At 40.8% G+C, this 144,179-nt stretch overlaps 1 long non-coding RNA gene across 1 annotated transcript; it reads right to left on the reverse strand.

The window, feature by feature from the left end:
* Positions 1–30,573: 30,573 nt before the first annotated feature.
* LOC138850054 (uncharacterized) lies at positions 30,574–90,858 on the reverse strand. Its single transcript, XR_011389425.1, has 6 exons — positions 90,757–90,858; positions 78,666–79,134; positions 74,602–74,679; positions 53,204–53,335; positions 32,606–32,735; positions 30,574–31,156 (listed from the first exon to the last, which is right to left on the reverse strand). It is a non-coding gene; the product is annotated as an uncharacterized lncRNA (long non-coding RNA).
* Positions 90,859–144,179: the final 53,321 nt, after the last annotated feature.

The following is a 144,179-nucleotide window of genomic DNA, read 5'->3' on the forward strand; positions in this document are numbered from 1 at the left end:
TTGTATTGGCTTTTCCTCCTTTCCTGTGGCCTTTCCTGCCCCTCAATCATGGGGTTACAGTCTGCAATATACAACCTCCACACACACATTCATCTCAGGCTCTGCCATTGGGAAACCCAAGCTAAAGTGGAGAGAGCAAAAGTTGGAATTTAAATCTTAGTTTAGCTGGCTCACAGTGAATAGTCTATCAAATCACTAAAGTCTATGTGATTCCATTACTAGGAATGATCCTGAAATAAAGCTTTAAGGCAAGGAAAAGTCTCTAAGATGATTCTTTTCCAACAAGAAGGGAGGATGGTGATGTGTGTGTGTGTGTGTGTGGGTGTGGGTGGCATCCAGATATCTAATCAAATGTGGAGGGAAAAGCGGGTAACATAAGGTTTGCTCATTGTGCACTTCATTTTTTGACACCTACTATAAATCTGACATACCCAGTACTAATAATGACACCTGAAACTATGAGAATGCAAGTGAAACTTAAAACACATTTTCCAGAATCTTCAGTGACTTTAAACCAGGGTGTTCATCTCAAATGCCCATGGAGGCCAGGTGAGAATCTTAAGTTAAACCAGCTGGGCATCAGTTTGCATATCAAACACAAGTATCCAGTTTTCATTCCCATACAAAACTGGGCTAAAGGTTTCTCTCATTTCTATTTGAAGATGACTTTCTCAGTCTGTCATGCATTTCCCCACTTTAGATAGAGATGTGGGTATGGAAAGTTTGCCTTTTATTTTATTTATATTATTTTTTATTTTTTTTCAAAATTATTTATTTGAAAGTCAGAGTTAAACAGAGAGAGAAAGAGAGGCGGGGGAGGGGGAGGTCTTCCATCCTCTGGTTCACTCCCCAGTTGGCTGCAACAGCTGGAGCTGTGCCGATCTGGAGCCAGGAGCCAGGAGCCGGGAGTGTCTTCTGGATCTCCCACATGGGTGCAGGGGCCCAGGGATTTGAGCTATCTTCTACTGCTTTCCCAGGCCACAGTAGAGAGCGAGATAGGAAGTGGAGCAGCCAGGACTGGAACCAGCACCCATATGGGATGCTGACACCGCGGGTGGCGGCTTTACCTGCTACATCACAACACTGGCCCTGCCTTTTATTTTCAACTCAGAGGAAAACAACACAAGGGTAATGACAAATTATGTTGTCTTTCTGTACAGGACACACAATGGAGGCTGAGAATTGCGGAGTGCAGCCTTTCTACAAGCTTCCACTTGACTCCAACTGACTGTAGAATGCTGACTCCATGATGTCAAGTCTTCTTGTTCGAGAAAATTTAGAACTCCAGAAAAGTAGGTGAAATCTCCAGATTTTCAAATTATTACTAAAATAAATTCAAATTTCTTAATGACAGTAAGTAAGCCAGGACTGGCAGAGCAAACAACACATCCACAAGGATGCATTTATATAACAGAGGCCATGGGTGAGCTCTTTGTGTCACAGGGTCAACCCTCTTTCTCTTTCAAAGTCCTTGGTTCACACATCGTGTTTTCTTCTGAGAGTGATATGAGTTGGAGATGAGACATACACAGAGGATGCCATTGAATTCGTCCCTTTGGACTCGTAATCTGCATCCTCTATTTGCAGGGGAAGTAGAGTAAGCCAGGTGTGTTTGAGTGTGTGTTCCTGTTCACTAAGATATCAAAGACAGAACCTGATTTAAGGAAAGCAAGCAAACAGATAAGTATACTGGCTTTCTTCTGAAGCCATCAAGGCACCAAGGGAAACAACTTCATTATTCAAACAAGTGCTTTGGCTGACCAGTGGTGCTATTTGAATAAGGTAGGTTGAGATGTTTTTTATTTTAATTCTTAAACCAGCAGGAGGGGAGTACATGCCTTTCATTTTATTTTTCCTTGTGTAAAACCATTGTGTTGCCTGATCAGATTTCTATTGGCCTTAATGATTAGTTGGCTATTTCAGAGGTTCCTTGTCTCAGCCTTTCATAAGAGCCCTTCCTAAATGGGACTCTCTATGTCATAACTGTATAAAATATTCATTGGGATGGTGCTTTTAATGGATCTGTTTGGAATGAACTCAAGCAGAAGCAGTCAAGTGCTGATTTGTGGAGTGTTCAGACTGGTTCAGGGCTATGTCTGCACTCCAAGACTTTCCACCTGCTCTCTTTACCTATGGAGTCTCATCTGACAGCAGAACTGAAACCGTAGTGTTGGAAATAAAACAGCTTGTTTAGGGCCTCAAATTCTTTTTCCTTTGCTTGTGTGTGCTCTGACTTTTTCATGTTGTATTCATTAGAGGTGTGGCTATAGTTTGCACGAACTCCCCTAGAGTACTTTTGCCATGTAGAATCATCTGGATTTTGACGAATTTTGCTTTGAATCCTGGCTCTGCCACCTGTTAGTTAGATGACTCAGGCAAGTGTCTTAACATCTCTGAGCCTCAGTTTCTTGCTCTCTTCAAGTTGAGCAATGACAGCAATTATTTCACAGGGTATTTGCGAAGATTAGATGGAGAGAGTTTGCAAAGTATATAGCCCAGTACCTGGAACATATTAAGACCTTGTCTATCTTAGCCATTATTAAGTGGTAGGCACCCAACTCCCACCTTCTGTCCAAGCCCTTTTAAAGCTTGTCTGGTGTTTTCTGCCAACAAATGCCTGTTGGTTCTGATCCCATTCTAACCCTGACAATAGAGCAAGTTTAACCAACACTCAATGAATGAAAGATGATGCACCAGACAGTTTCGTGAAATCATCAAGATGGTTCTGCAAGTTGGTAATGGGACCCGGGAAGAGAACAAAGTATTTTGACCCTTTCTCGCCTCACCTCTTATTCCCTCCCTTTCCTTCTCTCTTCTGAAAAATTCCCGTCTCCACCCCTCCTTTCTTCTCACTTCTCTCTCTCTCTTCTCCTGCTCCCTCACCTTCTCCCTTTCCCTTCACTTTTCCTAATAACCAGACTACATCTGAATCTGAAATGCCACCATGCTCTCGGCATTTAAGTTTCTAACTGGGCAACTCTGTATCTTCAGTACTGAGCTACCACCTTCTTTCCAACCGTTTGAAACATGGTGATAGAAATCTAAAGGGAGGAGAGAACTTCCACTTTGACTATGACCTTGTCTAAATGTGATCAGAGTCGGCAAACTCAAAAGGCCTCCATAGCCTTGGCAACTCATGACAAGAGCCTCTGGTGATTACTGACGCCATAAACAAGAGTGTCAATTTGTTAAGTCAACAACAGGAATCACTGTGTACTTACTCCTCATGTAGGCTCTCTGTCCTTAATGTGCTGTACATTGTGATTTAATGCTATAACTAGTACTCAAACAGTATTTTACACTTTGTGTTTCTGTGTGTGTACAAACTGTTGAAAGCTTTACTTAATATATGCTAAATTGATATTCTGTATATAAAGGTATTTTAAAATGAATCTTGATGTGAATGGAAGGGGAGAGGGAGCGGGAGAGGGGAAGGTTGCGGGTGGGAGGAAAGTTATGGGGGGGGAAAAAGCTATTGTAATCCATAAGCTATACTTTGAAAATTTATATTCATTAAATAAAAGTTAAAAAAAAAAGAAATAGTAATAGAGAATCTCCTCTCCCTTCACCCTGCCAGCCATAACACCTGGAGTCCCAAGGCCCAGCCAAGCATCCAGCAACTGGGCTCTCATTTCAGGGGTCCCATTCTGTCCTCCCCTTGGTCTGAATGCTGTGTAGCTCTTGGGGACCTGGAACCCATTTGGGAATTGCTGTGGGCAAATTGCTTCACTTTTGGGGTCTTTGTTTCTGCTTCCTAACAATGGAAAATATTATTAACTTATTACTAGGGAATGATATTTTTCCCTCAAAGGTAGGGAAACAATTTTGCAGTGATCAACTTTGCCTACTGCCCCCTGGGGCTGGGTGGAGCTGGTGTTTTATTTTCATAATCTCCAAACTGAACATAATTATGATAAAATTGCTAGAATAATAAAACAGCTGTTTCCCAGGGCAGAGTCTTCTGAAGTGATAGAGATGGAGCAAGCACATGGGACTGGGCCAGAGGCTGCTTCAGATAGACTCCTCCTTGGGGTCTCAGTCCTGGGAGGGTAAATACGCTCATGAAGCTCCTGATGAAGTGGGGACTGCCACCAGCACTCTGTGAGCAGGCAGACTAGACCTCCTCTTCTGTTTTTCACTGTTAAAACCAAAATCAATCAGGATTTACTCACATTGCTTTATCTCCATGACCTAACCACTGAGTGCTCTTAAGAACAGTTTACTTTATCTCCAGGCCCTAAAGCATGGGCCTCAGTGGGAGCCAGCAAAAGCCAGGGTCCCTTTAGGGTTTTTGCTAGAGTGGGAAGAAGCAAAGATTATTTTTTGTTCCCCTTTGATTCTCTTCTGAATTACCATGGAATTGAAGATGTACCTAGAAAAAAGAGAAAACAAATGGAAGGATGAGGAGAAGAGGCAGGTTGAAGAGCATGTCCTAGGACCCAAGGGAAGCTCTGTTTTCATCAAACTCCTCGTATCATCCAGGCCATCAGCTGAATGAAAACACCCCCACCCAACCAAATCCAAAACTTTTCATTTCAGTCTCTAAAACCCTCCTCTGGCGAGTGCGCTTTGAGTGTGAATACCTCCAAGCTGGTTATCTCAGCATAAGCATATATTTCACCCCCCACTACTCACTCATCTCTCTCGGCCCTCCTACCATTTTAATGGCCGATACTGGGTTTTGCAACCAAACTGAAGCTACACAAGAGTGGCTACATCTGAATGTGTAATTGAGCAATGTCACGGACACCGATGTCTCAGTATTAATGAAATTTTGATGTTTACTGCTGTCATGTCAACCAATCATTATTTTTGGGGATAATTAATTAAACCTTGGATAGGGGTTTAGAAGATCCCTATGCAAGACCTAGGGCTGACTGGGAGCCTTTGGTTTTGGAGGGGAAATTGTATCTATGGTTTAAACTGTGCATGGGCTATGTATGAATCCATATATACAGATTCCAATGCAGAGAGGTGGAGAGGGACGTGGAGAAGGGTCTCTGTGCTAGTCTCCCTTATTCACTGATCATGTTTGCCATTTACTTATCCCTTCCTCTTCCAGACTTTTACTTTTGTCTGCAGTGTAAACTCACCAATTTTCTTGCAAAGATATAGTGTGGAATAAATGGTGGCAAAACAATGGCCTGAGAAAATCCTTTGTATGGCTTGTTTAGACCCACTTACCAGTGCTTGTATTAGACAGAAAGGCCTGAATCCCAACCTGCCTCTAGCTCTTTTCTTTAGTCTTCTCTCTTCCCTTTGCTGGTTGGGTGGAATTCAAATTTATTTCAAATTTTAAAACTACCATTGTTTTCTGATTATGAACTATTTATATATGCATATATATTCAAATATATATTTGCTGATGGTTGGATAAAGAAAATGTGGTATATATCCACTATGGAATACTATTAAGCCATAAAAAAGAATTCAGTCCTGTCTTTTGCAACAAAAGGGATGCAACTGGAAACCATAATGCTTGGTGAAATATACCAGTTTCAAAATGACAAATATTATATGTTTTTCTCTGATATGTGCTAGTTAATATAGAATACCAAAAACGTGTATGAGAATGAAATGGACACCTTGTGATTTGATTGTTGTTTTTAGCCCTTGTTTATACTTTTGTGGAACTGTAGCCCCTCTACTTTCTACTTATTGAATATTGTGGTTAGTGGTACATTATGCATGTGATTATACACTGGATTGGGGAACAATGTTGTGGCATAGTGCATAAAGCTGCTACCTCGCGGCCGGCACCGCGGCTCACTAGGCTAATCCTCCGCCTAGCGGCGCCGGCACACCGGGTTCTAGTCCTGCTTGGGGCGCTGGATTCTGTCCCGGTTGCCCCTCTTCCAGGCCAGCTCTCTGCTGTGGCCAGGGAGTGCAGTGGAGGATGGCCCAGGTGCTTGGGCCCTGCACCCCATGGGAGACCAGGAAAAGCACCTGGCTCCTGGCTCCTGCCATCGGATCAGCGCGGTGCGCCGGCCGCAGCGCGCCGGCCGTGGCAGCCATTGGAGGGTGAACCAACGGCAAAGGAAGACCTTTCTCTCTGTCTCTCTCTCTCACTGTCCACTCTGCCTGTCAAAAAAAAAAAAAAAAAAAAAAAAAAAGCTGCTACCTGCAGTGCTGGCATCCCATCTGGCCCTGGTTCAAGACTTGGCTGCTCACCAGCACCACGGCTCAATAGGCTAATCCTCCGCTTATGGTGCTGGCACACTGAGTTCTAGTCCTGGTCGGGGTGCCTGATTCTGACCCAGTTGCCCCTCTTCCAGGCCAGCTCTCTGCTGTGGCCTGGGAGTGCAGTGGAGGACGGCTCAAGTACTTGGGCCCTGCACCCTCATAGGAGACCAGGAGAAGCACCTGGCTCCTGGCTTTGGATCAGCGCCATGTGCTGGCTGCACTGCAGTGGCCATTGGAGGGTGAACCAACGGCAAAAGGAAGACCTTTCTCTCTGTCTCTCTCTCTCACTGTCCACTCTGCCTGTCCAAAAAAAAAAAAAAAAAAAAAAAGACTTGGTTGCTTCACTTCCAATCCAAGTCTCTGCTATGGGCTGGGAAAGCAGTAGATGATGGCCCAAATGCTTGGGCCCCTTCACCCATATGGGAGACCTAGAAGAAAATCTTGGCTTATGGCTTCAAATTGGCTGAGCTCCAGCTGTTATGGCTATTTGGGTAGTGAATCAGTGGATGGAAGACCTCTCTCTCTCTCTCTCTCTCTAACCCCTCTCTCTCCCTCTTTCTCTGCCCCTGCCTCTCTGTAACTCCACCTTTCAAATAAATAAATAAATAATCTTTTTTTAAAAGAAATTATGTTTTACCAAAAAGTAAAAAAACAAAGGATGTAGGAGATTGAGGGAAGGAGACAAAGAGGCAAGGAAGTATGGTTATCTTCTTATTGTACCTGTGAAATACATGAAATCTGTTCTTCTTATATTAATAAAATTTAAAACATTCTAGGAAACAAACAAACAAAAAAATCCTCAGTGTAGGACTGGTCATGTGAATGTTCAGTTCTCTCTGTAGCTCTACCACAGTCTCTAAACCTACTGAGCGCCTTCGCCAAACTAATAAATTCCCTGTTTCATAAGGGGAGAACCCCAAGCCTTTTTTACTCTCTACCGTTTCTTTATTGCTGTTCAAATGTATTTGACAAACAGAGGAATGGGGAGTAGAAGGAGGGAGGTGAGTTATCATCCACTTACTCATTCTCCAAATGTTCACAATGGTCAGGATTGGATCTGACCCAAACTGAGAGCCAGGAAATCAATCCAGGTCTCTATGTTGATGGAAGGATCCCAGTTGCTTGAGTTTTCACTGCTGCCTCCCAGTGTCTGCATAAGCAATAAGCTGGTATCTGGATCTAGAACTGACCATGAAACCCAATGCTCTGATGTGGGAAGTGACATCATAACCAGCATTTTAATCAATAGACTAAGTGTCTGCCCCTTTCCATTTTTAAACAATCACATTATAGAGATACAATTCACATATTAAAATGCAGCTATACTTCAATGGGTTTAGGTGTATTCACAGAATTGTGTAATATTAGAACAATTTCATCATCTCCATCTTCTGCACGTTAGTAGGAAGCTGGATTGGAAGCAGAGCAGTAGATATTGAACCAGCACTCCAATAGAGAATGCAGGTATACTGAGAGGACACTTAACCACTGTGCTACATGCCTGCCCCTCCACTCCTTTGCCCAATTGTTTTTTTTTTTTAAAGATATTTATTTGAAGGTTAAATTCATAGAGACACAGGAGAGACACAGAGATCTTCTATCCACTGGTTACTCTCCAAATCACTTCAACAGTGAAGGCTGACACAGGCTGAAGGTAGGAGCCAGAAGCTTCATTCAGATTTCCCACATGACTGCAGGGTTCCAAGCGCTGCATTTATCTTCAACCACCTTCCCAGGCCATTAGAAGAGACCTGGATAGGAATTGGAGCAGCCAGGATATTAATTGGCACTCATTTGGAATGCTGACTCCACAGGTGGTGGCTTTACCCACAGTGCTACAGTGCTGGCCCTTCTTTGCCCATTTTTTTTTTTTTTTAAAGATGTGCTTATTTATTTGAAAGTCAAGTTACAGAGAGAAGGAGGGAGAGACAGGGCAGAGATACACACTTGGTACATTCCCCCAAATGGCTACAACAACCAGGGCTGAGCCAGGCTGAAGCCAGAGCCAGGAGCTTCATCTGGATCTCTGATCTGGGTGCAGGGGTTCAAGCATTTGGGCCATCCTCCACTACCTTTCCCAGGCATATTAGCAGGGAGCTGGATTGGAAGTGGAGCAGCCGGGACTTGAATGGGCACCCATATGGGATGCTGGCACAGCACCGGCCCATCTTTGCCCATTTTTAATGTCCAGCTGTCTTTTTAAAGTATTTACTTTTTCTTTAAACATTTTGGATATAAATCATGTATAAAATATGAGTTGTATAATATCTCCTCTTCTGTAGGCTGTCTTTTCACTTCTTTGATGGTATCTTTTGAAGCACAAAAGCTTTTAATTTTGATGAACTACAGATCATCTTCACTTTTTTTATGCCTGTGGATTTGGTGTCACCTATAAGAAAATATTGCCGAAATCAAGTTCTTGAAAATTTATGTCTTTTCTTTCTAAGAATTTTGAAGTTGTAGTTCTTATGTTTAGGACTCATAGTCTGTTATTAGTTAACTTTGTATAGCATGTGAGCTATGTTCAACTCATTTTATTTGCATTTGTATACCTAGTTGTCCCAGCACAATTAGTTGAAAATAATGTTTTTCCCTCGTGGAATTATCTTGACAGTTGTTGAAAATCAATTTGCCAACATGTGAGAGTTTACTTGAGGACCCTGAATTCTACCTTGTTCAGCAGTAGCCTGTCCTTATGCCAGTGCCACCCTGGCTTTATCACTGTAGTTTTGTCAGTTTTTAAATTTAGAAGTGTGAGTCCTTTACAAATCTTCTAAAAGATTTTTGGGGTATTCTGGGCTCCATGGAGTTTCCACATAAATTTTAGATCAGTTTTTCAATTTCTGTTGAAAAGGAGTTGGGATTTTGGTAAGGTTTGTACTGCACCACTAGATCAATTTAGAAAATATTGCCATCTTAATATTAAAATTCCCATCCATAAACATGCATTGCATTTACATTTGTTTAGGACATATTTATTTTCTTTCAATAACAGTTTGTAGTTTATAGTTCAGTGTACAAATCTGCCACTTCTTCGGTTGAATATTTTGAAAAGTATTTTATTCTTTGTGATGCCAGGCAAATGCAACTGTTTTATTGATTTCAATTCATTACAAGGTATAGAAATATAACTGATTTTTTAAATCTTGTGTCATGAAAGCTTGCTGAACTCATTTTTTAATTCTCATAGTTTTTTAGTGGACTCCTTAGGGCTTTTCTATACAAGACCAGGTTGTATCAGAATAAATACCATTTTGCTTTTTTCCTTTCCATTCTTTATAACTTTATTTCTTTCTCTTGTCTAATTGCTGTGATCCCATCCTCCAGTGTGATGTTAAGTAAAAGTGGTAAGAACAGGTGTCTTTATTGTGTTCCTTATCTTCAGGGGAAAGTGCTTAGTCTTTCGCCTTAATTTCGCCCAAGTATGATTTTGGCTGTGAGTTTCTCACCACTTTTAGGTTGTCATTAACTGGATTTTTTTTTTAAATTTCCCTGTCTCTAGTTTTCAAAATAATATCCGTCACTGAAAGCCAAATATCTGACCAGCTCTCAGTTCTTTCTCCATTGTCTCTCTCTCTGAGTATAGTCCACTTATTGCATAGCTTTTTATTTAGTTATTCTGCTGAGCCTTCTCCTTTTAAGTGGTCATAGCACTCAGCAAAGCGTCTTCAAAAGCTATGTTTGCTTTTTTTTTTGCATTCCCAGTTTCTAATATGCAGAGTTGGAAATAGTAGGTGCTTCTGTCTTTATGAAGGAATGGACTATACTAGTTTATTCTGAGAAGTCTGCCATCTAAGAATGCTTAACATATTGTCTTTCTGTGTTATTTAAATTTTAAAGTGAGGTCAACTTAAAATGACTTAATTTATAAAAGTATGATGAAAGTTAAAAAACAAAAACTGTAATGCAGTTTTAAAAGAACTGAAATGTCTAAGAGACACTTGACCAGAGAAGCTATATATATGGAAAATTAGCATAGAAAGTGATACTTAACCTTAGTCGGTAGGGAATGTACTAAAGCTTGATGATGCATCCCTAAGTACCTGTTAGAATTACTGAAAAGAGATAGAATGAAATCTGACAGTATCAAGTGCTGACAAGGTTGTGAAGCTAAAGATCAGCTGAAAAGAATATTGCAGTCGCTTTGAAAAATGGTTTGGCAGTTATTAATAAATTTTGACATAAACTTACCCTATAACTCAGGAAGCCTATTCCTTGGCAATTATATAAGTGAAATAAAAACATTTGTTCACAAAAATCCCTGTGCACAAAAGTTTAAAACAGCTTTATTATCAGTAGGCAATACCTGAAAACAACCCAAGTGTTCTTTATCTGGCAATTGTGTTGGCAATATGAGAAACATCAATATAAGGAAATTGACTCATCAGTAAAAAAAAAAGTGGACTGTTAATACACACAAAAATACGGAATATATTCAAATGCATACATGGAGTGAAAGAAACCAGACTCAGAGCTATATATACTGTATGATTACATTTTTGAATAGTTAGGGTTATAGGGAGTGGAAAATAATGAAGGGTTTCCAGAAGTTAGGACAGCAAAGGGATAGCCTAAGGAAACAGTTTTGGAAGTTTTCAGTATGTCTACTGTGGTAGTAATTACATAGCTATACGCATTCATTAAAATTCTTATACTTTGTGCATCTTCGTGGGTGCAAACTGTTGAAATATTTACTTAGTATATACTAAGTTGATCTTCTGTATATAAAGATAATTGAAAATGAATCTTGATGAAGAATGGGATGGGAGAGGGAGTGGGAGATGGGATGGTTGCAGGTGGGAGAGAGGTTATGGGGGGAAAATCTGCTATAATCCAAGTTGTACTTTGGAAATTTATATTTATTAAATAAAAGTTGAAAAAAGTTGCTAGAGCTGCAAACCCAGAGAGTGAATTTTACAAATTAAAATAATTAATAAAAATTTAACTAAAGGCATTTGGACATAAGTGGTATTTGAAACTTTGTACTTCTTGGACTATAAGACAGGTAAACTGGGTTAGGTGAGGCTTTCTGACCTCTTGCCAAGGATTTAAGGAGAACGGTAAGTAGTGATTTAAGTTTCTTAGGATATCATGGTGAGCCTAGAAATTCAGGAAGAGAAGCAGGTCATAAAACAACAAAATTGAGAATAGAAATGAGGTCACTGGGCAGTTACTTCAATTGTGTATCGCTTGAGGAGCAGGGAGCCAACAATAGCTTGCTTCTTGTGATGATGTAGAAGAAAAGAAAGACAAAGAATAGGATCAAAAGCCTTCTCAGTGAATGATTGTTATCAGCACTCTTGTAGATTCCAAAGCTCCAAAGCGAATTTGCTCAGTGGTCCTCACTGAGAAATCCAACAGGGCTCTTTGTGGAATGCCAGTGGAGCCCTATGAAGGAAGATTTCCAGGGATTCAGCTAAGTGTATTAGGAAGGCAGAAAGATCTAGGGGAATCCCAGCTTTGACATTTACAAGCCTAGAGCCCTTGCAAATATCACTGCTTTTTGATCTTGTTTTTCCAATAAATCACACAGGGTTAACAAACATGTAACTTTGAGTGTTGGGAGAATTAAATGAGATAATGTCTGTATAGTGCTAAGTGCAATACCTGGCAAACACAAAGCACTCAAGAATGTGTGGTGAATGTTACATTGCTGCTGGTTCCCAGGAACAGATACATATTTATTTTTTTCTAGTGCATGCTTGTATTTAATTTTTTTTTCTTGTCAACCTGTCATCAGTAGGAAATTGTCATGCCTCAGATGCATCATCTTGCTGCCTAGAATATTAGACAGAGAGTGAATTTGAACAGAAAGTTATTCCTAGAAGCACAAAATATTTTATACTCAGTACAAAGAACCTTCAAAAGCAAGAGTTGTGACTTCTTCACTCCAGAACTGGTTAACCTGTTGGGATATTTGGGAGATGAATTCTGTGCCACGTGCATGTCTTTACTATTTACTAGATCAGGAGATACCAGCTGCTCTCCAAGCTCTTCTTCCAGCACAGAAAACCAATTTCCCAGCACCAGGGGAGACCATAAAAAGGGGAAAAAAATGCAAATGTCCAGCATTGATTAGTTTTGCCAGCTGGTGTACTTCCTCCAGAATCAACAGATTGCCACTTTATTTGCGAAGTCCTTTGAACAGACTCAGGGTTGTTATTTTATTTTTTCTTTAGAAATGGCATTAAAAAATAAATAATCCTTTACAGGTCAAATATCAGGCAATTTGACAACTGGAATGAGGGTTCATAACAAGAGCGAGGGAAGGAATAGAAATTTCTGGACTGTCCCCAAAATTGTGTTTGACTTTGGGGAGGGACTGGATCTTATAAACCTATGATTGCAACCTCAAATGGTTTCAAAGGCCGGGCTAGTCTGTAGGTGAGTGAAGAAGTATCTGAATATAAGGCAGTAGGGGGTAGTGCTGAGTAGGGGCCTATGTTTTCCCCAATATCAAAAAATATTTGATCACAAAAATACTTCATTTTTTTCCCCTCATAGATGAAAAAATATAGAGAATGTGTAATAATAATTGACATCTAGCACAGCTTCAAAATCATAGGACTAAATTGGTCCCCTGATCCTGTGGTGGACCAAAGCAGCCCATCCGTTTTGAATTGATCAGCTTTTGCTCACATCCATGAGCCTGCCATTGGGCAAGAATCTGAGCCCAGTGTTACATATCCTGATTGTGATAGGGCTTCTCCACATCCCATGATAATGATGAGAGTTTTAATGTTGATTCTTTATTCTATTTAAAAAAATAATGCTGTAGATCAAACAGAACATATTTGTATAGTCATTGCAGCCAGTGACTGTTAGTGTGGGCCTTTTCTGTGGACTCCAGCTTAGTAACTGTTGTATGGTACTGCTTTTTGACAGATGGAGATCTATGATAGAAGCAACATAAATTATGTTTAAAATAATCTTATTGATCTTTTTTAATTTAACTTTTATTTAATAAATATAAATTTCCAAAGTACAGTTTATGGATTACAATGGCTTTTTCCCCCCATAACTTCCCTCCCACCCTCAACCCTCCTATCTCTTGCTCCCTCTCCCATTCCATTCACATCAAGATTCATTTTCTTTTTTCTTTTTCTTTTTTTTTTTTTTTTGACAGGCAGAGTGGACAGTGAGAGAGAGAGACAGAGAGACAGGTCTTCCTTTGCCATTGGTTCACCCTCCAGTGGCTACCGCGGCCGGCACACTGCGACCGGCGCACCGCACTGATCCGATGGCGGGTGCCAGGTGCTTCTCCTGGTCTCCCATGGGGTGCAGAGCCCAAGGACTTGGGCCATCCTCCACTGCACTCCCGGGCCACAGCAGAGAGCTGGCCTGGAAGAGGGGCAACCAGGACAGAATCCGGCACCCCGACCGGGACTAGAACCCGATGTGCCGGCGCCGCAAGGCGGAGGATTAACCTAGTGAGCCGCGGCGCCGGCCAAGATTCATTTTCAATTATCTTTATATACAGAAGATCAATTTAGTATATATTCAGTAAAGATTTCAACAGTTTGCACCCACACCAAAACACAAAGTGTAAAATACTGTTTGAGTACTAGTTGTAGCATTAATTCACATTATACAACACATTTCCATGTTGGTCCTGAGTTTTGCTTATTTGTGAGCATGACTGGTGTCAGCTCTTGGCTAAACTGATTGAAGATATCCTAACACACATTTGATTTCCTGAAGTTGTCAAGGCTCTGTTGAGAATATACACCTCTTAGAGAGAGGAATGAGATAATGAATTAGCTTTATTCATTTTCTTTCCCTCAACCTTCATTTGTAACTAATATGAATATGATTATAACTATCAACAAATGCATATATTTATATGCACACCACATCCATTCCATGTATATATATATTACATATACTCACACATATGGGTGATTTTCTTTTTTTCTTTCTTTCTTTTTTTTTTTTTTGACAGGCAGAGTGGATAGTGAGACAGAGAGAAAGGTCTTCCTTTTTGCTGTTGGTTCACCCTCCAATGGCTGCCATGGCTGGCGTGCTGCGGCCAGCGCACTGCGCTGATCCGAAGGCAGGAGCCAGGTGCTTCTCCTGGTCTCCCATAGGGTGCAGGGCCCAAGCACTTGGGCCATCCTCCACTGCCTTCCTGGGCCACAGCAGAGAGCTGGCCTGGAAGAGGGGCAACCGGGAAAGAATCCAGCGCCCCGACCGGGACTAGAACCCGGTGTGCCGGCGCCGCTAGGTGGAGGATTAGCCTATTGAGCCGCGGCGCCGGCCCATATGAGTGATTTTAAAAAGCTTTGTGGAAAATGTGTATTATGAGAAATTATACATTGATTTCAAATTTTTTACAACAAAGCAAACTTATCCTTTAGTTCAGTTTTCCATGAACTTTCAAAAATGTACCTATAATGTAAACATCCATGCATAGTTTTTTAATAATATTTTAAAATTTTACCAAAAAATCTGTACTGAAAGAAACTCATACTATTAATTCCATTTTCCATTTTTTATATAGATACATATAACTCTATCATATTGATAATGGTAATGGTGACTGTATCTCTAGGAATATGTGTTCTTATGCTGAAGAAACTACTATGGGACTGGTAAACTGCATTTCCACTGTCACAGATGCTGTAATTGACATGGGGAAAGAAGAAAAATTTACTAACATTTAAGTCTCTGTCTGAGGAAACCAGAAAGAAAAATAGTGCTTAATCAGTAGAGGGAATTTAGATAAGCTAGTTAGTGATATTGGGACATTTAATTCATCATTAAAAAGGCTTTATGACCCTACCTCACCCCTTTCACCAAAATAAATTTGTGGATGATAGACTATAAAGAAGTCCTTGCACTTCTTACCTCCTGTGAGTCACACCTCTTCATATCACATGTTTGTATAATCCTTTGAGTGTGCTCAGGATCAGTGACTTTCTTCTAATTATTGAAACCAGGGTGATGGGTTGTTTGTGATCTTATGTATGGGATTACATAAAATTGAGAATCTATCTTCCTGGAGTCTTGCTCTCCCGCTCCCTTTCCTCCTCCCTCTCTCATGAATCAAGATGCCATGAATCCTAGGACATCAGAAATTGAATTCACGGAGTTTGGAGGTGGCTGCTTCCCCAGTTGAGTCTCTGATGAGACCACAGTTCTGGCTGACACCTCAGTCACAGCCTTCTGAACCTTAAGCAGGAGCCCAGTTAAGCTAAACCAGACTCCTGATTCAAAGAAACTGAAAATTTGTGTTATCTTAAGCTGCCAAGTTTATAGTCAGCAATGGGAAAATAATGCAAAATTCATATTGGTTAGTGAATTTCGTGTGAAAAAAAGAAGAAACTATACAAATACCAGAAGACAATGTGATGGAAGATTTTGTGATCTTGAAGTTCAAAAGATCCTGCTAAAGAAGAAACAAAACTCAAAATCCATTAAAAAATACTGACAGATTTAATAAAATGTTTAAAATTCTGCAGGGAAAAACTATAACTAAATCAATATCAAATTAGATAAAAGCATTTGTGACAGATATGGCAGATAAAGGGCTAATTTTCTTAACTCTTCAAAGTGTCTGCAAATCACAAAACAAAATCAGCAACCCAAATGAAAAACGAGCCACAAATATTAATAACTGACTCAAAGTGAAAAACATAGAAACAGTTTTAACACACAAATAAATGACCACCTTTATGCATACACTTTTCAAAAGGATATATTATAAAAAGGAAAGAGTGTGTGTGTGTGTGTGTGTGTGTGTGACAGAGAGAGACAGAGAGAGAGAGAGAACTCATTAGAAGAGAGGACTGTGCCCGACTTTGACCTCAGCCTGTAACAGTGTCAGCATGGGGAGGGAAAGTTCCACATGCCTGTCCTTAAAATAGAAAGCAGTGGCCGGCGCCGCAGCTCACTAGGCTAATCCTCCACCTTGCAGTGTCGGCACACCGGGTTCTGGTCCCGGTCGGGGTGCCGGATTCTGTCCTGGTTGCCCCTTTTCCAGGCAAGCTCTCTGCTGTGGCCAAGGAGTGCAATAGAGGATGGCCCAAGTGCTTGGGCCCTGCACCCCATGGGAGACCAGGAGAAGTACCTGGCTCCTGCCATCTGATCAGCGCGGTGTGCCGGCCGCAGCGCGCCAGCCGCGGCGGCCATTGGAGGGTGAACCAACGGCAAAGGAAGACCTTTCTCTCTGTCTCTCTCTCTCACTGTCCACTCTGCCTGTCAAAAAAAAAAAAAAAAAAAAGTGAAAGCAGTGCCCCAGGTGAAGAATTCAGTTACTTTCAGTCAGGAAAATGGGACAGGGAACAGGAGGCCAGGCAGACAGGATTAATCTAATCCTTGAGGTCAGGCAGAGAGTCAATGTGTCTTATGGGGTCATGACTTAAGCACAGCAAAGAATACCCAAGTTCACCTGATTTTGGAGCAGAAGCTGTGTATTTTCTGTGAAATAAAACAAACAGCAGGTACTCTGATTGACCTTGGGTTTGGAGGATGAGAATTTTTTTTAACTTTTATTTAGTACATATAAATTTCCAAAGTACAGTTTATGGATTACAATGGCTTTTCCCCCCCATAACTTCGCACCCACCCACAACCCTCCCATCTCCCACTCCCTCTCCCCTTCCATTCACATTAAGATTTATTTTCGATTATCTTTATATACAGAAGATCAATTTAGTATATATTAAGTAAAGATTTCATCAGTTTGCCCCCACGCTGAACACAAATTGCCAAATACTGTTTGAGCACTAGTCATATCATTACTTCACATTGAACTACGCATTAAGGACAGAGATCCTACATGGGGAGTAAGTGCACAGTGACTCCTGTTGTTGACTTAACAAATTGAGACTCTTGTTTATGGCGTCAGCCATCTCCCCAGGATCTAGTCGTGAGTTGCCAAGGCCATGGAAGCCCCCTGAGCTTGCCAACTTTGATCTTATTTCGACAAGGCCATAGTCAAAGTGGAAGTTCTCTCCACCCTTCAGAGAAAGGTACCTCCTTCTTTGATGGCCCGTTCTTTCCACTGGGATCTCACTCGCAGAGATCTTTCATTTAGGCCTTTTTTTTTTTTTTTGCAGAGAAATTTTTTTTAACTTTTATTTAATGAATATAAATTTCCAAAGTACAGCTTATGGATTACAATGGCTTCCCCCCCCCCCATAACTTCCCTCCCACCCGCAACACTCTTCTTTCCCTCTCCCTCCCCCTTCCATTCACATCAAGATTCATTTTCAATTCTCTTTATATACAGAAGATCAGTTTAGCATATATTAAGATGTCAACAGTTTGCACCCACATAGAAACACAAAGTGAAAAATAGTTTGAGTACTAGTTATAGCATTAAATCACAATGTATAGCACATTAAGGACAGAGATCCTGCATGAGGAGTAAGTGCACAGTGACTCCTGTTGTTGACTTAACAAATTGACACTCTTGTTTATGGCATCAGTAATCACCCTAGGCTCTTGTCATGAGCTGCCAAGGCTATGGAAGCCTTTTGAGTTCACCAACTCTGATCATATTTAGACAAGGTCGTAGTCAAAGTGGAGGTTCTCTCCTCCCTTCAGAGAAAGGTACCTCCTTCTTTGATGACCTGTTCTTTTCACTGGGATCTCACTCGTGGAGATCTTTCATTTAGGGTTTTTTTTTTCTTTTTTTTGCCTGAGTGTTTTGGGTTTCCATGCCTGTAATACTCTCATGGGCTTTTCAGCCAGATCCGCATGCCTTAAGGGCTGATTCTGAGGCCAGAGTGCTGTTTAGGACATTGGCCATTCTATGGGTCTGCTGTGTATCTCACTTCCCATGTTGGATTGTTCTCTCCCTTTTTTATTCTATCAGGTAGTATTTGCAGACACTAGTCTTGTTTATGTGTTCCCTTTGGTTCTTAGTCCTATCATTATGATCAATTGTGCACAGAAATTGATCACTGGGACTAGTGAGATGGCATTGGTACATGCCACCTTGATGGGATTGAATTGGAATCCCCTGGTATGTTTCTAACTCTACCGTTTGAGGTAAGTCAGCTTGAGCATGTCCCAAATTGCACATCTCTTCCCTCTCTTATTCCCACTCTTACATTTAACAGCGATCACTTTTCAGTTAAGTTTCAACACTTGAGAATAACTGTGTATTGATTAAAGTATTCAACCAAAAGTATTAAGTAGAACAAACAAACAAAATACCAAGAGGGATAACATATTAATTTGTTCATCAACAGTCAGGGCAAGGGCTGATCAAGTCACCGTTTCTCATAGTGTTCATTTCACTTTAACAGGTTTCCTTTTTGGTGCTCAGTTAGTTGTCACCGATCAGGGAGAACATACGGTATTTGTCCCTTTGGGACTGGCTTATTTCACTCAGCATAATGCTTTCCAAATTCCTGACAGGGATCACTTTTCATTTAAAATTTAAACACCTAAGAATAATTGTGTGTGAATTACAGAGTTCAACCAATAGTACTAGAACAAAAAAAAAATACTAAAATGGATAAAGTATTACATTGACATCAACAGTCAGGACAGGAGCTGATCAAGTCACTGTTTCTCATAGTGTCCATTTCACTTCCAGAGAAATTTTTTTTTTTTTTTTGACAGGCAGAGTGGATAGTGAGACAGAGAGAGACAGAGAGAAAGGTCTTCCTTTGCCGTTGGTTCACTCTCCAATGGCCGCCGCGGCCAGCGCGCTGCAGCCGGCGCACCACGCTGATCCCAAGGCAGGAGCCAGGAGCCAGGTGCTTTTCCTGGTCTCCCATGGGGTGCAGGGCCCAAGCACTTGGGCCATCCTCCACTGCACTCCCTGGCCACAGCAGAGAGCTGGCCTGGAAGAGGGGTAACCGGGACAGAATCTGACGCCCCGACCAGGACTAGAACCCAGTGTGCCGGCGCCGCTAGGCAGAGGATTAGCCTAGTGAGCCGTGGTGCTGGCCTTCCAGAGAAATTTTTAAAAAGAATATGAATCAGTCTTTAAAGTGTAACAGGAAAAAACTGAAATAGTAAGTTTACATAGATATTAGCTATCAGAATATAGTACTTGTGTATCCATTGGATTTAAGCATTTTGTAATAATCTGTTCCTGGAGTCTAAGACTATTGTGGAGCCTACTTAGTAACTATCATTTATATTCTCATTGGATCTTCACAGGTACCTTTTAGAAGAGTCACATTATTCCTGTTTTATAGATAAGATTCAGAGGAGTTACTTCTTTTTAAGGATCTTACAGAGTGATCTTAGTTTCTGGTTTGTGTACGGGCTATATGCGTGTAGAAGATGAAAGAAAACTTGAATCCAGTTATAAAGAATTATTTTCAGATATTTGGACCATTCCAAAGAGGGATTCATCATCTTGCTTCAAACATGCTCATTCCCTGTATGCTCCATCTCCACTGTTATTTTCAATACCTCCTCTGAGCCCAAACCTTGGTTCTAGAAGATGGAGATGTGGTGGGGAACACTAGACAGACGGATTTTTCCTCTCTCATAGACCATGTTGTAAGGGAAGACAGAGAATAAAATAGTTACAAATATACAGGCAAGGTAATTTATGCCTTTGATGAGTTTTACAAAAATGAGGAAAGCAGAATCTAAGCAGAGAAAAGATTATGGGGCATAGTCACGGAGGTGAAGAGGTGGTCCTGAGTGTCCCATGCTGAAGGAGCACCAGGGGCTCTATCATTGGCCAGGTGAGGTGAGCAAGGAAGAATTTGGGACTGAGGTGAGGGACGTGCAGAGGCCACATCACAGAGAGCCTGTGGGGTATGAGGAGGAACACGGACTTCACTCATCCCTCCGGATGTGCTTGGAACATTGGAGGCAGAGAAGAGCTGGGTTCTGGCTTATGTTTAGGAAAGGTGACCTTGTGTGTGGCAGGGAGGGAAAAGAGTGACAGCAGGGAACTGTTAGAAGATTGTCCAAGGTGAGAGTAGACAAGGGCTCTGAGGAAGGTGGAGGCAGCATGGGTGGAGGCAGGTGGCAGAACGTAAGAGGCAGTGTTTATATGGTGTTCTTGTGGAAAGGAAAGCATGAATGGGGTCAAGGTTGAGGCAGAGGTTTGGGGACTCAGCACCGGTGGTGCTAGCAATGGAGGCAGAGGAGACTAAACCAATGCACTTCCCTGCTGGAATCCTCACTGGCCTCACATCACCTGCTGACTCCTCCCCAAGGCCTGCAAGCCTCTCCCAAGATCGAGCCACGCCTGCCTCTCAGGCTTATCCCCTACACACATGTTCTCTTCTCTGTGTTGGTGAGTAGCAGTCAAGCAGTCTAGCTTCCCTGCACACATGCTGCTTCTTGCCTCTGTGCCTTTGCGGACTTCGTAGCCTCCTCTTCATTCATGCCTTCCTCCAGGAAACAGTTTCTGGCTCCTAAGTTTAGGTTAAGTCACTCCTTCTTGCCTAATCAGCTGAGCTCTCCTGGAGGGCAGTTCCCATATATCATTCATTCCCATATGTCATTGGTACCCCTGAGCCTAACACAGTGCCTGGCACTTAATAAGTGGGTATGGGTACACATGGTGTCTAATGAATGAATGACACCTGAATACTGCTCCATGAACAGTGCTGTGTCGTTTCCAGAACTAAACATTAAATCCAGGAACATTTTTGGATGTATAAGAGATGAAAGCAAGTTAACCAGAGACCGTGTAAGGTGCGTGTGTCGGGGGAGTATTTCTGAACCCTGATTTGCATTCTGAGATATCATCTGAAACTACCAGGGAATCTCGATTGTCTCTGGAAAGGCTTTGTTAGAGTGGGGATGAGGGAGTGCATGGAGGAGAAATTCAGTTATAAAAATGAGAAGAGTAAGTGCAGGAGAGGGCTAGCCTGATGCTCTTTTTTGTGTGTTCTTGATAATGCCCTGCCCCGAGGGTCATTCCTCAGCCACCACAGAGTCACCCTATCCCTTTAATTCTGCTTGTAGCCCAGACCATGCTCCGAGGTACATGATTAATGCTTCTCCCACCAGCCTCTCCTCACTGCCTTTAGATGCAGCCACACTACCAGTCACCTAACCCCGACAGAAAAAAATACGGGCCTGTCACAATCTTGTGGCAAGCTAGATCTCCCAACATTAAATCACCATTAAGGGCTTCTGTAAGTTTGATAGCAGCTTTAGCTGTTGGTTTCTTTCTTTCTTTTTTTTTTTTTTCCTTTCCTTTTTATCCCATTTAAACTCAGCTTCAGCTTTCCTGCTCTCAGCAGGGGGAGTGCTGCAAGGACAAAGCAGGCACTACCTCTTCCTATACAGATGCACTCCCATCCCACAGCTGTTGAGTGAAGAAGAGCCCAGGACTTCTCAGCAAAGCCTCTTTGGGGCACAGCAGCCTTGGATTGCTGAGCTGCTGGCAGAGGTGGAAGGGTGCTGCCAGTAGGCATCTGCCTATTCATTTGTGAAATTCTTTCAAAACAGGCAGCTCTTTTGATCCTAACAGGAATCTTCCTGAACTAAGTATTTATTATGCCCAGTTTAAAGATAAAGGAGCCAAGGTCCAGAGACCTGGATTAGTTCTCTGATACTCAAGGGTGAAACACAAGTCCTCTGACTAGGAGTCTGGAGATCCTGAGAAACCTCCGAGAATTGTCATTGAATTTGTTTTCTCTCAAGCCTTCCCCATGTAAGGGAAGACTACTGCAGTTAGGCGTATCTGGCTCAGATCTCAACTCTGCCATTTACTATCTGGGTTACCTTGAAGAATTTACTTATTGATCCCTATACCAGTTATCCTGAGCCATAATAATGGCAATTAACCAACAACTACAAAATCTCCATAGCATTTAAATATTTGTTTTCACTCAAAATTCTGGAGATGGCCTGAGTGGTTCTGCTAATCTGATTGCACTCAGCTCATCCTGACTGGGCTCATTTGTACTTTTGTGGCCAGCTGATTGGTTGGCTGGGAGCTGACCAGTTGGGGATGATCTTGGCTGATAGAACTTGGCTCTGCTCTATGTGCCTCCCAAAACTATGGCTTTGCCAGGCCTTCTGTATGCAATAGCGAGGTTTTAGGAGAGAGACAATGGAAGCATGCAAGTCTTCTGCAGATAAAAGCTCAGAATCAACACATCATTGCTTTTGTGAGATTATTTTGGCCTAGGCAAGTCACAAGAACAACTCTGACCTAGGCAACTGAGAAATAGTCTCCATCCCTTGAGAAAAGAGGTCACAAAGTTATTGGACAAAGGAAATACATATGGGGGCAATTAAATGGGACAGTTAGTGTAATTGGTCTTCTACAATCCCTGTGCCCTTTTGATTTTGCATTTTGGAAATAACATTAAAACATGATCTATCACATGGAGACATTGTGGTGACAAAATGAACCAATACATGCAAAGTGGTTAACATAATACTTGGTGTCTAACACAATAACAAGTATTCAGAGTGTTAATTCTTTTATTATTTGAGGTTGCCATTCTGGAACAGGGATCCCTTTTCCTACTCCAGTAACATGAGATTCTTCAACCCTCATTTCTTCAAAATGCTTTTTGTTTTTTGTTTTTTTTTTTTTTGTTTTTTTTGTTTTTTTTTTTTTTTTTTTTTTACAGGCAGAGTGGACAGTGAGAGAGGCAGACAGAGAGAAAGGTCTTCCTTTGCCGTTGGTTCATCCTCCAATGGCCGCCGTGGCCGGTGCACTGCGGCCGGTGCACCGTGCTGATCCGATGGCAGGAGCCAGGTACTTATCCTGGTCTCCCATGGGGTGCAGGGCCCAAGCACTTGGGCCATCCTCCACTGCACTCCTTGGCCACAGCAGAGAGCTGGCCTGGAAGAGGGGCAACCAGGACAGAATCCGGCGCCCCGACCGGGACTAGAACCCGGTGTGCTGGCGCTGCAAGGCGGAGGCTTAGCCTAGTGAGCCGCGGCGCTGGCTCAAAATGCTTTTTCCTAGAGGGAATTGCCAATACATCAGCTTCTTCCTACAATAATAGTCTTTGCTGTGGGTTGATATTTCATATGAGATTTACTGAAATGCAGTTTCAGGGCATTAGTGACTTAAAGGTACTATGCACTTCAGCATAAAGAAATGTCACATGTGAGGAGGAGAGGTAGGGGCAGTGTGGAGAGAAGCTCTGGAATGTTCTGGAGGGCATTCAAGGTCCATCCTTGACATTCAACTGCAAGTACAACCTGCCCATGTTTACCTGCAGCTTCCTACATCTGAATGTAAGTTGGACCTGTGCGTGTTCCCTTGTGGGTCATACTTTCCCACCTTGCATGTGCAGCTGCTTTGTTGTCTGAACTCCTCTTTGACAGGTTCTGAACCTGATATTTCATGTACTTCTTTAATACCCTTAATCTGGGGGAAGTATTACTTTCTTTGCTTCCTATTTGAGATTTACAAGCAAACAAATAGTATTTGAACTTTTCTTTTTTTTCCTCTGTTTCTTCCTTTGCTATAGCACATGACATATATGTTAGACTTCTGAGAAAATTAAGAGCTGGGCCCTGCCCTAGGGAAACCAGTTATCAGGTGGGAGGCCTGGTGTGTGAAGATGACATGATGGCCAATGTGATCAGATGAGAGGTGAGGCAAACAGTATTTAGCGGTCATTCGGAGGAGGGAGATTTGGCTTCTGCTAGTTTGATTTAGGGAGACAGTGAGCTGTACTTTGGTATAAATGAGATGGAGACAGTAACACCTTTTTCATACATGAAATAACAACTTTTTATTGTTTAAAAATAAAGACAATGCAATAAAAGAAGAAAATGAAAGTCTTATTTTGTGGTAGATGCCATTGGCTGACTACTCCAAATCCTTTCTCCCTCTTCCTCAGTAACATAGACTTGTTTCTATTCAGGGTGGCAACTGAAATACTACATTACCTATCATCCTTTGCAGCCAGTTTGTATTGGCCATATGTCTAGATTCTGACCAATGAGATATAAGGGAACACATTGTGTGGCATTTTCTTAAGGAAATTCTCCTCAAGGAAAATGATTTTGCTAGGAGGTCTTGCCCTGTTGCCTTTCCCCATTTCTCCTTCTTCAGTTTTTATACATAAAGGTGATGGCAAAATATCCAGCAACCAAGGTGTAGCAGGAAGTAATTTTGAAGATGTTTATGTTTTTACTCAGGACAGACTAGGTTAAGCTACAGTAAGAAACCATTACCCAGTTTCAATGGGTTTATAATTCTTCCTCACCTCAGTATCCAATAGAGCTTCTCAAAGAAACTGTGCTAAGTCAAGTCACCTTATCATCGGGCTGATGACAACTCCCTTCCAACATGTACTTTTAAAGTCACCTCAGTGGTAGGTGGAAGGATGCATAATGATTTTTGCACTGGCTCTTAATGTGCCTGCCTGGAAGTGACGCATATTAACTGTCCTTTATAGTTCATTTGTGAAAACAAGTTACATCAAAACTCAACAGAAGGAGAAAGTACAGTCCTGTCACATTCCTGAAATGAGGGAAGAAAAAGAATATTAGCAAACAAAAAATGACTTCTGTACTATGTACTATGATTGGAGCAGAAAAATTATAATGCACCTGAATTCCTAATGACTTTGTGAGTTGCCATTCCAGCCATGGATGGCCTACTTCCAGACTTCTTCCATTTGAGAGAATAAACCTTCCTGTGATTGCACCATTATTATGGGGTTTTCTGTCATATACAGCCATATTCAGCCCTAAAAAATGCCTCCCCCGCCCCGCCACCATTCAGGAATAAGGACAAATATAAGTTTAATGTCTGTACTGGAGAATGACACTTATGAGTCCCTATGAAGCCGATATCCTTTCAACTACTTTTAAGAGGAGAGGCCACAGCAGTTCCTGACCTGTGCAGTCCCATGTTCATCATGTGATCTTGTTACCATGCAAGTGACTAATTGGAACAAGGCCAAAGCACCTGCCTATGGGCCGGACAGACCACTCATCACAAAGAGCTCTTCCAGTACAGGGACCGGAGAGTGAATGATTGTGTGAGTGGAGGAGACCCTCCTACTCATGGTTTGAATCTGTAGCACACAGAGGGAAGTAGGCAGAAGCTGAGAGGAAAGCAGAGGATGAAAGCAGCTGCATGATGTGAATGTTAACCACTGGGGTATCTGTCTACTTTGTTCAGAACAGTATTGCAGGTGTGAATGGCGAGCAGGGTACTCAGCTCCCTGTGAGATCTCTGTGTTGGTCCTGCAAGTGTTCCTGCTATTCTTTTTTTCTTTTATCACCTTATGAAGTGATAACAGAGATTAGGGCCAATCAGCAGTGTGTGTCCTTCTCATATGTATTCTATATTGTATTGTTAGGCAATTTTTAAAGTTCTACTTTGCTTTCACTCAATAATAAATCATTACTATATTTTCATGTTGTTAGTATTCCTATAGAATATGAACATGGACTGGTGAATAATATTGTACTGAATAACTGTATTTATTTAGTCTATCCCTTAATATTGGCATTTAAGTCCCATCCTGTTTTTTTACTTGTATATGTATTTTGTTTTTATATGTAGCATCAAACTTAAAATCCATGAAGCTGATATTTGTATACATTCATAATGTTTTCATAGGTGAGACTGTGATGGGAAGATAATGGGTAAGAAGGGAGGCATTGTAGACAAATGATGTGGCACAAAGAAAGCACAAAGCTTTGAAATACCAAAATCTAAAAATTGTTGTCAAGTTTTGCTAGTGTTGGGAAAGACAGTGGCCAAATAATTGATAATCTTAAATGCAAGTAAAGAATGGTCATTGATAAGGGCTTTTTCTTTGTGAACTTTGACAATAAGCCAGTAGTATCACAGGGTGACTCTTTTCTTCTATATGGTGTGTGATTGTGCTAAGGGTCAGTGGAGATTAATGTGGTCCATTTCACACGATGCGATCTCCAGCAAACAAACAAAACTACTTTGCACTTGGTATTGTGCTTTGTAAAAAATATACCATGCCTTTAAGGGAACTTTCTCAGTGTAGACTTAATCTTATGACAAATAATGATCTAAGTAAAGATACCTCTGTGATGGATAAATATTCTTTCATATTTGCATTAACCTTGTAAATTTTTTTTGGAAAATATATCCTCTTTGTTTTATCAGATTCTCAAAATAATGTGGTCCAAACCAAATGTTAGCTTTCCTATTTTTCAGATAAGGAAACTGAGGTTAGGTGATTGAAATAATTATCTCTAAAACATGTCTCAAGGTTACCCAAGGCCATCTCTGTGAATTCTAGGGATGAGAATGAGGCCTGGCTTAGTTCTTTGCCATCATCATATGCCACCCTCCCCACCCCTGCCGCTGTGAGGGAGCTAGGCCTTTCGCCCCCTTCTTCTCATTTCATATCCAGTGTCCTTTGCCTTTCTCCATGAAGCCATTCAGCCAGTTAGGAGAAAGGTCAGTACAAAGGGCCAAGTATAGTGATCTCAAGGTCAGTTTTTTTTTTCAATGCACAAGTGAAAACCATCTTGTCCCACTTTGCCTCTTCAGGGACTTCTAAGGCTTTCAAGCACATAGCATCACAGGGCTTGTTAAACATGGGAATTTCCCCAGGCCCTTTCAACTGACCATGGGTGAGACCCAAATATGCATACCTTTAACAAACTCCTGGGATGCTGATGGCAAAGAAGGTAAAAGGAACACAGTTTAAGACACACTTCCCACTTTTGTGCTTGAGCACTGCTTTGTCTCCTTTTTAAATGTGCCTGCTCTTAGAAAAGCAACTCCAGCCCCACCCGGTTGTAACCCCTTATCAGTTCCATGCGTTTTGCAAATTGCATTTGCTCTTCATTTATGGACAAACCAGGTCAGCACTGCCAGGCCAATAAGAGCTGGATTTTCCCTGGCCTCATGCATCAGTGACAGATTTGCCAGCCTCGGCCCAGTTCCGACATCCTTGCAATCGGCAGTGGTTGATGAGGATGCAGGATACACATGACTCGATTTGCAGAGAGCCGGCTACGCTTTCAGGGAAGTCAATAAGAAAAATCTCATTTTGATCTGCAGATTGAGCTCATTTGATTTGGAAGTCACTGGTGGCAAAAGAAATATGGGGCCCAGGGATGTCTCTTGCAGTCCTTCTCAGGCTATAATCACCCCTAAGAAGCCTTTTTCTTCATCTAGCCCCTCCCCCCTCCTCTCTGCACAGGTTCAATGTGTCAGAGGATGGAAAGAGAGAGAGAGAAATCAGCAATCTCTCTCAGGCTTTCCCCATATAGATATATGATTCCTATATCTTTATACAGACGATATAGGGTCAAAACAACACCACAAAGCATTCACCCAAAAGTTTGCTACAGGGTGCGTAGAAAACCAATCCCCCTTTGTCATTTTTCACACAGGACTGTGACTTGCAGCTTGAAGTGGGCAGACTTGGAGAGGGGTGGATGAATCTATCATTGTGTCTTGTGAAGTAGTTCTTGGATCTGAGAGCTCATGAGTGCATGTGCACTTCACTTCAAGACAGTGAAGGCTCTGCCTAAACACCTCTTAACTCCATCGAGATCTCCTCCTTCTCCCCGTCGTTCGCCTCCTGCCTCCCTTAGATTTCTACACTGTTTCCCCTCCACATTTTCCTGCTTCTCACCTTTTCTCATCAGCTCTATGGAGCAACCTGGGTGACCGTAATGTGCCATCATCTCTCATTGTAGCCCCTTGGTGGCTTTGCATTACTGTGAATCAAGTTTAAACCTGGGTAGTATAATACAGTAGCCACCTGCCACTTGAGATGTCACCAGTCCAAATTAAGAGGCATTGTAAATGTAAATATCACATTTCAGAGGTTTAGTAGAAAAACATTGTTATACTGTTTATTTCAAAATAGCTAGTAGAAAGAATATTGAATGTTTCCTGTATAGAGGAATGATAAATGTTTGATGTTAGGGGTGCACCAGTTACCTTTATTTGATCATTATACATACATACATATATCTATAGGAAGCCACACTGTGCCCAACAAATAGGCAGTTACTATGAAAAATATCAATAGTAAGCATTTATTATTTAAAAATCTTTGTTATGTTTGTTATATTACAATATTTGTAGTAAAATATTTTGTAGTATAATATTTTAGGTACATTGAGTTAACTAAAATAGATAATTAAAATTCACTTTAGGGGTAGGCGTTTGCTACAATGGTTAATATGCCACTTGGGACTCACATCAGAAAACCTGGGTTCTAGTCCCAGTTCTGCTCCCAATTCTAGCTTCCTGCTATGTACCCCCCTGAAAGACAGTGGGTGATGGCTCAAGTATTTGGGTCCCTGCCGATGATGTGGGAGGCCCAGACTGAGTTATAAGCTCCTGACTTCAGCTTGCCCTGGACCCAACTCTTAGGAAAACTTGGTGCTGTGAATGAGTGTTTGGGAGATATCTAGATCTCGCTCTCATAAATAAAATAAATTTAAAAATTAAATGTAGCTGCTTCATTCTACTTTGTAAAATGTGGCTACTTTTGAAGGGCATATATGAACACCCAAGAAAACGCTGAGCCAGGCTTGCCTTCATCATGCTCCAGTCTTCCTTTCAACCTCTAATTTAGCCAGACAACTTTCCTTTGATCTGATGAATTTATCACTCGCCCTTCTGTTGCTGTGCCTCATCCTCCCACTTCTCTTTCATTTACTCTTACACGGTGAGCATTGCTAATCCAAAACAGTTTTTAAGGGCTGACATGATGCTGAAGTGGAAATTCCACACCTGATCTCATGTGATGAGTTACAGCCAAATGTAGGAACACCAAAAACACTGTACAATTCACCTTCAGGTTCTGAATACCAGGTGTATATGAATCATGAATTTTATGTTTAGACTTCAATTTCATCTCCAAGATGTCTCATTATGTTTATACAAATATTCAAAATAAGAAGAAAGGCTAACCCTGAAACACTTCTGTCCCAAGCATTTCAGATAAGTGCTATTCAATTTGTATTTCAGTGTGTTATCCAGAAGTCGCTTCTTAGATGTTACCAACTCTGAGGTCTTCCTTGACTCTTGAGTCTGGGTTAACTGTTCTTCCTTTAATTCTAGTAAAACCTTAACACTTTCTCCTCTGTGGAATACAAATCCACTCTGCATTGGATGTGCTTATAAAAAAAAAAAAAAAGCAAAACCCTTTGTGTGCCTGCTCCACTGAACTGTAAGCTCTGTGAAGGCAAGGTCTGTGTCTGTCTTGTGTGCCTCAGAGTGGGAACTCAATATACATTTGTTAAGTAAATCAAATCACTATGTTACGCAAGCTAGAGAATTGAACTCCAGAACAAGGAGTCTTTTTATTCAAGATCACACCCTGAATCCATGGCCAGTAGCATCCAACAGGGCCATAAATGTTCTTCGTGAAATAATAAATAACATTGGGAGAGCGTAAAAAAATGCGACAGACAGGGTAATTCTTTCCAACAAGGTGAAGACCGAACTAACTATGGATGCAGAAGCAGCTATGATGCTAAACTTGGTGCTTCTAGGTAGATCTCCAATCTGAGGCTGCCCAGGAGCAGTGACTCAACACTAAATTTGAGGCGTTGTCAGGAGGAGGAGGAATAAGGACAGTGGAAGGAAGTGACAAGACCATGAAGATCTGAGCTGTATATAGTGGAACAGATATATTGGACAAGCTGACTTAGGACTTTGGTGTGCTGCAGGAAGTTGTCCACCTGCATTACAAGCCGGAGGTCATTTCTGGAGTTCCTAGCTCAACCCTTCCTCATATTGGCATGTTTATGAACAGAACAAAGCAAAAGAGTGATATTTAGTTGTGAAGCCTCTAGGGTTCTGGTGCCATCCTCTGCCATTTTTGCGTGTCAGAGATATCTTTTCTGGTCCTAACAGTTCATAACTTCATGTACTTGGAAAATGGTCCATGTCATAGATCCTTTGAGGAAAAAATTATATAAGGAGAAAGTGTCTTCCTTGTAATTTTCTTCTGTAATTGAGTCTAACTTTTTTCTAATTGTATAATATAAGCCCAATGCAGGATAGTTGGCAAACAGAAAAGCATAAAGAAGAAATACTTCCCCATAATTCCACCACCCAAAATAAGCCCACTATTTATATTGCCTATAAGTCCTTTTAATATTCTTCAATTTTATTCACTTACATAGTTTTATAAAAGTAGGATATTGTGAATACCATTTAATAGTATTTTTCCTCTCACATTTGTATCATGAACAATTTCTTATGCCAATAAGTACTCTTTAGTAATGTGATTTTTATTGCTTGCTTAATATTCCAATATATTTAAAAACCTCCTAAGAAATCCTGTTATTGAACATTTAAATTGTTCCCAATTCTTCAGTATTATAAATCACCCTACAGGGAATGCCCTTATACACACATTTCTGATTATTTCCAAAGGATAAACCTGTACTAGTGGAATTGCTTACTAAAAATAATGCACATTTTTAAGAATTTTGGAATCTATTTTTTAATTAGCTTCCAAAAGTTATAGAACAAGCTGATTTTCAAAGGTCCCAAGTGTTCTCAGTACACAAGTCCTCTTCTCTTTGGAAATTGTATCATTTGCAGTCACGAAGCTTGTTTTTCATTGGATTGATGATATACTTCAAAGAGAAGGAATACCAAAAGAATTCAAAATGAAATACATTTTAGAGCCCACATAATATGGAGGCACATTTACGTCTGTCTTTCTGTAAATCCTTAGGAATGACATTTCCTGAGATGCAACATGAAAGAGTTGTCTTGTCAGATTGGTTTGGGCCACGTTGCATCCTCCATCTCTGTTCAGGAACTGGGAAGTCCTGCAAGACAGCTGAACAGGTCCAAGTCTGTCTAAATCAATGTTTCTTTCACAAAGATCTTTGGCCACTGAGTTCTTAGAAAAAAAATTGCAAAGCTACAACTACACCATGGGACATAAACACTAGTCTTGAATGAGCAGTAGATGACATGATATGGTGGCTTTCTATGGTTTTCTTTTAAGTCTGTGCACTTGTCCACAGGTGGTAGGACCAAATAAGTTTGAGGTCTTGTGTTCTTGGTCACATTGCAAAGCAGAAAGACTGAAACCAGGCCTTATGGAATTTTCCAGTTAGCCAAGACAGTTTCCTGATGAGAAAAGACCAGAATCAAAGTTTTACCACCCTGAACTCTTTTCCGTTTCTCCTTTGCCAACAAAACAGGTTTGCTTTGGCTTTGTGACTACAGATGAGGTTTTCATCTATGTCTCCAATTCTTGTGAATGAGTGCAGGATCATTATTGTTCAGCCCATAAGTTTAAAATTTACTTGCTCAACACTTCCATTACACCCAGATTTCTTAGAGCCAATAGGGCCATTGAATACAAAATAAAACAAATTGTCTGATGCCTAGTATATCTGTATTTTTCAAATATCAGAATTTTACATATCAGTTTCAAAATATTTCCTGTATTACTGATTTATTTGTCCTTACGTTGATTCAAAGCTTTTCTTAGATATCTTTAGCTTGTCCTCAGCAACAGCAAAAGGATCTACCAATCTTCAGATTGGAAGTTAATTAAAGTTAACACATAATATGAAAATGAAGCTATGTTTGCCTATGGACATCCAAAGTTACCTCACGTCTTACATTAACAAACTTTGACTGTAAAGTATCTGATAGTACATATTTGAGAGTTTGTGGGTAATGAGGTCTGTGTCACAAGACACAAATTTGTCCTCAAAGCAGCTATATCCAACATGTACATGAATGGGCATGGCTCATGATTTACAGAGACAGGAAGAGGGCTGGATTTGGCTTTGGGTCTGTAGTTAGCTAGCCTGTAGATGAAACAAAGACCTTGATATTTTTGCTTTCTGAGTGCCTATATTGGTTTAATTCAGGAATAATTAAAAGCACTGAGATTGCCACTAATTTCAAGCCACCAATCTCTGATCTGAAGATCAGATTTGTTGCCCTGAGTCTAAGAAAACGAGTATTAAAACAGAATTCAGGAGCGCCCAGCACCATCACACAGGGAGTTGGACCTCCAGCATCCCATATCAGCACTGGTTCAAGTCCCAGCTGCTCCACTTGCAGTGCAGCTTCCTGCTAATGTGATCCCTGCCACCCATATGGAGACGGGGACAGAGTTCCAAGGTCCTGGCTTTGGCTTGGTCCAACCCTGACCATTTTGACTGTGAACCAATGGATGGAAGATCTCTGTCTCTGTCTCTCCCTCTTTCTCTCTCTCTGTAACTCTGCATTTCAAAAAAATAAAATAAAATAAAATAAATCTTTGAAAGAACCCAGAAATCAGAAAGCAGCCATTGCAATAAGAGAATGGATGTATTGAAACAATCTGCTAATCTGCCTTCAGCTTCCTAATGAACTTCACAGAAATGCCCTGCTCAATGCTTTCACCATTGCAATGTCATTCTTCATAGGACAGGGGAAACAACAAACCACAACCCAAGCAATATGGCCTCCTAAATTATTGACACATTAAAATTTAAAATGTTAATTAACAGAAGCTCTTATCTGAGAGAAGCAAGTTTAACTTTAATTCCTAAAATTGCTGAATTTAGACTTCCAAACCTCTGTTGATTGATGGAATTCTTCCAAGGTTCCAAGGTTTCATGCTGCTGCTTTAAGGTACAGAAGAACTTCTCCTTATTGAGGTCAAGGCTCACCTCTGGCAGGTCATCCTTAGGGCCATATCACTGACCTTTGCAGAAAGGATGAATAGATATATACTTGTATAAATATGCTAAATCCATTTCCACTCAGTACTCAAGGTTTCCCCTTGTGGATATTCATGAATAATAATACATCTGAGAATCATTTTTATGTTTTCAAAGCATTTCCAAGTATATATTCCCATTAAAACTTATTGATAATTCCAAGCTCTTGGAATTATCTTTACTTTGCAGGTAAGAAACTTGAGGTTAAACCTCCAGTTGAACTGCCAGCCGTAACTTAGGGAGAACACTGGAACAATGCTGGCCAATTCTCACCTGGTAAACTCTGGTTGCCAAGTGGCTCCCCAGAGTGACTCTTGATCCCACTCTGTTCTGCCACATTCTAATCATCATCCCAGGTGATCTACCTAATCTAGTCCTCCATCAACATGGTGGTTTCAGTAGGACTCATTCAAGGCAGCCTTGCTGGGTCAAGGTCAGCTCACTGGTTGTACTGAAACATCAAACTAACTTGACAATTAGTATTGCCAACTCCCATCTCTAATTGAACTGCAGTGTTTTAATTCTGTGTCTACTGTCTTCCCATACATTGTGGCTGCTCAACTAAGGTAGTATTGGCAGTATTACTAGCTTAGCTTCCAGTTACAAAGAGTAATACGAGAATTAGAATGATAAATTATAAAATAGCATACATTGATGTATCTTCTTTATTATTAGCAAAATGTCTGAATAAGTTCACCCAGTATCCAAGAATATTGTGACTGAAAGCACCTTAAATATTAGCTAGTTCAAATTCCAAATTCAATGCATAGAAAACATGGGTGAAATTTTCCAGGAAAATGATTAACAGTGATAAATATTGATTATTATCAATTCTTTAATACTTTCCATGTGCTAAACACTATGCTAAATTCTATAAACTCATATGGCAAATGGATGCCACCTCCAGCTTACAAATAAAACAAGTGAGACTTGGAGAAAAACATGGATTGGCCTGAAGTTTTGTGAATAGATGTTGCAGCTAGGGTGTGAGGCTAGACCACCTGATTCCTGAGCCATCTGTACATTGTAGTTCTTTCTATTCAAAAGCAGAGCCTGAAGATACGAGTGGTACTATCCTGCATGAGAAGGGTATCCTAGCGCTGCAGTCTTCTTCTCATTCCTCATAACCCTAGTCCAGTCATAAGGAAAACATCAGACAGACCAACACTGAGGTTGATTCCACAAAGAACCTGGCTTGCATTTCTCAGAACTATTAAGGTCACCCAACACGAAGTTGATCTGACAGTCTAGAAAAGCTATCATCACAGACAAAAAGAGTTAAGGAGATATAAGTACTAAATATTTTCTTAGATGGAATCCAGAAACAAAAGCAGATCATAGGGATCAGAATGTGGCACAGTGGGCTGGGTTTCCATCTGTAATATCAGCATGCTGTATGAGCAGTTCAAGTCCTAGCTGCTCCATTTGCAAACAGGCTTCCTGTTAACATACCTGGGTCCTTGGGCCCCTGCCATCCATGTGGTAAACCTGAATGGAGTTCTAGGCTCCTGGCTTATGCCTGGCCCCAGCCCTGACCATTCTCGCCATGTGGGGAATGAACCAGCAGATGGAAGATTTATCTTTCTCTCCATCTAAACAGATCTTATAAAAAAATTCATTAGAGGAAAATTAGTAAAATGTGAATAAAATGTGGAGATTAGCTAACAGTAATGTATTAGTGTTGATTCCCTACTTGTAAGAAATATATCATTGTAATGTAAGATGTTAACTCTATGAGGATTTGGGAGAAGAATACGTGGGAACTCTGCTCTCCTGTGTTATTTCTGTAAATCAGAAATGATCATAAAATTTATAAAGTTTATTTATAAAGAAAAATCAAAACTGGAAATAGGCTTCCGGTGTTTGATCTCTATGGGGGTCTTTGGCATGCATTTGTGTAATGGAAATTCGTGTTAGGGATACCTCTGTGGAAAACAAAGTCAAGTTGAGGAAGATGCTGTGGGAAGTGGCCTTGTGAAGAGCGTATGAATATATGAGTATAGAAGGTAGGGAACAGGGCATCACCTTCAGCTACTATGAACGATGAAGGCAATAAATTGCAGAGTCCTTCCCGTTAATAATCTTTTACTGATGATCTACTTAGTGGCAGACCCTCTGCCCAGTACTGGCCGAGGAATGTGGAGATAAACGTGATGCCATTTCTCTCAAAGAATTCACAGTATAGGTGAGAGAAAGTAAAGGGGTGGAGAACAGAAAACTACCGTGGTGAGACTGTGAGGCACTAGTGCAGGACTTCAGAAAGTTCACAGAAGAGATGAGCATTGTGGTATGTTGGGTGAAGCCTCTGCCTGCTACACCAGCATCTCATATGGACGCTGTTCCAAGTTCTGGCTGCTCCACTTTCAAGCTAGTTCCCTGCTAATGTGCCTGGGAAAGCAGCAGCAGTATACCCATGTGGGAGACCTGGACAAAGCTTCTGGCTCTGGGGTTTGTCCTGGCCCAGGCCTGGCTGTTGTTGCCATTTGGGTAGTGAATCAGTGAATGGAAGATTTCTCTCTCTCTCTATCCCTCCATCCTTTCTCTGAAACTGCCATTCAGATAAATAAATCCTTAAAAAAAAAAAAGTTCATGGAAAAATTAAATTAAAAGGTAAGTTTATTTTGGTTCAAAATTTTTGAAATCTATGTGTAGTTTTCCTCACATGCATGAATTTCAAAAATTTTTGCACCAAAATAAACTCGTATTTTAATTCCATTTCCATGAACTTTTTGAGGTACACTCTTAGGGTGGCTTGGTTTTTCTTTGTTTTCAAAATTAGAATGGGCCCTGGCTTTCTGCTTTCTGGATAATGTCTCAGACTGACTTCTGATCAAATCCAAGTCCTGTTTTCTTTTGTTTGAATGATGTGTCTTGTTCTTGAAAACAAATGCAGTGGGGTCCACCTTTTCTCAAATGTTTCCTCTTCAGGCTCGCTCAGATCCAGAGCTCTGACCCTTAGAATGTTAGGTCTGAACAGGGTTGCACATTACAGTAGCCTGGGAACCTCAACAAAATCGGCACCCAGTATCCACCTCCCTGGACTCTGATGTAACTAGTCTTAAGGAAGGCCATGCTCTTTCATTTTTCAAAGCTTCCTAAGTGATTCGAATGTGCAGTGAGGATTAAAATACTATTGAACAGGCATTTTGCCCAGCTAGAGTTACTGACATGATAGAAGGGGCGGGGGGAAGCAGTAGGACTGGAGCAGTAGCAAAGAGGGTTCTACCTGGAAGCAGGGCTCTCGCTGCCCCAGGTGGGCAGCTCCCTTTCATCCAGGGGAAAACCAGTGAAGAGGACACTAGCGCTGGAATAGGGATGCGTAGGGCTGCCAGTTTCACCTTTCCTCATCAAGAGGCTTTTCAGAGCAGTATTTGGGAATCACTTTGGCTCTAATTAACATCACATCCTTTGCTCAGCAAATTCCTGGTTTCCCCTGCCTTTTCTCCCTTGAACGTTTCGGAGGACTTGTTTAGAGTCAGCCCCGTGCCTAAGTGGACACTTGTCAGTTATGCACCCGAAAGGTGTATGAACAAGCAGCCTTGTCAGCTAAAAAAGGAGGCTGACTTCTTGCATTTAAAATGAATATTGACTGGAAAAGAAGGGGATGAAGGGAGAAAAAAAATCAAAAGTGTGAAAAATGGCTGACTCAGGCCAACCTCAATGCATATGGTGTGAAATAACATCATTAAGAGACTTTGGCCAGGGGTTGGAATTATGCAACAGCCTCTTTCAGCAAAACCTAAGATGTTTGGTAAAATTGCTCCAGAAACTTATGTCTTATAAGATTAAGGAAAATTGGAAGGTCACCTGAGGAGGTATACATTATATTTTTGAATACTTAAAAATAGAGACTGCCATTACTTGATAGAAATGAATGTTACAGTTTTTGAGGCTTCTGAGGATAGGTAACTCTCTATTTTTTTAAGAATGACAGATCTGAACTCCTCCACTTGGAAAATCCTGTCATTTTTCCGGGCCTCAGCTTATCAGATCTGCAAAATGGATTTAAACATGCCTGCCTCGAAGGGTGATAAAGAGGATTAAATGTGATATTTGGTGCATAGAAATCGATGACTCAGCCCAAAGTGACATAAATTGGAAGTGATAAGAGCAAGTTCAAATTCTGGCCAGTAGCCCCACACATTTCTGTTTATACCTGTGTTTGTCTTCTTGCCAAGGCTGTAGAAGCAGCAGACACTTCCGTCACCCTACTGCATTCGAGGCCGGTGCCTGGAGAAACTGCGTGGACATGTGATTTCCAAGATCACTGGAAGGATTCGCCCCTTCTCTTTTCAGGAGGGACTTTGTCTGGAGGAATCTTAATATTCCTCAGAGAGAAAAAGGCTAATGAACTCCCAGGTTTAGTTAGCTGAAGAGAAGAGCATGAGATGAAAGCAAAATCTCATGTCTGACTGATACTTGATAGCCATCAACATGCTTTCTCTGACATTATGTCCTGATGAAACATGTGAATTGTGTTCAACTCTTGCCTTATTTTTATCTCCCTAAATTCAACCAGTCACTGAAATGTCTCAGGTCAGCCTCAGTGGTATCTGCTTCCTAATCTGTCTTCCTTGTAGTGGGCATTTAGCCTCCTGGTTAAGATGCCTGTTTCCCACAATCCTGCCCCTGGCCCCAACCCAGCCCTGGCAGTTGCAGGCATTTGTTGAGGGAACCAGCAGATAGGAGTTCTTTCTAGCTGCCTGCATGTCTCCCTGTCTCTCAAATAAATTACAACATTAAACAATAATCTGTCTTCCTCAAGGACACCTCTGCCAGAGTGACTTACTCTGCTTGCTGCGTTCCTACTGGCTGTCTTTACCTTTGGGGAACTTCAGCTGATGTTCTCATTCTTATTGCCTGTCCCTGAGGTTCTCTCATCTACTCTTGGAATCAAACATAACTTCCCAGTGTTCCTCGAACACCATTGCTGCCTTCTCCTTTGTGTGTCTATAAATTCATCATGTTGATTGCACTGTCAGCCCTTTCCCAAGTACTTGAAAGCAGTTCACCCCCTAGTGGTTAGGAACATGGGGGCTAGAGGAAAATTCTGGCCCAACTTCACAAGATATATAGTCTTGAGAAAGGTTTGAATTCCACTCTGCCTTGTAAATAAAATGGAGGATGGTAATACCTAATTTGTGAAGTATGGGGAAGAATTAGATAAGGTAATGTAAATCACCTGCTTAACACAAGGTCTGACATTCAAGAGGTACTCTACAATTGTTAGGTGCTACTATTACTGCTCATTTCTTTTTCTTGTCATTACATGTCTGTCATTAAATATCATCTCCTAAGGAAGGCCATATGATAATACTCCTCCCCCAAAGGAGTAATATGCCCTTCTTTTATGCCTACATGACATTTCATAGATTTCTCATGAGCTCACCACTCATTGTCATTTGTGTCTTTGTTTTAGTCTTTTGATGAGAATTGAAATTAATTGATTGTGGGGTATTGCCTTGGTAATCTTTGTATCCACAAGAGCATCCATCCTGGAGAAAGTAATAACCAAATGTTGGTGTAATAATAATAGATATATTGAATGTGATAATTTAAGAGACTCTTAGCACAGAACTTGACTTGTAGAAAAATCTTCCCAAGTGTTATCTGTTATTACCATTTATTGTGATATTATCATACTTTATGTATTATCTAATCTGTCCCTTACCACAGTTGAGTGTTGAGACACAAACAAGAAATAATTTGCTCAAAACCAGTAGCTAGTGCAAGATATAGCTGGGATAAGGACCATCTGGTCCCATTATGTTCAAAGACTTTGATCTTAAGCAGTGGGTGGGAAATGTAGGATTTGATGTCCAAGTAGCAGATGGGAAAATTGACATACTGAGATACTGGGTTGACTAGACCTATGGGTTTTGAATACAAAGGGAAGGAGGAAGAAATTTTAAGCCTCAACTTATATCAAACTGAACTATTATAAAAATCAGTTAGCATTCATCACACCACTGATCAAAGTGCCAAAAATGCCTTAATTTTTTAAAAAAACACATGTAATTTCTTCTAATCTGCTTGACTAGTCAAGCCAGTAAAAACAGTAAAAGCAGTTTATTCAATGAAAAACACCCACACCCTCACCATCGTTGTCAGGCCAAGATGGCCTGCCAGTCTGTTAAAATGGTCAACCAGGTGGAGATACAGTTTCAGAGGAAAAGGCTGAATGTGCTTTAATGTCTGTGGAGAACATTCAGAGTGTGCCCTGAGGTTTCTGGTCAAACAACTGTGGCTAAGCAAGCACAAAGGAAAGGGGAGAATATTTGCATAGGAACCTAGCGGGCTTTTTGAGAGAATCATGACTGAGCCCTTTACCTTTTTCTACAATTCTGAGCTTTCTAAATTTGTTGGAGTAAACTGGGTGGCTTTGACCAACACATTTGGTGAAGGGAAGACCTCCGAACTCTTGAAATGAATAGCCTCCTTGATAATGGGATGGTTCCTCTGGGCCCAAAAGGCAGATGACTCTGGAACTCGCTCTGATTCATATCCTCTGGGTTCAGCACTTAGCCTTGGGAAGCAACATTTTCAGTACATTAAGGCACACACACACATACACATAGAATAATTCAGAAACAAACTGAAGGTAGCATGAAATACCTATTGAATCTTCAGTAGAAATTTGCATCTGCAAGTAAACCAGCACTCAGAGTCACACAGGATGTAGTGCATTCTGGAATAACCAGTTCTTTGTAGCAGAAGCAGGGGATTTTCTAGGTTCAGGAAGGTACATAAGATATCTAGTGGCACAAGGCAAGAAAGAACAAGGATGACTTGATCTTGGAAACCTAGAGCAGGGAAAAGGAATTCTCAGGATAGGGAGAGGTTGTGTTCTTGCTAACTCAGCCAAGGGGTTCCTTGCATCTGATACCTGGGGGAGGGAGAGATGTTACTAGTCGAAACATTACTCACATACAAGATTATGAAGCTAGACTAGTGACTTTTCAAAATTGTAGTATATCAAAATAGTTAAATAAGTGAGCGACTGACAGATAGATATAAATGACTAGATGGGAGATAGATAGATATATAGATACAATCTGAGCGGGACATGCTCAAGCTGACTTACCTCAAACGGTAGAGTTAGAAACATACCAGGGGATTCCAATTCAATCCCATCAAGGTGGCATGTACCAATGCCATCTCACTAGTCCCAGTGATCAATTTCTGTGCACAATTGATCATAATGATAGGACTAAGAGCCAAAGGGAGCACATAAACAAGACTAGTGTCTGCAAATACTACCTGATAGAATAAAAAAGGGAGAGAACGATCCAACATGGGAAGTGAGATACACAGCAGACCCATAGAATGGCAGGTATCCTAACAGCACTCTGGCCTCAGAATTAGTCCTTAAGGCACGCGGATCCGGCTGAAAAGCCTATGAGAGTATTACAGGCACGGAAAGCCAAGACACTCTGGGGGAAAAAAAAAAACACCTAAATGAAAGATCTCCGTGAGTGAGATCCCAGTGGAAAGAATGGGTCATCCAAGAAGGAGGTACCTTTCTCTGAAGGGAGGAGAGAACTTCCACTTTGACCATGGCCTTGTCTAAATATGATCAGAGTCAATGAACTCAGGGGGCTTCCATAGCCTTGTCAGCTCATGACAAGAGCCTAGGGTGATTACTGATGCCATAAACAAGAGTGTCAATTTGTTAAGTCAACAACAGGAGTCACTGTGCACTTACTCCTCATGTAAGATCTCTGTCCTTAGTGTGCTGTACATTGAGATTTAATGCTATAACTAGTACTCAAACAGTATTTTACACTTTATGTTTCTGTGTGGGAGCAAACTGTTGAAATCTTTACTTAATGTATGCTAAACTGATCTTCTGTATATAAAGAGAATTGAAAATGAATCTTGATGTGAATGGAAGGGGAGAGGGAGTGGGAAAGAAGAGTGTTGCAGGGTGGGAGGGACGTTATGGGGGGGGGAAGCCATTGTAATCCATAAGCTGTACTTTGGAAATTTATATTCATTAAATAGAAGTTAAAAAACAAGAATGTTTAAAAGTGAGTGTAGTTGATTCGGCATTTGGAACAGCAGTTAAGATGCTACGTGGGATGTCCACATCACATATTGGAGTGCCTGGGTTCACATCACATCTAGGCTTCAATTCTACTTCCCTGCTAATGCTAATCCTGGAAGGAAGCAAGTGGTGGTTTCAGTACTTGGGTCCCTGCCACGCATGTGGGATACCTGGGTTGGGTTCTAGGGTCCTGGCTTTGGCCCAGCCCAGCTCTGGCTGTTGTAAGCAATTAGGAAGTTAACCAGTGGATAACAGATCTTTTGTCTGTGTTTCTCTCTGTCTTCCCTCTCTCTCTTCCTTATAAAAAAACGAGGAATAATGAAAGAAGAAAGAAAGATTTTCCAAGAAAAAAATAATAAAATAAAATGAGGGCATGCCTGAGCTAAGAGAGCCACTAGAAAAACTACACAATTGAGTTTATTTACATATCTGTCTTAAGTGAAAGAAATAAACAAAATAAATTTGGTTAGTTAGAAAGTAATAAAGACCTTGCAAAACAAATGATTGAATGCTCACAAGAGAATTCTTTAGTAATTTGAGTATAACACACACTATACAAATAAGCAGGTCAGGATAGTATGCCTTCTTGGAGATTAAAAGTGTTGGTACCATGCTACTCCATTTTTGACAGTTACTTCTTCATTTGGTGGCCATAATTGTGGTCTGAGATGAACTCAGAAGCTAGGTAATTGGGTTTTTAAACTTCAACTCCAAGGAGAGGGCACGTGGTGGTGGTGATCCAGCCAGGTCTGGTTGGTACATATCAAAGGGAATTGGCCCAAAGGAAGGCTGCTCCAAACAGAAACCACAAAAAGAGATTGTGAGGGATGGGCCGTAGTCTACCAAGGTAAGTTTTTAGTATGTCAACAGTTTTCATAATCAAATTATTGGAAAATACTGTAGTGGGAAGGCAATGTGCCATTTTTTTACTGGAGTGGAGGATAAAGAATTGATTTGTTTTTCTTGTGGCCTCATCAGGAAGAAAAGATCCAGAGATGAACTCCATTAGGACTTCATGCCCTAAATGTTCACTTCCAAAACAAAATATTTATTCATCTGTGTGTATATGTGCATGCATCTGGTGAGGATAGGACTTGGAAAGAGCTTGGATGGTCACCTCCCAACAGGCACTCAATATTGGCAATGAATGTAGACTTGGTGACAGGTGTTGTCCCAGATATTTGTTTGGTTTTGAGCCTAGGAGGACTCAGAAAAATATCGACTGGACCAATAACAAATGATGCAGTTGGTTGTTAGAGTTGAAGAAGTCTTAGGAATCACCTGTTTCTACTGGTCTTCCTCACTGTTTACTCAACTCAAACTCCTAAAGTCACACAGTGTGGGGTTATCACAGCCTAATCTGAAACTGTTTAAGGGAGGGTAATTTTCCTGTCATGCCCTAGCACATCCTGGTGATACCCACTGAAGATACCTGTTGTTAACTACCAGACTGAATAAATAACTCGACTGTTCAGATGCTACGAGCACATTCTACTGGAGAAAAACTGGAAGATTAGTTATCTGCATAAAACGTCATCATCCAAAATGGCCAGTCTTCACTGGTGTGTAAATGTCCCCGGAAGGAGGAATGCTGGCTGGACCTCGAGGGGGTTAGTTGTTGAAGAGTAAGGGTAAATTGATCACATGGAACTGTGTGTAGAGAAACAAAGAAAAGGCAGGCCTGTCATACTAAACTTTTGGAAACACTTCTTGGTTTAAAAGAATCCTAGACATTGGAATGATTCCAGAGAAAAACAGCACATAATTAAGGAAATGGAGTAGAGAAACTGATTTATAGAAGGAATTAAAGCAACACATTTTTTTATGGCTCTGTCACAAATAAGGGCATGTCTTTGACATATATCAAGAACTTTAATTGGAATAATGAGTTAATCCAAGAAGAGATGATTTAGACATGATATCAGAGGACAGGATAACATGATGGGATTGGGGAATTACCTGTTGAAATGATGAAACTGCCATCTTCCAAATGAAAGTGAGACAAAAACAGAGCAATTAAGAAAATGGTGCTTAGTAGTAATTTTATATAAAAAGATTTAATTTTTAGCTTTTGACAAAATTATGAGCCAGTAGAATTAGACTTCCCATGTTCCCACAATTGTTAGAGAAACTTGAACTTAAGATTCATCATTAATTTAATAACAGCTATTATGTGTGGGAGGAAATATCCACGGCATTAAATGTATAGATTGGTTGCAATCTATACCTCAGTTTGAAATATGTTAACATGTAAAAAGCGTATTCATTTTAGAGTGAAGAACTATAGTAATTATTTAAGTACTATACATATACAACCCTGTGATAGCACGTTTTCTGGAGGTTCAATTCCTCACTATTCCAGCACAGATCATAAACTTACATGAGTATGGGTGGTCCAGTCAGTTTGCTTGCCACATCATCGACTCTGTCTCAGAGCATCTATTTCCACCTTGGCCCTTGCTTATTGGGAATTTGGCTGGAAAACAACTAAAAGAGCTTTGATAAACACCTGTGCCACTTGCTATTCATTTGTTTGCCATTTCTTCCTGTCGGCCTATTGCGTTAAGGTCTCATTCCTATACATTTAAGAAAAAGCTTTTCAGAGCAAACCCCCTGTGCTGCCCAGAAGGGATTGTGACAGGAGTTATGTCATCCTCCAGAATGAATAGACTGATATAGTTTCTGATGCTTAACTAACTGGCTGGAAAATGGTTGCCTCTGCTCTTTGTGAGAATGTGGAGCCTACTGAGTTGACCGTTGTCCGGAAGCCAGGTCCTAACTCTGCATCTGTTTTCTTGATCTTCTTACCTTTCAAAGATCCCACAGCAGCCCATTGTTATGAACAGTTCAAATATGAGGCTCCTTTGGACCAAGCATTGTTTCTTTCAGGACCTTGGGATCAACATTTACATTCTTAGAATTTACAGGTCCTTTACCCTTATTGGCCCATGTGGTAGTCACTTTGATAACAGGTCATTTTGCTGTCAAGAAAACATCATCTCTTTCTTTCTTCCTTTCTTTCTTCTGATTTATTTACTTATTTGAAAGGCATAGTTACAGAGAGGCAGCAGCAGAAAGAGAGAGAAGTCATCCCTCCACTGCTTCACTCTCCAAGTGGCTGCTATAGCCAGAGATGGGCCTGTCCAGAGCTAGGAGCTTCTTCTAGGTCTCCAGCATGGTGCAGGGGCCCAAAGGTGTGGGCCATCTTCTACTGCTTTCCCAGGCCATGGCAGAGAGCTGGACGGGAATGAGAGCAGGCAGGACTCGAACTGGCATCCATATAGGATGCTGGCACTGCAGGCAGCGGCTTTACTAGCTATGCCACAATGCCGACCCTCCAGAAAACCTGTTTCTGATCTAAGTTGCAGTGCTCCTAAGCAAATGTATGGCTGTTTGCTCTGCTTTCAAACTTCATGCATTTTTAATGATTTACAAGGAAAAGATTTTCCCTCCTCCTTTTTTATAATAAATTTAATGACTTAATACACATCAAGTGGAATTGTTGGTTTGTGGTGACGGTTTTATAATTCCAAGTTCAAGGGTTTTTTTTCTATTTAATTATGCACAATAACTCTCATGGAATATAATGCAATAACAAAAACATGCACCAGTGTTGGCATAAGAGCCTGTTGTTTATTAGTATTGGTTCTGCGCTTTATGTTTGAAATAAAATATTTGGAACTAATGTTGGCCATGTTTCCTCCAAACTAGATAAAAAAAAAAAAACTTTCTCTCTGAAAATACCATGCTCCAATCTTTGGTGATAAAAGCCAGCAGCTCTTGAGATAGCAAATTAAATTTTATTTGTAGAAAGCACTGTGCTGTGTTTTGTTGCTTGCTCAGAGTTATTTTTTTAATACTAATAATTTAATAAAGTAGAAGACCAATACATTGACCTGTGCTCTCTAAGGCACCAGAGTATCTCAGGGTTAAAAGGCATAGCTTGCTGAACGGTTGTGTGTTCTACATCCTGACTTCTTACTTTCTCTCTTGCTTTCCTGCCAGATCTAGCCTTGGTTTTTAGGCTCATCTTTGGACTTTGGAAAACATGAAGTGGTTGGGTTATCAAAATATGCAAGTCAGACATCTAAAACTCTAATGGCTAGGGACTATTTTCTTCCCTAAGACCCAACACATCCTAAGGAGACTTGTACATCATTCTGCCTTGGGTGTGAGTATGTTTCAGTTGTGAGGTGAGAAGAATTATCTAGTCTTTTCCTGGAACAGTTGAGCCTAGGGTTGACTTGGTTGAGGTTTTTGTAAGCTAAGGATATTTTGGCAGTGGTGGGGCAGGACTGGCCTGAGAGTTTCCCATTATTCAGCCAAATGGGGACTTAAAGACGGTTCCAAGGCATAAAACCAGACAAAGCCAACCAGGTATAGTAAATGAAGCGTAAAGGTTGGAGTTGGTAGGAAGATTGGAATAAGACATACAATGGTAAAGAATTTGGAAACCCAGAAAATAGCAAGTCTGGAGTGCAGAGGAATCACCAGGAGAGGTTCTCTGGGGTTCTGGAAAAATCCAGAGGAGTGCCGGTGGGTTGACTATAGAACAGAAGCACAATGCAGCAGGTAAATGTGCAAACTTGGGAGTGATACAGACCTCTGGTCAAGTTCCACCTCCACAAGGATACCACCCTGGGTGGCAAACCATGCTGCTCTTTGATATGCAGTAGCTTTATGTGTGAAATGGAATGAATAAAATAAGCCACTGTTAAAAGTATAAATGAAATAATGCTACTTCTATTTGTTGTTAGGGAATAACCATATTCTTTTAATGTGGAAATATTGCTTTTAATTATATGCATAAACCTTTATATCAACATGAATATATTTTTATAATTAATTTTCTATATGTAAGTGGCAGGTATCATTGGGTACCTGTATTTTTATTTTTAAAATATTTTTGAACTTTTTCTTTTATATTTTTATTGAGGTATAATAAACACATAGTGAAAAGAACTGCACACTCAAGTTACTAGACACCTATCTATTATCTCAGAAAGCCACCCTGTGCTTCATGACAGTTAAACCCTTTCACCATCCCCTTAACTCAGAAGTACCCACTCTTTTTTTTTTTTTTTTTTTTTTTTTTTTTTTTTTTTTTTGACAGGCAGAGTTAGACAGTGAGAGAGAGAGACAGAGAGAAAGGTCTTCCTTCCGTTGGTTCACTTCCCCAGTGGCCGCCATGGCTGGTGCTGCACCAGTCTGAAGCCAGGAGCCAGGTGCTTCCTCCTGGTCTCCCATGTGGGTGCAGAGCCCAAGCACTTGGGCCATCTTCCACTGCCTTCCCAGACCTCAGAAGTATCCACTCTTGTGAGCTGTAAATGTAGATTCACTTTGCCTGTTCTAGAATGTCATATAAATGGAACCAAAGGATATAAATTATCTTGAATCTGAATTATTTTGCTCAAAAAGATGTTCTGAAGATTCATTCATGTTGCTATGGATTAACAATGGTTTATTCCTTTAAACTAGTTTATTCTTTTGTACAAAAATTTGCTTTGTCTCCAGTCTGGAGCTAGTAAGAGCAAAAATGCTATCAATATTCCTATGCACATCTTTTGGAAGCATATATTTTCATTTTTTTTCTTTGTTATATACCTAAGAATTAATTGTTGGGCCATAAGCAGATGTAAGTTTAACTTCATCAGGAATTAACAGACTGTTTTCAGAGTGGTCATAATATTTCACACTTCCATCAGTGATGTATGAGAATTTTAGTTGTTTTACATCCTTAAAAATATTTGATATTGTCAGCCTTTTCAGCTTTTGCTATTCTAGTAGGAACATATGCTTTTTTTTTTTTTTTTTTTTTTTTTTTTTTTTTTTTTTGACAGGCAGAGTGGACAGTGAGAGAGACAGAGAGAGAAAGGTCTTCCTTTGCCGTTGGTTCACCCTCCAATGGCTGCCGCTGCAGCCGGCGCACCGCGCTGATCCGATGGCAGGAGCCAGGAGCCAGGTGCTTTTCCTGGTCTCCCATGGGGTGCAGGGCCCAAGCACCTGGGCCATCCTCCACTGCACTCCCTGGCCATAGCAGAGAGCTGGCCTGGAAGAGGGGCAACCAGGACAGAATCCGGCGCCCCGACCGGGACTAGAACCCGGTGTGCCGGCGCCGCAAGGTGGAGGATTAGCCTATTGAGCCACGGCGCCGGCCACATATGCTTTTATATTATGGATATAGTACTAATAAGTTAACATTTTATTACTGTTAAACATCTCAATTTTCTCTAGCAGTATCATTTGTCTTGAAGTCTACTTGATCTAATACCACTCCAGCACAGTCACTATACTTTAAGGATAGTGTTTTTAGTGTATATTTAATTTCCTTTTAACTTAATGGTGTCTATATTTAAAATGTTGTTTGTTTCTTGTGGAACACTTTTATGTATACCTTGGTATTTTTGTGTAGTCTCACAACCTCTGCCTTTTATTCAGAATATTTAAGCATTGATAAAGTAACGACATATGGTTGGACTTCAGTTAAATGAACTGAAGTATATTTTTTACTTAATTTTCCCATATACTCCTTGGTTCCTTTTCTAATCTTTCTTGTCTTACTTTGTAGTAAACCAGTTTGAAATTTTTTTGTTAATTTTCAGATACTGTATTTAATTTTCTTTATTGGCCTTTTAGATAAACTTTTTTATTTTTATTTTATTCACTTTTAGTTTATTTCTCAAGCCTTATTTATTTTAAAGATTTATTTTATTTACTTGAAAGAGTTACAGAAAGAGCCAGAGAGAGAGAGAGGTCTTCTATCTGCTGGTTTACTCCCCAGATGACCACAACGGCCAGAGCTGAGCCGATCTGAAGCTGGGAGCCAGGAGCTTCTTCCAGGTCTCCCATGTGGGTGCAGGGGCCCAAGGACTTGGGCTATAGCAGAGAGCTGGATCGGAAGTGGAGCATACAGGACTCCAACCAGCGCCTATATGGGATGCCCGTGCTGCAGGCTGGGGCTTTAACCCACTGCGCCACAGTGCTGGCCCCTCAAGCCTTATTTTATTTGACATGCTAGATTAGTTTTCTCCTTAAGAAAGATTCTTGTGTTGAATTCCAGAATACTGTACTTGCCTGGTTTTCTTCTTCTCTTTATCTTTCTTCTTGGTGTCTTTTGTGGATTCCTTCTGATTCTCAGATCTCTAAATCTGAGCATCATCCTAGGTCTTAGTTTTGTGACTGTTTCTTTTGCTTCTATACACTCTCTCCTTAAGTTAACTCATCTCTGCGTTTTAAGTACAGTTGGCCCTTCATAGTTGCCCATTCCACACCTGAAGAGTCACCCAACCACAGATAATTAATACTTGAAAATATGTACTGAATATGTACAAGCTTTTCGTTCTTGTCATTGTTCCCTAAGTACTGCAGTATAACAGCCATATACATAACATTTTCTTGTATTCTGTATTATAAGTAACTTAGAGATTATTTAAAATATATGGGAAGAGGTTTGTAGGTTCTGTGAAAATACTACACTATTTTATATAAAGGACTTGAACTTTCTGGAAATTTTGGTACCTGTGTGTGTAGGAGGAGAGGATCCAGGAACTAATCCTGTGAGGATATTGAGGGATGACTGTACCCCTAAATTTGCACCTCCATTTTGTTACACGTGCCTTCAACCCTATGACCCTTTCCTTAATCACCTACTTAACATTTCCATTTAGAAATCTGATAGGCATCTCAAACTTATTGTGCCTTAGCTGAGCTACTAGTAGGTCCCATCTCTCCATTCTTTTCTACCCCACCTAAACCAGCTTTCCCCAATCTTCCTTTTTCAACTAGCAACTCTTCTGGTTGCTTGATCATGGAACCTTGGTGTTACCCTCATCTCCTCTCTTGGTCTCATGCCTCACTTCTGAGCTATAAACTATCCTGTCAATTCTACCTTAGAAGTAGTTCTATCATTCATCTACTTCTTACCACTCCCATTGCCAGCCCGGGTCAAGCGGTTATCAGCACTCACTGGATTATTGCAATCACCTTCTAATTGGTTTCCTGCTTTAGCCCTTGTCCCTTACAATCGTTTCTCAACATAGGAGACATAATGATTGTATTAAAATATTTGCAAAAAATATTTTCTAGGTTATGCCGGTCCTCAGCTCAAAACTCTCCCAACATCCCTCCCAATCCACTTAAGATAATAGTCTTTTCTATCTGCAGGCTCTTGTATAATCTAGGTTCATGGCTACTTCCCATGCATGTTTTCTCATGGTCTTCTGTCACTTATTCTCTTTAGGAGAGTGCCCTCCTGACCACACTGTACATAAATATTGGAATTCCTCTAAACTCTATTTCTTACACTGCCTTTTTTTAAATTATAGAACTTTGTATTACCTGTAATTATTTGTTTCTTGCTTATTCAATAAAAGCTCTATTGGCACTAGAATATGCCTGGTAAGTCAATGTTTTCTAAATATTTGTTGAATGACTACCTTTTATCATCCTTGGTAATACTTCAGCTGGTTAATTTTTTTGTGTATATATATTAATTAACAAAGCTGTTCATCTGTAAATTCTTGGAAGACAGAGACCTCATTTACATCTTTTATTTTTAATATATATAGTGTGGACTTCCCCCAAAGGATAGGTGCTCAGGCAGTATTTCCTGATCAGCTGATTGATGATAGAAAAAAAAGGGGGGAAAGGTGGGTGTTTTTCCAAGCTGTTTACTTGTATGTTTGCATGTGTGTGTGCATATGCATGTTTGAACATGTATGGATGTGTATATTTTACTAATAAATATCACCTTCTCATCTGTAAGGTTTTGAAAAATAGCAACCGGCCTTAAATAGTTTTTTTTTTTTTTTTTGGACAGGTAGAATGGACAGTGAGAGAGAGAGAGAGAGACAGAGAGAAAGGTCTTCCTTTTTGCTGTTGGTTCACCCCACAATGGCTGCTGCGGCTGGCGCACTGCGCTGATCCGAAGCCAGGAGCCAGGTGCTTCTCCTGGTCTCCCATGCGGGCTCAGGGCCCAAGCACTTGGGCCATCCTCCACTGCCTTCCCGGGCCACAGCAGAGAGCTGGCCTGGAAGAGGGGCAACCGGGACAGAATCCGGTGCCCCGACCAGGACCAGAACCTGTCGCTCCCCGTCTTCGTGGAGGAGCAACACAGGACCTTGCCTAGGCTTCATATCCGAGTCACGGCACCATTATGTCGCTCCCCCTCTTCGTGGAGGAACGACACAGGACCCTGCGCTGTTCTTTCGTCTGCTCGGCCCTCCCCGGGTTTGCTGCTGGTTCTTCCCGGGTTGGCTACTATCCCTTCCACCTCCGTGGAAGGGCAGTTCCCCCTGGCCGCATTCCCCACTTCCGCAGGGGAGCGGCACACCGCCGGCCGGCTTTCTCGGGGGCTGCACGGGTTCCCTTAGATGTTCCCCATAGATGTTCCTCGTGCATGCCGTCTCTCTCCTCCTTTATAGTCTTCCTCCGCCAATCCCAACTCGGCTGCCCACACGCCGAGTACGCCGCTCTCCAATCAGGAGCAAGTCCTACAGTTAATTGGTTGAACTGGAGGCAGCTGTGCGGAAGCTGTTTACTTCTCTCCCAGCGCCATATTGTGGGAGAGCAGATGCATAGAATAAGTCTTAATTCCAGTAACAGTCTAGTCCGAGTTTGCTCCCCACAGATCCCCCTTTCTTTTTATTTTTTAGCGTTGATACGCGCCTGTCTTCGGTGTCCCGCGGCACACACTCTGCTCTACTTGCTAGAGTTGCCACAGGCTCTTACAAGTCCTATCAATCAGGCAAACCGAATCCGGGTCCTCTCTTCGCCATGTTGTGAGGAGGTTTTTAGGCGCTGATGCGTGCCTGTGTTCGGTGCCCTGCAGCGCATGCTTTGCTCTGCCTGCAGGGGCTTACAAGCTCTATCATGCAAACCGAATCCAAGCCTTCTCCTTGCCTTATTGTGGGGGAGACTTATTAGTGTTGGTTCGTGCCTATCTTCGGTGACCTGCAGCTCATACTCTGGTCGAGCTGCTTGCTGGCGCTTACCGCCTTAAATCAGGCAGACCGAATCCAAGCTTAATATTGTTGTATTGTGGGGAAGCCTTACTGATGTTAATTCGTGCCTGTCTTCGGTGACCTGCGGCGCATAAGCTGCTAGCTGCCCGCAGGTGCTCATCGCCTCACTTGATTAGGCAGACCGAATCCAAGCTCTCACATTGCAGTGTTGTAGGGAGGCCTTTTTATTTCTCTATTTCTCTATCTCCGGGCATTCCTATTTCTCCCATTTTACTTCTATCTTCCAGCATTCCTATTTTTCTCACTTTACTTCTAAACTTCTGTTTCTCTTATCCCTGCGGCTTCCCGCTCTCATTCTTATCCCCGCGGCTTCCCGGCTGCGCCCGCCCCGAGGCTGCTTCTCGGCAGCATTCCGGCTGAGCCGCTTCAGCCCGCGCCTCTCTCATCTGCGCAGCTTCCCGGCTTTGCGCGGCTCGGCTTTGCGCGGCTCGGCTTCGCGCGCTCCGCGGTCTCCACGCTTAACCCTTTCGCGTCTGAACCACGGCCTACGCCAGCCCCGTTCCCTATTTATTCACGCCCCGTGCTCTCTCTGCACGCGGCGGCTTCCGCGAATGTTTCCGCCACCACCGGCATTCAGTCCAAGTTCCCCGGACTAACCTGGCGAATTTCAACCTGGCGGCCCACGTCTCTGCTTCTGGTTCCAGATCTTCGCCTCTTGCTCCCCGGGGTGACTTGAAGAATTCCAAGGTGGCTTATGTCTCCGCCTCGGCCTGCACTCGCGGCTTCATCCTCCCTAACATTTTTCTCTACCCGGTATGTTTCCCTAAGTTTTCTTCCAACAATATTCCTCTCATTTCTCCTGGCTTCTCCCCACAGTCCGTATCCGAGTCCAAGCCTCCTCCAGGTTTCACTTTCGCTTTCAGTCTCCTAGCTTCCCCGCCATAGTCCGCATCTGAGTCTATGAAAGCTTTCACTTTCGCTTTCAATCCTAACTTCTTTCCCACAGTCCATATCCAAGTCTATGCCTAGGCTTTCAATAGCTTCTTCCGGCACCTTTCTCGTCCGGCTTTCCCCTAGGCTCTTCGCTAGTCTCTCTCTCCGGTATTTTCCTGCTTCTTCCCGTTTCTTCCCTCCTAAGTTTCCTATCCGAGTCACGGCACCATTATGTCGCTCCCCCTCTTCGTGGAGGAACGACACTAAGCCCTGCCTAGGCTTCATATCCGAGTCATGGCACCATTATGTCGCTCCCCCTCTTCGTGGAGGAACGACACAGGACCCTGCGCTGTTCTTTCGTCTGCTCGGCCCTCCCCGGGTTTGCTGCTGGTTCTTCCCGGGTTGGCTACTATCCCTTCCACCTCCGTGGAAGGGCAGTTCCCCCTGGCCGCATTCCCCACTTCCGCAGGGGAGCGGCACACCGCCGGCCGGCTTTCTCGGGGGCTGCACGGGTTCCCTTAGATGTTCCCCATAGATGTTCCTCGTGCATGCCGTCTCTCTCCTCCTTTATAGTCTTCCTCCGCCAATCCCAACTCGGCTGCCCACACGCCGAGTACGCCGCTCTCCAATCAGGAGCAAGTCCTACAGTTAATTGGTTGAACTGGAGGCAGCTGTGCGGAAGCTGTTTACTTCTCTCCCAGCGCCATATTGTGGGAGAGCAGATGCATAGAATAAGTCTTAATTCCAGTAACAGTCTAGTCCGAGTTTGCTCCCCACAAGAACCCAGTGTGCCAGCGCCACAGGCAGAGGACTAACCTATTGAGCCACGGCGCCGGCCAAATATTTTTTATTTCTAATAGCATATACTTCCCTCATACTCTTTGTTCATGTGTGATTTTTGAAAAATACAGAAGACCAAGAGTCAAATTCTGAAAAAATCCAGTCATGTGAATGACAGACTGGAGAATGACTGGAGATTGGAATGGACACAGGGCTCTTTCAATTCTGTCTACCAAAGCCACAGACCAATGTTAAGGAATGCTGTGTGATCTCTCTGGTGTGGAATCAGTTACCCAAACACAGGGGTCTTTACAACGATTCAAAATAATCATAAAACCATTATAACCACAGACCTCTTCAGAGTTATCCCTCAATAGTGAATGCTGCCTTTTCAAGCCAACTCTTGTGTTGAGAGAAGGATTGTAATATCTCCAGCCTGGAACAAATCCCTGTTCCTGTGGCTCATTTACTTCATCTCTGTGGTTCTTGGAAGGAAGGATGGAGTGAAAGCCACCTCAGGCAGTTGACTGTAAATTCTAGTCTTGGGCAATGTGCAGAGAGCCTCAATAAACTTTGGCCATTTAACCAGCCTTTACTCCCTGGGAAATACTGTCCAGCTATCCCCAGTGCCCCAGTAAATTGTTTGCCATGAACAACCCTTTAATTTATGATTTTGGGCAGTCATCTGAGGACTTTTCTTGAAATCCTAACAAGAAAAAGGTGTTACTACCTTGCAGTAGCTGTGAAGAGAAAGTCTGCCCCTGGACGATCAGGTACCACAAAGATGGGCATCAGTGGACGTAGTAGGCATGCTCATAGACATTTCCTGTTCCAACACAGGGCTGGGCACATAGAATGCACTCTGTGGAAGAGAGACAGAAGTAAGAGGGAGAAAGAATGAAAGAAGGGGGTTATAAAAAACAAGAAGTGCGGCCAGCGCCGCGGCTCACTAGGCTAATCCTCCGCCTGCGGCACCGGCACACCGGGTTCTAGTGCCGGTCGGGGCGCCGGATTCTGTCCCAGTTGCTCCTCTTAAGGCCAGCTCTCTGCTGTGGCCTGGGAGTGCAGTGGAGGATGGCCCAACTCCTTGGGCCCTGCACCTGCGTGGGAGACCAGGAGAAGCACCTGGCTCCTGGCTTCGGATCAGCATGGTGCGCCGGCTGCAGCGCACCAGTCGCAGCAGCCATTATAGTGTGAACCAACGGAAAAGGAAGACCTTTCTCTCTGTCTCTCTCTCTCACTGTCCACTCTCCCTGTCAAGAAAAAAACAAAAACAAAAACAAAACAAAAACAAAAACAAGAAGTGCATTCTTATTGGATATTGGCTGTCCAATATGGAGGGAGGGGTGAGAATTCAGCTGACTTTGAGTCACAAAATAAGGTTACAACTTTCACCATGAACTCACACACTTAACATTTCTTGCTTAACATCCACATTCTTTAGTCTGCAAACTCCATCAGGGTGGAGACTGTGTTTTTCTTAATATATCACAACTACTGCTTTGCACAGCATGAAGAACCTGGGATTGTAACTCATTCTGGGAGAACCTAGCTGGGACTCTGCTTCAAACTGATCTAAGGACATTTTATGCTTGTGTTCCCTTTAGGTGTCTAGAGTGATCACTGGCACATGTGGATGTTTGCTGATTGAAAAAATATTTAAAAACTTGACTGCAATGACATCTTTGTTATGTCCTGAGAATTTATTGGAAAAAAAGTTTTGCTGAATTTGAAATGGAAACACCACATCTTTTCCTATAATCAGCTTTCACTCATCAATATGGTCTGTGAGGCCAGTATTTTTTTTTTTTTTTTTACAGGCAGAGTGGACAGTGAGAGAGACAGAGAGAAAGGTCTTCCTTTGCTGTTGGTTCACCCTCCAATGGCCGCCGCGGCCGGCGCGCTGCGGCAGGTGCACCGCGCTGATCCGATGGCAGGAGCCACGTACTTCTCCTGGTCTCCCATGGGGTGCAGGGCCCAAGCACTTGGGCCATCCTCCACTGCACTCCCTGGCCACAGCAGAGAGCTGGCCTGGAAGAGGGGCAACCAGGACAGAATCCGGCGCCCTGACCAGGACTAGAACCTGGTGTGCCGGTGCCGCAAGGCGGAGGATTAGCCTAGTGAGCCTCGGCGCCGGCCCGAGGCCAGTATTAAAGTATGGAAGACATGAGGGTGAGATTTCAATCTGCCACACAATAAGCAGCATTGTTCAGAATCCTCCAATCTCCCTCAATAAGATTTCTGCACAGGTCACATCATGATCTGTTTGCTATTTGTAAAGTAAAACAGCATCATGAAAAAGGATATTTAATGCCATAAAGAAAAGCCCTACCTTTACCTGTTAATAAATGTCATATTATCCACTCCAGCAGCACAGGAGAAAAAGAATCATAAACTAAGATCATAGCTGCCTGTGATTTTTGAATCAAAATGGAATTTAAAGAAATGAAGCCTTAATAATCCTTAGCGTTTGTTCTTCAGGAATCTGCCACTTGTTAAGAGAGAGGCTGGCATCTATTAGGCCTGGACTGTAAGGACAAGGCTCCTTTTCATCGTCCTGCCCCTGCCGCGTTCATTTTTGTGAACTTGCTCTCTCCAGGGTTGTGTGATTACAACATCTCACTGACAGTTGCACAGTGTGAGATGAGGCAAAGCTCTAGGAGATTCCAAACCCATTATCTTGAGCCCTGTTTTGAGATATAAGTGAGGGCACCAAGGCTAACCAACTGCCCAATTTCTTCTAGTTTCTTTGGCCCCCTGGCTTTTGATGATGGCCATCTATCAGTTACTCAGATAGACAGGAATGCTGCTTCTTCAAATCTCCTAGAAAAAGGAAATTCCAAGTCCCTTTCGTTACTTTTCCCACTGCATGGTGTTTAGCACTCAGACATTTTGGAACAGCGTTTTTATAGCATCTAACAGAGTGGCCAGTGTGTGAAAACATTTGGTATATTCGATAAATTTCCTCTACTCATCATGTATATTAATTTATATTAAATGTTTTATGGATATGGTTGTATCTTTATGGTAACCATATTCTTTCCAGACTCTCAGCTACGTGGCTTACATCTTAATGTTCTTCCTTCATAATCCATACCTGCACTCTCCAATAGTTACTTGCACATGTGCTCCGACAGGCACATATAAAGGTGTTTATATCAGAAATGAATATAGTGGTAAAAATTAGCAAATCCCTCAATGTCCATTAATATATGTCTGGTATAACTGAATAAGAATGACTCTCATAAATAACAACTATAAACTATAGTCAAAAAGTACAAACAACTACTTGAAGTTTACTCTAGAGAGTGAACAACAGGAGATAAAGGGAAGAAGTTAAAAACTTAGACCAGAAAGGATCAGTTTCTGATTTTTTTTTTTGGTAGATTTTTATGGCCTCATGGTGTGCAGCAGGTTACCATCTTACCATCTCCCTGGCCTAAGAGAGCAGAGAGAGAGGCTAAAGTAAATGCTGGTGCTAATCTGGAAGACAAATTTTGTCAACAAGCCATAGGTCCTGCTCTGATTTAACAGTGTGAACAATGATACAGACATTGACTCTCAATTTTTATTTTGGGAAATTGACTGAGGGCTCTTTCCCTTGCAGGGGCAGAGAACATAGAAAAGTCACAAAACAAATCTGCAGAAGTTTCATAGACTCTTAAAAACCATTCATAATTCCAAGATTAAAAAAGAGCAAGTCCTGATGTTGATTAGATGCCTTTTTATGATAGAGATCAACCTATGGCTTGTGGAGGAAGTAGAATCATGGCTTTGTAAAACCAGGATAAAAATATCTTTGGGGCAACTGGATAGCCTAGCTGTTAAGATGCCCTTGTCCCACATCAGAGTACCTAGGTCTGATGCTTGGCTCCAGCTTCCTGCTGACACAGATCCCAGGAGGCAGTGGTAATAGGTGAAATAGTTGGGTTCCTGCTATCTCTTTGGGAGACCTGGACTGAATTTCTGTCTCCCAGCTTCAGCCTTGTTCCAAGTTCTGTCCGCCTCTGCCCTAGTGGGCATCTGGAGAGTTAACCAATGTTAGGGCCTCTGTGGGCCTGTCTGCCTCTCTTTCTGTCTCTCATAGAAATAAATAGATTTAAAAAAATCTATAAGGAAAGGGATATTCCAATAAGCCAAACTGGCATTAATGTAAAAATCTTGCTCTTTTTGCCAAATAATTAATTGAAAATGCACAGAAAGACCAAGACCTGACCCAGCAGCCTCATAAACAGAAAAAATGCTATAGAATTTTGTTATATGCTCCATTATGTACCATAAATAATATTTTCCTTCATAGAAGCATGTTTCCAGAACTGCATTGTACAATATACGGTGCTAAGCCACATGCGCTATTTAAATCAAATTTAGTTTCTTAAACAATACCCTAAATCCAATGCCTGTGTCGCATTAGCCACAAGTCAGTGCTGAATAGATGTGTGTGGTTAGTTAGATGCTGTATTAGCATAGATGATAGAATATTTGTGTCACTGTAGAAAGTTCTGTTGGACAGCACTGCTTGGGATGGGGAAGTCATGCTGTGCCCTGTGTTGGACAGAACACACTTACCTGGCATAGCAGACACCTGCTGATGCTACTCAGAATCATTTCTCCCCTTTTCCTTGTAGGAGAATGCTGTGTGTCCTATGGGAAAACACTCCTTCCTGTTCCTAGCCATATAATTTGGGTGGGAGCAGTGTTTCCCTAGCTTCAGGGGTTGGGGCCTTCTTTTTTTATTTATTTTTTATTTTTTTTTTTATTTTTGACAGGCAGAGTGAACAGTGAGAGAGAGAGACAGAGAGAAAGGTCTTCCTTTGCCGTTGGTTCACCCTACAATGGCCACCGTAGCTGGCGTGCTGCGGCCAGTGCACCACGCTGATCCGAAGCCAGGAACCAGATGCTTCTCCTGGTCTCCCATGCGGGTGCAGGGCCCAAGCACTTGGGCCATCCTCCACTGCACTCCCGGGCCACAGCAGAGAGCTTGACTGGAAGAGGAGCAACCGGGACAGAATCTGGCGACCCAACCGGCACTAGAACCCGGTGTGCCGGTGCCGCAGGTGGAAGATTAGCCTAGTGAGCCACGGCGCTGGCGGTTGGGGTCTTCTTACCTTTACCAGAGGGCATCCTCATGGCTTTTCTAGGCAGTGTGGTTATAAAGATAGAAGATTGAACTGAGGGTGTGAGTTCAAGTGACCTAACAGAAGCAGTAATTGTTACCAGAGGCTGAGGAGTATAGTGGGAAGGGAAGTAAGGGTTGATGAATGGTTAATTAGTAGGTACTCAAATACAGTTAGATAAGAGAAAGAAGTACTGGTTCTAGTGCAGAGTAGCATGACTTTAGATAGATATGTTTACCATAATTTGGACTTTACACAACGTATACATGTATCACCACATCACCAGTATCCCATAAATATGTACAATTTTCATGAGTCATTCAAAAATAGCATTAAAAAAGAGAGATTCAGAATTATAACATATATTTTCATTGCATAAGGGAAGAGTCCAGACTGGCTGGGCCACCACATGAAGATGAAGACACCACTCTAGATTGGAGAGCAAGGACCACTGAATAATGGTGACATTGAATCTCTGGATCAAAGTTCATTTGAAACTCACCCTACTTTCTTTGAGTTACTTGAACTCATACCCTCCCTTCAAAATTTGAGCCTTATAAATGGGCTTCTTCTCCTTTAGAACATGAACAGTCAGTCCTAAATGATAGCCCTGACAGATTGAATTCAGTGGTAAGTGTTCCTGTTTGGACAATGATACAGCATAATGGAATGTTTTCAGAGAAGAAACACCAGGAGGGTGAAAGGACTTCAAGGAAATATCCCTCTTCTATTCCCATGACCAAATTGAGTCTTCATTCCCAGGCCAGCCCAAGTGGCTGATGTGACCATTTTGACATTTTATAAATTCCCCTGGGAAGAAGGATTCTAAAAGCTTCCAGTCTTCATTTAAAGGAATATTGTAGAAAGAATAAGAACATTTGATGAAGTCCCTGAATACATGAATCTTCTTGTATCACCAGGACAAAAAATAAGAGAGCAAATCAAGTAAAATTACTTTTCCTTTTAAATATAAGTGACATTCATACCAGCGCAAGACTGCATTTTAATAACTGCACTACTCCAAAATGTGTCACTTTAGTTGCATGATATTATAAAAGAAAACCAGTGGATATTATTTTTGTGTCATTTTCCAATCCAGTACATTTTTATAAAATTCTACATATTGAGTTAATATTTTAAAGCAGTATATATAATAAAATTTGAAATATTCTTTGAAGGCAGCTTTTGTGGAAGGCAAATAGAAACCTCCAATAAAGGGCTGCAAAGAATTGTTTTCAGGGAGAAGGCAGACAGACTTTCTGTGTGCTTTCACGACTGTTTTTAAATGCCTATTTTGTGGCTGAATCAACTAAGCTGCTCACGTGTTCCTTGCCCACGCACTCCCAACCCCTGCCGCCAATCCAGCCATGAGAAAGTACAAGTACAGACACTTTAGTGATTACAAGCTCTAACCCTGAAGTTCACAACCTTGTCTCTACAGTCGAATCACCTGGAGGGAAAACATGAATGGTATGGAACATAGAATTACAATGTAATTCAGCAGTCCCACCCCTGGATAGATAGAAACCAAATAAAATAAAAAATAAGGCCTCAGATATTCATACAGCCATGTTCATAGCAGCATCATTCACAATCGACAGCATATAGAAGCAACCCAGTTGGCCATGGAAGCATGCATCAGTAAACAAAATGTGGTGCATGCATGAAAAGGAGTATTTCTGCTGCAACTTGCGTGGACGTTGGAAGTACTGCACAAAGGTAAATAAGTCAGATACAAAAGGTAAATTCTTAGGTGATCCCACTTCTATGAGATTCCTGGAATAGGCTGATTTGTAAAGACAAAATAGAAGAGCATTTACCAGAGGTTAGGGGAGAGAAGGATGAGAAGTTATTGTTTAACGGATACATAATTTTTGTTTGGAATGAAAATTTCTGGAAAAGGATGGTGGTGATGATTGTACAACAATGGAAATGTGTTCAATCCACTATTCTCTTAACATGGTTAAACTGGTAAATTTTGTGTTATGTATATTTTACCACATTAAGAAACATGGACGCTTAAAATAAAATTCACCCTCAGGATTTGTATGGCAGTTTGAGCCTAAATAATGGGATTACAAAGGGTACTTTGCTACTGTTTTTAAGATTTTAAGGTGAACAGATTTCATGTATGTCATGCATATGGATTTAGGATCACAGTGGTACTTCACACCCAACCCCCCCTCCTGCCCACAATCCCACCTTCCTCCTGCCTTCCTTATTCTTTCATTTGATTTTTACAATGACATACTTTCAGTTTATTTTATAATCATAAGCTTAACCCTCCACTAAATAAAGAATTCGACAAATAAAAAGAAAAAAACACCGTTCCTTAACATTAGAGACAAGGGCTGTAAACAATAATCAAATCTCAGGATGTCAATTTCACTCATATACATTACAAGTTTTTGTTCTCTGTTAGTTACCACAGATCAGGGAAAAATATGATATTTGTCTTTTTGGGACTGACTTATTTTACTAAGTGAATGGTTTCCAGTTACATCATTTTATTACACAAGGCAGGATTTTATTCTTTTTACAGATGTGTAATATTCCATGGTGTATATATACCACTTTTTCTTTACCCAGTCATCAGTTGATGGGCATCTGGGTTGTTGCCACATCTTAGCTATTGTGAATTGAGTTGCAATAAACATGGGGGTAGTGGATAGCTCTTTCATATGCTGATTTCATTTTGTTTACTGTTGAGTCTGATATCCCAGGGTCTGGACAGGAAACATGAGTGACAGCCACCGAGTAGGGACATGAAGATGTAGACAGCAAGCGCACTGTCAGGTTGCAGCTGCCACCACTTGGCCCTGGTTAATTACTACTGGGGATCCCAGAGTGGCCAGGTATTTTGAATTGTTACAAGCAGCATGTACCTGGACGCTTTTAGGAAATTTAATTTTTAAATGATCATGAAAATACAACACCCGTTCATGATGAAAACTCTAAGCAAACTGGGTTTGGAAGGAACATTCCTCAATACAATCAAAGCAATCTATGAAAAACCCACAGCCAACATCCTATTGAATGGGGAAAAGTTGGAAGCATTTCCACTGAGATCTGGGACCAGACAGGGATGTCCACTCTCACCACTGCTATTCAATATAGTTCTGGAGGTTCTAGCCAGAGCTATTAGGCAAGAAAAAGAAATTAAAGGGATACAAATTGGGAAGGAAGAACTCAAACTATCCCTCTTTGCAGATGACATGATTCTTTATTTAGGGGACCCAAAGAACTCTACTAAGAGACTATTGGAACTCATAGAAGAGTTTGGCAAAGTAGCAGGGTATAAAATCAATGCACAAAAATCAACAGCCTTTGTATACACAGACATTGCCATGGCTGAGGAAGAACTTCTAAGATCAATCCCATTCACAATAGCTACAAAAACAATCAAATACCTTGGAATAAACTTAACCAAGGACGTTAAAGATCTCTACGATGAAAATTACAAAACCTTAAAGAAAGACATAGAAGAGGATACCAAGAAATGGAAAAATCTTCCATGCTCATGGATTGGAAGAATCAATATCATCAAAATGTCCATTCTCCCAAAAGCAATTTATAAATTCAATGCAATACCAATCAAGATACTGAAGACCTTCTTCTCAGATCTGGAAAAAATGGTGCTGAAATTTATATGGAGGCACAAGAGACCTCGAATAGCTAAAGCAATCTTGTACAACAAAAACAAAGCCGGAGGCATCACAATCCCAGATTTCAGGACATACTACAGGGCAGTTGTAATCAAAACAGCATGGTACTGGTACAGAAACAGATGGATAGACCAATGGAACAGAATTGAAACACCAGAAATCAACCCAAACATCTACAGCCAACTTATATTTGATCAAGGATCTAAAACTAATTCCTGGAGCAAGGACAGTCTATTCAATAAATGGTGCTGGGAAAATTGGATTTCCACGTGCAGAATCATGAAGCAAGACCCCTACCTTACGCCTTACACAAAAATCCACTCAACATAGATTAAAGACTTAAATCTACGACCTGACACCATCAAGTTACTAGAGAACATTGGAGAAACCCTTCAAGACATTGGCACAGGCAAAGAGTTTCTGGAAAAGACCCGGGAGGCACAGGCAGTCAAAGCCAAAATTAACTATTGGGATTGTATCAAATTGAGAAGTTTCTGTACTGCAAAAGAAACAGTCAGGAGAGTGAAGAGACAACCGACAGAATGGGAAAAAATATTTGCAAACTATGCAACAGATAAAGGGTTAATAACCAGAATCTACAAAGAGATCAAGAAACTCCACAAAAACAAAACCAACAACCCAATTAAGAGATGGGCCAAGGACCTCAATAGACATTTTTCAAAAGAGGAAATCCAAATGGCCAACAGGCACATGAAAAAATGTTCAAGGTCATTAGCAATCAGGGAAATGCAAATCAAAACCACAATGAGGTTTCACCTCACCCTGGTTAGAATGGCTCACATTCAGAAATCTACCAACAACAGATGCTGGCGAGGATGTGGGGAAAAAGGGACACTAACCCACTGTTGGTGGGAATGCAAACTGGTCAAGCCACTATGGAAGTCAGTCTGGAGATTCCTCAGAAACCTGAAGATAACCCTACCGTTCGACCCAGCCATCCCACTCCTTGGAATTTACCCAAAGGAATTTAAATTGGCAAACAAAAAAGCGGTCTGCAGCCTAATGTTTATTGCAGCACAATTCACAATAGCTAAGACCTGGAACCGACCTAAATGCCCATCAACGGTAGACTGGATAAAGAAATTATGGGATATGTACTCTTTAGAATACTATACCGCAATAAGAAACAACGAAATCCAGTCATTTGCAACAAAATGGAGGAATCTGGAACACATCATGCTGAGTGAAATAAGCCAGTCCCAAAGGGACAAATACCATATGTTCTCCCTGATCGGTGACAACTGACTGAACACCAAAAAGGAAACCTCCTGAAGTGAAATGGACACTATGGGAAACGGTGACTTGATCAGCATAGCCCTGACTGTTAATGAACAACTTAATACATTATCCCTCTTAGTAGTTTTTTTGTCTGTTCTACTTAATATGACTGGTTTAATTCTGTAATTAATACACAGTTATTCTTAAGTGTTGAAAATTAACTGAAATGTGATCCCACATAAGAGTGGGAATAAGAGAGGGAAGAGATGTATAATTTGGGACATGCTCAAGCTGACTTGCCCCAAATGATAGAGTTAAAAACATACCAGGGGATTCCAATTCAATCCCATCAAGGTGGCATGTATCAATTCCATCTCACTATTCCAAGTGATCAATTTCAGTTCACAATTGATCATAATGAAAGGACTAAGAGTCAAAGGGAGCACATAAACAAGTCTAGTACCTGCTAACACTAACCGATGGAATAAATAAAGGGGAGAGTGATCCAACATGGGAAGTGAGATACTCAGCAGACTCATAGAATGGCAGATGTCCTAAATAGCACTCTGGCCTCAGAATCAGCCCTAAAGGCATTCGGATCTGGCTGAAAAGCCCATGAGAGTATTTCAGGCATGGAAAGCCAAGACACTCTGGCAAAAGATCTCTGTGAGTGAGATCCCAGTGGAAAGAACAGGTCTTCAAAGAAGGAGGTACCTTTCTCTGAAGGGAGGAGAGAACCTCCACTTTGACTATGACCTTGTCTAAACAAGATAAGAATCGGAGAACTCAGAGGGCTTCCATAGCCTTGGAAACTCATGACTGGAGCATAGGTAGATTACTGATGCCATAGACAGGAGTGTCAATTGGTAAAGTCAACAACAGGAGTCACTGTGCACTTACTCCTCATGTAGGATCTCTGTCCTTAATGTGCTGTGTATTGAGATTTAATGCTATAACGAGTACTCAAACAATATATTTCACTTTGTGTTTCTATGGGGGTGCAAACTGTTGAAATCTTTATTTAATGTATACTAAACTGATCCTCTGTAAAAAAAAAAAAAAAAAAAAAAAAAGAAATTATCAACTCCCCAACTTGACTCTCACTGGGATTAAACATGACAATAGGTCTGATCTGATTTCATCATCATTTAAAAAAAATCATCTATTATTTTTCACTTTATGTTTCTGTGTGGGAGCAAACTGTTGAAATCCTTACTTAATGTATACTAAGCTGATCTTCTGTATATTAAGATAATCGAAAATGGATCTTGATGTGAATGGAAGGGGAGAGGGAGTGGGAAAGGGGAGGGTAGTGGGTGGGAGGGACGGTATGTGGGGGAAGCCATTGTAATCCATAAATCGTACTTTGGAAATTTATATTCATTAAATAAAAGTTAAAAAAAATGATCATGAATCAAAGCAGTAAGAACAACAGAAAACTAAATGACAGCACAATATAAAGTTGAGATCTGAGTGATGTGTGTAGACCACAGAATACCAAAAATCTCCAGTTAGCTGAAACTTCCTGTTCATTACCAGAAGTCCTGCATCCCAGGAAATCACTCAGTCCCAGGCAAACCAATATTGCTGGTCACTCTGGTAAGCCATTAGTTTTCATCTAGTCTGAGGAGGCAGAGCAGCACACATTTATTTGATTCCCTCCAATGTTCACAGACTAGTGATAGAACAGGGGCTTGGGCGGGGGGTTATCTCCTTGTGACATTCATCAGCTGTCCTTTCACCATACACCATTCCTAATAAACATGCATTCTAAGTAAAACCAGCACACTTGCCAAGCATACTCAACCGAAGACAAATCTCATAGCTTTCATTCTCATTCGGTTTGTGCCTCCAGGTCTCCTCGTAGGAAACCTGGAACCCTATATGGGCAGCTACAAAAGGCATAATTCTGGAAAGAGAACTCCATCGTTTTGGCCATGATTTAGCATTCTTCTTTATTGGAAATGATGTTTTGGAAACAATAAGGAAAGAGTGGTATTTTTTCCAGAAGGGTCCTTGGGTATTAGTGTATGTCATTGGTTATCTTTCTGAGTATACATGCATATATTTTTATGTATATGTATCACTTGTGGTAGACTGTTCTGCATGTAGATCTTTTCCTTGGCTTGTAGTCAATTAAAGAATATATCTCATTCACATGTTTTCTCAGTCCTCTATTTCTGGTCACATATTAAGTTTACATATTCTCACTCTCTTGATGCTGTCTGTGTGACTGGTTGCCTCCAAAAACTGTAAGTCGAAGTGATGGGAGTCACTTCTATGTGGAAGCATTCAATTGGTGGTGCTCACCACCAACTTTTTCTTATCTTTCTTGTCAATTAATGGATTATGATGTATTAATTAACTTGGGACCCCGAATGATCACCTGTGTTGAATATGTAGCAAGTACAAAAAGTGAACCTTGGTTGCATTAAACTACTGCGGTAAGGGAATATTTGTTACTGCAGTATGACCTACCACTTATAGAATGATAAGGTGAAAAAATCATGCATGTGAGGCATGTGATATGGTTCAGATCTGGAAGAGTATTCAATGCACACCATTCCATATGGAAATGTATTCCCAAGATTTTAAATTATGTTAACCTTTGATACCAGATATCCAGGTAAAGAAATATGCTTGAAGGGCTGGCACTGTGGCACAGCGGGTTAACGCCCTGGCCTGAAGTACCAGCATCCCATATGGGTGCCATTTCTAGTCCCTGCTGCTCTTCTTTTGATCCAGCTCTCTGCTCTGGCCTGGGAAAGCAGTAAGAAGATGGCCCAAGTCCTTGGGCCCCTGTACCCACGTGCGTGACTCAGAAGAAGCTCTTGGCGCCTGGCTTCGGATTGGCGCAGCTCCGGCCATTGCAGCCAATTGGGGAACCATCAGAAGGAAGGCCTCTCTCTCTTTCTGCCTCTTCTCTCTATGTTTAACTCTGATCTTTAAATAAATAAACAAATCTTAAATAAATAAATAAATAAATAAATAAAAGAAATACGCTTCAATGCTATTTCATAGCCCTCTAGACCATTGCTATTGGAAAGGACATTGTGGGTTTTTTTATTGTTGTTTTTTAAAAATTTTATTTAAGTTATATAAGTTTCAGGTATTTCATATATACAGATTTAGGAATATAGTAATACTTCCCACCCCACTCTCCTTCCTACCCATGCTCTAACCCTTCTTCCTCCTCCCTCTCCCATTCCCACTCTTAATTTTTATGACGATCTTTATTTGATGATCATAAAGTTAACCCTACACTAAATGAAAGAGTTCAACAAATAGTATGAAGGAAAAAAACATTGTTCCTCAACAGAAGAAAGAAGGGCTATAAACAGTCATCGAATTTCAAAATGTCCATTTCACTCCAGTACATTACATTTTAGGTACCCTTTTAGTTACTTCAGATCAGGGAAAACATGTGATATCTGTCCTTTTGGGACTGGCTTCTCTCACTAAGTGTAATGGTTTCCAGTTGCATCCATTTAGTTGCAGAAGACAAGTCTATATTTTATTTTTATGGCTGATTAGTATTCCATAGTGTATATATACCATAATTTCTTTACTCTTTCAGCAGTTGATTTGCCATCTGGGTTGATTCCATACCTTAACTATTGTGAATTGTGATACAATGAACATGGGGGTACAGATAGCACGTTCATGTGCTGATTTCATTTGATTTGGGTAAATTCCCAGAGGTGGAATGGCTGGATCATATGGTGAGTCAATATTCAGATTTCTGAGTTACCTCCATCCTGCCTTCCGTTGTGGCTGCACCAGTTTACATTCCCACCAACAGCGGATTAGGGTACCTTTTTCTCTATATCCTTGCCAGCATTTGTCATTTGTTGATTTCTGTATGAGAAACATTCTGTCTGGGTTGAGGAGAAACCTCATTGTGTTTTTGATTTGCATTTTCCTGATGGCTAGTGATCCTGAGCATTGTTTCAAGTGTCTGTTAGCCATTTCAATTTCCTGTCTTGGAAAATGCCTGTTCAAGTCCTTTGCCTATTTCTTAACTGAGTAGTTTATATTCTTGTTGTTGAATTTCTTGTGCTATTTATGGATTCTGGATGTGAACCCTTTATCAGTTATATAGTTTACAAGTATTTTCTCCCATTCTCTCAGTTGCCTCTTCTCTTTGCTGAGTGATTCTTTTATAATGCAGAAGTTTTTCAGCTTGATATAATCACATTTGTCAATTTTGGCTTTGATTGCCTATGCTCCTCCAGTCTTTTCCAAGAAGTGTTTGTTTATGCCAATGTCTTGCAGAATTCCTCCAATGTTCTAAAATAATTTGATGGTATTGGGTCATAGATTTAGATCTTTGTTCCATTCTGAGGGGATTTTTGTGTAAGCTGTAAGGTAAGGGTCTAGTTTCATACTTTTGCATACAGAGATCCAGTTTTCCAGCACCATTTCTTGAAGAGATTGCCCTTGCTCCAGGGATTGGTTTTAGCTCCTTTGTCAAAGATAATTTGGTTGTAAGTGGCATGGATTGATTTCTGGAGGTTTTATTCTGTTCCATTAGTCTGAAGTCTGTTTTTGTGCCAATACCAGGCTGTTTTGATTATAACTGCCCTATATTGTATTGTGATGCTTCTGGCTTTGTTTTTGTTCTATAACATTGCTTTAGCTATCCAGAGTCTCTTGTGTTTCTAAATAGATTTTAGCAGCATTTTTTCTAGATCTGAGAAGATTGTCATTGTTATTTTGATTGAGATCACATTGAATCTGTAAATTGCTTTTGGTAGTATGGGCATTTTGATGATATTGATTCTTTCAATCCATGAACATGGGAGATTTTTCCATTTTTTAGTGTGTTCTTCTCGTTCTTCCTTTAATGTTTTCTAATGTTCATCATAGAGATCTTTGTCATCCTTGGTTAAGTTTATACTAAGGTATTTAAGTCTTTTTATAGGTATTGTGAATGGGATTCATCTTAAAAGTTCTTTCTCAGCCATGGCATTGTCTCTGTACAAAAAGGCTATTGATTTTTGTGTGTTGGTTTTATATACTGCCACTTTATATTCTGTGATGATAGAAATATTCTTCCTATATCTGTGTTGTATAATAGAATAGTCATTAGTCTCATGTAGCTAAGCCAGGAAAGCTAGAAACACTGCTAATGCAACTAAAGAGATACATTTTAGAATTTTTAAAATTTTAATTAATTTAAAATTAAATAATCTCATGTTTCTGCTAGCTGTTTTATCGGCTACTGCAGCTCCAGAAAGCTAGTCTTAGATATTTCAATAGCCTTTCACTCCTAGAACTTTTTTCCTCTATGTCTTATGTATGTTGCATCCTCAGCTTAGACATGTTTCTATGTTGTGTTTGTATTCATCTTTCAAGGCTTTTATCATTATGTCTTTCCACTTGGAACAGAAAGAGCCTCTCCTACAGTTTCATGCAGCACTTGATTTGTATGTCTTGTGTGATAATGATCGTTCTCTGTCTTGTGTTAGTTGGGGATGTTTGTCTTTCCTGTACCTCCCTGTGTATATATCCTGAGAGCAATAACCTTATTATTTATTTGTGTCTATCCCATAGGCCTCACTCCTGATAGGCACTGAATCATGAGTCTGAGAATATCATACTCATGTATAGATGACTCTTTGGGTGGCACCACAGGTGAGCCCAAAGTCTAACACAAAATTTCAAGGGCTATCTGAAGTGGAAATGCATCCATTCAGTTTCATCATTTAGTATATGGATACTCAGATTTCCCAATATCATTTGTTGAAAAGATTATCATCTTTCCCCCCATTTAACAGTCTTGGCATCCATGTCAAAAAGCAATTGACCGTTTTTGTAAGGATCAGTTTTTTAAACAACACAAAATATTATTTTGTATTTGATAGTATAGTAATTAGAACACAGCATGAACAAGGAAACAAATAAAAATTCCTCATAATACACCCATATTAACATTTCGGTATTTCTTTTTGCTTCCTGAATACATGACAAATTGCATGTATTAACTGCATCTACTCATCAACTAGGTGTAAATGGAAGATAAAATGATAAACTTTAAATAATTCTTGCCTTAAACAAGTGTTAGGGGCCTTCTGGAGGATCATGGCAAAAACTATGAATGGACTTAAATATTTTTGCACAAAAATAACCTTATATTTTAATGCTATTTTCCATGAACTTTTAAAATTTCCTTTGTGTTAATATTTTTGTATTTTTTAAACAAATTCAGATTATACTATGAAAGATTATAATTATTCATACCTATACTAATATATATGTATATCATTTAGCATTACTTCTTGAACATTTTTCATGTTATTACATGTTCTTGAGAATTTGCTTTATTATTTAAAGCATACCTCAAATATCACCACTTCTGAGGATGTCTCCCCCTCTCCCTGGACCTAGGTAGAATCTGGCTGTGTTCCAGGCTCCTGATGTTATTGGGTACATTCTATCCTTTCTTGTAGTGCCATTTGTTTTCACATATACAGCACCTAATAGGTACTTAGTAAATGTTTGCTGCATTAAAGATGTTGTGTCATACATGAATTATGTTCAGTAAATGGTCAACTTGGACACTTGACACCCTTTCATCCCCTCTTCCATTATTTCTATATCACTTCACTGGATAGTAATAGAATCTTGGAATAGATTTGACAGGTACTGGCTTCCCAGAAAGTATTGGGAAACCAATCTGATGTGTCCTGGTCTTAGTTCCTAAGCTCTCATTGACCCCAGTACATGGGGAAGGCTCTCTGTCTCTAAATTCCCCTTCAATTTTATTATATTCTGCTGCCTGAAAGATCCAAAGACACTCTATTCATGGAAAGGACAAAGTATACAGATAGTCATTTTAAGCATATTTTACCTGACTATATTCTTGATACCCCTTGTTTGATAATGCCTGCAGCCTGGGGAGTAATGCTTTACCTATGTACAATGTTGCTTCAAAAGATTTATGGAAAAATGAAATTAATAGGTAAGTTTATTTTGCACAGGATGTTGAACTTTTTGCAGATCTTTTGTAGCGGGTAGCCTGATGTCCTGTGACTCTCTTGACTTCTCAGGGAACGAGAGTAGCAAAGCATCCCCGGGTATATGCAATCTTTTTGGTTGACTTTTTCCTCCCTGTATACACCTTTTACCAGCTCCAGCAGGCGGCAGTGGATGCAGAGCACCTCGAATCCGGCTACAATGCTTACTTGTAAAGATTATGAAAGTCGTAAAAATGTCAACTTCTGTATTTCAGTTCTGTAAACGACACATGTAGAATGCTTTCCTCTGATTCCCCATCTTTACAGCCGGTTGCAAGCAGTCTTCAGCTTCATGCTTGAATAACGAATATGATGGCACCCACTCCTTTGACAGGTTCTCAGCAGAGTGTGGTTGTTTCTGCAGCCTGCTTGCTAGAATCAAATCCCAAGCTGTGGGTAAAGAGCACTCCATTGCTCTTGTTCTCTTGCTCTCTGGCATGGACAAGGCCCTTAAGGAAGTATTATCTGTTCAAACTAAAATATCAGCTATAGAACGATAAAAAAAAAAAAAAAAGGCCTAGACAATGCATGACTTCATTACATTTTTATAAGTAAGTAGTGCTTAAGTAAAACAGTGATAGCTAAATTATATTGAACTCATCTCTGTGATTGGCACTCAGTTGAATGCTTTATTCATGTTGTCTTATTTAGTCTTCATGAAAGTTGAGGAAATAGAAGCTCAGTGTTTGTTGAAGGTTACAGATCTAATGAATAGCAATTGGAAACTTGGTGTTTCTACTACCAGAACACATGTTATTTTTCTCATACCACCTTCCCCCTCAATAACCTCTATTCAAGCTTGTTAATTGATGTATATATAAACTACATAACTTGTTCTATCTTCTTTCTTTTATTTTTTTCCTTCCTTCCTTCCCCCTTTTTCCCTCCCTCCCTCCTTCCTCTCTTCCTTCCTTCCCTCTTTCCTCCCTCCTTCCTCCCACCTTCCTCCCTCCTTCCTCCCTCCTTCCTTCCTCTCTCTCTCTCTCTTTTATTATATATCTTTCCAAGGTTAGAGAGGCAAGTATATTGTGTTTTTTTTTTACACAAAGTGTAAAATACTATTTGAGTACTAGTTATAACATTAATTAAACACCTAAGAGTAATTGTGTATTGATTACAGAGTTCAACCAATACTTTTAAGTAGAACATAAAAAATACTAAAAGGGTAAAGTATTAAGTTCTTTCTTTTTCTGTTTCTTTTTTTGTTTGTTATATAGTTATTTTTTTATTTAATAAATGTGAATTTACAAAGTGCAGCTTTTGTATTGTTGTGGCTTCCCCGCCCCCCAACTTCCCTCCCTCCCGTGGTCCTCCCCTCTCCCACTCCCTCTCCCATCCTGCCCTTCATCGAGTTTCATTTTCAATTACCTTCATATACTGAAGATCAACTTAGTATATACTAAGCAAGGATTTCAACAGGCTGCACTCACACAACTGCACAAGGTATAGGGTATTGTTCAACTAGTAGTGTTGTTTTCAAGTTTCATAGTAGAACACATTAAAGACAGAGATCCTACATGGGGAGGATGTACCCAGTGACTCCCGTTGTTGATTTAACATTTGGCACTCTTATTTATGACGTCAGCAATCACCCGAGACTCTTGCTATGAGCTGTCTAGGCTATGGAAGCCCCTTGAGTTCACCGACTCTGAACTTGTTTAGTCAAGGCCGAATCACAGTGGAGGTTCCTTCCTCCCTTCAGAGAAAGGCGCCTCTCTCCTTGATGGCCTGTTCCTTCTGCTGGGGTCTTGTTCACCAGGATCTTTCATTTAGATTGTTTTTTGCCATCTTGTCATGGCTTTCCATGCCTGTGAGACTCTCATGGACCTTTTAGCCAGATCCGAATGTCCCAAGGATTGATTCTGAGGCAGGAGTGCTGCCATTCTGTGAGTCTGCTGTGTGTCCTGTTTCCCCCGCAGGATCATTCTCTCCCTTTTAATTCCATCCTTCATTATTTTCTTACACTGGTCTTATTTGTGAAATCTCATTGACACATACCCTATCTTTTTGATCGGTTGTGTATTTAAGTATATTGTGTTTTAACAATTAGGACTAGATTCTAGTAGTATCTTTAATAATTTCTGTAAGAATTTTTATTGTAACCTAAAAAAAATCATTCTAATGATACTGACTACTTCATGAGGCATCAACTCTTTATCCCTGTGGAATACTGAAGCACAGCTGAGGATTATTAATTAATCAAATAAGTTGAAGAGTGGATTTCTGCCATGGGTGGATGGTTGGTATAAATGAACCTAAAGCCCTGCTTTGTTTGTATGATCATAAGTGAATAGATTCTAAAATTTCCCTCTTAGGTTTCTTCCCAGACGGCTTCCTTTGAGATATTCCTCCCCCCAGTCATGGAGGGCACAGGGGTGACCTCTTTGAACTCATGTTGGTTGATTCTGTCCTTAGCCATAGGCAGTTGGACCAAAAGAGATTACCAGGTCCAAGTTGACCTGTTAGCCTAAGTTCCTTGGGAATGTGGAATTGGGATGAAAGAAAGCAAATTTGAGTTGATCTCTTAAACAGATGAAATTTAAGCCAAAGAATACTGGATTCATGATGTGGAACAGGACTAAGAGAAAGCTGGTGCATGAAGAGGGAGAAGCAAAGAGAAAAAGAGGTGAGAAAATACAGCCTGTGTACTGACAGCTTCTAATTTCCACTCCAGTTCTTTCTAAGGACTTTGGAATCTGTGATAACTCTGGTATCTTTTCAATAAATTCCCCTAATTAGCAAGGGAACTTGCAGTTAAACAGGAGATTCTCAAGTGAAAAAGGAACAGAGTTATCCACCCTCTGTTTAAATGCCATTGAAACTGCTGTCATTCCCTGCCTTGCTGGGCTATGACAAAGCTGTGGCTGCAGTGTCTCTACCCCCTTCTCCATTTACTTTGCCTTTGCTGTTCGTGAGCCCGACAACAATCAGGGGATTCCATTTCTGTGCTAGGGGAGTTGTATGAGTACAAGGGAGATTTATGGGGCTTTGTTTGATTTAGCTGTAGCTTAGAGGTTTAGGAAAAAAAAGAAGGGTGCATGTGAAAGAAAGGTTAGCCAACAAAGGAAGCTCAGGAAGCCTGTGTTTTAGACCAAACCAAACCATTGCATCTCAGAAAGCAGCCCAAGTCTTGTTCTCTTTAGGTGTGTGAGACATTATGCTGTCATGTCTATTGAAGTTTGTAGACATCCTTGGTTCATACATGATAAATCACCTCCAAGAACAGTGTCGGGTAAAACAAGTGAAGCCTGTCTACTGCTTTCCAGTGACAAACTTGAGGCCACCTCTTGGGCTAGCTCTTGCATTGGGCATGCTTATTCGGAAGAAACATTACTCCGGAGAGACAAATAATCTTCCCATTCTTAAGGAAGTCTGGACTGTTTTTCTAGCACACATGGACAACTCATAATTATTCTTAAGTAACCCTGAGAATTTTAACATGAATTGAGTTATGTGTTTCTTGTTAAATGGATCGAATTTCAACAAAGCCCGGGAAACATCTTGAAAATCACATGAATGCAATTTCCAAAGAAAACAATCCAAGAATTACTGCCAAAGAGTTTTATTTCCAAAAGGAAGGAAGGGAAGAGTTTCGTATTGCCCCCCACACAGACTGTATGTTCAATTTGTGGTCTACAATGGAAAATTCTGCTGATTTTGTTAAATTCATGGGAGGAGAAAAATGAAGGGAACTATTGTTGTTTGAGTGATAAAACTGTCTTTCTTTCCCTAGTATTAATATGTTATTAGCATTTTCAATTTGATTCTACAAATAATGAGTTTTACTGGTGTATTTCAGTTACCATGGTTGGGGGAAGAGCTTACCACACAATGCCTGTCTCATGGGCTTTATAAATTAGACCTACAAGTAGGGGCATTGCCAGCCCACACAGTGCCCTCATACAAATTAGGAAAAGATGCTCCTTCCTGGCAGATGTAGTCTTGTGGGCAACCAGTGAGCAACCATGGGACATTTGTGCAAATTAGGGAAAAACCACTTCTTCCTCTGGTGGGCACAATCTTATTCCATGATGAATACTGATTTTATCCTTCCTCCCCTCTGCCCAGGTACTTTTTTGTGCAGGACATGATGTGCCTATCTGACTGCAACATTCCTGCCATAAGACATGAAAAAGGCTAATCTGAGAATCATTTATTTACTGAGGGCATATAATAGAATCACCACTTTCAAACATCAGTGAGTAGAAAAATCATAGGAATTATTAAAATGCCAGTGCCTCACCCCAGGTACTCTGAATTCTGGATGACAGAACTAAAGTCCAGAGATCTGCACTAGTAACACACTCCTCTAACATGTCTCTGATGCAGGTAATTCAAGTGTAGCCCTGGGAGAAGTGATGATATAAGAAGTAAAGACTGGGTATATAGAAAAAGAAGCAATCAAGGCTGGCTAAGTTTGTTAGAGAAGACCTACAGAGTATGGGGAATTTTTACATGATAACTAAATTGTAATTTCTGAAACTTTTACCTCCATAGAAAAATATTTTTATTTCCTAAAAATGGATGAGAAAAGCTCAAATAGACTTATTTGAAATTCTCCAAAAGAGAAAAATGGCAGCAGAACACAATTGTTTCTAAGATGAGTCACTATAATAGGCTTTGTTTTGGTGTCTGAAGCATTTATAACCATTAGTACTAACTTTTAACTTTGGATAAGAAAAATGAAAAAAGATGAAAAATCCAAAAAATAGCTGTGGATAAGGCACAGACTGGTGATGATATCTTGGTACACAGAAGCATACTTCTACAGCTGTCTCTCTTCTCTGCCTCCAGAACATTGTTCCAGTAGCCCTTACTCTCCGTAGCTCTTCTGATAATGTCACTGTGTGCTCAGTAGTGGAAAACAACCCTGAATTTTGACACTGTGGAGTTTTTTCTGGAAATGGGAGTGTGCTGCCCATGGAATGGTTGTTTCCATTAAATCTTTTCATTAATGTGTTTGAGGCCTTCAGCCTAGAGCTTTATGCTTTTATGAAGGACAGTATGTTTCAGTAATCAGCAAACTATAATCCAAAGCACTCTCTGACATGGAAAACTTTGTTTCATTGTTCTCATAGCAACAGTTACCTTTTTGTTGGTTATATGATTTTTGAAGTGGAGACTTCTCTGCTGTTATTGGGCAAAACTTCCATCTTTGTGTTTAATCTGTGTTGGAGACAATAGATTTGTTTATAAAAGCCACATTTGAAAAAGCACAGAATAAGAAAAGTAGGGAAGAGAGAGGTATAATAGTAATCACCAGTATGGAAATCCACGTGACTCAGCTGGGCTGATGTTGGGTAAAAAGAGGAACATTGCAACTGTTAGTCTTAGACACACAGCAGGGGGGTTCCCCTCTGTAGAACCTTGACCAGCAGATACTTTCACTTGGTTTGGATTGCCACAACAAAAAGGGTACCATAAAAATTGGAAGTTACCCTGTTTGAAGTGATCATAAACTCTTCTCATCTCTTTCTTTTAAATCAAGAATATCATTCAAGTAACAACAATTCAATTGCTTCTTTCATCTGGTGAGTTTCATTATTGGTCAGTGCTTCTATTGAAGACCCAAAGTAAACAGATAATCGGTGTAGAAATGGAAAATGAAACTCTTCATTCATATTGGAAAGAATCGTTCCCCTCTAGCAGTATTTCCCAGGGCATTCCTATAAATTATTATTATTAAAATAATAATTCTGATTCCATTACATTTCAAATCAAGTATTGAGTAACATTCATGAATCTGAAAGGGATTGCGAGGGATTGCGAGATAGCACAGGATGTTTAGTGTTTAAGAGCTTTGGCCCAAAGAGACAGTTGTGAGTTTGAATTCTAGGTTTGGGACTTATTGGCTGTTTATCCTCAAGAAAATTGTTTTACTTTTATGAGCTCCATAGAACCAATATGAGAACATTTAACTCTGTGGAGTTTTTTGGGACTTTACAAGAGATTGACAATAATAATAATAATAAAGTAATAAAATGAGATTGACACCTAGAAAACACCAATGTACAGTTGAGATTATTATAAAAATTTAAAAATTATGTAGTTCTACTTTCAAGGCATCCACAGTTTAATAGCAAAGATCCAAAGCTTTGTCTGTGAAAAGATAGATAGTAAATATTTTGGGCTTTGTGATTCATTTCTTTCATAATACTCAACTCTGTTGTAGGATCATAATCGAGTGGGCATGGTTGTACACTAATAAAACTTTATTTACCAATCAGGTTGAAGGCCAGATTTAGTGAGTTGTGGTCTCATAGAACAGCTTCTAATACTAATCTCATTGAAAGTTAGAGCTGTCCTGTAGCTGTCGTCTTTTTCATGAAAAGAATGTTTACTGGCCCAAGGTATAGTTCTTTATCCTAATTAGAGATCTCCTTGAATATCTCTTCTGCTTTACAAAGGAAATCGATTACATGTAATGATGCCAGCTTTAATACAAAATTTTGCTACTTGAGTGAACAATGAATTTTTGCTAACTAATCATATATTTAAAGCAACAAGATTATAAATGCCAGTGACTTGATACCAGTTTCATCTGGAATATGACTCTAAGAAGAAAGCATAGTTCATGTCAGCAATGTTATTGCTGCTAAGTCTTTTTCCGGATAATTATGTTTAGGGACTTATGGCTCTTTCATAGAAGACTATTTTGAAAGCATCATCCAGACTGTCAATGTATTTGATGCCTAGTTATGGTCATAGAAATAGTGTTCTAAGAATTCTACTTGGATCATGAAATTTTTGCAGGGAAAGTTCCCAGCGTATAATAATATAGGCAAACCAAAACAAGGCTATAATTAACTACATCTAGGATTCAGCATGAACAGAACCTCTCTTCTGTAGCTTGTGTGATGAGTTCAGCACACTGCTTACTACAGTAAAAATTGAACTCACTTTGTATTATATTTCAATTAATTTTGGATTTAAATTTTAATATTTGATCAAATTGAACATAAATAATATAAAGAGGACTTTATTGGTTGATATACATAAAAAATCCAAAATAAGGATTTGCCTCAGATAAGGATTGATCCAGCAGCTCAGTGTCTTGAAATTATTTGTTTCTCTCTATTTTTCTGATATACCTTCTAGTGTGACATTTTCATCATAAAACTGAATTATTTCATATTAAAAATATTGCTGCTAGCAGCCTCTGGCTTACCCATTTCCTTAATCACGTGTTGCAGGAAAGAGAGTATATTTTTGTTCCAATGTTCTCAGCAAAATCCAGAGAATTGTTGTTGTTATATCGGCTCAGGTTATTTGCTTACAACTAAGTTAATCACTGTGGCCAAGAAGATATGGTGATCTTATTGGCTAAACCTTGGTCATAGATCTAATGCTCAAGGTCAAGGTGGGGTTGGATTCCCTGGGGAACTGGAGCTGTTGGAAAGAGGTAGAGAAAGGAACTGATACTTAAAGAGACAACCAGCCAAAGTCCTCTGCATTCACTGGAGAGCAATTTATGCAGACTGTGGATGGCTCATAGAAGTAGTGTTTGCTATACTATCACAACCCATCCTGCCCTTTAATCATGGCAGAGGGTGTGGTGCCTCATTACTCCGATACTCTTGCAAGTTGCAAGACCTAATATATTCCACACCCCTTCTATTCTTTGGCCACCTCCAGACACATTAGTTCTTCTGCCATTTGTCCTTTCATGTTGTCTTGCTGCGTGCTTTCCTCCTATCTTTCTTTTCCATCCCTTCTCACTGTGTCCCCTTAAACCTCCGTTAGATACTTAACACAGTCCCCTGCCCTCCAACCTCTTCACATGTGGTTCCCATGTCTCTGAACTAAAACTGAGATTTCCTAAATCTTAGATCTGTCTACAACCATATATCTGTTCAAATATTCAATTTGAATATATTAGATGTTACTGGGCGTGGAGCTGAGGGTGGTTGCTGGAACAAGTTTCATGGGTTCTTTTCCTTTGCTTAGTATAGAAATAAAAAGCTGGGAAACAATTTGCAAAGAAGCAGAAATTTTTATTTGATTGGCAAGTGACAGAAAAGTGTTTTGTCCAAAAGACCAGATGGAGTGCCCAAATGAGACACTGGCTTTGATGGAGTGACTAGGGTTTTTAAGGTATGACTATCTATTCATTGGGTCACTCTATTGGGGGTGCTGACTGGACAGGGGTTCCACATATGGTATATTGATTGACTTGGGGATCATAGAGATATTGCGGGTCTCCTGGAGATAGCCTGACTCTCCTTAGGGGCTCAGCACCCTCCTTGGCCAGCTCTGGGCAGAAGATCACAACCAACCTGAAGGTGTGATTTAAAACTTCAGTGTTACACATGTTGCACAAGAAACTATTAGTGGGGGAGATGCTGGCCAGTCTGGAAATAAGCTTTCTAGTGACAGCTGTCAGCCTGCTTGTGAATGATATTCTACCTACATCTGAGGGGCCCACAGACCCTCAGCCCCACTGGACAGTTGTCTCACTAGAGACCCTAAAATATAGCATGTTGCAAATGGAAGTCATTACCTTCCTCAAACCCACTACATTACCTGTGCTGGCTTTCATCATAGGTCTCTGAGTTGATTGATCAATCAGTTGATAGTTTTTGAACATCTTAGTTATGTTTTGAATATAGATTATTTTAGTGGAATTGAATTTCAAGAAAACTCAGCTTATGGTAAGATTTTAATGGTAAAATAATATTAGTGTCCTAAAATTAATACTTTATATTAATTTAAGGATATTAAATTCTTATGTTACAAGTCAAGAGAAGATATTATCAAGGTATCTCAAAATGTAATAACAGGTGACCTCTGAAAGACTTGTTGATAATCTCAGGAGCACTCATATCTTAAAATAGCTTGGGCTCACTGGGTGAACAACATATTGCTGGGCTACAGGACTTCTTCATGCTTTTAATATACTAATTCACACTGTGACTCCACAAGAGGGGGAAAGGGTGTGCAGAATTTTCAGATTTTTTAAAGCTTGCATCTATCTGTTCCCCTACACACACAGGGAGTTTCATAATTCATATGCTATGAATTATTGCATTGATCCCAATGGTTCTCCTGAACATAAACCATCTGCCTTCTCCAAAAATCAGCCCTTCATCCTAGTGATTAGCCATTTATTTTGTGATCTAAGGTAAGTTTTACTATCTTCGACCCCCACATACCTTAGATCTTATCCGGTGGATAAAATGAGGAAATTACTGTTACATGAAGTAAATAGAGAAGAATACAATGTACTGCTCAGTCTGGGTCACTGCAATAGGCCTGAGAAGGGAGGACAGTTGCCTTCTCACTTCGATCCCCCACTCTTGCTTCTTACAGGAAAGGTTCACTTTACTCAGATACCGCTCTTTCTCCTATGAAGTCTTGTGTCTTGAAAAAGTTGATCTCATCCCCAGCTCTAGAGGTAGGCATGGTCTTGAGGTAAAATTACATGGAAATACAATGTTGTGATCTTAAAGATGTTAACTTCATCAATTGCAAGTTCATCAGTTATCTGGGTCTCACGCAAAGGCCAGAAGCATGGTAGAATCAACAGAACTGTGTTTTCTTCAAGAATGCTATCCAGCTCTGCTTCTTCATGGCAGTCTTCTCTTTGGTAAAACACTTAACCTCCTAGGGATTCAGTCGCAACTGTAAAAATGGGATAAATGATAGTATGCACTTAATAGAATTCTTCATGTGAAGATTATGTGACATAATAACTCATGAAGTTCTCACTACATAGCAAGTGTTAGCTCTCAGAAAGTCCTGGTTCTCAACTATTCAGGCACAACAGTCATGCTTGACCTTCGATGCCAGAGAAAATGATTAACATAAATCATTCCTGAAGTACCTGCCTGTTCTTAAACTCAACGTTTCATGAAGGGAGGACAGCAAGTGCTTCTTATTCATTTTATATCTTTGACCACCTTTTTCATGATGTTTAGAACAAAAAAGTCAGTAAGTAGAAATGAAGCAAAATTAAATCCTGAAACTTTCTTCTGAAAAACTTTGCCCAATTCTTAATGCTGTGTTGTGGAAATTTCAGAACATAACTGAATTCTTTAACATTCATGGCATCAAGAGGAGTGTCTGTGTCAACATTTGAATCAGAATGGTTTTGTCACATGATCAATACAGGACAGCAGAAGTCACATCATGCATTTTCTTAGGCTGAGTCATAAAAGTTAGGTAACTCCCGTTGTGATCATTGGAACACTTATTTTTAGAATGCTTATCTTTCCTGTAAGAAGTCCAACTACTTTGAAGCCAGCATGTCATGAGAAATTCCAAGGCACATGGAAAGCCATGTGTAGGGTCTCTGGCCCATAGATCTACCTGAGGTCAGCTTTCAAGTTGGGCCAGCCAAGGCCCCCACATATAAATCCAGATGCATCAAGCCTCCAGCTCTTCTAATCACTTCAGGTATTTAAAATTAGTTATCCCAGCCAGCTGAGGCCCCAGTTACCATGAAGCTGGGATAAGTCAGCCCTACTGTGTCCTGTCTCAGTTCCTGAACCAGAATATTTGTGAGCATAGTAAGAGAGTTGTTGCTTTATGCTGCTTGATATTGGAGTAATTTGTTATGCAGCAGTAAGTAACTGGGACACCTGTCATTCTTAGTTTTCTTTCATAGCTTAGAGGCCTATTGCTTAGGCTCCATTTTCAAAACAAAAGAAAACACTGAAATTTTAAAACAGTTTGAGTATTTCATGACGCCTCTTTTCAAACTTTGATCTAATTAGAGACACCTTAGTTTAGAATGATGCTTGATATTTTATTGAGTTCAGTTTCCTCCTTCCAGAATTCTGAGGAATAAGATAATACTACTTTTTTTAAAAAAAAGATTTATTTATGTATTTGAAAGATGGAGTTACAGAGGCAGAGGCAGAAAGAGAGAGAGTGAGAAAGAGAGAGAGTGAGAAAGAGTGAGAGGTCTTCCCTCTGCTGGTTCACTCCCAAAATGGCCACAATAGCCAGAGCAAGGCTGATCCAAAGTCAGGAGCCTGGAGCTTCTTCTAGGTCTCACACACAGGTGCCATTCTCTGCTGCTTTTCCCTGGCCATAGCAGAGAGCTGGATTGGAAGTGGAGCAGCCAGGACTTGAACCAGCATCCATATGTGATGCCAGCACTGCAGATGGTGGCCTCATCTGCTACATCACAGCCTTAGCCCCAAGATATTGCTCTTGATGTACCTTAAATACTCTTCATTCGTATTACATTTCTATATATCTGACTTGAGAGGTTTTAATTGATAAATAAATTTAAGCCAATTACTTATAGAATGAATATTTAATTAATGTCAAAGTCCTCAACCTCTAGTTTTGTTTTCATTGTCTTTGTCCTACACTGCAGGCAACATTGAATGGTACCAGACTTTTTAAGCATCTGGAAATCCTATAAAATTCAGTTTATGGATAAAAATATTCTAACATTTCCTGGCCAGTTTGTTTTGTTAAATACCAAAACTGGGCTTAGGGCTTTTAAAACAACTAAGAAAGGGGCTGGTGCTATAGCACAGCAGGTTAAAGCCTGGGTCTGCAGTGCCAGCATCCCATGTGAGTGCTGGTTTGAGTCCTAGCTGCTCCCCTTCCAATATAGCTCTCTGCTATGGCCTGGGAAAGCAGTGGAAGATGGCCCAAGTCCTTGGGCCCCTGCCACCTGCTTGGGAGACCTGGAAGAAGCTCCAGGCTCCTGGCTTTGGATGGGCCCAGCTCTGGCCATTACAGCCATGTGGGGAGTCAAGCAGCGGATGGAAGACCGACCTGTCTGTCTGTCTGTCTCTCTCTGCCTCTGCCTCTCTCTAACTCTGCCTTTCAAATAAATACATAAATCTTTAAAAAGAAAAAAAAAACAAGAAAGGAAGAAACCAATGTAAGTTTCTTTTTAAAATATGTATGTTTTTAAAACAACCATAGTGTTCCACGAAATAAGTAATTTAGAAAATCTGTTTCTGACTTAAACCTAGTTCTAAAATGAAACCATTCATTGATTTATTCATGCATTCATTCAATAAATTGATTGAGTGTCTGTTAGGAGTGAACCATTATGTTGGATCATGGGGATTCAGAGGTGAGCAAACTCAGAGTTCTCTTTGAGAGAACTAAAGAGACTTAGAGAATGTTTTCCTGGTGATCATGTTCCTTAAGCTCTGTTTCAGACCCATGTCTGCAGCAGCTGCATAAGGTCTCAGATACAGATTTGCAGTATCTCCAACTACTTTGTCACTGTTGGCACTAGGCAGAGAGAATCTTAGGTGGAGTTGTTCTTTAGTAGATTAAACAATGATCAAAACTTTGCTCATTGTTTCCACCACTATTTTTCATCTAATTTCCCATGACCATTAACATTGTGTGTGTGTGTGACAAGTGTGTTCAGGATCATATATACACCACAAAGAAAATGAGTACATACAGAGAAAAGGAAAATGAATAAGATAGTATATGGGGTGAGGCATAATTTAGTTAAAAAAGAATTTATGTTTAGTCCATAAAAGATATTTGCTGCTTCATATTTCTGCAAGAGACATCTGTTGTTTAGCCTGGCATGCATATGTTTCTTTTTTAAAAAAAATGCTTTATTTAATTTGTTTGAAAGGCAGAGTTATAGAGAGAAAGAGAGACAGAGAAGGAGCTTTCATCCACTGGTTCACTCCCCAAATGGCCGCAATGGCCAGAGGGGGATCAGACTGAAGCCAGAAGCCTGGAGCTTCATCTGGATCTCCCAAGTGTGTTCAAGGGCTCAAGCACTTGGGCCACCTGTGCTGCTTTCCAAGGCCATTAGTAGGGAGCCGGACTGGAAGTGGAGCAGCTGGGACTCAAACCGAAGCCCATATGGGATGCTGTAGTTGCAGATGGTGGCCTAGCCTGGTATGCCACAATGCCAGCCCTGCATATGTTTGTTCTTTGGTGGTAAAATCACCGTGATTTTGCTTGCAGGAATCAATGCTGTTCTTTTCTTAGTCTACATGGTTTGAGTGTGGGGCACTCTACTTTTTAGATTCAGGAGTGGGTGTGTGACTAAGCGGCCAGTCAGCATGTGCCAGTCCTCAGGCCACAATGACTGGCTCTTTGGCAGCCATGTGATTCAAACTAGTTTAATAAGAGCTTAATTCAAGATCCTGGAACAGCCTTGAGAAAGGTACTAGGATTGTTGACAGGATGTAATATATCCTTGGTGCTTCCAGCTACTGTCTTGATACCACATGGGAAGATTTATTCAGAGAATAGGGGACAGAGTTAAGGGTGTAAATCACAACCCATAATATGTTCTTTATAAGGAATTTGCTTGCTCAAGTGAGAAAGGAGGAGAGAGACAGAGATCTTTTACTTGCTGGTCCACTCCCCAAATGTCTCAATAGCCAGGGCTGAGCAATTGGAAGCTGAAGCCAGAAGCCAGGAACTCCATCCAGCTATTCCAAATGGGTGGCTGGAGCCCAAACACTTGAGCCATCATCTGTCACCTCTGAGGCACATTAGCAGGAAGCTGGATGAGAAGCAGAAGTGGAACTCAATCCCAGGCACTCAGACATGGGATGCTGGTTTCCCAACCTTTAGCTTAACCTTCTTTATCACATCATTTACCTAGAAACTCACAATATTTCAGCCATTTTCTCCAGATTAAAATTTTCTTAAAATTGCTTTGCTTTGCTTTCTATTAGCACACCTGCCACTTTTAGAAACTTCTGTGGCTTCTCCTGCTGTTTGTAAACTACCCAGTATATATGCAGTACTTAAACACTCACTTTACTTTAATAAGCTGCCTTTCAAGCCATTAGAGAAAGATTTAGAGGTTAAAGAATGATGTGGTATGTAATTTATGTTTGAATCAACCTCCTATTTTATAGACTGTGTTAAAAAGTAACTATAAATATTTCTTCTTGGCATCTTCAGTAATCTTAATGGGTTAAGTGGCCAGCATGTCCTCCACGTCGTTCAATTCACCCTAATCTACTGAAGCATGCATGGGCTTCCCTCATATTTACCATCTCCCTTCTCTTATTTCCATCACCACCTCACAGTCTGTCTCCTCTGCAGGTCAGGAAAGACCTCCAGAAATAGACATTTTTTATAGTAAACCGAGGCATTTTAACCCACATGAGCTACTCTCTGTGCAGTACTGTTTTAAGGGATCCAAATCCTGGAGAATTATAGCTAGAGGGGTATTTACACATAATCTAGTCAGTCTTGGCCCCAACATCCATTTCACAGATGTGAAAATTGAGTCCTAGAAGTGGAAAAAAAAATAGTGTCAGCACTGGAGTGAAGGTATTTTGACTCTCCTCAGGGTCTTTCTCCATGGGTTTGTGAAGTCTTCACTCTCAAACCAGAAACAGAACAAAGCTGTACCCTTGGGCACAGAATAATAGTGAAGATGCCCTTGAGGGGCCTGAATCGTATCTTGGAGTGCCTGGATTTGACTTCCAGCTCTGCTTCTGATTCTAATTTCCCACTAGTTCTTGCCCTAGGAGGTGGGTCCCCATAACCCATGTGAGAGACCTAAATCGAGCTCCGTACTCCTTGCCCAGCGTCGGCTGTCTCAGGAAGGGCGTAAATGAAGGTGAGACCTTTTAACTGGTGTCATGCTGTACTGCTGTGGTCTTGGTCAGTTATTTTGTGTGAGGGACAAAGAACGTGTATAATGATAATCCAGGTACACAGTTACTGAGGGCATAATATGTGCTAAGTCCTGTGCTCTTGTTTGTCTTTTCTTTCACTGCTCACAGGATGACTGGGAGGGTGGCACTATCAGTGCCATGGAGGTGAAAATGAGGTCAACTAACTTGTCCTAAATCACTTAGCCAGGATGCAGCAGTGGTTTCAATCCTAATGAGCACTGATAGCTTGCCTTTCTCCTTCTTGCTCTTCTGCTTCTGCTCCTCCTCCCCTTCCTCTTATTGATGCTTAGCCTTCTTTTTTTTCTCTTTCCCCTTTGATTCTTCTACTTTACCACCGATGCTTCTTCTTACCAAGAACTAAACCCCGATCTAAACCAGTAAACCTGCAAGTGAAGTCCATTTGTTCTAAGATAGGAGTGGCTGGGGTACACACAGTTACTGTGTAATACTTTAGAATGGGCTTGAAAGCCTTGTCTTTGCCAACAGAACATATGTTCTAAAATAAAGCCTTGGAAAACTCAGCTGCCAGGGTCATGTCGGAGATCACTGGAGCTCGACTCTCCTGGCTGGAAAGCAAAGAGGCTGGGACAGTTCTGCTAATGTTGATGGTCGTGATGACAGTGATGATGATGATAAACAGTGATACTCATTGAAAGTCAAGGATGTGCCAGATACTTCTCAGTGTTTTGTATACAATATTTTTAAAATTTATTCTTTATTTTATTTTTATTTTTATTTATTTACTTCAAAGGCAGTTATACAGAGAGGGAAGGAGAAACAGAAACAGAGATCTTCCTCTACTGGTTCATTCCCCCAAAGGACCACAATAGACAGGGCTGAACCAGGCTAAAACTAGGAGTCAGGGACTTCGTCTGGGTTTCCCACTGGGTGGCAGGGGCTCTAGTACTTGGATTATCCCCTGTTGCTTTTCCAGGCACATTATCAGGCAGCTACATATGACTGGAGCCCTGGAGCAACTAGAACTCAAACCACTGCCATGTAGGATGCTGGTATTATAGGCAGCTGATGAACTCAGTGTGTGTATGTGGGAGAGAGAGAGAGAGAGAGAGAGAGAGAGAGAGAGAGAGATTGATTGATTTCCTGTAAACTGTTTCACTCCCAAGACACCCATAGCAGCTGGGGCTGACTAGGCTGAAGCTAAGATCTGGAAACTCAATCTAGGTCTCCCACATGGATGACATAGACTTATCTACTTGAGCTATCACCTTCTCCTTCCTAGGGTCCACATTACTAGAAAGCTGAAATTGGGAGCTGAGTTGGGACTCGAACCCAGGTACTCTATATATGGTATGGGTATTGCAAACAGTACTTTAACCATTATCCCTAGTCCTTGCCCCTAAGTATCATTCTTATTTCCCTAACAGTTCTCAGATATAGAGAAAATATTACTCCCATTAATTTTACAAATAAGTTGAGTCAGAGACTGCTTAAGAAACTTGCCACAGTGTCAAATAAGTGGTAGAAATGGGAATTAAACTCAAGTAATCAAGTCTCCTGGGCCTTGTGGATAGTAGGTCAATGCCTAAATAATATAATTGAATAACTTTCCCAAATCAGGATGGATAAGTACCAATTCAGAATCTTTGGAAATGTTAAGAAAGACCTTGTGTCCTGCTTCTTTAGTATTTCTCTGAAACCCTGGGACAGTATTCATATGGAGAAAAATAACAGTAAACTAGTCCCTAATATGTTCTGAGAATGAACTAGATGTGGGGATATCTGTAGACCTTGGAAAACATTATACCACTAACTCTAGTTATCCCTTGAGTTGGGTACTGTTATTTAATCTACTTACGGATAAGAAGTAACATAACTTAGCCAATGTCCTTGCCCAAGTTGATATCAGAGCCCTTGCTCAGACACACGTGCTAAATAACTCCAAGGAAGTACTTGGATCTCTTCTAGTCTAAGGGTGCTAGAAAATCCAGAAGTCTTCATGTGTGTCTAAGAACTTGGTTATCTCCTTGCAGAAAGAACCTCAGCCTTAGTGGGACTCTTGGTTATCAGAAATCCCTCTGGGTTATTATGTCTGGTGTAATCATAAGCATTTTGTATGATACAAAAGTGAAAAGACACAAACTTGAGTGTTTATTTATATAAACTATATAGTGGGGAGGCCTTGTAGGGTCAGAACAGGGCTCAGCTTCTCCCAAATGGAAGTGAACTTTATATGGCAGTTTTCCAAAGAATTTCTGATGGAGGGTCTATTGGAAATAACCAAAGATTCTCTTCCAGAGACTAGATTATAACTCCTAAACAATGAGACATTAGCCACATATTCTGCAAATGTTTTATTACATTTTCCTCCATTAATGTTGTGGTGCTTTTCTCTCTGCTCCCTGCCTATAAGGCAGCTACCCTGACTGATTTCCTCTCTGTGGTTTTGAGTTGAGCTAGAGTATGTGGGCTGAGGATGTAACCCATGGTAAGCTCTCTCTCGGCACCATCTGCATAACTCCTTTGACACTGAATCATGCATTCTTTTGACTTACTGTGTCTCTCACATTGCAGCTTGTACTCTTATTTAAATTTTTGTGTGTTTAGGTCTTGTCTCTTCAATTAGCTTGTAAATTCCAGGGAGTCGGGGACTATGATGTATACTTCTGCACAGCTTCCATGATGCTGTTCAGTAAAATGCAAGTGAAAGTTGTGGAGGAAACTCACTCATGTGCTGAGTTCTGTTCCATGCCTCTCCTCTCGGAGTGTGGTGGTTTCACCATCTTCATAAAGCTGAGGCAATGTCTCTTTCTAAGACATGCGATAGTCATCTTGGAAGTCACAGTAAGAAGTGGTGGAGGTTAAGGATCAGACTGAGCTTCCATATTAGCTGCATTAGTCATTCATTAGTTGTCAGACTTCATTAAGTTTTTAACCTCTTTAGAACTCGGTTTCCTCAAATATTGCATTGTTGATTATTGTCTCTTCATTCTAATATTGGTTGAAAATTGAGTAAGTTAATATGTGAACTGCTTAGAAAAGACCCTGGCAATTTTGTAAATGCCCTTCAAATGGTGGGTATTATTATTATTCCTAGTATCAGTGACTTGGAGCCAAAGATCACCAGGAAAACACGTTATTACACAAATTGTGTTCATAACTCAATGCAGTGAAGGAAAATGCCCTACACCAGAAGGTATCTCAGTAAGAGGAGGTGAGAAGGGCATTATTTTAGAGTGAGGGCTTCTGTTGGCTGATTTGGGAGGGTGCTTGAAGAAGCTGCTTGTTCTCTGGATTGGATGCTGTTGGGAAGAAGGCATAATCCTGTGGTTTGGTATCTGAAGCATCCTTATTTAGAAGGAAGTAGGGAATATCTGAACAACAGTAAGACTGCAACTGATTAAGGAGCTTCTCTTATACTATCCAGGAGAGAGGGCATAGGTCCATTTTTGTGTTTTGGATTGTGTTACAGCTTTTCCTATATGCAGACATTATTATGTGCTGGTCTCATTTATTTATTGTCCATCCATTGTGGGCCCATAGTGGACTTGTCTGCTGCTGATGCTTTGTGCAGTTGTTAATGTTCAAAGCCTGGGTGAAAAGAACAGACCAGCTCCTGGATGTCTAGGGCATTTTTTTTCTTTTTCAGTATGAATAAAGTTATAATAACCATGATGTTGAATATTTTTCACTTTCCAGATTTTTTGCTACTCCATTTACCTACATTAACCTATATCTTTTCCCCAACACTTTGTAAGATAGGTGACATTGTTAATAATCTATAAATGCGGAAATGTGGGCCCAGAGAGGTTGAGCAAATTTGGTTGAGGTTGCAGAGATGAGAAGTGGCAAAGTCTCAGGTAAACTTAAGACTGTCTCACTCTGAAGTTTATGATGTTCAACTGTATAGGGATAATAATTGAGGACCTATGTGAGGCTTTGGGCTTTGCAAGCACTATCTCATACATTCATTCACAATTCTTCCCTCAAAAATCTTATGATCTGGTTTAAGATACAAGATTAATTTAAACATCTAGTATATGTGGTACTTCAAAAAGTTCATGTGGAATGAAATTAAAAGATAAGTTTATTTAGGTGTAAAGTTTTTTGAAATTCATGCACACTAGGGATATTCAAAACATGTAAAATACATTTTATAGAGAAACTATGCAAGAATTTCAGAAATTTTTGCACCAGAACAAGCTTATTTTTTAATTTCATTTTCCATGAACTTTTAAAAGTACCCTTGCATAAGAGAGATTATGATCTGTCATAAGTGTAATATGTGTATAGAGGAAGGCATAATACATTCACCAGTTCAGTTACTGTTGGCTGAACATTTCTTCCAATGTGTGGCACCATGCCAAATGCTAGGCATATACTTGAGTGAGTTTAATAAATGAAGCCCATGACTTTTTTTAAAATTACATTTTGGTAGAAAAAGAAACATTAGACAGTTAACAAATAAATGTGTAATTATACATTCATTAAAGTCTGTAAAGATAAAGAATCCATTTCCCTAGCAGACCCCAACAATGCTAGCACAGGGTAGATGAATACCCCTAAATAGGTGGCAGGGAAGGATCCGGAGAAGGATAATTTCTGGAGAAGGACTCACCAGATGTGAAGGATAAAGTGTCAAGAACCCAAGGCAAGAGTGTCCCGAGGAGAGGGAATAGAATGTCGAGGAGATTTATGACTGGAATAAGCAGCAGCTTGGCAAGGGATGATATAGGGAAGATAGCCAGAGATCATTTATGGCACCCTAAAGAACCCAATGTTTTTGTCTCAATTTAGTGGGAAACCATTGAATGATTGAATTCCAAAGTACAGCCTAAAGAGAATTTGATGGCAGAGCAGCATTTGGGTTTGGATGTGGAAGATGGGTATTCTTAACCAAGGTAGAAAATGATGCATGGTGGAGAATGTGAGCAAAGGCAGAGTCCAGGAACTGCACTGTTGAGATTGGTGAGGTTTGTGCTCCTAGAGAGCAAGTGCATCCTTGAAGGTGAAAGGTATGATATGAAGGCAATTCTAGAAGTGCTTCTTAGAGTCATACTTATAATGCTAGAAGTCCAAGTTTCTATAGACAACAAGGAATAATATTTAGGGGCATAAGATTGATGAATGGTACATGAAACCTAAGTTTTCCTTCTCTTTGGTGTTTTCTTATTTCTGTGAATTCATTTGTGAGCAACTCATTGGCTCTTCTCAGACTATGCTCACGATAACAGTGCCAGAAAGACAGATAAGCTTTGCTTACAAAGTCAAATAAAACACACACAACCTTTGAGGTCTACAATATTGAAAAGATTAATTTTTCCATCCTGCTAATACTTTATCTTGGATTATTGTTATAAATTAAGTATTTCTCAAAAAACCTCACACTTCTAGTTTTTGGCTGGCACTAGAGAGGCCTGATCAATAGTCTGTCCAAATATGTGGCTTTTGTTTTTATGTATTAAGGAATTTTATTGAAAATGTCTTTTTATATTATTATCATTTTTGACATATTTAGAAGTTCAAATAAACATCCTAAGTTATTGCAATTGAATCAGACTTTATCCTCTGTTTGGACAAAATACCAATATGGCTGTGGGCCTGGTATTTGCTTTCATGGTAGGATGATGAAGAGCTATGAGGAGGGAGATTTCCGGAATTTGTATTGTGACTGTCATATTGTAATTGTTAGGATTCTTTCTTCATTGGAAGTAACAAACTTGCTTAGTCAAGTCGAGTGGGAAAAACAGGAGGTACTTCAACGAGAGGAGAGGACACCTCTCATTTCTGAATCTGAGCATCTAAAACATTCTGTATGTTGTGACCACAGAGCAGTGTCCTCTGAGAAATCGCCCATTCTCGTCTTACACCCTGGGACTCTCCCTGGCACCATCCTGGTCACCTGATTTAGGTCTGCCAACCAGCTTCACATCCTCCCAGGTCCAAGGTGTTGGGTCAGGATGATTAGCTGAAGCCTTTGGAAAGCATTAAGATTGTTACCGGTAATTCTGAGTAGGGTCTCACTTTTACTATTGAGAATGAACATTGCTTAGAGTTTCTGGCAGCTGTCTCATGAGCACAAAAGATGAGCCAGAAAATGAGAGGAAGCTCTGCTAAAAAGCTACAGTTGAGCAAAGGGGAAAAATTGTTCACTAATAGGAAACAATAGATTTTTCTTGCTTAAGTCAGGTTGGGTTGGATTTTTCTGTCCTAGCAGTTGAATGATGCAAGGGAGTAGAGGAGATCTAATGAAAATCTGAGAGCAGGAGTCCTATTGGGCATCAGAAAGGGTCTGGAAGCAGAAAATAAAAAAGTCTCATGCACAGCCACACGCAGACTATGTTTTTCCTCCCACATTTTATTCTTTCTGAGTACTTTTCTATCCTCTCACTACACACTGACTTTCATCTCTAACTGCCTTCATAGCACTTGGCTAAAACAAAGATCCTAAGCTGCCTTTACACCCTAGTCACTGGAAGAAATTAATCTGTCTCTAGAACCTATTTCCAAAGACCTGGATGGCTTGAGTTGGGTTCCATAGTTTAAAGAATTAACTATTTTTTTTTTTTTTTTGACAGGCAGAGTGGATAGAGAGAGAGAGAGAGAGACAGAGAGAAAGGTCTTCCTTTGCCGTTGGTTGGAATTAACTATTTTAAAAGAAGGAGGTACCTTTCTCTGAAGGGAGGAGAGAACTTACACTTTGAATATGGCCTCTTCTAATTAAGATCGGAGTTGGTGAACTCAAGAGGCTTCCTTAGCCTTGGCAGCTCATGACAAGAGCCTCGGGTGATTACTGACACCATAAATAAGAATGTCAATTGTTAAATCAACAATGGGAGTCACTATGCCCTTAATCCCCATGTAGAATCTCTGTCCTTAATGTGTTGTACTGTGCGAATGAATGGTAAAACTACTACTCAAACACTCTATACTTTCTGTGTCTGTGTGGGTGCAGTCTGTTGAAATCTTTACTTAGTATATACTAAATTGATGTTCTGTATATAAAGATAATTGAAAATGAATCTTGATGAAGAATGGGTTGGGAAAGGGAGTGGGAGATGGGATGGTTGCGGGTGAGAGGGAGGTTATGGGGAGAAAAGCTGCTATAATTCAGAAGTTGTACTTTGAAAATTTATATTTATTAAATAGAAGTTTAAAAAAAAGAATTAACCATTTTAAACAAACTTAGAACAGGTTCATTAATTCTCACCCTAATGATACCTCTCATTCATCAAAGGCATGAGAGGCACTATTGGCTTCACCATAACCGGGTGTCATGTCCATTAGTAAAGTGTTTCTAACTTTGACAAGAGCCATCTGTAGTCAGTTGTCTAATACTTAACTGAAGAGCTAATGGGACCAACCCTTAGTGTACCCAGGACTGAGAGTATCTTGCAGTAAGGGAGTTTGGTGTTAAATGTGAGAAAGTCTAAGGCGAGGGAAAACCTGGAAGGCTTGTCAACCTACATTTTTCTGGTTATTGGCCAAGTTTTTATTCCTAGACTAGGGAAAGATCTTAGTTTCATGATACTCCAAATAAAATTTTGGCTTCAGGACCCATGCAAAATTATCCCAACCTTCTTATTTGTATCTCTGATCAGTGGTGTACTGTATCATGCATCTTTGGATGATAATAGCAACTGCACATTAGCATTTTATGTAAGTAATTAATATAGTGTGGCTACATTTATAGATTAATAGAAAGAGACCACTTCCTGACTTGGCCATGGAAATAGAATTTGATGGGAGAAGGTGACTACAAAAAACAGGAGCAGAGATGGCATATTATTGTGGGAGTTTCCTCTGGGCCCTTTATTCCCTTACAAGGCACACAGCTGTCACTGACACTCTCTGGAAATCTTGTAATCTATTTCATTTTACTCCTTTTTATTTTTAACTGATATATAAAATTATATGTGTTTATAGGGTATCATGCGTTGTTTTCATACATGAATATGTTGGTACTTAAGGAGCTTTTTAAAAAATACAGTAATGTTGCTACTTTCCATCAGACTAATTGGATCATAACTTCTGGCATAGAAATTCAAGCTTTGGCATTTGAGAAATGTTCCCCAGGTGATTCTACTGCACAGACAGGCTGAGCATCTCTGGTATAATGGATGTTTACAGAGAATGGGAGATGCTGCTTGGTGAACTAAACCTACGAGCCATGCTTCCTCTTCATTTTGGGTTTGGGTGGAGAAAGCGATATTTTACCTTTCTGACCCCAGGGTGCTGAAAGCCCATCTCCCTGATCATACTTTACATGCCTCCTCATGCTGCAGAATGCTGTGGTTTCTATGTTAGCCTCTTTTAATCTATGTAAGGTCCATGTAAGGCTAAGGGGGAAAAGTCAGGGATGTGATTAATTAAAAGGATTGCATTGTGGGTAGATAGGAATCCTGTCTCCTAACCCTGAAGATTTCCAAGCTTCACAGCACAACCTGAGTTTCCACTGTGCTCTTGTTAGCTATGATCCGAGGGATCATTACCGTGGACTTGGTTGCTGGGGTCCCAGTCTTAACCTGAGGATCACAATGGGCAGGGCCCAGTACAGGGGACCATATGAGCAAGATAAACATGGTAACAGGTGTCAACTAGCCTTTATTATTATTATTATTATTATTATTTTCAAAATAAATCACCGCAGGTAGAGACAGTGGGACCTTGGCAGAGTTTTGTCCTCTGTACTTCATATGAGCTAAACTCAGCACTTCATCCCAGTCCTCCAAGCACATATGATGTTCTCTGGAAGTGAATCGTGTGGGAGGAGAGGAAAATTTGACACGTAGAGAGAAAGTGTGGCTAAGGAACCTACTTAGAAGCAACATTTTTGGAGTCCAAATTGCTGAAAGAACAAGAGGGGATGTTGTGGGTGTTTGGCCTTGTGGTTAAAATGCCGGAGTCTCACATCAGAGTGGTTGATTTGATTTCCATCTCCAGCTCCTGAATCTAAATTCCTGCTGATGTAGACCCTGGGAGACAGTAGTAAGGGCTCGAATATTGCATTCATGCCACCCAAATGGGACACCTAAATTGATATTCCTGCTTCCAGATTTGATTTTGCCTGAGAGGTTGTTGTGCGCTTTTGGGAAATGAACCAGTGGATGGACTCAGTCCATCACAAGCACACTCTCTTCCTCTCAAATACATATTTTGGTTTTGAAAAGAAAAAGGGGACAACATGGCAAGGGAATACTATCCCCTTCTTCCAAGCAGTGTCATATACCTTGGGGGTGGGGAATGTGACTTTGTTTGAATAGCTAAAAAAAGGAGATAATCCCCAGGATCTGTGTGGGTGTGCCTTTATGAGGGCCACTCAACCACCATCATCAGGTAATGCCTGATCTGCCATGGAGCTTAGTGCTGTGCATTGCAATAGCTTACCTTACCAGTAGGGAAACAGAGGCCCAGGGAAGCGCAGTAAGTGCCAGAAAATGTCTCTGCCAGCTAGGGGTGGAGCTCCAGTGTCTCCTGACCTCATAGCCCAGCAGATTTTCTATTTAGTACAAGGGCTCCCCAGAAAGAACGTCAGAGAACTCTCTCATCCTTAATGCCTGCCAAGTGAACCCTGCATTCCCCTTTCAGGACAGAAGTCATTTCCTCTTTAACTGTCACGCACTTCCCTTGGAGTCAATTCTAAGTAAGAATCTAAGCCAAATATTGAACCTATGGATGATCTAATTAAAAATAATTAATTAATTTGAAAGGCAGAGTTACAGGGGGCAGGGGTAATATCTTCCACCACTGGTTCATTCCTTAGATGGCCACAGTGGCAGGGGCTAGGCCAGGATAAAGTCAGGAGCCAGGAGCTTTAGCCAGATCTCCACATGGCTGTCAGAGGCCCAAGTACTTGGACCATCTTCCACTGCCTTTCTCAGGCCATTAACAGGGAGCCCAATGGGAAGTGGAACAATCGGGACACAAACCAGCGCCCGCATGGGATGCCAGCGTTGCAGATGGCAGCTTTACCCACTATGACATAATGCTGGCCACTCCCTCCCCCAATTTTATTTTTGAGAAAAATATCGCAGCTACAAAAAAAATGACATTCTCCAACACTGCCATCCTGCATGGGGTTGTTATTACAACTTCCTATGTCGTTGTGACCTTTGCTTGTATTTTCTTTCATTCTTTTTCTGCTGTTTTTCAACAGTTACCCAGATTATTTCAGAATAGTGAGGGACGTCTGCATGGACTAGTGAATGTGATAAATTTAACCATGTTTTCAAAGAAAAGTGTTTTCATTAGTTGAAAGTATGCTCCATAAACCCAGCTAGGAGATTAATTTTCTTGAGAAGTCTGTAAGGGATCTGCTTTATGGAATAACATCCAACAAATATTTTGGAGCACCCACTCTTCACTGTTGTGATAATCGTTAGAATTACAAAGGTGAAACTGTTCATCCCTTAAGAAGTTTACAGGGAGAGAGCTGCTCCATCCCTACCCTTAAGAAATTTATAGTACAGTGGGGATAGAATAATTAGTTGATGAAGATGATGAATTTGTAAGGTAACAGTTTCTAATATGGTTGATCAAATCGAGCTTTTCATGCACCTAAAACAATTTCTAACCTTGTACATGAGAATTTTTCTTCCTGTTCCTAACATTCTCAGCAAACACTTCTGTTATGGGAGGTTTAAAGAGCAAGATCAGCCCAACTTCACAAAAACTGCAAATTCTGACTCAGGGAAGTCAGACTTGATGGGGTCTTCCTTATACACAGCGATCCTCTCACTGAGCACATAAGCTTTCTTGTATCGCAATAGGAGGGAAGTCACTTTTGCTTTTCTGAAAAAGGCAGCAATATCTCATGTCCTGCCTCTGCAAAAGATACAAGGGTGTGTCTTCCTTCGATCCCATCTCTAAATCCCCTCTAAGCCTAAAGTCGAAGCAGCCCATCCCCAGGCAGCTGGGAGAAGGGACTCCTGTTATCTGGGTTTGTGATATGCCGAGCTAATGGCACGAAGCTCTCTTGGCCGTTCAGAATGGAAGAAACAGAACACCAATTTAAATCATGAAAAAAGTCAGTGAATCTATCATCATTAATCTTGCTGTCAGTTTTAATTTTGGGGACATTACCTCACTCAACACTAGTTGAAAAGAGCTGCCAAAACCGATGATGTCATCATCACTAGCCGCGTCTGACCCTGCCTGCTGATTCTCAGAGCTCGGAGCAAGTTAATAAATCCCCTGGCGCTTGGACACACAGTGGAGTTTTATTACAATGAAGGTATAACCCATGATGTTGTTTCAATTAAATGCCCTGAGAAAATACTTTCTTGTGTTTAGCAAAACTGTAAAACATAATTATCCTCATGCAGTTGGGCCTGTTCATTGTGTGGACTTGATGACTATATACGCTCTTCCCCCCACCTCCCTTCACCCCTCCTTCTTTTATACACATGCGCGCGCGCACACACACACACACACATCTCAGAGTGGAAGGAATGCCTGTCAGGGCTCTAAGAACAGTGAAATACTCCACACAAATCTTTTTTCTAGGTCACCATATAAAGACCTGATTGGTTGCTGCACACCTACATGTGTGCACATTCAGGAACCTTGAGTGTGAAAAGCAACCATGGAAGTGTGGAACCTGGCATTGAGCAGAATCTTGACTCTTAAATGGAGGCTGATGCTTTAGAGAAAAGCTGGAGACCAACATCTGCCCAACCAAAACTCGGCCTTGTTGCTCTTCATATACTTATGAATAATTTCCTTCGGGGTGTTTGCTAACCATTGAAGATACTAGTATTTGCCTGTCTTCTTACTCATGGTCCATCTGAAGTCCTCTGGCCTGACTTTCCAAGGAAGTCATCCTGCTGAATGGGTGCCATCGTGTCAGGGCATTGCCATGGTGTCAGCACTCAGGGCCACAAACACAGGCTGTCCCTATCCTGCCACTGCATCTAGGGGGAGCTGGGTGGGACGGACAAAGGTTGTCTTCCTTTCAGCCCGATTTTCTCTTCAGCAGCACAGTAAGTTTTGTGGACACCTCATTGGGTACATGATAGAGGAGAGGAATGCTTTGAGACAGGATTTGGGGGTGATCATTTCCCATTATAAGCACTGTTTATATGGTTTTCTGCACATGTGACTGCATGCATGTCTGCATGGATGTGCACACACACACATAAACATTTTCAAGTTTAAAAAAAAATAAGAATTGCTAAGTGTCAGAAAAATGGCCCTAGTCCCCTCCCCCTGAATGGTTTTAAGAGACTCCACCTAAACCCGTCTTTCCCTTCACCCCGGCAAGCTCCCCTAAATGACCTTCATCTATCATGCCAAATGGTACAGTTAGTTTTGCACAGAGCACAAAGATGAGAGGAAGAACCCCAAACTCATTTTTCATGCCCATCTGAAAAAAGGACTGGTCCTAGGTCTCCAAGGGTGAGTGACCAGTACACAAATTCACAGTCCCTTTTGCCCTCACAGATGGAGGTCCTTTGAGATTCTTCATTATTTTTTAACGGTCTAATATAAAGTATATCCATGCACAAAACACATTGCCTGATGTAAGAATCCATGGCTGCCTCCTGTTAACAGTTCCTGCTGTTTATGGAGCATTGTCTTGACATACTTGTTAAACCTCAATAAATATGTTTTTAATAACCATATGGTATTTAACATATAATAACTATCTTATTAGGTCTAAATTAAATCCTTGCTCATGACACTTAATTTAAAGTGTGACTGGTGTTTTCCTGGCTAAGAAAGGATTCAAAACAACCCTAGTGAGGACACTTCTTTAGGAGAAAAGAATGTTTTAAAATCATGGCGTTTTCACGATATGGTTCGATTGCAGTCTTTTAAATTCGTACATTGGGGAGAGTCTGAGTGCATGTAACAGTAAATTTAAAAATACAGGACTTTTTTAAAGTTGCATTTATTTATTTAGCAGCAGAGTAGCAAGGGAGGGAGAAATAGGGGGAGAGAGTGATATCTTCCATTTTCTGGTTCATTCCACAAATGTCCACAAAACCAGGGACAGGAACTCCATCCAGCTCTCCCATATGGGTAGCAGGAACTCAAGTAATTTAGCCATCATCTACTGTCTCCCAGGCACATTAGCAGGCAGCTGGATTGGAAGTGGAGACAGGACTTGATATCAGACACTCTGAAATGGGATGTAGGTATCCCAGCAGTTGTTGCTTAATTTACTAAGCCATCACATCCACTCCCAATATAAGAAACTGACTAAAGGACCACACTCAGGAGCTAGTTGCAAGTGCAGTTCATGTAATTCTCCAAAGTGTGTGAAGAGAAGGCTTGAATCTTCTCTGTTTTTGTTCTTTAGGCCCCTTTTCACTGATTTGTATGAAGGTGGCAGACAATGCTGAGTTCAGGAAAAGTAATGGCAACCATGTAAGTCACTAGGCACTCACTTCCTCTATAGGTGACCCTTGCTCTTTTCATTGTTTTTGTCAACTCACCTAGTGGGCTACTTGGATTTTCAGTCTCCTACCTGGATGCCTTAAGCTGGTTTTCTATGTTCTTCAGTGCGCTAACAATTTTCTTAATGCTTTGATAATCCCCCACATGGAGAGGGACTGAACATAAGCAGGTTGCAGAAAACTGTGGGAGAGACAGGTGCTGTGGTTGGGTTCTGGATGATAGAAGTTGTTCAGACAAGAGGTTACCCAAAATGCTTTGCACAACATGAGGTAGAGGGCAGGTGTAAGCCTAAAAAGTGCCTACTCTATTGAGGGAGAGAAATGTGAGAGTTAGTGTGAAGGAGACGGATGGAGAACTGTCTGGAAGAGTCAAAAAAGGCAAAGGTGCTATCAGGAAGGGCTCTGTAAAGGAGGTGGTGCTTGATCCAAGCCTCAGATGCCTTAGGCTGGGTGATGTTAACCCTTGATGAACACTAAGCAAAGGTCACTTTAGAGAACGGGTCTGTAGTCCCCAGTCAACAGCTTGGGCATCACTTAGGAACTTCACAGAAATTCTTGGGACCCACTCCAGATCAGTGGGACCAGGAACTCTGCAGGTGCAGCCCAATTCTCAGTATTTCTAAGTCCTTCAAGTGATTTATATGCATGCAGAAACTGAATTGCTCTTCTAGAAAGGGGTCAGCACTGTTGACATTTGAGACTGATAATTCTTTGTCATGGGGGTCTGTCCTCTACATCGCAGGACGCTTAGTAACATCCCTTGTCTCCACTCAGTAGATGCTGGCCGCACCTTCAACCTAGTTATAAAACCAAAAATGTCTGCAGGCTTTGACAAATGTTCTAAGAGAATAAAATCACTGACATTCACTGCTCTAAAAGGAAAACCAGCCTATGAAAAGTTGTGGTGTTAGGACTCTCAGGATATATTTGGGGGACAAGGAATATTCCAGCATGGTAAGCTTTCTAGTTATGAGTACAGGGGAGTTGGAAAATAAGCAAGAAAGACAGCCTAAAGCCTGAGTTTGGAAAACATTGAATACTATGTTAATTTTTTTGGACTTAATTCAGAAAGCAATAGGGAATTATTGGAAATTTTAGGTGGAGGGTAACATAACTAAATCTCTATTTTGTATATGTTAGGTTAAAGCAGCAACTTTTAAACTCTTATGATATATTTGTTTTTATAATGATATACCCATGCATCTTTAACAAGACTTTTACAAACAATTTTATGCTATTTGCAAAAGAGCCTGCTTTTTACTTATGCTGTTCTATTTTTAGAAATGCTAGCCATGATACACTAAGTGATTTCATAACCTATTAGAAATCAGAAACATGAGAAATAAGGGAACAGAGAAGTTTGGAGAGGACTATTTCAATAGCCTAAACAAAAGATGATGGAAACCTCATATTGGGTGGGACTGAATCACAGGGGAGAACTAGCAGGAAATTTTCAGAAATGGAGACTATAAGGAAGGAGGAGGAGTCAGAAAAAAAAATGTCATGGATTTGCCATCAGCGTAAACAGATTCCTAAATATCAAATAGAGATTGGAAAGGCTATTTTATTTCTTCACTAATTTTGACTTCAAGATATAGTATTTCTGAGTGAGTTTCAGCTGCTTAGCATGGCTGAGATGTCCAGTAAACAGCAAGAGAGGTAGGCATGGATGAGGGTCAGGGTTAGTGTTGTGGATTTATGAGTCATGGCCATGGAAGGCCTGGTGGATGAGGTCATCAGGGGAGAAAGAGTGTGGTTTCTGGACTAACAGCCTCCCTCTGTATATTGATAACTATCTGAGTAATAATATTCATTTCTAGTGTAATAAAGACCCACTCAGCAGATGGTATCACATCGTAAATAAGTCAAAGCAAACCCAAGACGTGATCCTTGCCCTCTGAGAGGCTACAATTCATTTAGGTTTTCTGGTTTGATCTGAATCATATTTTCATATTTATTGAGCACCCACTTTTAGGCTTGGACTATTCAAGATTCTGAGTATAAAATGGCAAACAAAATAAATAGCCCTGGCAGCACTGAGCTTCTTCTCTAGTAGAGGGATATGGAGACCAATATGAACAGATGAAACACCGCTTCTATCATAAGGTGGTAAATTCTGTGGAATAAAGTATAGCAGGGAATGGGAGAGAAGTGCCAGAGGGGGAAATTGGAACTAAAGATCAGGGAGGGGCTGGCGCTGTGGCTCACCAGGTAAAGCCATCTCCTGCAATGCTGGCATCCCATGTGGGGCCAGTTTGTGTCTCCACTGCTCCACTTGCAATCCAGCTCCCTACTAATGGCCCAGGAAAAGAAGCATTGTATGACCCAAGTGCTTGGACCTTGAACCCCTACCACCCATGTAGGAGACACAAATGAAGCTCTGGCTATTGGTTTGACCCGGCTCGTCCCTGGCTGTTGTGGCCACTTGGGGAGAGAACCAGCAAATGGGAAAATTTCTCTCTCTCTTTCTCTGTAAGTCTACCATTCAAATAAAATAAGTAAATCTTTTTTTTTAAAGAGAAGATTAGGAGAGTCGTCTTGAAAAACAAATGATTGATCCTCAACCCCCAGGAGTCCCTGCTGTCTTGAGATGACTGACATGACCAGATGTCAACACATCATGAGGCTAGTCCTGATGATCTCAAGGCAGAACATGAGGAAGGCTGTGAAATATGTGGGTAAGAAACAGGGGTAGCGAGTCTTACTTGGATTCCTGGCTCTGCTGTCCTCTTTTTACTGTTGGTTTTGGAGTCATGGGAGCCTGTTGTTTGATTCCTGCCTTTTTCATCTGGTCACACCCATGTATTAATTTGTTTCTTCCTGAAGTGTTCTTTTTTTTGTTTGTTTGTTTGTTTGTTTTTTGATCTCACTTATTCATTTGGAAGTCAGAAAACTCTCTGAACATGGGGATCTTAGGACTTAGTCTTCTTATGGGTGTGAGGCACGTGTTCAAAATTCTAGGCACTGGCTATTAACTGACTAAAGGACACTGGCCCTATGGAAAGTGAAGATCAGTCACATGGGAACAAGCTTTTGTGGCAAGTATGTTTGGGAAACACTGAGCTAAACAAGTTTAATGGATTCTTAGCTGTAGGACTTCCCAAAATCTTTAGTGTATTATTGAGTGTTGCAGATCTCTAAGATTAGTTTCCAAATGTATTTGGTCATGAAAACCATTTATTATGCAAAAGTCTCTAAGGACACAATTGTTTCAAGGTACACCTATTAGGAAACAGTCCACTGGCTCTATTGGCTCTAGTATCTGATGGTGGACAAATCATTTAGCCTTTCTCAATCTTACTCTCTCTATCCATATAATGAGAGTGTTGGCCTGCTATCTAAAGAATGTTAGTAGTACTATAGGGCTCTATCCTTGACCTTGAGCTTGTTCAGGATTTTGTCAGAGAATTCAGTGAACAGAGAGTTATCCCATCTGTAGATGGCACAGGGTTGGGAGGAGTGGCAACAGGTTCAATGACAGAATCAAAATCAAGACTTAAGGGTATCTTGACACATTAGTATGACAGACCAAGCTATCTGCAGAGAATTGAATAAGAGCAAATATATTGTTCTACTTTTGGTTTCAGAAAATTGATTTTTAAGTATAAAATGTTAGAGAGCAGGTTTGACAGCAGTATTAAAAAAAAAAAAAAAAGGGACTGTCATAGTAATGCCGTGGGTTAAGGCACTGCCACCTGTGATACAGGAGTCCCATATTGAACACTAATTCAAGTCCCAGCTGCTCCACCTCTTAGCTAGTTTTCTGCTAATGTGCCTGGGAAAGCAGCTGAAAATGGGACTCCTACCACCCATATGGAGGTTTGGATGGAATTTCTAGTTCCTAGCTTCAACCTGGCTCAGCCCTGACCATTGAGGACATTAGCGGAGTGAACCAGTAGGTATAAGGAAGATCTCTTTCTCTCTCTTTCTCTCCCTCTTTCTCTGTCACTCTGCCTTTCAAATAAATGAAATAGATGTTTAATAAACAAGTAAAAAATCAAAAATATGAAGATTTTATTTGACTACACAAGCTCAAGATGAGTGAACAGGGGATTTGGCTACTCTAAAACCAATCCCAAGGAGGCTTTATGAATAGAAATAGTTCTATTCTGAGAGCAATGATGGCTCCCTGAGGGCTGGTTTTTCTGGTCAGTTGCCCATGGTGTATTAATATCTAATATTTTGAGTGTTTTGTAAATGATTGGCACCGCATCATGCATGTTACATGTATCATCTGATTTAGTCCTCACAATAAACACACAAGAGCTACTTTTATAATCATGTCCATTACACAGAAGATACAGAGTCCCTGAGCTCACACCAAAAGCAAGGCACTCAGTATGTGTTTGGAAGCAGGTAGGTTATAGCCAGAGTGAACCTGGATTATTCTGAGAATAAAAGATCAGGCAATCAGAAGTTTGGAAAATCTGATGGAATGAATAATGCTGTTTGAAAGAGTGAAAGGGCTAAAGATGAGCATCATCTCCTGCTGTACAAAAGTATCTCTGTTGCAGAAACAACGGCTCTTGCTAATGCCCCTTATTGAGTGGAAGTAGAAATGATTATTGAAAGTCACAAGGAGAAATATTTCAATTCAGTGTAAGTCTTTTTAAGCATTAGACTAATCCCAAGTGGATTGGGAAACTTCATTAAGTAAAGTTTCTTTCTCTGTCTCTCTCTGTCTCTCAAAATATTAACTGATCCTGGGTTCTAGTTCTTGGTAAAATATTGAACTACATTAATTGAACTAGTAATTAATTTACTAATAGTCTGTTTGTCTGTGGTACTCAGAAACCATTGGGATACACAAAATAATGTGACATAGCTTCTATTTTCAAATAACTTCTTCTTTCAGAAGATGGATATATAAACAAATTACAGGTGATCCTGGACTTAATAACTTCTTAGTTCTATTCTTTTCATAACCCTTTTTTCACCCTAAATGTCACCCCTCTCAGAAGAACCACAGCTTGTGTTTTGGGGTTTTATGGTTGCTGAAGACACGGCCTTTGAACACTTAATGGTTGTCAGAGTCAGAGGCAATTCAACACACTTTGGTTGAAATGGAAGAGCAAAAGAGCTTTGAGGAGGAAGAAGAAATTAAAGAAAAATACATTAGTCAATGAAAACAAAGAGTGGGCTCATCCCACTAAGAAGCTGTCTGATTCTGATATCCTCAGACACTTTTAGAGGCAATGATACATGTTGGAACTTCAAGAGTTTTCAAGACTGGCTGCCTTACTATGAATGCCAGGCAGAGCATGGCAGAAGAACAGAGCATGTATGCTAACTCCAGGAAAATTAGCTCGGAAGAGAAATCATGTCTAATCCAATGGGATTCTTATTTTAGGAGTCTCTTCCAGTCTAATCCATAATAAAATAGTTCCCTAAAACAATATTTAGAATGTTATATTTGTATTTTATTTTTATGCAATAAGTGTTTACAAATTGTTTTGTTTACAAATTCTTTTGTCATTTATATCATATTAGGTTTGGAGTTTTTTGTGAGCTTACTTAGAACAGACTTTACTCTCAGTGTCAAAGAACACATGGGATCTAAAGGTGAAACTTATTATATAAAATGCTACTTCTTAGCTGAATTGTTTGTAGGATACAATGGAGGCATCAGGGATGGTCCCTGGAGTAGGAGGGAGATAGGAGAAGGTCAATGATGAGATAATGCTTGAAGTACCAGTAGGAATTATTAAGGCAGACAAGAGAAAAGGGTCACTACTGTAAGAGGAAGTAGTAATTCAACAACACAAAAGCCAATAGTGTGAATTCCACCTCTCAAATTACTGTGTGAAAGTATCATTCTCTACTGTAATTCTAGAATCCCTATTAGCTATGGCATACAGCATGATTTTAAATGGAGGATAAAAAACTCACAGCATCAAATAAGATCAAATCCTATAATAAAAAAGTTAATTGTTTAAAATTCCCTTCTAATGTTTCAGATTATGTCAAAAAGTTTTACATTCATGTTGACAGGCACATGAACAGTTCTTTTAACAAAAAGAATGAAGATCTCAAGTTTCTTCCTAAATTGTTTAATCTACAAAATGGCATAACAACAGAGGCTAGTTCATAGAATTGTGATGGTTAAATGAAATATCATATAGAAAACATTGAACATTGATAACAGTGGCTGGTATATAGTAGGATCTCAGTAAATATTGCCTACAATTGTTATTTTTTTTTACTGTTGTTATTACCTGTCTAGGCAGGTGACATTTATCTGGCTAGAATTTCATAATATGGCTTTTTTTTTCATTAAATTCATTACTACAGTTAGCAGTTCCCTTCTTTATATTGTAACTCATAGTTTTTTCTTAATTAGATTTATGAAAGTGAAAGAAAATAACAGTGATACATGGGAAAGACACAATGCATGTAGGCGGGGTGTGAATGAACACTTATGGGAAATGTAGACTCAGAAGATCTCAAAGGGGCTCTGGAGTTCAAAATGTCAGAGACTGCACTGATGAAGGAAGGGGGCCCAGGAAGGATAGAAACTTAACTCAAGGTCACCAGGCTCATTAGTGGCAGAGCTAGGAGCAGATCCAAGAGCTCCAGATGCTCAGCCTCACGTTCTTCCCTCTGGAACTTGTTCATGGTCCAAAGCCCTGGAACTCTTCTCAGCTGAGCGAGCCCTGTCTTGGCCTTGCCCTGGCAAAAGGTACACATCCAGGGGGTATAGCTGTATAGAAAGCTCTCCCCACTCCGTCTTACTGCAGCAAATCCTGAACCATGTCCTAAAGCCAACAGTTGCCTGCTGTAATGTTGCTGCATTCCTTCTGAGCCCTAACACCACGTTCAACACTGGGAATTTGGGTGGGCCTAGAGTGCCTTTAGTATTACTGCTATAATTCAAAACATCCAAATTACTATTTTCTCCATGAGATGAAGCCAGGAGAGTGCTGTTAAGTGGAGAGAAAAGTGTTTGTTACGCTAGGCGTTCCAGCAAAATGTCCTCCTTTGCCATTAAATCATAGCATTTCTAAATGAAATGATATTTTGCAAACTTTGGCAGTAACTGAAATTTGGACATTGTGCAGGTTTTTTTCCCCCTCTCTCTTTCTCATTTTGTGCTTTTTCTCCATATGCTCCAGAGAACTACTATTTAGTGTTCTTCCTTTTCTCATTTGTCTTTCCTTATGACCCAAGTTGTTCGCTCTCCCCAAAGACCTCAGATAACTTGATTTTCTGCCCACAGCTTATCATTTTCATAAATAATGAGGTTGATAAATAGAGGCTGGAGAGTACACCCATTACCCAAAAAATTGCTTCTCAGAATCTCCATTTCTTTAAGATTAATCGTGAACAGCTTTATGGAAAGAGATGTGCTTGTTACCATGATGCCTCCAAACAGAAATTTAATGAGGCCATATTGACATGGCAGTTAAACCTACAAGGGCTGAGGTTGATCAGTAAAATCTCTGAAGATGGCTATACTGAACTCTCTATTGGATGCTTATGTCCAGTCTTGTGTTCTTTGTGTGAAGAGTACTGATGGGTACCCATCCATTGTTAGTGCCACAGAGCCGCTCTGGTTGGGAGCAACATCCTCGAGTCCCAGCATCCCTCTCATTTCTTAGTCTTTGCTGAATCTAGGACAGGAACATTTCAGGAGAGTAGCTTCTACATCTTCAATTCTACTGTTGGAAATCAAAGGCTAGGATTAGCTGCTAAGGAAATCCATTTTCAGGCCCAGGGTATGTTTGAGGCTACCAGCTGGGCTGGTCCCCTCCTACAATTCTCAGGAGACATGGAGCAGCACTGAGATTGCTAATCAGAAATCTTTCCCTGCTGCCTGACTCATTTTAGGGAAAATTCCCCCTGGTGGATCCAGAGGCGGGACTTGAGCTCTTCCACTATGCTCTGGACAGAGAACACACCATGCCTCTTCTCTCAGCATCCTTGGGCAGTGTCTATCAGATGTAGGCTTGGCTGCATCTCTCTTTGGGCCCCTCTTTCTTCCTTTCTTGCCAGCTCTCCTTCCTTAAACAATTATCTCAGCCCATAACCTGACTCTGGAATGTTTGGACTCAGAGTTCAGGGCACAGAGATGATAAATGAGAGCAACCTTCTGTTCTTTGGCGTGGCCTGGGAATGGGAGGTTCTCATTATCAAGTATCTTGGCACTCATTCAGTCATTTAGCAAATATTTATTAAGAATAGTGCCAAGTACCATTCCATAAACCACCTGTGAACCAAACAGACAGGAGTCCCAACCCTCATAGAGCTTACATTCTTGGAATCAGTACTGGTTTCATAATTTGCCAGACCAAGAGTAAATGAAAATACAGAGCCTTTTTTTTTTCCTTTTGAAAAAAAAAAAAAAAAGAATTTCAAAACAACAATAGAGTATTATAAGAAAACATGGAGGCCTTCTAAGGGTGACTTACTCAGGTTATACCCCCATGAATTCTGGTCCTGGTAGAGGTTGGTGAATATTAATGTGCATCTCCAGTGGATGGGAAATGCAAAGTTCAGGATATAAAAAATCTTCTTCCTATAGGACTGACAGTAGTTGGGTTCTTCTTTGATGATTCAGGGGTCAACACAGAAATTTTCTGTGTTCCGTGTTAACATTAACTTTTTTTGTTGAACAACTAAGATATTGGTTTGGTGGGCTCTGAGTAGTGGGTGATGGCTTATGAAAAGTCAGTTTACCTGGGGAGTCTGAAAGGAACTGTAAGCCAGAAAATTAGTTTCTAAGATTAAAATGAGTATAGTTACCTCCCATAATTACTTCCCACAACCTCTTAAAAATCCTCTAAATACAACAACAAATAAAACTAAGCATGCTACATGAATGCAGAAATTATTACAGATGAGGTTATTAATTATTCCAGTAGTGTAGGATAACTGATTTTAAAGAGATCCAGTTGACTACCAGTGCAGAAAATAGGTTTAAAGTTTAATTTCTCAGATGGTTTATGAAGATCCTGAATGTGATGTTGAATACACTGACTACAGATTATCTGTGAATGGCTATTCCACAGATTCCTACATTTCAGCCCCCAAACTTGGCAAGTGCTTTCCTTTACCCCTGTCCAAATGTTTCTCTTCCATCCAAAAGTAATGAAAAGAGAGCTGGGGCTCTGACAGTGGATTCTGTTAACTTCATTGCTGGAAAAAATTACCAAGAACATGATTCCCAATTCCAAGCCCAACTGACAAGAAGGGAAACTCAAGTGAATGTGTTGGCATATGCATCCTGGAGTTTTATGAACATAAAAGAAATCATGTAGTCTTTGGAAATAAAAACCAGTTGCGTAATAGCACTATGTTGGGAAGGATTTGTTCTCAAGGTGTCTATTTCACAACTGGGACTGTTTGGGAGCTAATATGTTTAACAAGTGGTGTGACTCATCGTCATTAATTAGGAAGATCACTGAATGAGGGAGGCAGAACAACTGTTTTCAAGTCTCATCCCTGCTGTAGGTCAAACTCCTTGCTCTCTCAGCCTCAGTTTCTCATCTGTGAAATGGGAGAGGTAATAATCCATCCTGAAAATTATTGTGAGGTACAAGTCAGCAACACAAATGAAATATTTGTAAACTGCATGGTGTTTAACAAATGCCAGTTTTATTATTATCATTGCTATTGCTATCTGTGGTTTCTATTTTCCACACATGGTAAATGCAAAGGATGAAGGAGACATTGCAGGAATAGCCCTCAGATTATTTACTTCTTGGGAGGAAGTGGATAGAGTACAAGATTTTGCTGGGTACTGATGGGTGAGGGCAGCTGAACCCTGTTAAAGAAAATTTAAAGGCCCTCCCCTTTTTCATTTCCCTCCATGAACTTCTGCCTGTAGTAATAAAAAATCCTGTGTCCATTCCTGTGTCGCTTCATTTTAGGAGCCTGACTTCTATATGAGTCTTTGTCCCTGTGTGGGAATGCTGAGTATTACCTCTACCTCATCTAACCAGGAAAGAAAGGGAAGTGTGTGACATTAAATGATTTGCCCAGGTCATGCAGACAGTAGGAGATGGAGTCTGAGAAGAGAGTCTGAGTTGTTATTCTCCATTCTCCACCCTAGTCTCTAAGGGAGATCCTGGCACAGGATCCAGGATAGCCCACGATTCAGCTGTAATTCCTTGCCATGACCAGAAGCCATGGCTGTCCCTACATGGACACTGGTGTGTGACCTCTCTCTTGCCCCTCTTGACTGGGCTACTCTCTAGTGCTGAGCTGGATTTTCTGTAAGGTCAACACATTATCAGAACATGGGTTATAAATATAATTTCCTATGCACAGAACCCTTTAAGCCAGGAGCCAGGAGACCCCTTGAGGGGACCTAACACATTGACAGCATAATTGCAAGCCTGTGCACTGGGGTTGGAGGAACCTAGGGAGATCTGCTTCTGGGAGCCATTTATACTTGGCTTTGAATCTCAGCACCACTCATTAGCTGTGTGACATCGAGCAACTTAAATAGCCTCTCTAAGCCTCACTTCCTTTGTTTTTTTTTTTTAAGATTTTATTTATGTTATTTGAGAGATAGAGTTACAGAAAATGAGAGGGAGAGACAGAGAGAAAGGCCCTCCTTCCATTGGTTCACTTTTCAAATGGCCGCAACAGCTGGAACTGCACAGAATTGAAGCCAGGAGCCAGGCGCTTCCTTCCAGTCTCTCACGTGGGTGCAGGGGCTCAGAGACCTGGGCCATCCTCTACTGCTCTCTCAGGCCATAGCAGAGAGCTGGATTGGAAGTGGAGCAACCAGGACTAGAGCCGGTGCCCATATGGGATGCCAGCGCCGTAGGCAGAGGATTTACCTACTGTGCCACAGCGCGGGCCCCTTCCTTCGATTTTAAATTAGCCCCTTTGGCATCTACCTCGAGATTATTGTGAGAATTCCATGAACTTATGAATGTATGTATGTATAAACACAAACATACACAGGAAGTAAGACTGAGAAAGGACAAAAAAATGGAGACTAGCACATGTTGTCACAGGCTAGCATTTCAGTGAACAGCAACTCCATCATCTTGCTTTTAACTGGCCTGTAATTTAGCCTAAGATGGTTGACTGTAAGACTTTTCTCAAATGCTTTCGTAAAACATGGTTTTATCTGAATTAAACACTGCATAATATTCATAGAGAGCTGCTTGTAAGTTCTTAGAGAGGAGGGTTATTTCATTACATCTTGAAGTAGTATATGTCCTAGACCAGATGAGGTGCTGGGCACTGTGCTCACACAGCTTCCTTTACTATGCCATCATAACCATCAAGGGGGCTAGATGCTGTTGGGTTTCAGTTTCTGTCTTCCCTCCCTGCCAGCCCCCCTGAGGATATGACAGTATCTGTCCTGTTCTTTACTCACATCTTGCTTGCTGTCTGCACACACTAGCATATCAACACATACTGCCAATGAACAATCACATGAAAGTCTAAAGTGAAGTTCATGGGTGCTAGGTTTCAAGTAAGTTAACAGGAAGCCAAGTGCATTTCAGGCCTGTTTACATCTTTATGGTATTGGTATGCACAGGGCAACCTGGCTCTGAACACAAGCTCTCATGAAAGAAGGAATCTTAGTCTAGTAGAACCAACTGATCCTTCCTTCCTTCAGCCAAATACTATTTAGCATCAACTACATGTCTAGGAATTTTGTAGGTGCTGGGATACACAGAAGTGACCTAAAGAAACCCAAGTCCCTGCATCTCAGGAGACTGCCTGCTGATGGGAGAAACCCGGCAACAAACACATACTCAATGTGCCAGGAGGCTCTAAATAGTGTAAAGCAAGATGAAGCTGGTACAGGTGCTAGAAAATGGGGAAGGGGTGTTGTTTGAGGTGGGAGAGTCAGGTCTCAGATAAACAGAAACTTGAGCAGGTGCCTGAAGAAGTGAGGAGCTCAGCCTGTGGGTATCAGAGGGCTAGGCAAAGTGGACCATCATGATTGGCTTTCCCTCTGAAGGCTTTCAGCCCGAAGGCAGTTGAAAGCCACAGGGGTGAGAGGGGAAGCTGTTGGAGCCTTGACAGCATGGTGGTGAGGAAAGTGGTATGCCACCAAGGCTCTTCTTCCAGACAAAGGCAGGTGAACTTTCTAGTCTCTGCGAGAAAGAAACAGCTGTGGCCTTGTTGTACATCCTGGCCAATATTCGTATGAAGTTTTTAACAATGGAGAATGCAAACCTGTGGGAATAATCCCCTTACTACCTGAAAGCCAAACACCTCTTTACATTATCTGAGTTGCTGAAGGGCCTGGCCGTGACTTCTTGGCTCTTGCATGAGCGCTGGCCAGGAAAACAGCTCCTGGGAGTCAATGAACGTAGATGCCAGACCTCGGCGTCTTGCTGGCCTTTGCTGATAAATACCCTAACAGCCAGCGCTGGACGAAGAGCATCCCACACGCAGCAGCAGTGACACAGTTAATCTTCCAATGACAGAAATGTTCAGGCAGCTTGGAGAGAGGACATATTTCCAGTTTCTCCAGAGGGGAGAAGCTGATGGGGAAGTCACACCTTCCAGTCAGTTCCCAGTTCACAGGGAAGAGGCTGAAAAATCACACACGAAGAGATGTGAAAGCGATCGACAGAGCTGAGAGCTCCTCTGAGGAAGTCAGAGGCACAGTGGCAGCTGGGAAGGCTTGTTTGCTTCAGGTTTTCCAACGTCCCTCAACGAACTTCGCCATTGGCCTCCGTCTGGTGTGAAATGATTAATGTTTTCAGTTGACACAGGGAGCCATAGATGTCCAGGGATTTTCTTCTCCATTCTAGAATGAGCAAGAAACAGATTTTGTCACTACTTTATGGGTGTTCACTCTCTCTCTCTTTTTTTTTTTTTAAATCTGAACCATTCTTCATGAATATTCATGCTCACAACTAAAAATGTCCTAGTGGTACTCTATTTACCTGGGGATAGGTGTGCCCTCATTTATTGTTTATCTTTTTTGCTTTCTCTGCTTTAACCACAGAATGCATTCGTCTACTGCTCTAAAGAGCTAATAACCTCACAGTGTCATGTCCCCTAGTTCCAAAGAGGGTACTGTGCTTGGGGAAAGTGAGGCGCCATCCTGGACTAGGTGGATACAAGAGGGTCAGGCAGATGGTATGGCGGCTCACCTACAGAATTATCTTAGTGTCTTGGGAAATGACTATCAATCCAAAATTTTATTTCCTGGGTGCTGAGTGTTGAGATTATGTAAATAAATGAAATGTGATTCTGGGTCTGAAGGAGATCAGAGATGGTTGGGAGAGCAGTGTGAAAACAGATCACTGAAACAAGAAAGTTGGTGGTGCTCCACCCAAAAGTTTGCTTGCTGTCTCTCCCACCTTTTTCCATCCTCCCTCCCTCTCTTCTTTATTTTTTCCTTCCCTCTCACCCTTCCTTCTTGCCTTCCCTCCTTTCTCCCTCCCTCTCTGCTTCCTTCCTTCCTTTCCTTCCTTTCTTCTCTTACTTTTGCCTTCCTTCCTACCTCACTTCCTCCCCCTCTTCCTCCCTTTTCTTCTTTCTCACATCCTTCCTCACTCATTCATGAACACTTAACCTGCAGCAACAACCATTTGACAAATATCAAATAAGACCAGCTTGCTGCCCTTAATATCCTGACCTTTTTTTTTGTATTAAGTGTTGTTTTAGTGAGAAATGTCAACTTTTAAGGACCACTGGCCTCCAAATAACTAGTCCACTTTTTACCATTTTAGCCACAATCTCTAAAAATGTCTCAGCAGACTGTAAATAATTTCTGAGGATAGGAACCTGAGTTTTCCAATTCACTTCTACCTCCTGTTCACCTGGCACAGAGCAACAACTCAGGAAAAAATCGAATGAGTAAGTGAATCAATGGATAAAGTATTTAAATCACTGCAGTGTACTTTGGAGACCTGACAATTTACGAGAAGATTAGATCTTCATAGGTGGCCAAACCAGAGAACTCAAGCCACAGTTACCAAATTGACTTTGAGGTTGAATTGTATGCCATGGACATAATTGACTAAAACTGTGTGGATTTCCTGCCCAGGAAGTTTCTAGACCCATCTAGTAATGACACTCACTCAAAGTTTCTTGGCAGCTGTTGTAGCAACTCCTTTGACTGGATTTCAGTAGTGACAATGTTTCACCAGCTCTAACTGGGGTGGAGGGTGGGGGGGGGGGGGTTCTGGTTAGACCCAGAGGAAACCTAAAGTTGACTTGAATGGAATCTGCTGCACCTCTCACCCATGCTAATTCCATTACCTGTTGTTACCGTGCAGGGTCTTTGGATTCTGAGTCGCTCTGTCATATGAGCCTGTTTTTACTAGAAATGGTGGAAGAAGCATGAGTGTTTAACCCCTAATAGTTAAGGTGATGATTAAGAAGCCTCCATCCTGTGTTGGAGAACCTGAGTTTGATTCTCATTTCTGGCTTGTAACTCCAGTTCCCTGCTAATGCAGACCTTGGGGGCAGTGTAGACGGTTCAGGTGTTTGGGAGCCTGCTTCCTACCTGAGTGATCTGGACTGAGTTATCAGCTGTCGTGCTTGGCCCCTACTGAGGGGGTTATCATAGGCATTTTGGAGAGTGAAAGCACAGATGAGAGCTCTTTTTCTCTCAAATATTTTTCTTAAAAAATACAAATGATGGGATAAAACCCAATTTGAAGTGAAGATATTGCAGAACCATTCATGACACCAGCTGTGTGACCTTGAGCTTGTATTAGTTTCCTGTTGCCGTTGCAACAAATGACCACAAACACAGTGGCTTAGAGCAACACAAATATTTTATTTTTCAGCTCAGGATAGACATCTAAAACGAGTCATAAGAGGCTGACATCCAAGGGTCAACAGGGTTAATTCCTCCTGAAGACTCCACAGGCAAGTTTGTTTTGCCTTTTTCACTGCTGGAGGCTGCCAATGCTCCTTGGCTCCTGGCCACATCCTTCCAATTTCTGTTTCTGTGGTTGCATTGCTTTCTCTTTGATTGTAATCAACTTTTACTCCACCTCTATTCTATAAGAACCATTATCCTTAAAAATAGGGATAACATCCCCATTTAAAAATTCTGAAATAATCACACAAGAAATGTCTTTTTTTGTTAAATCTGCATACCAGGGTACTTCAAAATGTTCATGGACAATGGAGTTAAAAGATAACTTTATTTTGGTGTAAAAAATTGATGCATACACAGATTTTTTTTAAAAAAAGTCTGTGAAAAATGTGTATTTAAAAAACTATGCATGGATTTCAAACATTTTTGTACTAAAATAAAGCCAGTTCATTTTCCACAAAAGCTTTGAATTACATTCAATAAGTAAAGTAACATTAATAGGTTCCAGGGATTTGGCTCTTGGTATGTTGGGGGATCATTAGCCCAAAATGTGTCCTTTAATCTTGATAAAACTGTTCTCATACAAATGTAAAATGGAATACAAAAATAATCCTTTTACTGTGTTCTACAGTGTTTTTTTTTTTACTAGAAAGAACATTAAACATTCTATTTGTGAACTTTTTTTTTAATCAGGATAATAATAAACTTGACTGGGTTATTCAACTTTTCATTATGTTTTGTTCTCAACTGTAATACTTGTGACACAAGGAGATTACATTGGCTAACAGGATAAATTCTGCAAGCATTTTATTTCCCAATGAATTGTATAAACGTTATTTTTATTGAAGGTTGTACGTGAAGTCAATGTTATGTTCTTATCCAGTTCTTAAGACGGAAGTTCTGATTTGAAATTGTATCATTTCCTTCAAAATGAAGGGCAGTGCTTATTTAAATAAAAGATGGATGATATCTTTAAAAAAAAAAAAGAAAGAACATTAAACAGTTTGTTGTTGTCACTACTACTGTATTTTTTAAAGATTTATTTATTTATTTGAAAAAGTTACAGAGAGAGGGATGGAGGGAGGGAGATAGAGAGATTTATTGATTGATCTTCTCTCTGCTTGTTCGCTTTGCAAATAGTCATAACTGCCAGGACTGGACCAGGCTGAATCCAGGAGCCAGGAGCTTCATCCAAATCTCCCACATGGGTATAGGGACCCAAGAATTTGGATCATCTTCCACTGCTTTCCCAGGTGTATTAGCAGGGAACCGGATTGGAAATGGAGCAGCCAGGACTCTAATCATTAGTGTCCACATGGGATGCCGGCTTGGCAAGCAGAGGCTTAGCTCACTATGCCACAACACTGGTCCCCATTGCTACTCTAGTAAAGCTTGCTGGTTGGACTCACTACATTTGCCAGTCAATGTAAGTTATCCTCAAACTGGACTATTTTTGATAAACTTTCCCATTCCCCACACAGGCCCCAACAAATTGGAACAACAAAATTTGATATTTTTAATATTTACAGAGAGGCATACAGGTAGAAATCTTCCATGTGTTGGTTCACTCCCTATAAGCCCAAAACAGCTGGAACTGGGCCAGGTCAAAGCCAGGAGCCATGAACTCAATGCAAGTCTCCCATATAGAGGGAAGGCACCTAACTACTTGGAATCTCACCCGCTGCCTCCTAGTACACATTAGCAGGAGTCTTGGAGCAGAGCCACGATTTGATCTGGGCACACTGATATGTGATTTGAGTGTCCTAAGAAACTTCTTAATCACTGCTTCGAATACCACCCCTGAGCATTATTTTTAAGATGCAACTTCATTAAGCAAAGTGTACAAATTTAAAACTCAATAAACTTTTCCAAGTATTTTTTTCTTAAGTAAACAAATTGCTGTCAAGAAACAGAAAATTTCCAGCACCTTAGTAAAGTTTGTTCCTGTTCTCTCAGTCATTACCACCTTACCTGCCTCCCAGTAATCATTCTCCTGTTAGTCAAGATTCCACTCTCTTTGCAAGTACCAAAAGTTCATTACTTTCCATTGCTGTGTAGTATTCCCTGTGTGGATATGCCAGTATATTTTTGCCCATTCTACTGTCAGTGGACATTTGAGTTAAATACAGTTTGAGGCTAACATAAATGAAGTTGTGAGTATTCTTGCACATGTCTTTCAGTAGACATAAGCAGTCATTTCCAATGACCAGGAAAGTCCATTATAAAGTAGAAAAATACGGACATGCAAAGCCAGATTTACCTTTGAATGTGATGTTAAAAGTAATAGCAAATTCCATCAAAGATATGAAGTTTTATGAACACAGAGTACAAGAAAAGTTTCCCATCAAAGTAAGGAGGTCAACTCAAATCCAGTGGAACAATATCTGAGGAATCTGCAGTCAGTTTTATGGCCATGACTTTAGATCTGGGGAAAGAGCTTTGATTGTTCTGTACAGTCTTTAGGCACTGATCAAATGCAATAGCTGAACTGCCTGAGTTAGGAGAGAAAGCTCTGGCAGAAATAGAAATAAACCTTGGCATTTCTTTCTCTCTGAAGGGTGGGTGGGTCAGTGATATTGAACATGTCTCAAAGGGAACTACGGGGGCCTGTGGATGAAGAGGAAGGAGGGGGAGTTGCTGTGGCTAAAGGCTATGGAAATGTTGAAACAATCCATGTCAGTTTGTTTTATGATCATTCCTCAGAGTTTCCATCTCACATTGGATTTTTTTCTGGGACAGATTAAGAATGGGAATCAATTAAGGTGAATCTCATGTTACTGCAGATAGTTGGAGGTCTTAATTGGGCCAGGAGTGAGCAGGTGGCCTTTCCCCCGTCAGCTGTCCTTTCACCTGCCAGTCAAATGAGGAGAGAGCCTCCACTGCTCATTAGCAACAATTTGTCACCTTGCACAGATCTTGGGAAACGACTTCTTTGAACTTTGTTTGAGATCGATTTTCTGCATATGCTGAGCTGTTACTGACAAACTATGGGCAACTGTTCCTGTGTAACAAATGCATTAAAAGATAGGATTTTAATAGCCTCCAAAATATATAGCCTAGAAGGGTGGGATTTCTTTCCCCATCCCAAATTTAACTCTCAAGTCCTTCACTTTCTACCACTGCATTATAATGGATAATGAGAATTTCACCCTTCTTAGGGGAACTGTCTTGAACTTTTGATATTTTTTTTAACTGTTACTAGTTCCAGACTTAAATTGATCCACAGTAGTGTTTAACTATGAATGGGCTTTGTACCTTCGCCTTGTCTTTTACTTCAAAGGAGCGTTCAGAGGATAGGCAGGCATTTTCATTACAAGGTGCTGGTTCAGAGCTCTGCCCAAATGACCCTAGAAACCCTCTTCGGCCTCTGGCTTCCATTCTGACCCTCTTCAGAACTTGGGGTATAGCTTGTTTGCTGTAAATGGAGTTGGTGGGGTCTTCAAAAACTTCATGGAAAACGCATATTATGAAGAAAGTTTTTTAAAAATCATTTTACAGGGCTGGTGATGTGGCGCAGCGAGTTAAAGCTCAAGCCTCCAGCAGCTGGCATCCCATATGGGCTCTAGTTTGAGTCCCAGCTGCTGCTTTTCTGATCCAGCTCTCTGCTGTGGCCTGGGAAAGCAGTAGAAGATGGCCCAAGTGCTTGGGCCCCTGTACCCACGTGGGAGACCTGGAGGAAGCTCCTGGCTCCTGGCTTCAGATCAGCTCAGCTCTGGCCGTTGTGCTCATTTAGGGAGTGAACCAGTGGAATGGAAGACTTCTTTCTCTCTCTGGCTCTACCTCTCTTTCTGTAACTCTTTCTTTCAAATAAATAAAAATAATTATTTTAAAAAATCATTTTACAGAGCTGGAACTGTGGTGTAGCTGGTAAAGCCACCACCTGCAGTGCTGGCATCCTATATGGGCTCCGGTTTGAGTCCCGGCTGCTCCACTTCTGATCCAGCTCTCTGCTATGGTCTGGGAAAGCAATGGAAGATGGTTCAAGTCCTTGCACCCCTGCACCCACATGGGAGACCTGGAAGAAATTTCTGGCTCCTGGCTTTGGATCAGCACAGCTCTGCTTATTGTAGCCATCTAGGAAGTGAACCAGCAGATGGATGACCTCTCTCTCTCTGTAACTCTGCCTTTCAAATAAACAAATAAATCTTTTTAAAAAATCACTTGATACCAAAATGAACTTAACTTTTAATTCCATGTTTCCACCAAGTCTCTGAAGTGCTTTCATTTCTTGCAAGTACATTTCAGTGTGCCTAGCTCAGAGATGATGTTCAATACTATTTGTTGAATTAATCAGTAAAAATTCTAAGTTTTGCCTTATAGTATAAACATACACTGTAATTTCCCATAGCCCAAGAGAGAAGCCACAGTTCATTAGCCAAAAAAAGTTGTAATGAGTCATTTTTTATGTAAGTGTTTATCTATTTATTTTAGTGAGTATAAAAGTAAAACACATAATTCTTGTGGAGTTGTGGTATCCCTTACTTCAGAGCAGGGTCATATTTAAAGAAGTGTGTGTGGTCCAATAGAAAGGAATCATCTCAACTCAAATTTCTGTCATAGAGACAAAGACACAAAAAATCTTATATTGTGATCTCTTACTTAAATCTTTAGTTCTCCTCATGTCTTCACTGGTGAAAGAAAACTTCCAGGGTGTTTCTCTCCCTCTCTCTCCCTCCCTCCCTTCCTCCCTCCCTCCCTCCCTCTTAGAGAGCACTCTCACTACACTGCTGTGTCTCAATCCCACCCTGGGAGGCCAATTCTTCTGCTATTGTTCTGAGCACGTTTTCTGGAGAGAATCTCTGTAAGTTACTAAGGTTGTTCTCACTGAGCAGGGAGGGTGAAGGGATAGACTTCCTTTTCTCGCTCTTTCACACACACACACACACACACACACACACTAATAATCAACATCCTTTCTCACATAAAAAGTATTGAATCACAAAAGTTAATGTCATCTGTAATCTCAACCTACAAACAACCATTTTACATGTTTTCTGTGACTATAAATTAAAATTTTGCATCCCAGTTTCTAACTTAGCATTTTGAGTATTTCCCCATGTAATTAAATGTTCAAAAACATGATTTATAGGGACTGCCAATACTAATCTTAAGGAGGCCACATTGTTTTAAATGATTCTTCCATTAATGAGCAAGTGGGTTGATGTTTGGTTTCATATTTCTTTTCAATTCCATGTTTTAGGGAGGGCATTGGCTATAAAAAAATAGACTTTGCCATAAGACAGGAACTAGTGTAGTGAATGGGGGCACTTTCATTATGAATGTAGTTTTCAACATTTACTATACACATTTCCCTCTTGCTGGTTTGGCCTCTTGGGGGTCAGAAACTGAAGCTCTAATCAGTGGAAGCCAATTGTAGGAGCTGCCAACTTGACTCACATTAGGAAGTTCCCAAATCTCCTGGGCTGCATCTTTCTTTAGGACCTGACAGATCCAAACACAGTGCAAATTCAATAGGATGAGCCAAGCCAAATATCCCTATCTTTTACTTCACTGCGCAGAGGTCTGGAGCAGCAAGGGGACTTTAACACTGACCTCTAGTAAAAAAAAATGATAACACACTTGTGTTAATGGACCTGGAATCCCCCCAGTTGCTAGAATGAGTATAAAGGGGGAGCAGGGGCAGTGGTATTTTGCATTTTATTAGTTTGGTTCAGTCCACCAGATTTTTGTACTTTATTCTTTTGGAACTGTAGAATGCCTATAAAGTCTGAAAATTATGCTGAACTTCAGGAATTGATCCAACCTCTGGTTGCTAAAGAAATAGAAATAAAAAGAGGAGCTTATCAGAAGACAAGCTTCATTTCAGTGCTCGGCATTCTTTATATGCACAGTCCAAGACTGTTTCTGCTGCCTGGGTTTATTTGTAGGGTAATAAACGAACAGTTGTCTTGGTGGGGAGTGGGCATCTGACATCGAAAATAGCCCACTGCTGAGAAATCACTTGCCAGCTGAAACTGGCTATCAGTAGGTGAAATTATGAGGAGTCAACAGAGACCCATGTGGAAATCTAAACTCATCCATGCAGATCTGTGGCTGGGATTGTGTTTTTAGATAAGCATATCACTTTTTGATAGTTTTCTTTCACTGTGGTTCCTTGTGCTGTTTGGAGAGGGAGAGGAGGTGTTATCTCCCTGGTTTGCTTTGTGAAGGTGGCCATTCCAGTATTAAATGAAAGAAGAAACAATTGTGAAGGATGTAAACAAAACTGGAATGATGACATGAATAAGTGATTGGGTTGGGTTGTGTATGAGACAAGTGTGAATGGGACCCTGATGTCTGACGGCCAACTCTTCGAGGATGTGCCATAATTTCTTGACACTAAACAGTAAACAGAGGTTGTGTTAATTGGGAATGACAGCCTGTATCCTGTCTGTGCTTGTGTTTTGTTGAGGTTGACGAAAGTTGACTAAGCCAGGTGTCTTGTACTGGCAATTGGGCATTGTTTTTGACACTTACCTATCCTTTTCTACTAATATTAGCTCTTTAACGAGGTCATGCTGGTATCAATTTTTAATATATAAAAATTCAAAAATACCTGACCTTTTAGCTGCCAAGAAGGGCTTTATAATCTTTTTGCCATCTGCATAGTTCCCTATTTTGCATGTTTTTCTCATACCTTCTCTTATTTTCATGCTTTCTATTTCTTTGTTTTGTTTGTTTTAAACAGTGGAAAAAATATCAGAATCAATCTTCATGTTGAAATTACATATCATTCCATTGTCTCAAAATATACTCTATTCAAAAGCCACTGCAGAGGCAGAATTTGCAGACTTCTCATTTTTTTGTGTGTGTGTTAATGTATTTATATTCCCTCTTCAGAGAGAATTGCAACTTTGAAACTCTGGAGAAACCATCATTTCTTCCCTTTCCAGACCACTCACCCAAAGAAGACCAACACACAAATCTTCTAACAGGCTCTTTGCAATACTCTTCTAAGGATTCGGCCTAATATGATGCTAGGGCAGATCTTTTTTTTTTTTTTTTTTTTTTTAAAGATTTATTTACTGGGCCAGCACTGTGGTACAGCAGGTTAATGCCCTGGCCTGAAGCACTAGCATCCCATATGGACACCGGTTTGATTCCCGGCCATTCCTCTTCCGATCCAGCTCTCTGCTATGGCCTAGGAAAGCAGTGGATGATGGCCCCAGTGCTTGGGCCCCTGCACCCATGTGGGAGACCCAGAAGAAGCTCCTGGCTCCTGGCTTCAGATCGCTGCAGCTCTGGCCATTGTGGCCAATTGGGAAGTGAACCATCGGATGGAAGATCTCTCTCTCTCTCTCTCTCTCTGCCTCTCTTCTCTCTGTGTAAAAGATTTATTTATTTATTTGAAAGTCAGAGTTATTTAGAGAGAGAAGGAGTGGCAGAGAGAAAGAGAGAGAAGTCTTTCATCTGCTTGCTCACTCCCCAGGTAGCCACAAGGGCTGGAGCTGCGCCAGTCTGAAGCCAGGATCCAGGAGCTTCTTTCGTATCTCCCACGCGGGTACAGGGGCCCAAGGACTTGAGCCATCCTCCACTGCTTTTCCAGTCCATTGCAGAGAGCTGGGTCAGAAGTGGAGCACCCGGTACTCAAACCAGCACCGATTTGGGATGCCGGCACTGCAGGCAGCAGCTTTATCCACTTCACCACAGTGCCGGCCCCAGGGCAGATCTTTCAATCTTCATTGAAGCCAGTGTTAGAAGCAACAATTTGAGTTACCCTGTATGAGATAGTTTCTGTACATAGCTTATAATGTATGAGGGAACTTCAAAAATTGCATAGCAAATTTAATTAAACAAAAAAATTCACTTGGTGTAAAAATTTTGAAATCTGTGCATATAAGACATCTTTAAAAATTCATGGAAAATGCATATTCAGAAAAAAACTTCATATAGGTTCATATAAATCTAGAATATCCATGGTATTAGAGAAACACAGTAGCTCTGTTTCAGAACCTTTGCCATTGTTTGTGAGTTCCTTTACTTTCTTCTCGTTGGTTTTGGAATGTGATATCGATATTGGAACCAAACTGTGAAAAGAAAAAACTGATTTAAATAAAAACACCAAAGAGTTAAAGAGGGGAATTCCTAGCTTAGGTTTTCTGTATATACATTGGTGATAATATTTGGATGCACAGCACCAGATATTGGCAAATTCTGCATTAAAAATGACCAAACAGGCTATCAGGAGTTCATACAAGAGAAGGTAGAGTTTGGGTGAGGGAGTGGGGAGAACAGGTTAAAATCAGTAATGATTTAAAGTATGGACTCTTCTGAGACCGTCTCTGTTGAATAAACATGAAATCCTGCATGAACCAAAAGACTGACTTTGTAAAAATAGACTAACAAACCAAAGGACAGGTGGTAAGGACAATATGGGAGCAGAGTCCTATCATAGAGCCCTTAAGTCACTGAATAAACTGTTCTTATTAAGAAGCTTCTTTACACAGAGAAGTTTTGATAGTCAATGCCCCTGGGCTCAAAATCTTCCCAATAACTCAGGCATAGTAATTAGCGCCTTGCTGTAGCACTGCCCCGTGGGCCCAGGCTTTGGGACCACTTTATAACTGAGGCTGTCTTGTCACAAAGTGCTTCAGGTGATTGTCAGAAACAAATCCTCCTTAGGCAGACTTTCCCTTTCCAGTCCATGGTTTTAATATGTTTAACTCTGGAGACCTGAGAGGAGTACGGACTAAGGGGAGCTTTCAACAATGGAATCTGTGGTAGGGCTTGTTAGAAGTGGGTTGGATCAAAGTCTCATATGTGGAGAGAGACAGTGAGAGGTCTCAACACAGAGCTGTTGCAATGGACTTATCTGTTCCCAGATGCCGCTGGATAGAAACTTGGGAAGATGGATGATTGTGGTAACTGGTAAGTCCTGGCAGTAAGAGATGACCAAAAATTCCCAGCAGGCAGGCAATCACCATCCTTTAGACTGTTCTAGAAACTTCCCTGATCTGATCCTTGCCTGCCTTTTCACCTCGTTTCTCACTGCCTTCCTCTCATTTCCCAACCATATCATTTTGAAATAATCCACATGGGTTTCTCAGGAAATATCTCAGGATATTTGGACTCACTGTATCAGAGATCCCACTTTCCTGTGTCTGGCACATTTTTATCCTCCAGGTTTTGTCTTCAGTATGACCTCCTATGACGATGCTCCCTTATTGCTCTAACTACATTACCCTATTGCCCTAGATACATACCTGATTTGGAATCATCTTATAAATTTACTTGTTCATTTCTGTCTTGTCTCAGGAATACAAACTGCTTCAGAACAGGCAGGGTACCTGATCTGTTTAGCACTGCTTTCTGGGTGTCTAGAACAGTGCCTGGCATATAGTAACTGCTGAGTAAATATTTCTTCAGTCAATAAATGGATAAGTAAAAAAAAAAAAAGAAGAAGAAGAAGAAGAATCATGATGGGAATTGAAATGAAGGTAAAAAGACAGAAATCTTTGGATATAAGGCCATGACCTAGTCACAAGGAATTAAGCAAGAAAGGAACTTATAGAACCAATCTGCATAGTAATACAGACTGACTTGGAGAAAATGGACCTTAAGTGTCTTTAAGTTTCTTCTAATTAGTGGTCAGTTTGGACTTCAGCTTGGAATATGAGCCAAATAGTAGGATTGTCATTTCTGGAAACTGAAGGATTGACTTAGAAAGGTAAATAGCATAAGCAAAAGCTGAAACCAGAATGGTAAATCTGTGGTTAGCATTGGTGCTACTATGACAGACATGATGACTAGATCACAGAATCTTCACTGCTAGTCCAGTTACAGCCACCACCCGTTAGAATGTAAACATTATCAGGGCAGGACTTTTGTTCTTTGCATTGTTTCATCCCCTGCATTTTCCAACAGTGCTTTTTATTTGCAGTTGTGCAGTAAATATCTTCTGTATTAAATATTTGATGACTGGCTCAATCAGATTTGGCATATGAGATATATCTTATTTGCCATCCCTGACCTGAAGCAAAAAGCAAAGGAGCTAAAATGGGGTTGCAGGGAATTGTTATCACAGGAGAGTAACAATGGATCTCATGATCCTAAGAAATGTTTCCATGCTGAGAACTGGCAGCTGTCTGGCCATCACTCTAAAGTATAAAGCCTGAGGCTGGCTATGCCTTCAATTTGCTGTACATTGGAAACAACTCGGCTTGAGTCCAAGATGCATGCTCCTTTGTGCCAAGGTAGACTCCTGGGGGTGGGGGACTATAATATTATATCAGATAATTGTAATATGCTGCAAGTGCATCAATTCAACATTAATTTACTGCGTACTACTTGTCTAAAGTGTCTTCCATGGTGAGATTTTAAGCCTCAATTTCTACGTTGAGAGGAAGTTCTTTCCTGAAGTCATTTCAAGCCTGACTCAAGGAGTGGTTTCTTGAGCAGTCATTTTATTAATTAACCCACTGTTTATCCATTGAAGGGACCACAGCTGAGATTTCTCATGGGTTTTATATAAAAGAACAGAATCTCTTTTTTATAATTTGTTTATACACTGGTGTTTTTTGAGAATCTGCTATGTATAAGCTGTTTGCTAGGCATACAGTAAAGAATAGTAATGTTCAACAATGAAGAAATTAAGTCCTTTTCATGGAGATTATATTTTCATAGGGAAGCCAGAATCAAAACATAAATATATGATCTCAGATAATGATAAATTATTTGTCTCAACTGAGTAGCAGAACTTGACTAAAATATGTTCTAGAAAGAATGAGCTTAAGAACCACAGATGAATTTAAAACCATTCAAAAATAGATTTTCTTTTAAAGAGAGCCAAGAGAATGGGTTACAAGGTCTAAGAGTCTTGGAATCAAGGGTTTTATGATTCACTGGATGGGAAATTGAAAAAGAAAGAGGGAGTAACTTCAGGAGCGATGTTGTGGAGGGGCTTGAGGGGCTGGAGTGTCATCTGCACTTGCACCTCCATCAGCAAATGGTTCTACCGAGGCAAATAAGGATGGTTCAGTGCACGGGTGCCTGCCTGTTTAGGAAGATGTGGAATATGTCTCCCCTTGTTCCAGCCTGTGTTTCCTCATGCCAGTCCATTTTCTGTCATATTGGGGATACGAAGGCAGCTCAGTAGCTTGCTCATGACCGAGTCTGGGGATGCCAAGAGTAATGAAACAGAATGTTGTGTCCTCAAAGGACATCTCAGTATGGAAGACCCCAGGAAAAATGCCTCCCCATCCCCATATTCACAGGAGGTTTCCCTTGGAGAGTCATTTAGTCATCATTTAGTCAATTTGGTAGAATCATTTTGAACTCAGGTTTCTGTGAACATTTCTTTCCTTCACACTCATTCTGGAAAACATCGCCTTGAATTCACAAACTCCAATTAAGTATGCTTGGCTAGTAACTTCACCATGAAATATCTCGAACTATTAAAGTAGTGAATAAAGTATTCTACTTTTGACACATCTATACAAACCTCAGAGGATTTGAAAAACTTGAAGTATGCAGAGGGAAATCAGACTAAATGCTCACATATATTTTATTAGAAACATTTCTTTAAAAACATGCAGACAAGAAAAAAAAGAAAGACCAAATTCAATTTTTGAGTCTGACACTTCAGCTTCCCTACACATTACTCTATTCTAAACAGGAAAAATAAAATCAGCTTTGTTCCTGAGCATATGCTTTTGACATTTTTTTCCTTGAAGTCTGTGAATTATTAATAAGCTAATTTCTCTTTATAGTTCAATCTTTGGAGATTTAAAGTGTTCACTCAAATGCACAGGGAAGAGATGGGGATTCAGCTCCAATCAGCTCCAATCCTCTCCGGAGGTGCTAGCCGTGAAGTATCTCTGAGTCTTTGATATCAATCTTTGATTCAGCTGGGAATTTCTGATCATTTCTAGAACTTGGCCGTTAATAACACTTAATGCCCTCTTTAAGTTGGGTCATTTCTGCCTGGTGTTTTTATGCTTTCACTTTGCTCCCGAGGTGTTTTATGGGTGTGTTTATATGGTGTATGTGTGTATGTGTATCTCAACATGTAGATAAACTTGACGGATTGTTTTTTAGTTGTACTAGAATTCAAGGCTTTTGATAACAGAGGGTGCTCAGTAAACTGGAAGTTTCTGTAATAAACCATGTTGGATCTAAGTGCCAAGAGTGCTTCCTCCTTGCTCAGGGGAGGGACAGAGTAAGCTTAGGGCTCTGTAGAGAAAAGATGTTGCAAAAACCAGTGTGCAACAGAACGAATGAGCTTTGGATTAAGTTCCCTCCTTTTCTTCATCCTGTACAGATGAGCATTTTAAGAGATGGACCAGTAGTCACAAGTGCGAGAGAGAGTCCTCCATTTACTGGGAGTTCACATAATTGAAGAACTTTCCTCAGTGTGAAGTATGCTTTCCTCAGTGTATGGGAGTTTTTCTTTGTTTTCCTGAGAAACTAAGACACAGTTTAATTTACTGATACCCAGATATCCTGCAAGGTACTGAGCATGCTTTCTCTGATTTGGTAGGAATTATGTTTTTTTTTTTTTTTCTGGGTATGATCTTCATCCTCTGATCTATGGTCTATTTATTGATCCAAAAGGGAAAAAAATCTAGCAAACATGCGCTACACCATTCATACCAGCTCCCTGCTCTCCTTTTCTCTGATACTTTCTGAGGGTACTGGTTACCTACCTTGAACTGGCCTTGCCTTTAGTTTCCCTTTACCTCTCCCTAATGACCTCCTGTACTCCCTGGATATAATGATCAGGCAAGAGAGTCACCAGTCTACCCTGTTGAAAAGGACACTTGGCAGGCACCCTGAAGAACTGATTCCACACCTTAGCAGCCTCTGCCCCAACATGGCCAGCTCATGTAGACAGTAAACTTATTTCTCTCCTCACAAGGCTTGGTTCACAACCATAGAAGAGAAGGGGGAAGGGAAGGCAGAAGAAGAAAGAAAAGCTTTTCCTCTTTTTAAAACCAGTTCTATTCTGGGACTTTATTTACTTTTTTGTTTGGCTCCAGGGGTTAAAGGGCTCACAGTAATGGAAACTTGAGGCCACCATTTTATTGCTCTTCCACTGGACTTTCTGGGCTGATTTGTTTGGTGGTAAAATTGAACTTCTTCAGTCTTTCTCACCCAGGACCTTAACCTTGATCTAGCTCTAAGAACTCCCTCCTCAAGGACCTGGGAAAACTAGCCAATCATGCTGAAGTGGTTATGCACATGAAAAGATAGTGACTTTTACCAGTATCTGCCTTTCTTTCTTTTTTTTAAAGGTTTATTTATTTATTTGAATGTCAGAGTTAAACAGAGAGAGGAGGAGAGGCAGAGAGGCAGAGAGAGAGAGAGAGAGAGGTTTTCCATCTGCTGGTTCACTCCCCAGTTGGCTGCAACAACCAGAGCTGTGCCAATCTGAAACCAGGAGCCAGGAGCCTCCTTTGGGTCTCCTATGCAGGTGCAGGGGCCCAAGGAGTTTGGCCATCTTTCACTGCTTTCCCAGACCATAGCAGAGAGCTGGATTGGAAGTGGAGCACCCGGGACTCAAACCGGCACCCATATGGGATGCTGGCACTGCAGGTGGCGGCTTTACCGGTTATTCCACAGCACCGGCCCTGCCTTTCTTTTTAAGGACTTAGACATCTTTAGATTGGAAGGACTTATTTGTTAAAGAAAAACATTTTGTGTATTATGTAAAATTGCCATCTTTCCCAATTTTGCCATATTTTTAAAAAAGAGTTGTTTGAAAAACATATCACACAGAGAGAGAGAGAGAGAGAGAGAGAGAGAGAATTTTCCATCTGCTGGTTCACTGGTTCACTTCCCAAATGGCTTCAGCAGCCAGATCTAGCATGGCAAGTCTCTAATATGTACTGTGTCTGGCAACTTCTTGAAAGAAACAACACCAGGAGTAATTAGGCTCACACAATGTGGAGGGTGGCAAGGCTGAGAGCTGCAAAGCAGGTTGACTTGCTGGCAATGCAATCAGGAGTTAATGCTGTGGTTTGATGTGGATTATCCTCTTCTCTGGGAAATGCCAGTTTTTGCCCACATTATCAGGTATAATCTTTACTTAAATTCATTTAAAGCACATCTTCAAAACATCTTCAACATAATGCCAGCTTAGGACTTGAGTAAAATTGCCAAGTTGATATATAAACTTTGACCATCACCTGCACCAGCATTGGTAATTCCTTACTCTATTCTCTCAGCAGTTCCAATCACCAATCTAATACAGGCTGCACCAGCTCCCCTAAGTCAGTGCAATGGTGTCCTCATTAATCTCCCTGCCTCTGCTTATACTCCTAGAAAAAACTGTTCTCTGTTCTATAGCCAGAATTTTTTTTTTCAAATTGTAGAATGAATCCTGTGCTTCTGTGCTTAAAATCACTCAACTGTACTTGCCTGGATCTAGGATCAGTCACAACTCCTTATCACAGCTTTCACAGCCCTGTGGACTCTGGCCCCTATACACTTCATTGGCCTCCTTGCTGTTTGCATTCCAGTAACACCAGCCCTGAAAGTGTGCTGTGTTCCCTTCTGCCATCGAGTCTTTGCAAGTGATGTACCTTCTGCCAGAAACTGGTTCCCTCTCCCTGTGCCGAGCTCAGTCCTGCTCCTCCATGCCATAGTAGGTTAGCCTTACTCCCTTAGGGGAAACCTTTCTTGACCACTTTTACCAGACCATATCTTTCTTTTATTATTATAGCTCACACCTTTGCATTGGAGGTTGATGCATTGGTATAGCCAATATTTAAAATTTCTGGGAAATATACTGTATTGACTGCATTTTTATTCATTGGGCCACTCTACCAAGCTTGCTTGGCACCTAAAGGAGATATAACTCATCCTACATATTTAGTGTCTTTAGTTCATCATACAATTGTACAGCTTTGAAGACATCCCTATATTTTAAAATCAGGAGATTTCATTTAAAAATGTAAATATGATTTCTTATTAAAAATAATCTGTCATCCCATAGGGCAAAAATCAAGTTGAGTTGAACAACAGATGTCCATTTAAGACAAGACAGTGCTGTCTGGCTGAGAATGTTCATGTGGGTTCACATCACTCAGGGCAGGGTCAACCTAACCTCCGCATTTGGATTTGAGGTTTTCACTATCACTGATAGGTACCAAAAAGCTTTGGGAGCAATCTAGAACTCAAACCTCTGCTTATATATATTCATGTCCTTTTCTGTAGGTGAGAGCTGGTCAAGCCATTGCTTCCATTGGTTATTCAGAAAATCTTTTTGATTTGGTTGGACCAAGAATGACACAAAGTTAGGACTTGGGCCTGGCATTTGGCCTTATGATTAATCCACCGGTTAGGACCCCTGTGTCTCACATTGGAGTAACTGGGTTCAATTCAAGGCCCTGCTTTCTAATCCCACCTTTCTGCTAACATAGATCTTGGTAGGCAGTAGTGATGGGTCAGTAGTTGGGCTCCTAACACCTGGATTGAGTTCCTGACTCCCAGATTCACCTTACCCCACCCACAAACCAGCTGTTGGGGGCATTTTGGGAGTGAACCTGTGGATGGGAACTCTGTCTCTTTATCTCTCAAATAAATAAATAACATTTATAAGTAGTGAATTTATAGTCATTTTCTTTTAAAAAGCTGAAAACATAGCTGTATCCATTATTTTTGTCATAAAATAGAAATAAAATTACTTAGCAGAATCAACAGTCAAAATGACACAGTAAGAAGACCATGCACACAGATCTTTTATTGCCTGACTTCTCCCGGGAACTTAAGTAAATTCCCTGAGCTTGTGACCTTCCATTGGACACAATACAAAGGGTCATTATTTGCTTGATTCTCATGCTTAAAGAAAAAAACAAAAAAGGAAGTCCAGATGAAAGTTAAAAATAGGGCATGTGAATTGAATGCAACTTTCTCTGGGATCATAAGTCTGGTGAAGAGAAATGAAGAAGGAAGAAAAAATAGAACCTCTTTTACATGAACTTCCTGGAAGAATGTTATTTGCTCACAAATATTTATCTAGTGAACTCCTCAAACTAATTCCTCATTAATGAAAGGGTCCTGGAATGTAAGTGGAATTCATCAGCACATCTTCGAAGGAATCTCCAGAGCTAAAATGAGAAAAACCCCTGACTTGGAGACATGTTTTCATGCTCTACACGCCTTTCCAAATTGCTCTTCTCTCTTTGTCACTAAGCATTTTTTCTTAATATAAAGAACACACACAGACACTCTCCCATCTGAACTCATTTTCTGGAAGTCAAGATACTGTTGTGGATCATATGACTAATTTGTAAAAGAATAATCATATAGTTCCCAAGTTCCTCTGGCCCCTAGTAAGAGAAGATCTTTCTGTCTTGCAGTGTGACTCACTTTTAATAAACACAAAGTGTTTTCTGAAATTTGTTCTGAGGGAAGAACTGAATCTAAACTGCCAGTCCTAACTGCAAAGCATTATTCCAGTCAAGGAATTGTATCACAGGTGGAGATGCCTCTCTGGGAAAGAAAGCATCTGCTTCCAAAGGAATGTCATCAGCAATAAAGAAAGATGGGGAAATCATGTGATCCAAGAATTGGCTTGAATCCATATCAGATCTGCTTTTCAGTTGTAAAAACAGTAAGTTATCCTAGATTATTCTTATGCATTCAGTGAAAAACTTCTTTGCTTTACTGGAGTTCAGAAAGGACAACAGAATCCACTAAAGTATTTAGAGAATGATTATTTCTGAATTCTGCAGCAAAGTCCAAATGCCACTTCCTGGTTCAGGAGCAAGAGGCTTGGGGGAAAATAAGTTTAAGCTCATAAAAACACTCAAAGGGCACACTGGTCATCAAACAGCTTGGAGCAAACTGAATTTGCAAATGAATCTGAAAACATGTGGATTCAATTTTCCTTGAAATGCCCAGAGGTTAAAAAATTAGGTGGGGGCAGAGGATGTTTGGCAGAAAGAGCCTGGGGTTTGGCTACGTGCACAAGTTTCTGAAAAATAAATTGATTGTTTTGCCAGAGAGAAAATATTACCTGGTCCCCTTCCTCAATCACATCTCTAACTTAATTATCAATGGTCCCATTGCTCATTGGCCTGCAACGTGGACAAAGGAGTTGGCGCAAGTCAGGTTTTATTCGTTCTCAGGGTGGCGTTGTCCCTGGCCAATCCGGAATTTCAGGACCGTCATGGGTTTCAACTCTAGTAACTCTGTGGCTAGGAAACGAACTGCTAGCAAAATTGTTTCTCTTGTGCCTACTGCTTCCCATCTGCCTCCACTCATCACGTTTTTACCCCTCTTTCTCCTCCCGCCAAGCCCCTCAAATAATACCTTTTTTATGACCAAATAAACACAGGCAAATATGGAACTGCTTTAGAGAGCAAATCCAAATTGTTTTAAAAGATCATGAAAATAGAGTGGATGGGGGGAAAGCAGCATCTGAGAAAAAGCAGTGATTGCCCTTAAAACAATGTAAGGCCAATGGCACAGAGTCCCATTTATAAGATGATGTGTGTCGCCTGTAAGTGGCTGTTCCTGGTCTCTGAGGTAGCAAAGTTGTCACATGGTTCTTTTGTTGCCATGGCAATAATCTGTAATTGTGCAGAAAATCCATGGAACTAGCAAGCAACTCCTTAGTGGATTGGGCTGAAAGAAAATCAAACCCGTGAAAGCCCTGAACTGATGTGGTTATGAAAGTGTGTTGGTCCTGCTGGTCTGGTTGAAGGTTGAGGCTGTTCTGATTATGTGGCTTTCCTTCTCCTGGCTCTCATCAGAAATATGTATATATCTCTTCACTTTTGTCTTTGTAACTGGTGGAATGCTTAAGTCCCAGTTCTGCACATTCAGTGGGATTCTGAGCACACAGTTTGAAACCCATAGGATGGCAATTGGAGCTCCTTTGGCTTCTGGAATTTCTGGACCCTACACTAGTATCGAGGATCAAGAGCATATTTGTCCATCTAGGTATAACAACATTTGTAAAACATTAGGGTCTCCACCAGGCCAGGTGGGTGTTTTCCCCCTGGCAAAGGTACCAAGGACATGCTGGGAGGGGAGGAGAGCAAGAGGATGTGTTGTTGCCAGGGTCGCCTGGCAACCAAGTGTACACACATGTACAGCACACCCTGCTGAAGGCGTTCCAAGACTTGCCTTTCCTAAGACCAGCTAATACAAACCATGCCCAAAAGACAGCCGGGAGACAGAGGGTAGGTGGCATTTTTCCCTGTGGTGCTAGATGCTGCTCGACATTTATGCACATATCAGCAGTCAACACGAAATGGTAGAGGGCTTGGATGAGTGTGGGGGGCCCTTGCAAGAAAATTGAGCAGGGAGAGGAGCCAGACAAATTACTCTCATGGTCCAAAGTGCAGTGAGAATCCCATGGGAATGCAGCCTCCCAACCGATCCCATGAGAACATCTGGGATGAAGACACTCACGCCAGGCCCTAAACCGCGACTCATTAGTAAAAACGCTTCATTTCTTCTCATTTCTTTATTTATCTTCTCATATACCGCAAAGATGACTTGCTTCCCTTCTGCGCATTTTCCTACTGGGAGCAGGAAAAGGAAGGTGGAGAAAGAACGTCCGTCTGTCCATGGGGGTGTTGTTTTCTCTTGGACACCCCCTCCTTCAGGGTTTTTCAGTTACAGACAACAGAGACTCACTCTGCCTGATGGAAGCGGAGGTGAAGGTGGTGCAAGAGAGTGAGGGCATTTAATCTGGGGAAAAGCTTGAAATCAAGATACAAAATGGCTAGGAATCTGACATTTTAGGGGTTTAGACAGTGTGCATGCAAGCACACACACACACACACAGAATCAACAGTCTGACCATAGTTTGCGATTAGAATATTTTAGCTTCCACCATTTTTCTTTCCTGACGTTTTTTCTCTAGAGTCAAAGCCTTGGGGAAAATAATTTGAATGGTCTTATTTGTGTCATGAACCTGTTCTCTCTTGGCAAGGATCAGGCATGTGAGGGGAGAAAAGAGAAAGATAACCCTTAACTCAGAGTTTCATCAAGAGTCCACATGGTGAGAGAGAGAATCCCTAAAAACAGAAATCAGGGTACATTTTGTGGAAGGAAGAGGCTGATTGGATCATGGGATGGTCGTGGTGTTGGCCCGATGCAGAGAGGCCAACAATGAATGTCTGGCAGCACTGTGGTTGGAGGGGAAGTTGGAGAGTAGAAATGCCAGTCTTGCCTTAGTATGCCTGATCAGAGATTTCTGAGGAACGTGGAATAGAGATAAGTAAATGGAGAACGAGTGAAGGAGGAGGTCTCAAAATACTCTATTGGGCTCTCTCTTCCCTAATGAATGAGAGAAAGGATGACGACCCGATTTGACACCAGCCGTGCTAATGGGGTAGACTTCCTGCTAGTCAGAGCTCCCAGTTAATGTCCACTTCTCAGCATGTCTGATTATGGGTTGGAGTTGACCGATCGGCAAACTACTCAATTATAAGCCCATCTTCTCCCCGTGGAGCCACTAATTAAAACAGGAACCACGTAGCAGCACACACACACTCCATGGAGTTCCACCTTCCAAAAGCTGAATTAGTCACAATTAGCTGCTGTCAGTGAAATTCAGCCTCCTCCTCCCTCTCCCCAAACCCACTCCCGTTTGCTGTGAATTCGTCTCTGAAAAAAAAACATCCCCTGGGGGTTACTGATCTCCCCCACACCCTCCACTGTGAGAAAGAAGCACACGCAGCAGGAGTTTGCAATCCAGCGCTGAAATGCAGCTAAGTGGAAACCTCAATGTTCTGGAATGTTCTGACCTTTTGTTCTGCCAAGCATCTTTTTTTTTTCTCTGAGATCACATCATGAAGGGTATTCCTACATACACTTAATTTTTAAGAGGAGAGAGGGAAAAACTAACCACATGGGTCAGTACCATTCCAATTGCAGGAGAGCTGTTATACAGATAGCTGGTACAAACTGCAAATGTTTTTATTTTCTTTCTATATCTTCATCCGCACAATGGGCCACTTTGGTAGTGTAAGCTGTAAATGCACATCTTGAGAACAGGATGAGTCTTCCACGTGCAGAAGATGACAGAGAAATGGTGTTGAGAAGCACCATGCTTGGGCCGGCGCCGCGGCTCAATAGGCTAATCCTCCACCTACGGCGCCGGCACCCCAGGTTCCAGTCCCGGTCAGGGCACCAGATTCTGTCCCATTTGCTCCTCTTCCAGGCCAGCTCTCTGCTGTGGCCCAGGAGTGCAGTAGAGGATGGCCCAAGTGCTTGGGCCCTGCACCCTATGGGAGACCAGGAGGAAGCTCCTGGCTCCTGGCTTCAGATCAGCGCGCGGTGCGCCAGCCGCAGCAGCCATTGTGGGGGGTGAACCAACGGAAAAGGAAGACCTTTCTCTCTGTCTGTCTCTCACTGTCCACTCTGCCTGTCAAAAAAAAATAATAATAAAAAAAAAGAGAAGCACCATGGTTACAGGGTAGAGGAACAGGAGCTTACTACACAACAGAAACTGAATGCCAGACACATGATTTCTCCACCAGAGAGGGGAACTTTTGTAAGTTGATCAGGGTCCAGTTCAAATCTCCATTAGTATTAAAATCAATATTCCTGGCTGGAAACAAGATGTCACTCCTGGATTCCTTCCAGAGAGACTGCCAATTAGCCTCCAGTGGAAAGCTGCCTGCCTTCCTCCTCCTAACGTTCTCTCTTGCTTGAAAAGAGACATCTCAAATGCTCTTGCCTTTTGGTTCAAACTTTTCCAGTTCAACAGGTGTTGACTCCATGAGGTTTTTTCCCTTGAAATGAAATGAAGTAGAAGTTTCTCTATCAAAACATTTTTCTCAAAACATCTGTGTTCATTTAAAAGTTTCTTAGAAAATCACTTTGCATCCCATTATAGAGGAGCAGATCAACCTCAGAGTCATTGTACAAATCATAGATGGGAATAAACCATGGCAAAGTGTTCTCAACTCTGGAGTCAAACAGATTTGGTTTCAGTTTTGAAATCCCTAGTTAGTTCATCTCTTTTGGCTTCAGTTTCCAAATCTAGAGTTCATATGGTTATTGGAGTATTCAATGGAATAATGTACATAACGCCTTTGACATAGAATTTGTCAAATAGAAATGCTTAGTAAGTGATGAGAACTACTAGTGATAACTTGAATTGTAGACAGAACTTCCAAGCATGTAGCCACTCCACATTGGTGAAGAGGAAAGAATGCTTGGAGTTCTGGACCTTTAGGGAACACTTACAGTGAATCAGCACTGCACTCGTGATGACCTATGTGGCTCCATCTTATCCATATCTCTTTGCTGCTTTGTTCCCACCAGTTAAGTTTTGATGCAGCCATAGGCCAAGGTTTTGGTTCCACATCTCCCACCTTGGGCAGGTCATCCAAGGGAAATATGGGGAATGGCAGATGCTTAAGAAAATCCCACTTATTTATCAAGTTTCTTTATTCCACTTGGCTTCAGCCAAAATTCAGAGGTAATAATTTCATGACAAAATGGAGCAAGAATGCCAGACACAGTCATAAATACCAGCTAGGCTGGAGTCACCTTTTTACACACTCATATACAGACAGAAAAGTTTAGAGCTAAGCACTCAAAGATTATCCACCTATCATCCCTTGTTGGCGCATATTAAAATGGAGATCATTTTATGTATTTCACATGTTATGGATTGATTTAGGATGGGATGACTTTATATAAGCCAAAGCTTTGATCAGTTCAGAGATGAAGACCTGGGGTCACCAATAGGCACTATTCTCTAATACTATGCCTTTCTTCCAATCCTTACTCCAAGAAGGGAACAAAGTCTGGGTTAGTCAGGATGTTAGAAGGCAGGATAGAGTAATATCAGGGAGATGGTGGGTGGGAAGCAGGAAATAGCATGACCAGCTCTTAAACAGGCTCAAGTTGCTCACTGTCATATACAATAAATCTGTGCAAAATCTTAAAGGCAATTAAATAAAACAGAGAATACAAATGTGGAAAAAAGCTATTGTAATTGGATATTCCGTAACTTGTGATCCAGGCATAATGTTTCCATAATAGTATATATAAGAGAGTGTTCTTTTCAATAGCCTAACAACGATTAAGTAATTGAACAGTATTATTTCAAAATATTTTCTAGGTTGGATCTTATATCTCAGCATATCAAATATACACATGTCCAGTTATGAGAACCCAGTGTTAGGACAGTGAGCTCCAGCCTACAGAACATCTGGCTTCAACCAATGTTATCAATTTCTTGTTTTTATAAGCAATATATTTGGAGGGCCAGGCTTGTGTGTTGTAGAGGGGTCATTTGATTCACCTGATGCCACATTTAATTTTGGACACTTGTGTTGGCTAGTGTTTGGAGGTAAATGACCTCAATCTGTATTAAAATAGTCTGTTACTTTAATTTAGTCATCTGGTTGTTTAGGTCCCTGGTGCCTAAAAAATATACTGTGGAGGGTCATGATTCAGTCATTCCCAAAAATACTTATTAAAAACCAACATGGCCCAAGTACCTGCTCTCACAAGCATAGTGTCTAGCAGGGTAAACAGTGTTAGGCGAATCATCACTTCAGTGGTGATTTGCTTACAATTATGGAAAATGCTTCGTAGTCAAATCATGGGTGCCAGGATGGAAAATAGTCAACTGATCTACAGATTAAGGTGAATGACCTCTGAACCAAGCAACATTTAAGACATTTAAACCTGTCATAGACTTATTCACATGAAGAAGAAGAGGTGGAAGGAGAAAAGGCATTCCAGAAAGATCAGCATGTGCGAAGGCTCTGAGGCAAAAGGAATAAGAAACATTTGAGGAATTGGAGAAAGACCAAATGGCCAGAGTGAAGGAGATTGTTAGGAGATAAGAGTGAGGTGGCAGGCAGGGTCCGTGCTGTGGATGTAGGTGCAGATAGTGGGGGATTTAGACCTTGTTCTCACAGGTGTCATCTAATAGAGAAACAAGTTTCTTGAGTAAGCCCTCAAAAAAATATTTACTGACTGTATGATCACTCCTTGTAATGTATTAACAACATTGGTTGGTAAAAGGAGATGTGATTTTGGGTTGTCCTCCTCATGATGGGTGGTACAAAGGACAGTGAATTTTTGTTAACATTTTGCAATTTTCCATGATTTGTGACACTAATGATTTTTGCTACAGTTGGCTAATACCCATGTTCTAATGGATACAATATTGTTTTTTAAAAATCCTCATTTTTATTAAACAATTACTTATAAAGTGAACTTTAAACCATTACTACAAATGAAAAGTCAGTATTATCTGCCATAAATTTAAGGTAAGTATAGAAATAAATAGAATGGTTAAAAAAAACAGAAAAGAGTTGTCTCATGCTTGATAGTCACTGTTGGTTTACTGGAGTTCTATTAGATGAAAAAAGAGATCAGCAAAAGACAGAATTGGAAAGATACACTGATGCCAAACCAAGGCATTTTCCTTGACTCTGATGGTTGGTTTCAAAGAGAATTGAAAAGAAAGCAACTTTCTCAGTATGAGTACAGTGTTATCAGTGTCATGCCAATGTGCTACATAAAAACATCCACAATCCCCTTGGTGGCACATGGCTCACACTTTGGGAAATGGAATTATTTTCTAGCTAATAATTGTAATCCAAAGACCTAAGTTTAAAATCATTGAGTTCAATTCTCTCCATGGCAGTGAATGTCTACTTCAATTTTTGAAAATGAAGTAAGCATTGGATACCTTAGGCAAAAACAAGCATTCTGATAGACAAAAATCTCAGGGCCGCATTTTCTCGGCAAGACTTGGCCCCAGCAAACCTTGAGACTAAGATAATCAGCCAGACAAAGAAGATTCTGGGATAGTCTCATCTCAGGCGAGGTAGCCACAGGGTTGATTTCAGAATCTGGAGTGATGGGCAGGTGGGGGACCACTCTGAAGGGTCAAGAGGAACCTGGCAGCAGTATGAGAGACTCACAGCCAGTGTTCCATACACAGGAGATTTACAGTTATTATCCTTTTAAATACGATTGTCTTTCTGTCATTGATATCAGCAGAATCAAGTTGGTAACAGCAGAAAAAGGGAGGGATGAGGAGAACCAAGGAAGACTTGGATCCCAGGAGAAATGTTTTATTGAGTTGTTATCCAGACAGAGACTCAGGGCCCAGGAGAATGAAAAGGAGGAATTCAGTCATCAAATCTGTAGGCATTTGGCCCCAGCAATGAGGTGGGAGGACCTTTGCAGCAAAGACCCTTGATGTAGAGCAGCAGGTGGTCAAATATTTGTTTTTATGAGCACAACATAACCAACTCAATCCCTGCATTCACAGAATCAGTATCAGTTGGAACTTACTAGAGATTCTATTATTCTACCCCATCCCATTCCACTGTACCAGGAACTCTGGGAGCATGATCCAGCTATTCTGTTATAATAAGCCCTGGTACATGCCCGAATTTGCGAATCACTGGTCCAGAGGAAAGAGTGCAAGAGTGCAGTGCCAAGGGAGAATGGGGTGTCCCCCAAGCCGGGATATGCACTTCTCACATTTTATTGGTGACTTTCTCTGTACTGCTGCTCTCTCTGTGCACAGAGACAAATGTTATAGGAGGTGATTTAAGGACTCTCTTATTAAGCACTTTTAGTTTCCAGTCTATTCTTTTTAGATATATACTTTGAGGAGAATTTGAATACATCTCATTCATCTGATAGAGTGGATAATCTATGAATGTTTCCTAATGGTTTTATTTTAAAGCTAGGGCTCTTTTGGGTGATCTTGTGCCCAGTGAGAGACATAATAGAGTCATTGATAGGGAGAAGGGCAGCCCAACCATAATGCAGAGGTGGAGAGGTCTGATGAAGAGGATGACTTTGCAACAAGGATTCTCGAGAGAGGCAGCAGGAAAAGGTACCAGGACAGAATCCGTGGCAGAAGCACAGGCAATGTATGGATCTAGACCTTGGTTTGACTCTTAGCTCTGCCACATGGTAGCCACTAAACCTAATGGAAATTGCCTAATCTCTCTGAGTCTCAGGTAACTAATAGTGATAAAGTTATTTCACAAGTTTATTGGGAGAACTCCGACATAGTGCATGCATATGAAATGGCAAACTCAAATTAGTAGCTTAGTAAGCAGAAGCTATCAAATTGCATTATTTTCTAATTTTTCCCCATTTTTCTAGGTTTCTAGAAATCCAAAGCACAGGTAGTGAAAAGTTTACAGAGAGATTATAGCCAGACTTTATGGAGTTCTTCTCCTTTAGGATGATTTTATTGCTTATAACCAAAACTTTACTCAAACTGGTATAAACATAAAAAAAACCTCTCTTTTAATAGTAAATCCAAAGATGGGAGAGTCCAGGAGTGAGGCATTCAGGGCTCTAGTTCTATTTCTCTAGGATTTTCTTGGTCCCGGTTTACTCTGGTTTTCAGTTTATTCCTTAGTCTGACTTCCCTCATGGTCACAAGATGGCTGCCAGCAACAGCTGAAGTTACGTGCTTTCTTGCTTACATCCAACAAGGCCTGTTGCCTTGAATAAAAAATGTCTCTTCCCACCAATCCTACTGGACCAGATTGAGTCTTGTGCTTTTTCCCAGAGTTAAGAGCATGCATTCATTGGCTGTTGTTCAGTTGGTAGGGCTTTTGAATGAATAATTTTGCATCTGATTATGTTGTTGACTTAGTCAAACCAGGATTCAACTCTGGAACTTGGTACCAGCTGCAGAGTGAGTTTTAGAAGGAAGATGACTCTCTGGGAATGAAAAGGAGGACCGCAACTGTTCACCCTGTTTACTGACTCCCACGGATGAAGAGAAGTGTTTTACATTCATCATCTCGTTTGGCCTTGACAGCTACCTCCTGAGGTTGCTTTATTTCATGTGTAAGGAAGATGACATTCCGAGGCACTCGATAACTTGCTCTGTATCTCTGTAATGTCTACAGAACCAGTATACAGATTCTAGTGCCAGGTACAACAGACCCTCTTCTTCACATCCTGTCTGCTTAGCTGACCTTTTTGGAGAGGGGCTCACCTGTCAGCCTCACATGCAGGGTGTTCAGAGACCCTGGCACCAGCCCAGTGAGGTGGACTCCATTTTACCCCATGCTGAGGAATAATGGGAAAACTCTGGAAAGTACTTGAGCTCAGCTCAGGTTTCCACTGTTATTTTTCTGTTGTTACCAAATACTAAAGACTTTAAAAATTCACTATGGTCATATAGGCAGGAAGAATGACCTCATACTTGCAACCACAAATCCAAAACGCTCTGGAATCTGTAAGACGAACTGTATTTTAATTAGAAAAGAGAAAGAGTGATGAAGACATTTCTTGGATATTTTTTCAAACCCTCCCTTGGCTTGCCTTCAGGCCAAAATGTGACAAGTGCCCTAAATCTGATAACAAACACACACTTCTGAAGTCATTGTTAGCTTTCCTGAAAAGAAAAAAAAATCACATTAGTTTCCTGTTAGCAGTACGAGTTCAAAAATGTACAGCCTTGAAATATAGTGTATGAGAACCCAAGAAATCATCCTTCATTAAATATTAAAAAGCAAAAATGGAGCTCTCAACCCACTTTCCTCTCTGTTTAGAAGGGTTTTTTTTATTATGTCAGGCCCTCAGAACCTTGAACCAGGCAATATTAAAAAGACTTGCGTGTATCCCTAATACCTACTCATTGGTTCTTATCCATGTATTACACTCGACCACTGGGGCAAACTTCCTGACTGAAGAAGTTTCCCTAACTGACTGAGAGCAACAATGCAACTTCAAAGAGCAATTGCATCTTATGGTTTGTAAATAGCAACTCTTGATCTTTGACATAGTAGCTGTTTAATCAAGGGGTGTTGGCTGCCAAAGAAGTAGGGAGTATTTTCACATGTTATATGCCTCCTAAAAGGCACACTTGTTCTTGACAGCTTACATACATTATCTCATTTAATATTCTAATCAAGCCAAGGTGATTTTCATCTCTTTTTATAGAAAAGCACATTGAGATTTAGAGAAGTTAACTCTGTAAATTACAATGACTTCAACAGCAAATAGAGTATGTGGCTGAGAAATGTTAAAGTGAGGATCTATAAACTGTAAACAGGTCAGGTAATACAACTTTTAGACAGGGGGAAAGTCAGTAGAGATGCTGAACATGGTAAGGGTCATTTAACTCTGTGTTTATAGCATGAACACATCCATAGATAACACTTAAAAGATATGGCTATGTTTCAATTAAACTTTATTTATAAGAGCAGGTACTGCACGCACTGGATTTGGCTCTCAGGTTGTAGTTTGAACCCTCATTTCAAGCAATGCTACCTGTGACAATCAGTTATGTTTTCCTATAATTTCAAATACATTATGCTTTGGCACTTTTATAAAATTCAATAAAATGAATTGCTAGAAAGGAAATAAAATGCATGGTCCAAATTTTTGATTATTACATTCAGTTGGATGAAATTACTCTATAAAACTAATACAAAGTCTACAGACGCTCTAATTTCTGTATTTAATTCAGCATGAACAAATAACACTCTATGGAATGGCACCATTCTATATTGGCCCTGTGAGTAGTTGTGTATGCTTTAAGAATTAGTGTATTTATTATCTCACCAGCCATAAACCCAAGCAATGGGCAATGCTGATAGCTTAATCATGATGTTCACGAACTTGACTTATTTCATCTCTGTTTGGTGCCTCTAGCACCAAAACCTTTGTCTCTCTTCCTGTCTTCCTTTTTAGATGAAAGCCATTGTTACTGCTGAATTCCCACACAACAGCATCCAAAACTGAAAAGAAGGAGGGAAGCAAAAAGGGTTTTCTCCTTGAGTTCTTGTCTCTTAAATTAGGCAGGATAAATTTGCCCCAAGCAGTAGAACCCTCCTATGTTTCTTGGGCTTTCAGTCACATGACTCAAACCTACATCAGTCTCTAGAAAAGGATAACAGTAATACCATGGATGGTTTATACCAGTTGCATATGTCTCCCCAAAACTGGTTCCTAAAATGCCTAATCAAAATTATCATTGTGTAAAGTAAGGAAGCTGAACGCTCCAGAAACGTGCTTAAGGAAACTGACCTACATCTTTAAGATCTAGGCTTGAAGGGGAAACTTGTCCAACTCACAGACTGTAAGCCTTTTAATTCAGTGGCCCATCCCAGTAAAAGAATTCTATGGTTCTTTCTTTCTGGCCCATGTACACTTGGTCATTCCTTAAGAGTTTTAACACGTATAGTGTGTTTCCATGTACATAATAACGTTTGAATGCCAATGTTTATAACACATTTGTACTAATATTAGATCCAAGGACAGGATTTAGACCCCAGGGTGATGCTGTAATGCCTGAGATCATGCAACAAAAAGTGTCAAAATCAGAACGGATTGACTCCTTGGTGAACTCTACGCAAGGTATTTGACTTCTTATTCTTCACTGATCAATCAGCAGCATTAAAACAATGGCCAGGCAATCTAGGCAAAAGGTCATCAGACAATTGTTGAGCATTGACTGGTTGTGTCAATAGAAACAACTCACTTTTGAATATATTTATATAGACAGTTTCATGTGCATTGATGACCTGTCCTTGTAGACTTGGGGCTAAGGGATTTCCAAGGATGTGGGGCTTCCAATTTTACAGCTAGGACAGTCCTGGTTTTCAATTTTAAAACAAGAGAAATCCCAGGAAAAGCAGGAAACATTGATTCTCCTATTCTTTTCTTCTATATACTGCCAAAGTGTGGAGGGTTTTATGTGTGTGTATGTGTGTGTTTTTCCATATTCAGTTCATGGGCCCCCAGTTTTACAAGGAAATCAGTAACAAGTATGTCTAGTTTTTGTCTTGTGAATGATACTGTTTTGACAACTAAAATTTGTAAATTAAGAGAATCACAGATATATTTTAGGTATTCTTTGCTTCTTGCACAGTTGGGAATTTCCATGGGAAAGTCTTGGGAATATTTTCCTTGATTGGGAAGGAAAACATGTAGGAAGACCTTGTAAACTTCATTTCTAATTTTTTTTGTCTGCTGCCACACCCAACATAGGCATCTGGCAGCAGCACTCAGAATTGATCCACTGAGCTGGATGTGTTTAAAGTCCTTCCACTGGTTCTCCATGACGGCTATCGGACAACCTTTTGGAAATTACTGAGGATTCCTTAAAAATAAAAAGCTTGGGGAGCCTCTACTAGGCATATATTGGATAGGTCAAGGGGTATAGAATGGTTTTAGGGCCCAGGGACCTGTACTTTTCATTGAGTTCCCCAGGTATTCCTGACATGCTGCCAGCTTCAGAAACAACTGGCTAGAATATGTCACTCAGCCATTCTGAGTGACAACTAAAATTGCAATCACGCTGTTAAGAGAACCCTACAAAATTGCACAATTGCTCATCGTCGTCTTTCTTCCTTACTCTCCCCATTTCTCTGTTCCTTCCTCCTTTCTTTAATGGCAGCAGTTCATGGCAATATTGGGGGCAATTTGGGGAAATGCTCATAGAGGGAGACTTACAGATATTTAAGGTGAATTTAAATATGCCTTCTAAAAATTCAGAGGAATACTTGCAATTTAATGTCTCTAGGTATATGAGGCTTCGAAAAACCCAGAAGAAAGAGGTCTCCGTATTTAGTCCAAGCAAGGGGACATTCCAGGCTGCATTATTCATCCACTGTCTGTGTCCCTTCTGTCCTCCCCTTCTCATGCCTCGGTGTTCCACAACCACCTGAGAATCAAAAAACACAAGGAGGTTTGATTTACATCGCTCATTGGGCTACCAGTCTCTTGGCTGAATCAGGTAACAGAGATGGAAATTAGTGGCAAGTCACTGTCCTGCTTCCTATAAGAGGGGTGAAAGCAAGCCACATAGCAGTGGCAGTTCTTGTTAGGGCCTCTCTAAATGCTAAGAATGATTCTGTTTTTTAAGCTACGAGAATAGTTAATGCAATGTGTGGGACAACACAATTTCCACTGGGGCATAATCAAAAAGGAAGCTCCTTTCCACACTTTTCTTTAATCTTTCTCCTTACCTCAACCTGAAGCAGAGCGGAGGTCCCCCCGGGATTCTGCTCATCAGCTCTGCCTCCGACAAAAGGGAGACTTTTTGCCTAGACAGCTCCAAAGAGTCCCGATTCAAAGGTAAAACAATTAGTACACATTAATCATCATAAGGCTGGTACTAAAAGCATAATCCTCTTAGAACTGGAACAAATTAAGTTGAAAGTGGCAACATACAATCAAGCAGAAAGACCTCACAGTGCAAGGGAGATGAGAGCACACTGCTCAGAAGCCCCAAATCTCCCTACCTAAGAGAGTCCCCAGGCATGCCCCATCTGTGGTCTTTACAAAAAATTACTATGCCTTCTTCAGCTGCCTGTAGCAATCCAAAAGCTCTTCATGCTGGGGCCACATAGCCGTCTTCCTGCAAATCCAGAGGTTCCAGGAACTCCTGGGAGCTACAGTTACCACAATCTGGTGTCTGATAGATTTTCTAAAGGAGGACAGTTGCCTCAAAAACCTGTAATTAGCCTGCCAATGGCTTGTCTGGGAGGAAAGAATAGTCTTCCTTTTCTGCAAAAGGAGGATCTTTGTTCAAACTTCCCAGTGGGACCAGCCTTGAGTGAAAGTTTGATGTAGGTAAGAAATATCTGCTTCTGTCATACCCCATCCGATGACCTCTGTCTCCTTTGCTCTTCTCAGAGCTTTAGTCTATGAAATCAGAGCTGTCTGGGAAGAAAAAACCTGGAATAAGCAAGGCTACTATCACCTGCGACCACCAACACCCCACAGCCTGTCCCCAAGGCTAAAAAAAGAGATAGTATTTCTTACAGCCAAGTATGAATGTGCTTTGAACCCTGAGGAGGGTACAAAACTTCTCTCAGATTGACATTTATGGGTCTCTAAATGTTCTTCTTTGATCTCCCTCCCTCCTCTCCACATTGTTTCAGGTTTCCAGTTATTGAGGTTGACATTGTGGCACAAGGGGCTAAGCCACTGCTTGCAAGTCCACTTCCCCTAGCAGAGCACCAGTTCGAGTCTTGGCAGCACTGTTTATGATCCAGCTTCCTGCTAATGTGCCTGGGAAGGCAGAGGAAGATGGCCCACTTGGCTCCCACTTGATTCTGGGGCTCCTGCCACCCATGTGGAAGATCAGGATGGAGTTCCTGGCTCCTGGTTTCAGCCTGGCTCAGATCTGGCTCTTGTGGCAACAACTCTCTCCGTTGCTCCACCTTTTAAATAAAGTAAATCTTTAAAAAGAAAAAAAAAAAGAAATGGCCCCAATTCAGGTCAGCATCTTTATTCTTAGTGACAACAGGTTGTTGTTCTGTGGATCCTTGGGGTATCAGAGTAACAATTAGCTTCCAACAAACTCATGAACTTCTCCCTTGTTCCAACACAACATAACTCGGTGCGATGATAGGTTAGAAGACCTCCTTTCTCACCACAGATGAGACAGGGAGGGTCAAAGGAAGGGAAGAGAACACAGAACTAATCTGCTACCAAAGTGCATTAGACTTGCTGTGTTATCTGCACATGACAAGACAATTATAGAAGGGAGCACAGTACTGAAAACGAATTACTGGTGAACTTTTGTGCCAGTGTGGGAATATTGGAAATAAATGTATTCTCGCAGAGTTCAAATATCCCTGCTTATAAAATTGTAACCTCTTGCAGATATTATCATGTTTCTTATTACAAGGCTAACCCCTTGTAAATTCACTTATTTTCATTTTTTGAAGCTAATCTTACTGGTTAATGTCCCAGGATTTTAAACTATCCATTTGTTTCTCACCTTTCTCCACTTGATTCCCCTCGACATAGAGTCATTGGGAAGAGATAGCATGATGCTAGAAGGAAGGGCAAAAATTCATCGGCCTGAGTTGAGACTTGCACTTGTAAACTCCCCAGAGTCCTCCTCTCCTTCTATCTCAGTGCTGTTAGTCTGTAAATACAGATGAGGGAGGTGTTCAATTCACTCACCCACGGCCGAGGGCAGGTCATGTGATGGTGAACTTCATGCCATTTCCAAAATGGAAAATAGTCAGCTTTTGATGAGATTATTTACTTTCCTCCTGTCCGAGTGCAGCAAATGAAAAC

Source organism: Oryctolagus cuniculus, chromosome 6, assembly GCF_964237555.1.
Source record: "Oryctolagus cuniculus chromosome 6, mOryCun1.1, whole genome shotgun sequence".
NCBI classification, from domain to species: domain Eukaryota; kingdom Metazoa; phylum Chordata; class Mammalia; order Lagomorpha; family Leporidae; genus Oryctolagus; species Oryctolagus cuniculus.